Source organism: Rhinichthys klamathensis, unplaced genomic scaffold (assembly GCF_029890125.1).
Source record: "Rhinichthys klamathensis goyatoka isolate OS25496 unplaced genomic scaffold, OSU_Roscu_1.1 h1tg000195l_1, whole genome shotgun sequence".
In the NCBI taxonomy this organism is placed as follows: Eukaryota; Metazoa; Chordata; class Actinopteri; order Cypriniformes; family Leuciscidae; genus Rhinichthys; species Rhinichthys klamathensis.
The window spans coordinates 517187-661365 of NW_026606721.1; the positions used below are offsets into that span (position 1 = coordinate 517187).

The window sequence follows — 144179 nt, forward strand, 5'->3', positions numbered from 1 at the left end:
CGGAGTAGACAAGAACCTACAGGCATTGGAGGGGTGCTTAAGAGTCGCCACGCCAGGTGGAGGCGCTGTGGGGACACATAAGTGTTGCCACAGAACACTCCACAGGGGGAACCCCAGGGCACCCTAGGCCGCGGCCTCTGCAAGGGCAGAGAAGGCGGAAGAGGCCACTGAGCAGTCGCGAAAAGTCAAGGAGACTTCCACGATCTCATGATCTCTTCATGCACGTCCGGGTAGAATGGATTTGGGTTCGCCACCCCCAAAAACCAATCAACAGCCTTAAGTGCTCGGGACATGGCAGAAGGTTCCACACAAGCCCGATACTCGCGGCAGCCCGGGAAGCATAGCTGTGCACTCTGGATCAAACTCGTTATGCTAGCACATCCGAGGACGGCAGCACAGACGAGCCATCATCTCTAGAGGACTCCAGCTCACCTTGTGATGCGGTGATACATGATTTCATCAGCCGGGGGACCGAATGAGAACTCACCTGGGACCACGCAGGTTGCAATGTGAAAGACGGGGTGTGGACCGAGGAATTTTTCGTCGGTTTAGTTCCAAACCTGCCGTCTTAGGTCACCCTGGCCACCAGCCGAAGTATTATCTCACGTGGAGAAAAATAGATCGGGGTGTGGATGAGGGGACTCTCACTCATTGAGCTCATCGAGTCTCGACCGTTACATTGCGATGATCACGTTCCCAGTGAGAGAACGTGACACACCCACGAGCGCTGTCTGAGCGCGATCAAAGCCCAAACACTCAAAACAGCGCTCGCGCCCATCAGCTGAATCTATCAGAATACCACACTCAGAAAAACACGGGCAGATCGTCTTTAGAAAGACGCGTCTTTAAAAAGACGTGCCGCGTGCAGCTCTTTAGTGAGAGGAAAAACTCCGCGGATGTTGAAGCGACCAGGGAGAACACACAGACTGGCAGACCACTGCTCAGCTCGCAGGCAATGTGAAACTCGCTGGATACCGCCGTCACACCAACACCGGAGAGTTCGCTCGTCTCGAAGAGATGTAGTCACTGAGAAAACTCAGGATTTGGCTTGTGGAGTGAAGAGATGCTCTTGGCTCCGAAGCGAAAAACATGATCTGCTGTTGCAGGTGTCTCTCCTTAAATACCCACGCGGTGGGGCGGAGATACATTATGCAAATTCCGCAGACCCATGGCATTTCATTGCCATAGGCTCGTTTTTTAATACTCGAAGATGATAGGCTTTCTGGCGAAACCCCCATTCTCCGTCATCCGACGTAACTCGGAGTGACTACGAAAGGGAACTTACGTTGTTGTGTATTTTCAACAGTTTCAATGTAAAAAAAAAAAAACTTTTATATTGATTCAATGGATAAATTGCATTTAGATTTTTTTAAAAATGGATTTATTGCATTTTGGGGAAAAAAAATAATCCGTTTTTATAATAAATCTTTGAAAATCAAAACCTGGATTTTTTTTTTATTATTATTTTTTATTATGACCTACAAATGCTATGTGAAAGTTTGAAACAGAAAATAGTGGTTTTCATCTTTCCACTTTCTTGGTAAAGAAAACACATTTTTACTCAAATTAATCTAAATGGATTTATTGCGTTTTGGAACCAAACTCTTCATATCACAGGGAGTGATAATAATGAAGCAACAGGTATATTGGTGCATACAACATAATGAAGCAAGTGCTAGTGCATACAACATCAGACCAGCTGTTACAAGCAGGTTATACAATCACTGCGTCAGGAATAAATCCGCGGGACGAGCGAAGTGCACAAGCACAATAATAGGGCAGACAGCTGAAACCACCGCATACTGAAAAGACGCAGAACACAGAAGGTTGTGCTATAAAAGTTGTCTAGGTAGTCCAGAACGCGCTCCCTACTAAGTTTCAAGGGGGAAAGCACTGCGTAGGCTAATTTTCGTGAACGGACGAGGTCGAGGAGCGTGACACCTTCGAACACGAATCTCGGTTAGCGCCTGTGAAAGTATGCGTCTTTCAGATCCACCGCTATAAACCAGTCTCCGGGTCGAATCTGTTTTATCGTGAATCGTGATCATTTTGAACGCGTGTTTAGCAAGTCTTATGCCACTCGGTACCACTTGAAGATAGCCTACTCTTTGCCGCTATGGAGGTAGGCTATTTTGTCATGTCTAATGTATTAATAGGGCCACCAGAATGCAACCAAAGCCCAATAAGATGGCTATAAGTAATTGTAAATCATTCAAAATAAATGCCATGATCTCTAGATTTTATACAGGTGTTACCATAATGATTTTTTAATGGTGATCAGCAACTAAATATTGATAATGTGGAAGTTACTGCCTTTTGCCTTGGCATGACTTCTCACTTTTTGCTGACAATACAAAGGCAGAGGACAGTATAACTTAAAAAAAGTGGTCAAAAGTCAAGTTTGAGCTCAAGATTTTTTTTATGTAGATAATTTTCATTACTTAAACATCTAATTGCCAGATTTCCAGTGTCCTACCTATAATTAATTTGGCGGGACAACAAAAAATATTTAAAGTCATTTTTCTCAGTTCCACACTCTAGCGAGTTAAGGTCTTTTGCCTAAGTAGGGCAGTAGCGGCCTTGTAGCAGTGAGAGATAAAGTACAAACTGGTCAAGGTACTCCCGGAGCACCTCATGCATAAAATCCTGGAATACGGAGGGGGCGTCGACAAGGCCATACAGCATAATGCAGTACTCATAATGTCCAGAATCTTTTGCATCACAAAGCTGTCTTCCACTCGCCCCCATCACATATCTGGATGAGGTTATATGCACTTCGGAGAAACACGGTGGCTCCTCTGAGTTGTTACAGTGCTGCTGAGACGAAGGGAAGTGGGTAACGGAGTTTAACTGTGATCTTATTGAGTGCTCTATAATCAATACATTGCCGCAAGCCTCCGTCCTTCTTTGCCAAGAAGAAGAATCTCGAAGCAGAAGGGGATGTAGAAGGGAAGATATAGCCTTGTTGTGGAGCCTCTTCGATATACTCCTCCATGGCCTTCTGCTCGGGGATTGAGAGAGGATAAATCTTACTACTGGGCACAGTCCCATGGCCGGTGTGGAGGAAGTTGTGAAGCTCGTTTGGGACAGAAGACGTCACTGAAGTGGGAATAGCAGGAGGGAATGTCCACGGACACAGATGTAGTGTTAACTGACAGGATCTTAAGGTGTCGTGGAAGGACTGGAAAACTGTAAACTAGGAAACAGCTATTGCCCCACTTCAGGACTTCTTCTGTCAACTATGATAGTCCTGGATTGTGTTGAACGAGCCAGGGGTGCGCCCTAATATGATGTCAGTGGTGGATCTCTCCAGAACCAGGAAGTTGATTGATTCAATATGAAGTTGACCAACTCTGAGTTGAATGGGTCCCACACGGTAGCAGACATGATTCCAGCTGAGCGGTTTTCCTGTCACTAGACTTGGTGGCAGGTTTCAGTAATCCTAAAATGGAAGACTGGAAAATACTGAAATGACATATCTTCTCACACCGCAATAGGCAGAGACCCTGGGTCAGCCGTCATTGCCGCTCAGCCGAGGTGAGTTTGGTGTTGTTGACCTGTGTGGGCCAAGACCAACGGAATCATTGTATGCAGCCGAAGAGTGGGTTCCAACCCCTGTCGATAGGTGGTGAGGAGCGAGCGTTCATTCCCTCTGCTTGCTGTGGCTAGGGTGCGAAACTTTAGGGCATAATCATTAATTGACATTTTTCCTTGTTTTAAATTATATAGTTGCTCACCGATGAATCCCCAAGAGTACTACAGGTGGAGATGAGCACAAGTGCTACAACCTGGTATAATCCATCTCTCCTTTTTAAGGTCAATGTATATTTTACATTGTCCCTGTTAAAAAAAAAAAAAGAAAAAAAAAAGAGGTCTTTAACCGCAAAGCCTCCGCGGAGAAAGCAGTTGCAGCATGGCAAGTTCAAACTAAACGGACATTACAAGAGAGAGCGAATCCACGATACTGGGTAGCATAATTAAATAACTGTTTTAATATTTTATTAGCTCACCAAACGCAAAACTTCCACGAAGAAAACCCGTTCCTAGCAGGCGTATAGCACTGCTGACTTCAGTAACCCGGATGAGCCTGCGTTATCTGTTTTGAGCGGTTGTTATCTGGGAATATGACCAAATGAGCAATCAGAATCAAGTATTCCACAGAGATGTGTAATATGTATATATATATATATATATATATATATATATATACTCGGCCTGCTAATCTTCAAATATTAGCTTCCTGTATATATATATAGGAAGCTAATATTTGAACAGAAACACAATATATAATCCATTCAAGACCATATCATTTTTTTGTAATGATAAATAAATAAATAAATACATAGCGTTTAATTTAGCACTGACAGAATGAGGTGATAACTGACCTGTAACAAGCTGAATCTGAAACGATTAATTCTGCTAAACATGGAATAAACGTGACAAGGAAACACTGCTAAGCTGGGCTACTTTCACATCAAATTTATTTTAAACCTCTAAGTGTAAAGCAATGACAGATACTGCTACACTCTGTCTGAATTACAGCTGAAGAGTTGTTCGCTACAGTATAGTGAATATAGACACATTGTGTTGTGTTTATAGTTGCTCTCTCTCTCTTGTTTCTGAAAACAAGTTTGGTGCCATTTGTTTGCCATTATAATAATGCCCATAATAAACCTTGATCTCCTTCTGTTGGCCTTTTCAGCTCGAGAGATAATTTTTTCGCAGCCCATTAACAGAGCATGGCCAGCATGGCTGGTGTTAATAGTTGTTCAGTGACCGTGACACTCAGCTTTATAACTGTCTGTTTATCAAGAGAGAGGTTGCACCCCAATCCATAAAGGCCTGCATTCAGTGATTGCTGCCACACTGTTGGTGCATTAATTGAATTCATGCCAGTGCAAAAGTTATTTTGCATGAGTGGATACATTTGGCACATTTATGGACCAAAATGTTTTTATTTTTTTATCAGGAATTCCTCTTGTATATGGATAAGATCACCCCCCTCCCCTCCCCTCCCCATTTTCTCAGTCACAGCTCTGAATATTGTTATGTAGCTTAAGGCTTGTATTTAAAACCACTGAATAATTTCAATCAAATTATTTTAATTGAGAGCTGGATCAGTAATTACAGGTTGGAGTCATTTAAACTGCCCTGGAAGTCATGTGATCGTGGGCATATTAAAAGTTTATGTCCGAGATAAAATTAATGAAGAGGATTGTAATAATTTGACTGCCTGAAAGAATATAACGATGTGACTTGAGCCATGTGGAGAATGCATCATATTCGATAATCAAATGTGCGAAAAGAAATAAAAAATGGGATCGTAGCCATTCACCAGAACCTCCGGCTGATGCCCTCATTTGCACCTGGGTCTGTGCCGTACGCCAAGGCAAATGTTAGGTAACTTTAAATGCCACCAAGCCTGTCAGGAACGCATGAGAATTATGAGATGTGTGTGACAGCAGAACCGTAGCGATAATCCTGTTTACCCACATCCGCATCTTCTTGTCACGAAACATACACGCAGGAAGAGCAGTTCGAGGGGCGTTCGGGGAGGAAATAAACTTGCACGTGTGCGCGAGTCGGATGCGGGGACATCTTCGCAACGCATAATTCAATATGACTAATCACGGTGGCCGCTGCCAACTCAGGAGCTCCTCTGACAATCTCAACCCAGCGGTATTTCAATAAAGCCAAAAAACTGTGAGAAGGGGGAAACGGGGCCAGATGTAGTTGGGGCACGTACCTGGGAAGCACTGCATCCCGGTTGGGCACCTGTCCATGCCCGGCTCCCTGAGCTTAATCCTCCATTCACAGCTCTGGAGAAAGCTGGCTCCCAGGCCCGACTCCTCTCTCTCTCCTCATCACGCGGCTCTCGCCCTGCTAATCGGCATGCCAGGAAGCAGCCTACAAAAGGCAGCAGGAATTTACAGTAATAATCGGCCAGGAAAATAAGCAGCACCTATGCGTTATTGAACACACAGGGGCTTACGAAAATTGATCGTAATGGCTTTCATCACCATTACTGATGCTTCATGCCTCACTTGCAGGTATTGTGAGAAAAGCAGGTCATGTCTTAATCTCTTTGCCGTATCCCGTATAAGGGCATAATCCCATATGCACTGGTATTGACGTGAATTTGCATATCTTGTGAGGATTGGAGTGTGTGATATATCATTGAACAGGCATATTTTCAACTACTTAGCATTACTTAGCATCGTTGCATGTTTTTTCTCAGTCTAACGCCCAGTAAATTGCTATTAAGAATAATATATTCAAGTGTGTGACAGTCTTCCCTCTCACATTTTATAGGTCAATGTAAATTTTTTACTTGGTTTAATTACTCCTCTTTGATTGCAATGTAGCCTAACATGAAATTATTTTCAATGCAGTATGGTACAGCTTAATCTATTGTGCACAAAAGAACATTTGTTTGTATTTCTTAAAGAAAAACTAAACTACCAATGACCTGACAAAAACTTTGAAGAACCATTTAACCCTTTAGAAAAACTAGCTTGTTATGCTCCAAATGGCAACAACTTTTCGTAATAATGTATTATTATTATTATTATTATTATTATTAATGTAATGTGAATAACAAATAGGAAGTTTTTCCATTCACATCAAAGTGTCTCTAAAAGCGGTACAAAGTTAAAATTGTTCAAATACCTCTACAACGTTGACAAATTATTTGGTGCAGTTTGCTTTGTTGATATTAGGGACATATTTCACTTCATTCAACACTCTGTATGTTGTGTGTTCTAAAGTGTCCTTCTACTGTTTTATAGAGTAAGAAAAAAAAACTCCAAATAAAGTTTGTGAGTTAGGCTAGTAAAATAGTCATCTTCTGTGACTCAGTCTTCATACAAGTGTTTCACCAATGTATTTAAAAAAAAAAAACAACATGTTGTCATCATTTATTCACCCTCATAACATTCCAAACCTGATCTTCTTTCTGAGAAGAAGATGTTTTGAGAAATGTTTTTGTCCATTCAGTGGAAGTTAGTGATTACCAAAACTGATTGGTTACCAACATTCTTAAAATATCTTAATTTGTGTGAGGCTGACATAATTTTCATTTTGGGGGGAACTATCCCTTTAAATAATAGATGAGAGAAAATACAGGGCACATGATATGAAATATTGTCTGGGAAAATGTAACGTAGCATGAAATTGTGCCAAATGGTCTTTGTTACCATGTAGTAAGATGGTAACAGCATTAGTTTTAATAGTCAACTGGCCAACACTGATATTAATATGGTATGGCATTCGTCATAAGCAGCCATCCTCTCCCTAACAAAAAATTGTTTTGTAGACTCTGTCATAATAATGCTCTTTCAGTACGTCACATGACCTTAGGTGAGTGCTAGGCATAGTAATCTATTTCTAATATCAAACATCACCAAGTTTTAGGCTGTGGATGAAGTTCCTGAAATGTTAATCATCCCAAACTTAACCATTGGCCATTGTCGGTGCAGGTCAACATGCAGAAGCACATTAGCTAATTGGAGATTGGCATTTTCTAATTAGTTTTAAGGATGACAAGAACAAAGAACACAGGTTTTCTGCACTCTATTCATTGCCTACTGCTTTGTGCGCTTGGACTGAGGGAAAGTGTGCTTTGAATGTAATTACTTCTTATAAAGAAATCCACCTTAATGCATCTTTATGGAAATGACTAAAGAATTTCATTCAGGACAATGTGCCCTATCTGCACTACCCTCACTTTCTAACAGGGAGGATAATGGTGTATCCTCAGAGTCATTAAGACTTTATCTTGGCTGTTGATTAGAAGCTGAAGTCAATAAACTTGGTCATTGGTTAGTATAGAAAGGTTATCAGTATTTAATAATTCACAGTGTTCTGACAATAAGAAGCATGTACAATACAAAATACGGGGGGTTTTTTTCTGTTCCTTAGTTTGTTCAGCATATACACTGCTATTTGATCGTTTGTGGTTTGTAAAATGTTTTTAAAGTCTTGTATGCTCACCAAGGCTGCCTTCATTTAATAAAAAATACAGTAAAACAGCAATGTCGTGAAATATTATTAGAATTTCAAAGTTTCATTTGACTTTATTTTCAAATGTAATTTATTTTATGTGATGACAACTGAATTTTCAGCATTATTACTCCAGTCTTTAGTGTCACATGATCCTTCACAAATCATTGTTATATGCAGAGTTGCTGCTCAAAAGAAACGTCTCAGGTTACGACTGTAACCTATGTTCCCTGAGAACAGGGAACGAGACAATACGTCATCGACGTTATGGGGGAACGCCTCAGGCGTGACAGGTGTCTGAAATCAAGTATCAACTCACAGCAATCATGTTGACCGGCGACAGCCCGTGCATCATCAGCTCGAATGATGAGCGCGCAACCTGGATGTATAAAAAGGGTGCCTTGAAACCGTGACAACATCCTATCGTCTGAAGGGACTGTTGCAGGCAGGCCCCGAGGTATGGCAGGGAGACGTATTGTCTCGTTCCCTGTTCTCAGGGAACATAGGTTACAGTCGTAACCTGAGACGTTCCCTTTCGAAGGGAACTCAACAATACGTCATCGACGTTATGGGGAACGAAATACCCACGCCGCCATACTGAGGGGAGTGCATGCCCAATGGCAGTGACAACTGTCAGAACCAGTAATACAAAGGACACTAAAACCACTCACCCTAGGTCACGTTGGGCTGTCAGTGACAGCACTCCCTACCGGTCATAGCCCAAGCTAATGAACCGAGAAACTGCCAGAACATAGTTCATGGGAGGTATATCTGGGCCAGCTCAAAGGCTTAGGACCACAACTTCCTAATAGAAGGGGTCCCTTCTAGGGAGTGTGGCTAGGGGACGCCTGTAGGCTGGAGAGGCCTGTAAGGCTGGAGAGGCCTGTAACCTGGCGACCACAGTGTGTGGGAGCTCATATCAGGAAGGCCAGTGAGGCCTATAACCTGATACCCAGAATATGGGAGCTCATAACCAGGAAGGCCTGATAAGGCCTGCAATCTGACAACCACACCACGTGGGGGCTACATTAGAAAGTACATGAAACAAAAGTGCATGTACTTAGTTATTCTGAGTCCAGAAAAGGCCTGGATCAGAATTAAGAAGTTAGCCAGAAAGGCGTCTGTCGTAGCATACTTCGACGACAGGACGTATCTAGAGTGGGACCCGAAGTGAAAGACTTGGGTCTAGGCCACATAGAAAGGGACTGAAGCGTACAGCGCATGACCCTTACCATAAAAATGGATTTTAGAAAGTACACAAGATGCTCCATCATGTGACTTACCATAAGTATGGTTCTGACATGACCAGGAAGGCCAGATGAGGCCTATAACCTGATAGTCAAAATGTGTGGGAGCTCACATTCAGGAAGGCCTGATGAGGCCTGCAAGCTGACATGTGAAAGCTCACAACCACACCCTAGCGACCACAGTGAGTGGGAGTTCACATTCAGGAAGGCCTGGTGAGGCCTGAAACCTGACATGTGACAACTCATAACCAGGAAGGCCGAGGGGCCTGAAGCCTGGTAACCACTGAATGTGGGAGCTCAAAACCAGGAAGGCCGGCGAGGCCTGTAACCTGACAACCACAGTAGGAGGGAGCTCATATCAGGAAGGCCTGACAAGGCCTGTAACCTGACAACCACACCATGTGGGGCTAGTTTCAGAAAGGCCATAAATATGGATTTTAGAAAGTACATGAAACAAAAGTGCATGTACTTAGTAAATCCGAATCCAGGAAGACCTGGATCAGAAAAGGCGTCTGTCGTAGCAAACTTTGACGACAGGACGCATCTAGAGTGGGACCCGAGGTGAAAGACTTGAGTCTGGGCCACATAGAAAGGGACCGAAGCGTACAGCGCATGACCCTTACCATAAAAATGGATTTTAGAAAGTACACAAGACGTACCGTCGTGTGACTTACCATAAGTATGGTTTTAACATAATCAGGAAGGCCAGATGAGGCCTGTAACCTGATAGTCAAAATGTGTGGGAGCTCACATTCAGGAAGGCCTAATGAGGCCTACAACCTGGCAGGTGACAGCTCACAACCACACCCAAGCGACCACAGTGAGTGGGAGTTCACATTCAGGAAGGCCTGGTGAGGCCTGAAACCTGACATGTTTCAACTCATAACCAGCAAGGCCGAGGAGGCCTGAAGCCTGGTGACCACTGAATGTGGGAGCTCATAACCAGGAAGGCCGGTGAGGCCTGTAACCTGGCGAACACAGAAGGTGAGAGCTCATATCAGGAAGGCCGGTGAGGCCTGTAACCTGGCGACCACAGTATGTGGGAGCTCATATCAGGAAGGCCGGTGAGGCCTGTAACCTGGCGACCACAGTATGTGGGAGCTCATAACCAGGAAGGCCTGGTGAGGCCTGTAACCTGACGACCACGGTATGTGGGAGCTCATATTCAGGAAGGCCTAGTAAGGCCTGTAACCTGATGACCACAGTATGTGGGAGCTCATAACCAAGAAGGCCTGGCAAGGCCTGTAACCTGGCGACCACAGCGTGTGGGAGCTCATAACCAGGAAGGCCGGTGAGGCCTGTAACCTGGCGAGCACAGAAGGTGAGAGCTCATATCAGGAAGGCCGGTGAGGCCTGTAACCTGGCCACCACAATATGTGGGAGCTCTTATCAGGAAGGCTGGTAAGGCCTATAACCTGATACCCAGTGTTTGGGAGCTCATAACCAGGAAGGCCGGTGAGGCCTGTAACCTGCCTACCACAGTATGTGGGAGCTCTTATCAGGAAGGCCGGGTGTGGCCTGTAACCTGGCGACCACAGCATATGGGAGCTCATAACCAGGAAGGCCTGGCGAGGCCTGTAACCTGGCGACCACCGTGTGTGGGAGCTCATAACCAGGAAGGCCGGTGAGGCCTGTAACCTGGCGAGCACAGTAAGTGGGAGCTCATATCAGGAAGGCCGGTGAGGCCTGAAACCTGACAACCACAGCATGTGGGAGCTCATAACCAGGAAGGCTGGGTGAGGCCTGTAACCTGGCGAGCACAGTATGTGGGAGCTCATATCAGGAAGGCCGGTGAGGCCTGTAACCTGGCGACCACAGCATGTGGGAGCTCATAACCAGGAAGGCCTGGCGAGGCCTGTAACCTGGCGACCACCGTGTGTGGGAGCTCATATTCAGGAAGGCCTAGTAAGGCCTGTAACCTGCCTACCACAGTATGTGGGAGCTCTTATCAGGAAGGCCGGGTGTGGCCTGTAACCTGGCGACCACAGTATGTGGGAGCTCATATCAGGAAGGCCGGATGAGGCCTGTAACCTGGTGACCACAGCATGTGGGAGCTCATAACCAGGAAGGCCGGGTGAGGCCTGTAACCTGGCGAGCACAGAAGGTGAGAGCTCATAACCAGGAAGGCTGGGTGAGGCCTGTAACCTGGCGACCACAGTATGTGGGAGCTCATATCAGGAAGGCCGGTGAGGCCTGTAACCTGGCAACCACAGCATGTGGGAGCTCATAACCAGGAAGGCCTGGCGAGGCCTGTAACCTGTCGACCACCGTGTGTGGGAGCTTATATTCAGGAAGGCCTAGTAAGGCCTATAACCTGAAACCCAGTATGTGGGAGCTCATAACCAGGAAGGCCGGTGAGGCCTGTAACCTGGCGACCACAGTATGTGGGAGCTCATAACCAGGAAGGCCGGTGAGGCCTGTAACCTGGCGACCACAGTATGTGGGAGCTCATATTCAGGAAGGCTGGATAAGGCCTGTGACCTGACATATGGAAGCTCATAGCCTGGAAGGCCTGGTGAGGCCTGTTACCTGGCGACCACATGTGGGAGCTCAGCTCACCTTACAATACATTACCTTTGCTTGCCAAACATGTCCCCGGCTCTGTACAGGAGACGAGTTCTGAAAAAGAAGAGAAAAATGTTATTTGCGCAGAAAAAACATTTTCACTCAACATAAAAACCTGCAGCGTGCAGAATGAAGCACACCAGGACTCAGGAACTCAGAAACCTGAGTTCTACTGTTTCACAATGGTTAGGAGACAAGATCCAGGGAGGTGATGTCGAACGTTCAGTCCGAGAACGTTTACTCTGGATCACCTCCCTGAGATCCTGCCTCCCGCGGGAGTTATACCTCCTGCGCGCACTGCTCCCCCAGCTAGGAGGAGTGGGTGCTCGGGAAGCGACACTGGCCTGACACTGAGTCTGTCTGTGATCCTCAGACCACGACGGACCAGGCCCTCCCGGCTGCCTGGGCTGGGCCGAGGACCTCCGCGGCATGCAGCTCTTAAACGCCGTCTTTTTTTTTTTCTTTTTTTTTTAGAGCGCGCCCTCGCCTCCCTGAACTTCTCGACCACCGTCTCAACGGAAGGTCCGAAAAGCTCAGAAGGCGAAACCGGCTAATCGAGGAGAAAGGCTTCTTTTCTCTCTTCCCGATGTCAGCCTGGTTGAGCTACAGATGCCTCTCCGTGGCCACCATAGCCGCCTGATGTAATCTTGAGCGGCTTGGATGGCAGGGTCGGAGTTTTTTTTTTTTTTTTATATATAGTTCAGTCCTAACCAGACTGATATCATCGGTAGCCGACTCCTGCCCGGCCTGAAGAGAACCAGTCACAGATCCATCAGAAAGAGAAAGAACCTCCTCTACATCGACCTGTAACTCATCCTCGTCAGCTGGCAGATCATCCGTGAGGTAAACGCCCCTCTCCAGCTGATCTGCCAGCTCCATCTGAGAGCCCCACAAGCTCAAGCGCCGCTGAGCCTCAGCCCGAGCGGGACCGAAACCGCGGGGTTCAGATGCCGCGCCCACTTCACTCGAGAAGTGGGACAGACGAGAACGGAACGTTTTCAGAGAAAAACGCTCACAGTTTGCGCAGGAAGCTCCCTCGAGAACTCCCCGCGCGTGCTCTTCTCTCAAGCAGAAAAACGCACAGATCGTGTGAATCCTCCGGTGTCAAATATCTGGGACACGGGTCGGCACACTTACGGAAAGTATTTTTCTTTTCTCTGCACGCTTCATTGTTGATTACTCCAAACAGACAAACAGTCCCTGAAGACGAAAAGGATGTTGTCACGGTTTCAAGGCACCCTTTTTATACATCCAGGTTGCGCGCTCATCATTCGAGCTGATGATGCACGGGCTGTCGCCGGTCAACATGATTGCTGTGAGTTGATACTTGATTTCAGACACCTGTCACGCCTGAGGCGTTCCCCCATAACGTCGATGACGTATTGTTGAGTTCCCTTCGAAAGGGAACAGGTGAAACAGGTGCAGGTGAAAACATTTGTGCTGATTAATATTTCCGTGGAAACCATGATTTTCAGTATTCTGAAAGTGAATACAAAGTTCAAAAGAACAGAATTTATCTAAAATAATCTCAAATAGAAATCTAACATTATAAATGTATTTACCGTCACTTTTGATTAATTGTATGCATCCGTGCTGAATAAAAGTATTATTTAAAGAAAAATACTGACCCCAAACTTTTGAACATTAGTGCATTTTCAGAAAAAGAAGGAATATGCATGAGGCATCAACCTGTAAAAAACAAAATGAAAAGACACCCTTGAAAGAAAAAGATGGGTCTTTGAAACTTGTAAAGCTTTAAGATAAAGCTGGCAGGTTATTACACTTTTCAATTCCAGAGTCAAATATAAAAATTTCTATTATAAGGACAATTAATTACCTTGCAAAATGGCAAATGTGCATCCTTGTCAGGTGGAGTGTACTCTGATGGCCTTTCCTCAAACACTGGACGGGCAGATTTGATCTCTGCTAATGGTTCTTCTGGAAAGGGTAATTACGCCATGGTCAAAGCTAATTTGCTCTCTGCCAGATGAACTGTTGTATTTTATTGTAGGCTGACATTTGAAAGTAATTATGGTACTGTTGACCCTGGACCATTCCGGTTTGTAGCACTGTCTTTGGTGGCCTGACTCTCTCTTTCTCTCTGTCTCTCTCTCACTCTAGTTCTTGGCTGGTAGTCAGAATTGTAACAAGCCAATGACACGGACCAGGAACACCATATGGGACTCCGATGAGCAACCCAAATGCACTTTCTCCGGCTTCATCAACACCCGCCATTGAACACGAAGCAAGTGGCGCATGATTTTCGTCCATGTCTCATCTCTCTATTCGCTATTCTGTGTAGATCCATGTATCGGTAAGTGTGCCATTATGTGCATCAGTGATCACCTCTATGTGGCCTTATTGCTGGGGAATTAAAATAAGCAAAAGGTCACACTGGGTTTCCCTCCCAGTATTGCTCGCTCCAAATGAAGTGCCGATGAGAGCAATTATGGATGTTTTCTATCGGCTCTCACTTTTCAGTGGGTGACTACAGCAACAAATAGAAATCAATGTGCAAGCCTTGACTGTGGGCAATACATATTTACAGCATGTGGAAAAATACTTCTGTTTTTGTATATTGATATTCTAAGATCACTTGCATTGAATGTAATAGTCAAATAGCCGTTGATCTCTTATGCTGCAAATATTATTATGCCTAATGTAATAGTGCTTTCTTAAAGGGATAGTTCACCCTGACATAAAAATGATGTTTTCATTTACAACCCTCTTGTCACTTATTTTTAATTTCATTTATTTTCTAGAACACAAAATAAGATATTTAGAATAACGTCTTTCTGTGTCCATACAAAGTCCACTGTGTTGGACCCCAATTATTTTTTTCTATTTTAATATAATATATATACACTCACCTAAAGGATTATTAGGAACACCATACTAATACTGTGTTTGACCCCCTTTCGCCTTCAGAACTGCCTTAATTCTACGTGGCATTGATTCAACAAGGTGCTGAAAGTATTCTTTGGAAATGTTGGCCCATATTGACAGGATAGCATCTTGCAGTTGATGGAGATTTGTGGGATGCACATCCAGGGCACGAAGCTCCCGTTCCACCACATCCCAAAGATGCTCTATTGGGTTGAGATCTGGTGACTGTGGGGGCCATTTTAGTACAGTGAACTCATTGTCATGTTCAAGAAACCAATTTGAAATGATTCGAGCTTTGTGACATGGTGCATTATCCTGCTGGAAGTAGCCATCAGAGGATGGTACATGGTGGCCATAAAGGGATGGACATGGTCAGAAACAATGCTCAGGTTGGCCGTGGCATTTAAACGATGCCCAATTGGCACTAAGGGGCCTAAAATGTGCCAAGAAAACATCCCCCACACCATTACACCACCACCACCAGCCTGCACAGTGGTAACAAGGCATGATGGATCCATGTTCTCATTCTGTTTACGCCAAATTCTGATTCTACCATCTGAATGTCTCAACAGAAATCGAGACTCATCAGACCAGGCAACATTTTTCCAGTCTTCAACTGTCCAATTTTGGTGAGGTCTTGTAAATTGTAGCCTCTTTTTCCTATTTGTATTGGAGATGAGTGGTACCCAGTGGGGTCTTCTGCTGTTGTAGCCCATCCACCTCAAGGTTGTGCGTGCTGTGGCTTCACAAATGCTTTGCTGCATACCTTGGTTGTAATGAGTGGTTATTTCAGTCAAAGTTGCTCTTCTATCAGCTTGAATCAGTCGGCCCATTCTCCTCTGACCTCTAGCATCAACAAGGCATTTTCGCCCACAGGACTGCCGCATACTGGATGTTTTTCCCTTTTCACACCATTCTTTGTAAACCTTAGAAATGGTTGTGCGTGAAAATCCCAGTAACTGAGCAGATTGTGAAATACTCAGACCGGCCCGTCTGGCACCAACAACCATGCCACGCTCAAAATTGCTTAAATCACCTCTCTTTCCCATTCTGACATTCAGTTTGGAGTTCAGGAGATTGTCTTGACCAGGACCACACCTCTAAATGCATTGAAGCAACTGCCATGTGATTGGTTGATTAGATAATTGCATTAATGAGAAATTGAACAGGTGTTCCTAATAATCCTTTAGGTGAGTGTATATATATATATATATATATATATATACATTTATTCCTGTGATTATAAAGCTGAATTGTCAGCCGCCATTACTCCAGACTTCAGTGTCACATGATCCTTCAGAAATCATTATAATATGCTGAGTTGGTGCTCAAGAAAAATGTTTTGCTTGTTAATATGTTTCTAGAAACTTTTTTTTTCTGTATTCTTTGATGAATAGAAAGTCCAAAAGCAGGACAGCATTTATTTGAAATACAAATCGTATGTACAGTAAAATTATAAATGTCATTACTGACACGTTTATAATTTATTTTAATGGGTCCTTGCTGAATAAAAGTAATAATTCCTTTTAAAAAATCATTATATAAATATACACTCACCGGCCACTTTATTAGGTACCCCATGCTAGTAACGGGTTGGACCCCCTTTTGCCTTCAGAACTGCCTCAATTCTTCGTGGCATAGATTCAACAAGGTGCTGGAAGCATTCCTCAGGGAGTTTGGTCCATATTGACATGATGGCATCACACAGTTGCCGCAGATTTGTCGGCTGCACATCCATGATGCGAATCTCCCGTTCCACCACATCCCAAAGATGCTCTATTGGGTTGAGATCTGGTGACTGTGGAGGCCATTTTAGTACAGTGAACTCATTGTCATGTTCAAGAAACCAATTTGAAATGATTAGAGCTTTGTGACATGGTGGAAGTAGCCATCAGAGGATGGGTACATGGTGGCCATAAAGGGATGGACATGGTCAGAAACAATGCTCAGGTAGGCCGTGGCATTTAAACGATGCCCAATTGGCACTAAGGGGCCTAAAGTGTGCCAGGAAAACATCCCCCACACCATTACACCACCACCACCAGCCTGCACAGTGGTAACAAGGCATGATGGTTCCATGTTCTCATTCTGTTTACGCCAAATTCTGACTCTAACATCTGAATGTCTCAACAGAAATCGAGACTCATCAGACCAGGCAACATTTTTCCAGTCTTCAACTGTTCAATTTTGGTGAGCTCTTGCAAATTGTAGCCTCTTTTTCCTATTTGTAGTGGAGATGAGTGGTACCCGGTGGAGTCTTCTGCTGTTGTAGCCCATCCGCCTCAAGGTTGTGCGTGTTGTGGCTTCACAAATGCTTTGCTGCATACCTCGGTTGTAACGAGTGGTTATTTCAGTCACTGTTGCCCTTCTATCAGCTCGAACCAGTCTGGCCATTCTCCTCTGACCTCTGGCATCAACAAGGCATTTCCGCCCACAGAACTGCCACTCACTGGATGTTTTTTTCTTTTTCGGACCATTCTCTGTAAACCCTAGAGATGGTTGTGCGTGAAAATCCCAGTAGATTAGCAGTTTCTGAAATACTCAGACCAGCCCTTCTGGCACCAACAATCATGCCACGTTCAAAGTCACTCAAATCACCTTTCTTCCCCATACTGATGCTCGGTTTGAACTGCAGGAGATTGTCTTGACCATGTCTACATGCCTAAATGCACTGAGTTGCCGCCATGTGATTGGCTGCTTAGAAATTAAGTGTTAACGAGCAGTTGGACAGGTGTACCTAATAAAGTGGCCGGTGAGTGTATATGATAATATATAAAGACACATTATATAAACAAAAACTTTTAGATGTTTTAATTAGATTTGACGGCACTAATATACAGTTTATATATAAACTGGTGTGGTCAGAGCTACAGTGCACTGTTTCTTCTCTAGCCATATTAATATCCCAGCTCTGTTAGTTAGCGGCAGATTAATCCGTCCTGTGTCTTTGTTAAATTACAAGACATTTTAATCAGCGGCGGGAATTATGTTAGCCCATTGGTAATGATCGCTGACAAATGGTGCCACAATTGAGCCTCAAAGTCAGGCATTAGCTAGCGTGACAACCTCCAGCACTGAAATCGCCGGAACATCACAATCCCAGGTAGCCTTGCCAAGTTTTCTTAATTCGTGACACATTAGGTTCCTTGAGCTGGAGCGGGGCTATTATTATTTGCCTTTATTTATCTCGTGCTCCGTCATTCTCGCTATTTCTCATTGGCCATCTTCGCACTGAATGTAATAAAGACTGACACTTGTGACACTTCAAACATGTAGCCACCAACAGCTCCGTGACAACAAAAGGAGTTCTCGGAGCAACACAAATTAATAGTGGGGGAGAGAGAGGGCTTGCTTGGGCCAGCTCAGCAGGTGTGCTCCCACATCTTTGCACCTCTTAACACCCCCTCTCATTCTGCCTGACACGTCGGACAATGGCACAAAAAGTCCTTTACTGACGTCCGCACAATGAGCCAGGCGCGGAGACAGACCAATCTTTTTTTGTGCCGCTGCTGTTTGCGGGAATACGTCGAGGTAAACATTCTCCATTGTGAGCCAGCTGCACTCGAGAACATGATGAAAGTAGAAATGTGAAAGGCCTGGGATTGAGACCATAGCTGGATTTGACAGTTCTTACTTGAGAGACTGATAAACACTTTAGTGTGCACTGATCTCGGTTTGCATTTTGAATGCATTTCTCCAATCAAGCTCATTAGCATAATTTATAGCGTTAGTGTTGTCTTACTATGCATTTGTAATTGATAACGTGTACGCCCACATTTTTTTTCTCCCAAAACGAGGACTTTTTTTTTTTTTTTACTTATTCAGATAAGTAATCCACTAGCCTCTTATTTGATTTGTGCAACACTAAACAATTAGATTTGGGGATCAAAGCCCCGTTCAATTCTATAAGCAATGGGGGGTGTAAGTGAATACGAAGGCCCACTGAGCATTGAATAGCTCTCAATTCCCCCTCTGTTTGTCCTTCCATACAGCCACATGCTAACAGAGCTCATCATATGGTATGGAGCGACACCAACAATGCAGCCACGTGATCCCGAGGTGTGCTGTATGTTGCGCTTTAGATCCCTCTTAATCACGACAGTTAATTCGTTTACAATGAATGCAATTAATGCACCTAAAATCCACAATGAAGCGCTCAGGCGTTGCATTATGCTACCCATATGTGGCTTAACCTCATCCATTAAAGCCAATATTAAGTTAAAAAGAGCGTATTTGTAATTGGTTACGTTAATACTATGAAGTATTTGCTAGTGCCTGTGTGCCTTCAAGTAAATGTGTAAGTGCGCTTCACTAAATCCACCTAAACGGATGACTAATTTTACCAAAATGATTTTCTGGTGAGCTCCACACTTCTTAATCACCTTATGATATTTAAAAATACCCCTTTTATGACTGGATTTTCCTTTTTTGGAAATCAGCTAACAAAGACTGTCCCCCAGTGTACTACAAATCTGCATTAAATTCAATTAAAACTATGCCAGTCTCGTGCTACCGAGTAACACTTGTCCACAAGATATCCTCGATTGTAAGTGTATCTGTTGAGCGTCTGCATGTTCTCAACTTTTTTATTTAATGACTGCTGTTTAACCTTTTAATGGACTTGCTCTACGACTCGGGTAAGACACATCTCTTTCCTTACGGCTTTATGTGTTTCGAGGTCTAATCCATATTTGGCTTGGAAGAGGCTTCTTGAAAAACGGTTCTCTAATTCATCTCGCAATCAACCAACCATATAATTTAAATACTTCTTTGGGAATTAGTGTAATGTTATGATAATTATGCTATGATTTGGTGTAATAATTTCGCCCTGCTTAAAAAAAATGGCAGCATAAAAGAGTGCGTAATAGGAGAATTTTAATTGCTTAATAAATTGTTGGAAAATAAAATGAAGAGGGATCGGAAATGGTGCTCGGAGCTGCCGCTTCATTTGACCTGCTATATCTAGCTTCAATCATAAAATGAGTAAACATAGACAGTTGTGCTTTTTCCTCTTTATTTTTATGTCCTAGAGGAATGAGGAGAGGAGATGGGATGAATAGGGGAATAGTGTACAGCAGAAGAATAGAATAGCTTGCTGAGTCAATGGAAGAGGCCAAGGCAAGTCAAAGGTTGGAGGGATTAAGCTTTCATTTCCTGTTCTCCACGCTGGGTCTGTTTTGCATCCAGGGAACCTCCCTGGCGTCCTGCTGCTGTTTGAGTTTGTACAGTAGACCTTGGTCCAGTTTTTGATCTCGACTGCAAATGCAGTGCTACAAACATAAACAACTCTTATTTGAATTCAGTCTCAGAGATCTGTCTTAGTAAAACTGATAAGAAAGTAAAGTCCCAAAGATTGTTTATATATTCAAAAGCTTGGGCTTTGTTAGGAGTTTTTTTTTTTTTTGTATGTTTTTTAAATGCAAGGCTGAATCTATTTAATAATATTGTGGAATATAATAATAATAAAAAAACGGTTTTCTATTGAAATATATATTTTAAAATGTAATTTATTATGGCAAAGCTGAATTTTTCTCCAGTCTTCAGTGTCACCTGATCCTTCAAAAATCATTATAATATCCTTATTAAGTGCACAAGAAACAATTCTTATTTTTAGTACACATTACACAGTTGAAAACAATTGTGATGCTTAACATTTTTGTGAAAACTGTGATAATTTTGAGTAATAAAATGTTCAAAATTTGTATGAACTAGAAATCTTTTCTAACATTATAAATGTATGTATTGTCCTTGTTAAATAAAAAGTAAGTATTTACGTATATACAGTTTATATAAGTATTATATCCTGACCCCAAACTTTTGAATGGTGATATATAGGAAGTCGACTCTGAGCTGTGATTAGCTCACACCGCTCATGTTATGGAGTGATAATGCCTGTCCTAGCTTCTATGTTAAGTTTTGTGCAAACCACAAAGGACACTGTCCATGTTTCACCACGTAGTCCGTGGTCCGATCCGATCTGAGTGAAGGTGGTTAGAAATGGCAGACGATTTGTACTGACACTATATATAGTGTAAATTAAAAAAACACACAAGCTTACACACTTTCTGGCTTCAAACTATAGTCAGCCCTGCCAAGCTATAGCAGTGCATGTTTGCCTAACAGTAAGTGGGAAGTGCAATGCAAGGGGGTAGAAACAAATGATTTGCTTTGCATTGATTGATCGTTCTTGACTTCAAGTATTTCTGTTGCAGTTCAAGTATTCAGTACATTGACAATGTCTTTATTTTCATCAGCGTCAATATGTCTGAATGAAGTTTGGTTCAAGGTCGCTGAGCCCTTGTTCTTGTTCACCACAAAGAGTGCATTTAATGCGAGCATGTTGTAAGGCTCACATATGACTTTAATTTCCAGTCTGGGATCACAAAAGAAGATGTGGAAATTGCATTTCTGTACACACACTACACACCACCATATTTCCTCGTCTCTCCTGCTCACTCCTAACCCCTTGGAGACAGAAAATCCATTACAAAGGAGCGACACTCATGGTTAAAGGCTCCCAAAGCTTGGGATGTGTTGTTGAGGTCTCTATCCTGCTATCAGCGGGAACACTGGCAGACTTTTTCACCTGCCTAAATCCCACCGCATTACACTCTCAACATCCGGGTCCCTCTGCCGCTGACCTGAATAGACAATGCAGTGTGCTTAGAAAGAGAATCAAATAAACCACATCTCCTTCTTACCTATGCATAAAGAAACTGTGTGTGGACGTCAACAGTTAATGAGAATTTCAGGTGTTTTGGAATATTTTTTAATTATATTATATTATATTATATTATATTATATTATATTATATTATATTATATTATATTATATTATATTATATTATATTTGTTCATTGGCCACCCTCAAAAGAACTTTTTGAAAGGGTAGTAAATGATACTGACAATTAAGTCATCATCCTTATTTTCAGAACAAACACGCCTCTTTTCTATGTAAATAAGGATGATTATAGATTGTGTTTTATTCACAAGGCTAATTATATATTGCATTATCAACTTTTAGGGCCCTATCTTGCACTCGGCGCAAATGACTTTGTACAATGTATCGTTCCTATTTTGCACCCGCGCAAAGCGGGCTTTTCCCTCCACAGACGCACGTCGGTTAACTAAGAAATACACTTGCGCTCCCCGGGGCGGTTCAGCGCAAAGAGGAGGCGTGTTCCGGCGCAAACTTTCCCTCATGCTATTTTGCTGTTCTTTAAAACAAATGCGCCACTGACCAGAAAAAACCTAGTCTAAAGTCAGTGGCGTGTTGCGCCTTGTTCATTATGCTATTTTAAGGGCGCATGCTTGGCCATAATCAATGTAGCGTGTGCACAACGCGCATACACTTTGATTCTCTCATCTAAGCAGCAGTTTTCATTTTTGCAAATCATACATTATTACGATAGATAGATAGATAGATAGATAGATAGATAGATAGATAGATAGATAGATAGATAGATAGATAGATAGATAGATAGATAGATAGATAGATAGATAGATAGACAATTTATTATAAAAGCATACATGTAGCTTAGGCCTACACATTTACCCAAATTATCATACGCCTGTTTAACAGAAGTTAATTTGGGTGGGTTTCTCCATCCCCAATGTCACTTCTCTGTGTTTTACGGCCCTGACGAGAACGTTGCTCTCCTCGGCTGTGAACCGCTCCTGGCGCGCGCCTGGCAAATCCGCCGTTATAATAGGAATCCGCTTTAGAACAAGCGCGCCTGCTCTTAAAGGGAATGTGAGATGACGCTCTGATTGGTTTATTTCACGTTACGCCCAAACCACACCTATGAATAATGAAGCTACTTCAGACCAACCCCTTTTAGATTTGCGCCAGGCGCAAGAGGCATTTATCCCGCCGGGAAAATAGCAACAGCGCCGGGATCCGCCCACAATGTTACTTGCGCTTTGCGCTTTGACACTTGCGTTTCAGATCGTTAAAATAGGGCCCATAGTGTGTTTTTGTGTGTCAAGTGTGTGCATACAATAAAAATAAACGTATATTAATTGTATATGATGACTTTTACATCGTTTCAAATCATTTCTATATAATTTCCATTCATCTATTATATTTCTATTCATCAAATAATCCTAAAAAAAATGTGTCATGGTTATTAACAGAAATATTAAGCAGCACAACTGTTTTCAGCATTGATAATAATAAGAAATCTTTCTTGAGCCCCAAATCAACATATTAGAATGATTTCTGAAGGATAATGTGACACCGAAGACTGAAGTAATGGCTGCTGAAAATTCTGCTTTTTCATCACATGAATAATTTACATTTGATCATATATATCAAAATCGTAATCAAGCTCCAAAAACGACTTGGATATTATGGGATCTGTAACGTCACATGGGCAAATACATTTGCATATGGCTGCCTCTAGAGCAAGACATAGGCCTAGATGAATAGTTTACATCATCACAATGCAGGCCCCGCCCACTGGCGCTCAGTTGCTTAATGGCAGACACTTGTCTACACCAGACCCGAATATCACATCGCAGATCAATTCAGACAGATGGTCCGAATGAGGGATGAAAATATACATATATACATATATTTGTGCAAAAAAAAAAAAAACTATTAACATTATAGGTGAACCTCAAGGAACACAAGGAAATAAAATAAGAAATCCATGTCATGACCCATTTAAAAAATATATTTTTGAATAGATATTAATAACATGTATAACAGAGATATTTCTTGAAAGAAAGATAATGATGCCTACGCCATATTTTGCATGGTTCTGGCATCTGTTGTTAAACATTAAATATTTAGTGGGGAAACACATTTTCTGAGAATACTTATCAATTCACTCTAAAACACGATAAATGTGGGATGCATGGATGAATGGTGATGGGGGCTACAGTTTAAGTCTTGACTGACAAGTTTTTTATACAAGTACAATGTTCTTATTGAAGCACCCAACATTGAGTGGCCAGGCTGAGTAGGGCACGGAGTAGGTACACAGCTCAATTTTAAACTGATTAATCGGCTCCCCTCTGAGACAGAGCCACACAAAAGACAAGGGCAGCCAAACCCGACAGCAAGATATTTTTTAGAAAACCCTCTGATTTAAAAAAAGAGAAAATACTTAAAAGCTATAGGTTAAGATATAGTGCGGTAGAGATCACTATAGTGAAACGCTTGGTGGCCTGCTTACTTTCTAACGCACAAATTATAACATGGTGCAAATATCAAACTAACCAGCCTATCAGACCAATAAAAGCCAAACATGTACGCAGTGCTAAAGAGACGTACATTTTCACGGATGACTTAATTTGGTGTGAGAAAGCTGGCGACTCCTCTGAAGTGCTGCCTCTCCCCCTGCTCCTCTGAGCTGCGGTGTGACCTTCATCGCCACTCCACCTGCAGGAAGCCATGTTTGATTCTCTGTCCACCGAGACGCCTGCTTGACAGCAGAATGGTATCATAGGACCCGAGTGGAGGAATTTCTCTTTCTCTGTCATCATTAAGGGGCGTCCCCCCACAGTGAGGGGAATGAAAAGTACGATTTAATGTTCTCACGAGAGTGGCAGGAGAAGAAAGGCTCAAAGCCTCGCACGCTGCTTTCTGAGTGGGTCACTCTAGCCCTTGCAGCGAATGGGATGTCCCTGTGGAATTTGCCATAGACTTGCCTGAAAAGAAAGGGATTAAGGCCCTTTTAAGGATGGAAATGTAACAAAAGAGCACTTTTATGATGTAGCAGCATAAAATGAGGGCCTCCATTGTGGCGCTGATTGCAAAAGATCTTTGAAATGAGGCGGCCCGTGATGTGTTCCCCGTCCCCCGCGGGCGTTAGTGGTTTCTACAAAATGACTTGTCTACATTAGAGGCACGGTGGCTCGCCTTCAAGAGGCAAAGTACAAGATTATTGGTTTGTTTCTGTTTTCCAGCTTCGCCGTTCTCTCTCGCGCTCTTCGTCTCACCTCTCCGCCCTTTCTCTGAGTGCGTCAGATGGAGGTTGGGTCCCAGTGAAAGTTGGTTAATTTAGAGAGAGTGCATAATTAGCTTCCCCCGCAGGCAAGCGCCCCTCTCTCCCTCTGCTGGTGTCCATCACTTTAAAGCACTCTACCGCTGCAGCCGTAAGAAAGGACACAGAAAGTTGTCAGATGATCAGTTTTTAATAAATATTAAATGTCTTAAAAATGTTAAATACAATTTAAAAAAAAAGATATATATATATATATATATATATATATATATATATATATATATTATTTTAAAATATTATTATTATGTAATAATTATATTATATAATAGTGCCACATGCTCATTCAGAAATCATTCTAATATGCTGATTTGGTGCTCAAGAAAATATATACACTATCCCCCGGTTTCACAGACAAGGCTTAAGCTAGTCCTAAAATGCATGTTTGAGCTGTTTTATCTGAAAGCAACTTGCACTGACAAATCTTAAAATATTTCAGTGCCGTTGTTTTGTCTTAAGATGCACACCTGTAATGTGTTTTTCTAAGGCACGGTTATAAACCTATTTGACCTATAGGGCTTGATCCTGGCTTATTATAAGCCCTGTCTGTGAAACTGGGCCTTAATATAATAATAAATAATACATATTATTATTGCTAAAGTTCACATTATTGTATTTAAACAGCCACCATTCTACTGTCTAAAGCACAGAGACATCAGAAAAATCAGGTCACTTAAGGTACTGGAAGAATCGGCTAATGAAGAAAAAACTGCTGGGTTTAATGTTAAATTCTGCATTACAACTACATGCAGCACAGCCAATGTTGCTCTGCGTTGCATTCAACATGAAACCAACAAGAAAACTCAGGTCAGGAATTTACTGGCTGCTGGTGTTGTTGCTTAGAGGTATACAGACATGTGAACACTAGAGGGGGAGCTTAGCCATGGTGGATGCAGAAGCGTTCAGGGTTCTGACATGGGGTCATCCTTCTAGTCTCCCATCGACTCGACCCCAAGCAGGAGGGACGGAAGGGGTCAAAGGTCACAGGAGCAGGAGGAGCACAGGGACGGTTTTTATTGTAGTTCTCTCTGAGAACGATGAAGGATGCGTTTGCTAAGATTGTGTGGGCTGATGAACTTTTTTTTTCCGTTAATTCTAGTGTGACTTTCTAGAATGGGAGTGGAAATGAGAGAGTGTGAGAGTGTGTGCACATTTGTATGTGTGGGACCCTCGTATTGAGAGAGTAGGGAGGGATTTACGCTGTTTTGTGAGAAGGAGTGAAGTTTTAGTCCTCTCCACACAGAGATACAGAGCTTTTAAAACCCCTCTGGAGGCTCGCTAATATCAGGAGAGGGATTATTGCTATGGCCCTCCCCTTCGCTCTCTCCACACTTGTCTATTCCTCTGCTATCATTTAAATGTCTGAGGAATAATTGAATGTATTATCATAAAATTTTGACAAATTCATTGACTCGGCCTCCGCCGCAAGTGAGCGAGAGCATTTTCTTTCATTTTAGCCGTGCAAGACATGACATTTGAAATTCGTTTATATGCGGCCAAGACCTTTTGCTGTTTTGCCAGTGGTCTGAAGAACAAAAAGAGGTAAGGGCAGAGAAGTAACCTTGTGAGGAGATCTGAATATGGCAAACCAAACTAGATATTTAGTGGCGTATGTGTTAAAATATGCAGGCTTTCTGTGGAACATGGGTTCAGAAACGAGGGCAGAACTTAAAAGAAAGGAACTGATGTGGGGGGAGGAATTGTCTGCTGCACCGAGTGCTCTCTCTGACCTCGGCGTTCCCACATTAAAATGCTTCCCTTGCCCATTTTTCACAATGAGCTTGTATAGATTCTTTTCTATTTTAACTTAAATTAATTCTTTATTTGTAAAAGGGGGAAATTAATTTGAAGTTTAAGTGGGTTTATATGTTAGCACTCTAAATTATGCATGTACACAGCTAGTGTTTTTTAATGGGACTTGTTTGTGTGATTTTGTTGTTGAATGTGGAAGTGTGACACTTTTAAATCTGTATTTAATAAAGCAGTCCCTTATGTCTTAATTCGTCTTACTCCACCTCTTCCCCCATAAACCTCATTGTCCCTTCAAAATACAATTTTTTTAGCCCACTACTGATGCATCCAGTTTCCACTGGTACAGAAGCTCAAATTCTGCTTCTATTTACAGAAATCACTGTGTTTAGCTTACCGGTCACAGCTGCTCCTCTGCAGGCTTTGATCACGATGACCAAAGTTAAGTCGACAAAGTGGCAAGGGTCACATGTGCAGAGGGCCAGCTGTCGCCTCGTTCTCCCTAGGACACCATAATGATTCTTGTTAGGGGCGCTTGGCTCCCCTGGAGGAATGTTGTTTGTTGGCAAGTCGAGCTTTGGGTACAGGCTCAAGGAGGAAAGGGTGGTGGAAAAGGAGGTAGTGGTTGAGATGAAACAGGTCACTTATTTTGTCCTCTACTGTCAAGCAGCTATGCAGTGCATTTCTCTACTTTTGCTATGATATACTCTCAAACCTTTACCAATTCTGATATCAAATTTTTCATAATGACATCTGTTGATGCCAATGTGCTGTATGGTTTGCATTTTCTTTAGCTGCCGAATGCATGCCTTATAGACAGTACAATAAAAGTCTCGGGAATATCATGGGAGAAGGCACAAAACATTCTCATAAAATAACACGAGAGAAGGCACGATAACAGTCTCTGAAAATATCACGGTATACGGTATTAAACAATTTGATTATAAAATGTATTAATTTGAAATATTCCAGGTAGGTGTAAACCTTGCTGTAAACCTTACCCTCTTATTTAGTACATTCTTAAATGTTAAAATTAATAACAGAGCCTAAAGTATTATATTCAACTACTTTTTATTTTCATATCCAACAAAATAAGAAACTGAGTTGGAGACAAACATTTCAGTTGCACATAAGGTATATGCTTTTATAATAAACTTGATTTAATCAAACATACATAAATAATTAACAGTAAACATGATACTTTCTAGTGTTTTTATAGCTAACTAACTGTGAACATCGGATTATTTTCCTGAGGTAACTGACATGTCAAGTGTCATGTTCACAAGCTGTTTTATTGATGTCTTTCCTTGACTGAAACACTGATTGGGTGATTACATGAGAGATTATTTATTTTAGCAAGTTATACTGTATTTTTCAACAATATTCTTCTGTTCATTAATGTTTATTTAATGCTATAACTTATAGTAAATTAGAAGAGATGTCTCACACTCTGTGCTAAAGCAATCTGTCACGACACATTTAAAGGTACAGTTTAGACCCTCTAGCAGTTAAACAAAACTGGATGCATTTTGTGGAAGAACATTGTTTTGGTTGTTCTTCGGCTCTGTGTGATTGTGCGGATGAATACAGCATTGCATTTATGCTTTGAAAATGGAAGAAGGTAATTCCAAAGCATTCAGTGCCACTTATGACAAAAAAAAAAAAAATCTAGTTCAATTAAAAATTATTTTAGCTAATCTTTGTGTGTGGCGTGTATGTTAATGCTTGTTACAGTATCACAACACACTAAAGGCAAACACTAGTTGCTAGCTAGAGTGTTGTAAATCTGTCACAATTGTAGATTCCATTTCAGTTTGGATGCTGCCTAATGCTACATTCACGCTACAAGCGACTTTGTTGCTGCATGTCGCCAGAGGCTGGCGGTGAGGTCGCTAGTGGGCGTTCCCATACTTGTTGCCTAGTAATGTTTGTAAATGACCTTCATGAATGTTATTACTCCATGTTGTAGACAATGGATCAGTTTTCTTGCCCCTACAAACAAACATTTGGTAGGAAAGGTCTAAATATAAATGGAATCAGTATAAAATGTCTAATATTAAAGATGAATGAGAAACAGTGAGTGTTCTTTGCCATCACGGCTATTTATCTGCAGCAAAAGGGCAAATGCCAGTCTATCTGGGCTCACAAATCCATTCAGGCTCGAAGTCAGCACGGCGAGTACCACCATATGTACACTGAGAAATATAATTAATTATAGGAAAAATGCTGACCGCTAAAATGAGCTTCTCCTTCATCTTCTCCTTCATCTTTCCTCGTCATTGAAGAGTGACGGATCATGTGTGCTCCATTGACTTCACTCCTATTGGTTGTCGCTCCCGAAAGTATCTCTTCATTTGCATGAAGATGAACATATCTCAACTTTGTCACGTCGCTGGACATGCCCCATCCGGTCGCCAATGGTCACTGTAGCTCGTGTCGCTGGAAATCGCGCCGCTCTCCATTGACATGAATGGGATCGAGCCACTTCAAATGCAGATTTAGAAGACAGCAACCTACTCTTAATGTGTGCTCTAAATGTAATCTTGTTTAAAAGTTTAGTATGATTAGCATATCCTTTTTATCATTTATATTTATATCATTTTACAACTAGTTTCTTTATTATACCTTCACCAGCTGTTATAAGTTGCCTGTCACACCTCTATCACATAACTAAATACAGTTTAGTTAATGTCTGAGAACAATTACAGTCTAAGTTTTATGATAAAAAAGCTTTATCATGCTGGAAGAATAGAGTAAATTCGTGCAACTATATTGAGTGAGACAGATCTGTCTGGATGGAGACCATATTAATAGATTCAGTTGTATAGGTCGCATTAGTTTCAAATTTGTTCATATTTATAGTGCCACATCTTCATTTTGCATCTTCACATCTTCATCAGGATTAGTTAGGCAAACAGCATATACTCCACACAGAGGCATTTACATGTTGTCGATTACTCCACCCTTTTCAAAAGCTTTCATTGTGATGAATTTCAGAGCAATTATGCAAGTTGCTAGTTTCCCTGACAAACACGTTGCACTTGAACACATCTACCATGGTGATTTTAATGGGCAAATCACTGCATAATGTGTCAATTGTTAAAAACGTATCCAAGGGCACCAAAGTGTCAATGTTTGTTCAGTTAGCCCCTGCTGGTAGATGCCATAACTGCAACATTCTGTGGGCAGAACCAACCAGGAGAGACAAACATATGTTTATTTATATTGAAATCAAGTTTATGGAATAAAATTGGGATATTTGAAGTCACAGCACAAAGGTTTGGAAAAGTGCTTTAATGTTCTCTCACACAGAGTGGGTGACTTAAGCCAGTATTGTCTCTTGTGGCACACACACTGTGTTCTGTCTCTCCTCACATTCCATAGCTCGTAATCTGCTAATAGAACTTCTGGATTATAAAAGAGAAACGCATATTAAGCAGATATCTCTTTTTACCTCCCATCTTGCAACTGGCATGTCCCTTTTAAACTCTTTTCAAAGCCTGTGGCTGTCACAAGAACAAAAAATATCTATGGGGGGGATTAATTGAAGTGTGTGTTGGGAGGTAAACTAGCAATTTTGTTTTGTTTTACTTTACTTTATCAGTTTAATCACATCCTATGTATTTTCTAGGTTGCACTATTTTTCTTTAAATATTTTTTTAGATAATGATCCTGCATTGTTACTGTAGAGCTCCAAGTGGGATGTACACATTTATTTAGTGTGTCATTTCACATGTAGCAACTTTATATACATTTCTCTTTGTTTGTGAAGTATAATCTTGTACTTTCTTACATATTGAGCAAGCAAGTTGGAAAAACATTGCTACTAAAAGCCATTGTCTCATGATGCATGATGGTTGGCTGTTGTCACCATGTCCTACTAGCCATGTTTAAGTTTATTACATATAATTGCCTGTCCTATTCAGAGGAGTAATCTAAAGCTTCCACCAGAAATCTTCATTGTTCCATTTCAATTACTGATTGAGTAAAACCTTATAGATCTTAGGTATTATATATGGCATTTTAGCTGATTCCTCCAAATCCCATATGTCATGGGCTAATTCTCTAATTTGAAAGTATTCTACATTGAGGAAGTCTGGACCCATCACTGTTATGAGCAGTAATAACATAAGACAGATGACGCACCACAATGCCAAATCCATTCATGATCCATTCAAGTTTTATCAATTTCATCAGTTTTAAAAGATGTTTTTGGTTTTCTGTTAAATATATGGAGCTCTTAGTGTAATCATGGGACTCATATATGTCACAGTTACTCATGAAACACAGTATTTTTACAGGTCTGTTCTTCCTGTGCTCAAGACCTTTTTAAGAAATTATCACTGTCAGTACTGAGAGTCACAGTGTAATGACTGTTCTGTTCATTTTGGCCTTTATAGGTGAACGCTACAAAAACAATCCCTTTCATATTGGCATTTACCCATGCAATTACAAAAAGCAGCATAAAGCATACAAAACTAACTCAAATAGGCAAAAGTACTGAAACGTGCAACTTTTTGGTGTTGTAAGATTGATTGCATTCTATATTTGTCTATCCATCTCTTACAACTTACAAACCAGCACTCAAACTGAGCTTGTTATTAACAGATGGTAGCAGAGACAAATATAGATAATAACCTCTTGAGGATCATTTCATAATACCCATGCTTCCTCTCCACTAGCCATCATTCCCATTTACTGAAAGCCCATCCCACCGTAGTTGTCGCTAAATTAATATTAAAAGGTTAAGAGGTCTGTGCCTAGCGTGTAATGAGGAAGCAGACTAGTTAGTTATAGCAGGTTCATTGAGCTCTTGCATTAAAGCTTCGCACATGGATAATTTATGATTTTCATTGTCCCTCCTTCTGTGGGAATAAATTTTGAATTATTTATGCCCTCTTCATGCTTGTGGAAACGGAACATTTTAGTCTGTGTTGGCCATTCACTCATAATCAAGCAGTGAAACATTCGCTGTAGCTTGGGGAATAATGTTCATCTCTAGTTATTAAGTTCCACCATCTATTTCTCACTGCCTCCAGGGACCCAATTCCCCAACTGGAAAAAAAAAAAACAACGAATGGTGGGTTAAAAAAAAGATCAAGTTGTGAACTTGTCACCACTGTGAACCAGATTTTATTGCATGCAGTGGTTATTTATATGTATTGCTATTTGTTTTGTTATTTTTTAGACCGCTTAGTGTTGGTGCGGTTGTCTTGTGTCCTAAATGGGACAGCATGTGCCGTATTTTGATGTATCACCATGAGAACCGGGGAGCTGACCCTCGTCTATTAGACACGGAAAGCAAAGTGGTTTTATTTGTGAAATCTGTGTCAAATGTCAATTCTTTTAATCATGTTTTTGTTTTTGCTCAAATGAAAATGGATGGACGTTGTGAACCCGGCAAACGAAAGGTGCTGCAGGTTAATAGCGGTTTCTATTTTGCACAATTTGTACAGTTACTCTTTTCTAATATCATTAGGGAAATTAGCTGTGAGGTGATTTATTCACTTATTTATTAAATAAATAATTTAAACACATACTGAATCTTAAGTATGCGAGAGGAAGACAAATTGGCAAGACAACTCTGCCCCTCTTAAGTAGAACAAAGATAAATCAAGTAATAAACGTACGACCGTGTTTTGCATAGCATTAATTAGAGCTGCTTTAATTTGCCTAGAACATGCATGGATCCGTTTAAATGTGTCTTACATATTTAAAGGGTGGAGATAAATTATGATAGAAGGAAAATTAGCTCTCCGTTGTCTTCAATTCACAGTTTTAGTGCATACAGTACCTGACCGCTTGTTTGTTACCTTATTTCTCCTGTAATTTCATAGAAACTCCAGTATGCAATGTTTTACAAGAAATTGTACTGTCAAAATTACACTAACCAAAATTACCAAACTTACTTTTAACTTCCTTAGCATACTACTATGTATTGAGCAAGGGGGTAAAGAGTTTGTTACCAGTGACAGTTAGCCCCTAGAAAAGCCATATATATATATATATATATATATATATATATATATATATATATATATCAATATATGGGCAAAATCAAAGACTGTAGGCCTATATATAACAAGACGGTTCATTCATTTTACTATGTATAGGAGAAGCGCTATGCACGATATGGCAGAAGTTTCACCTATAAATTAAAAAGTCCCTCATAGAAAGAATCAGTGTCCAGGCCTATATATAACAAGACGGTTCATTCATTTTACTATGTATAGGAGAAGCGCTATGCACGATATGGCAGAAGTTTCACCTATAAATTAAAAAGTCCCTCATAGAAAGAATCAGTGTCCAGCAATGTGGGCTTGGGACTAATAAAATATTTTGAATCAGATCAATATTTCATGTCTAATTATTTACTTATGTGGCAAGTAGCTGGACTAATAAGTGGGATAATGTACATCCAGCCGCTTGTTTTCGTGGAATAAACCCCTTCAGGGTGATTCAAGACTTCCTGATCCTGATCACCCTGTCGGGGTTTGTGCTCCGATAACAACCGGCTGGATGTATTTTTTTTTTCCTAACCTAATAACCTATTAGGTAAATTTCCTGTTAGTGCGCCTAGAGTCATATTATCGGGAAATAGCCTCGGGCGGGGGAGATCATTCATTCATTTATACTTTTTGTTTTCATGTTAGAATTCAGGGCTTTTATAATTTTTCCCATTATGGTTATAGTGAAGTAAAATTAAACCTTAAACCATAAAAGAAAAATCTTGAAATAAAATAAACATTACCTGAAATACAATACACCCTTTAACTTATTTTATTTCAGCTATAGTTTCTTATTTTCATTTCATTTAACTTTATTTCTAAAACAACTAAAACGTTTGTGACTATAAAAAAACTATATAGACATAAAAAATGAATATAAAAAATGAAAATGGAAACTATAATAATACAAACTAATTCAAAATGTTAATGAAAATAATAGTATCACAATTATACTAAAATAACACTGTTCCCCATTCAAGTAGATAGGAGTTAGTATTTGCAATGAGTAAAATAGCTGCCGGGATTACAGATATGGTCGTCAAGTGAAATGGCTTTCCTTGAAACAGACTTTTGTAAAATAGATGTTGATGTTCATAAAATAGATATATGCAGGCTACATGTAAGATCACAACATTTTCGTTATATTATAATACATGTCTTTTTTTTTTATTCTAGATTGGCTCCAAAAAAAAAAAAACGAAAGTAGTGCCTGTGCTTTGACATATTGCAAGCAATGCAAGTTTGATTCCTCCTCAGGTCATTTCCCACCCCTCCTCTCTTCTCCCCTTTATTTCCTGTTGTTGCTTCACTGTCCTGTATGATTAAAGGCCAAAAACATAGAAACAACTTATTTGAAAAGCATGAAACATAGAAAAATATTTTCCCAACAGCACCAAGCTACTTGCTCTGCGCAGTGACGCAATTGTTTTTGCGATGTGGCTGAATTAGGCATTAGATCGCTGTGACTTTTGTGCATAAATGGTTTCAACCCTCCTGCCCAACAATGTCTAATAAATCTGAGAGGGGCGAATATTGATGCCGCCAGTGACGGTGACACAAAAGGGGGGTATTTAGAACAAGGCTGCGAGGGTCATGAACAGTATTTTAAGCTGGCAGTTTAACCCTGCATCCTGTCAGCACTGACCTTTCGCCAACCCCAAAGAGTGGCTTGTTTCTCTCTGCTTGAGTTCTCTTCTTTAGAGAAGGAGAGAGAGAGAGAGAGAGAGAGAGAGAGAGAGAGAGAGAGAGAGAGAGAGAGAGAGAGAGAGAGAGAGAGAGAGAGAGAGAGAGAGAGAGAGAGAGAGGGAGGGAGGGAGGGAGGGAGGCAGAAAAAAGGGATGTATGAGAGGTGTCAGACAGAGACGTTTACATGAAAAGGAGTTAGGACTTGAAAGCTAGTGCTGTTTTGCAGTCACCCCATACGTTTGTTTTATTCCCCTTCTGTAACTGTTTCAATTCATCTCTGGGTACACCTGCTTTTTTCTTTTATTATTTTTTCTCAAGCTGCCAAATTGATGTGTGGCTCAGGCGCCGCCCGCGTGCGGATGCTGATCCGGGGGCGTTATTGACCCGCCTAAGCTCGAACGACCTCCGTTTGACCTGGTGTTCACCTGCAGTTGACCTTGAATGGAGCCCTCTCACTCTCAGATGCACACACTCGCTTTCTCTCACTCACACACACACACACACACACACACACACACCCACACGCACAAAGGGAAAATCATGGGTTAGAACATCTCACCTCTCTGTGAGCTCTTGATTGTTAGTACTGATGTGAATGGGACTGAGAATGAAGGAGGGTAGTGATAACATTGAGCAATTTTTTCTTTACATTTAAAAATGATCAATATCAATCACACACACACAATATATATATATATCTGTACCATAGTTATGACAGTTAGAAATGGCAAAGCAAGAGTAAAGTGTATGTGTGCAATGTTTAAAAGTCAAAGACATCCTATGATCTATTCTATTCTATTCTATTCTATTCTATTCTATTCTATTCTATTCTATTCTATTCTATTCTATTCTATTCTATTCTATTCTATTCTATTCTATTCTATTCTATTCTATTCTATTCTATTCTAGTGATGAGCGAACTGTTTTCAACATTGATAAGAAGAAGAATAATTCTTGAGCACCAAATCAGCATATTAGAATGATTTCTGAAGGATCATTTGACACTGAAGACTGGAGTTAATGATGCTGAAAATTCTGTTTTGCCATCACAGGAATAAATTGTTTTAAAATTTATTAAATATAAAATTGGTCAAATTATTATACTGATAATATAATTCGAAATTCAAAACTAATCTTTTAAATTACAAAAATGCTATAAAGCAACTTGCACTTGTGGTCTCTGGATTTTGGACCCCACTTTATGCATGTCTGTATGTGTGTGGCGTGTGGGGTATGGAGTAGAGAGATGGGAGGGACCATGATTTAAACCAGTTTGAAAGCTTTCTGTAATTATACATGAATTATCCATGAAGGCCTTGATGTTAAAGCTGTCTCTGTCGACATGAGAGTGTCTGTTAGAGGTGACAGACAGACTGCGGTTAAGCCTCTCACATCACTCGCAGGTATTTTGAGGGCTTATGCCACTAAAGGTGCACTTAAGTCTCGACACAAGTTCTTTTCATAGTTGCTGTCACTGGAAAATTGTACACGGAGCAATTAGTCTAATGTATAGTACAAGATTCTAGTAAGTTTGTTGGTAATTACACCTGGTTTCATATCCTGTGGGCTGCAGTTCCTCTGACCAATGGAGCAAAGTCCCACTCTATTCCAGTGGTGCCGGGGTCGAGACTTTTCTCTGACCCTACTTTATGTTTGTGTTTTCAAGATCACAAAACCAAAGTAAACAAGCCCAAGTTGAATAAACCAGTTGCATTTGATGAAGTAGTGCCTGAAATTCCGAAAATATCATTTCATAAATGTATGACTTAATTGTGTTCTTGTCATTTGTTTCGTTACAGGTTCAAAGCCTCATATTTGCATCATTCGTTTTGGACTCTTCTAAATAGCTTGGTTCGTCTGGGATATGTGTGATCTCTTGAGAAGACCTAGATACAAGAAACAAAGAACTCCTCTGCCTGAAGGATCCAAGTCAAACCAATCTGTTACAAGTAACATTTCATTATCTCTTCAGATACAAACCACAAGGTCCCGCAAATAGAGGCCTATTTTTCCGGCTCTGCTAATAGAATTGAATTTCACAGAGTGTAACTTAAATTAGACATTCCATAGCAGCCCTGAATGGCAGAAATAATCGGCATGGGTGACTAATTTGGCAGAGCGTGTGCTAAGTACACAAATCCCCTTTTTTCCACCCCTCGCCCGAGGTTTGCGAAGAGCAGCACACAACCCACAGACAAAGGCAACACACGGCTCATAAAAATTAACATAGTAAATGACCTGGAGAGGAAGGCACAATAAATAATCTGATCTTATCACCTCGGAGTATGCGTGGCATGGAACGGAGGCGTCCAATGAAAATATCCTCGTTAATCTTGCGTACCCTTGGATAAACTTCTTCACAGGAAGCCATTTCTCTGCATAGTCTCTTGGGGCCGAGACAAGGTTGTCAACTTCCAAAACTAAAATAGTTCCGTTTTTTTTTTGAGGAGCAAGTTGAGAAAAAACTGACCATGGTTAATTAATTTAGGTTGCAACAGTTGTTAAATGTACTGACAAATTCATGTAAAAACTTTTTAAAGACTTCAGGCCTGACCATTACTTGACAGTAGCCTAACGCACTGTATAATATCATTTTACTTGAGCAGTGTACATTATTACACAGTTTTTTTTCTTCAGTCGATTAAAAGTTTAGTTGAAGAAAACAACATTTCATTCTTACCTTTATATATTCCCAAAAGTCTTTGTAGTACCCGTAATGTAAAGTGTGAAATGGCAGCTTATGAATACCCATAATTAATTGTAAACCCAGGGTAAATTATGAGCAGTGTAAAACATAAAGCAAGATAACCCAGTATTATGTTTGCCCAGGGTTTAGAATTACCCAGGGTTAACTATTTCAAGTGTGAAAGGCCCTTAGTTTGACTATAATTGGATTTTTTTTTTGTTCAAAAACCATTTTAAGTGCTTAATTAATATCTTGTGGTGTTGTTTTTCAAAATTATTAACGCTTTACTTAAAGCCTTTATGTATAATGCATTATAATGCATAATGTACACTCACCTAAAGGATTATTAGGAACATCATACTAATACTGTGTTTGACCCCCTTTCGCCTTCAGAACTGCCTTAATTCTATGTGGCATTGATTCAACAAGGTGCTGAAAGCATTCTTTAGAAATGTTGGCCCATATTGATAGGATAGCATCTTGCAGTTGATGGAGATTTGTGGGATGCGCATCCAGGGCACGAAGATCCCGTTCCACCACATCCGAAAGAGGCTCTATTGGGTTGAGATCTGGTGACTGTGGGGGCCATTTTAGTACAGTGAACTCATTGTCATGTTCAAGAAACCAATTTGAAATGATTCGAGCTTTGTGACATGGTGCATTATCCTGCTGGAAGTAGCCATCAGAGGATGGGTACATGGTGGCCATAAAGGGATGGACATGGTCAGTAACAATGCTCAGGTAGGCCGTGGCATTTAAACGATGCCCAATTGGCACTAAGGGGCCTAAAGTGTGCCAATAAAACATCCCCCACACCATTACACCACCACCACCAACCTGCACAGTGGTAACAAGGCATGATGGATCCATGTTCTCATTCTGTTTACGCCAAATTCTGACTCTACCATCTGAATGTCTCAACAGAAATCGAGACTCATCAGACCAGGCAACATTTTTCCAGTCTTCAACGGTCCAATCTTGCAAATTGTAGCGGAGATGAGTGGTACCCGGTGGGGTCTTCTGCTGTTGTAGCCCATCCGCCTCAAGGTTGTGCGTGTTGTGGCTTCACAAATGCTTTGGTGCATACCTCGGTTGTAACAAATGGTTATTTCAGTCAAAGTTGCTCTTCTATCAGCTTGAATCAGTCGGCCCATTCTCCTCTGACCTCTAGCATCAACAAGGCATTTTCGCCCACAGGACTGCCGCATACTGGATGTTTTTCCCTTTTCACACCATTCTTTGTAAACCCTAGAAATGGTTGTGCGTGAAAATCCCAGTAACTGAGGAGATCGTCTGGCACTAACAACCATCCCACGCTCAAAATTGCTTAAATCACCTTTCTTTCCCATTCTGACATTCAGTTTGGAGTTCAGGAGATTGTCTTGATGTTATAATGCATTATATATTTGCATAAATAATTGTAACCAAAGTTAAAATGCATTAAAATATTCTCAGATTCCTTGCTACATTTGAAATTGATTGTTTGTTGTGTTTTAAATCATTACAAGTTTTACTAAATCGTTTAATTCTTGCACTTTTTTATTTTTATTTTTATTTTTATTAGTTATCGTTGACACACGCACACACAAACACTAATAACAAACACTTTTGTCATTAAATCTTTATGCAAGTTATCCAGTATATTCTGTTTTGAATTGTGGGACTGGTTGAGAACAAATGCAAATTGATGTTCTAGTAGGTCTATTGTACTAACATTATGGGCCCTATTTTAACGATCTGAAACGCAAGTGTCAAAGCGTAAAGCGCAAGTAACTTTGTGGGCGGATCCCGGCGCTGTTGCTATTTTCCCGGCGGGATAAATGCCTCTTGCGCCTGGCGCAAATCTAAAAGGGGTTGGCCTGAAGTAGCTTCATTATTCATAGGTGTGGTTTGGGCGTAACGTGAAATAAACCAATCAGAGCGTCATCTCACATTCCCTTTAAGAGCAGGCGCGCTTGTTCTAAAGCGGATTCCTATTATAACGGCGGATTTGCCAGGCGCGCGCCAGGAGCGGTTCACAGCCGAGGAGAGCAGCGTTCTCGTCAGAGAAGTGACATTGGGGATGGAGAAACCCACCCAAATTAACTTCTGTTAAACAGGCGTATGATAATTTGGGTAAATGTGTAAGCTACATGCTTTTATAATAAATTGTCTTTCTATCTATCTATCTATCTATCTATCTATCTATCTATCTATCTATCTATCTATCTATCTATCTATCTATCTATCTATCTATCTATCTATCTATCGTAATAATGTATGATTTGCAAAAATGAAAACTGCTGCTTAGATGAGAGAATCAACGTGTATGCGCGTTGTGCACACGCTACATTGATTATGGCCAAGCATGCGCCCTTAAAATAGCATAATGAACAACGCGCAACGCGCCACTGACTTTAGACTAGTTTTTTTCTGGTCAGTGGCGCAATTGTTTTATAGAACAGCAAAATAGCATGAGGGAAAGTTTGCGCCGGAACACGCCTCCTCTTTGCGCTGAACCGCCCCGGGGAGCGCAAGTGTATTTCTTAGTTAACCGACGTGCGTCTGTGGAGGGAAAAACCCGCTTTGCGCGGGTGCAAAATAGGAACGATACATGCGTCAGTGTACAAAGTCATTTGCGCCGAGTGCAAGATAGGGCCCTATGTGTGAGTTGCTGCCCCTCTAGGGATGACACGTTTATGCAAGATTGCAAAAGCTTTTACAGTGCTAAATATGTACTAGAAACCACCTGAGGATGAATGTCACAGATCTCTATCTCAAGCCCTTCACTTCTGTGTCCCGATGCCCTCTGAGGAACTTCAAAATAGAGAGGGCCGGGATGGTTGTCCCAATTGAGCAGGTCATATTCAGTACAGTATTCATGTCAGCCAGGAATATATGTCATTTGTCAGTGTTACAGAGGAGCTTTGAATCAGAGCTGTAGCCTCATAGCTGTGAAGGCCAGCAAATAAATCATTCAAGATACACAGCGACTCTCTCTCTTCTTGCAGACACACAGAATAGCACATAAACAGAGTGATTTAGCGATTTGAACGCCCCATTTTTGGCTCACTGAATGAGAAAGACATGAGAAAGTTGTCAAAGCAGCACCTTGCTCACTTTGGCCAAGCAATGGCCTTCTTCAGACTTTAGAGAATTACACTTTGTTGACTGACAGTTTGTTACAGATGATTTATTGATTGATAATAGCTCAACTTTTCAAAAGGTGTTCTCCTTTTTTGTTCTGAGATGAAAACAAGTCTTGATTTATCTAGCATTTGGATTTAATTCAAAAACATGAGATTCATTTCTAAGTTTCATGGCCACATGCATACTGCAGCTCAATACGGTTGTCAGTCCTTTTCAGAGTTCTTAGTCTTGTTATAGGTAATTGGCAATTTATGGGACAGAAAAACGCTTTCTACACTCTTAAAAATAAAGGTTCTTTATTGGCATTCATGCTTCCATAAAGAACCTTTAGCATCCACGTAACTTTTCCATTCCACAAAAGGATATGTATAGTGGAAAATGGTTCTTCAGATTACCAAAATGTTATTCATTCTAAAAGAAAAAATATGTTTCTTTTAAGAACTGTTCACACAAAAGTCATTTGGTGAAAGCCAAAATTATTTTGCTCTTCTGTGACATCACTGCGAAAAAACCCTTTTGAACCCCTTTTTTTAAGTGTATAACCAAATTCACTCTCGAAAAATGCAGATATTGTTAGCTACATTAACAAAATCCATGTGAAACAAACAACTAGTTGTTAATGTAATGATGTGAGGCTATTTAGCGATTCATGGACATGCTGTTCAGATGTTTTCAATGAATCCATTGAACTATTTCACAAAACCGTTCTGAACAAATTGTTCATGAGTTGAACTGAAATTATCCAAGCGGTACTCGAGTTAACTACTCACCAACTCACTGAATGAGAATTATCCTTTTTGAGCTGATGCTAAGTGCATTTGAGTGTACTGAATATTTGAGTGTTGGGTCATTAATAGCCAAAAAGCATAAATATTAAAAACTTTTCCACTTTCATTTGCACATAACTGTATATACTGTAGCACATGCATACACTTTCATTTTTTCTGCGCTGGAAGCTCCTATCACCAAGACAAAGTCCCTGTGTGTGTAAACATACTTGGCATTAAAGCTCATTCTGATTCAGATTTTTTTCTGCTGGACATATGTTTATGAACTTATTTTGTGTTTGTCTTTCATACGTTTCATTGATTAAAACATTTAAAAACCTTTTTGAACCGGTTCACTGAAATGACCTGTTCAAGAACCAATCCACTGAATCGAGTCAAGTTTTTCATCACTAATGTAAACTAAAGTGTAAATTAAAGTGTTTCGGTTTTCTGAGAGAAGTCGCTTACTTTAGCCAGTGCAGGGATTCATTTTATTGAGTAATTAAGTCAAATTCACATGGATTAAAGAAAAACACTTATGCATAACATATATATGCTTAAATTTGAAATACTAATTAGAGACATTTAAATTATATTTTGACATGATACTAATTAGTAATTTGTTTTCAAGAGCCAGAGTGTTTGGTTTATTGCTCATAACCATGATATTAATGCATATTTTAGTTATTTAATATGCACCACAGTCATTTGCCAAAGCCTTCGGTCCTCCTTAACGTCACCAAAGGAATTTTAAAATCATGTAATGACACGGGCCTTGCATTCAGCTACCCACAAAAAACTACACGTCTCCTAATGCTCCGTTAATGACGGAGCTAATTATTGACTGTATTTGCTTTAGCAAGTATGTGCATGTCTTGTGTGTCAAGTGTGTGTGTGTGTGTGTGTGTGTGTGTGTGTGTGTGTGTGTGTGTGCGCGCATATATGTACGTGTGAAAGAAACAGGTCTTTGTCATAACCATTAGTGAGCGATTAGGGAGCAGGTTCCTCTGCTGTTTTTATCACCTCTTGTCTGTGTGGATTACAGAATTAAAGCTCTGCCTGTCAAGAGGGGAGAGGGAGAATAACAGCGATAATTCCCATTGTCACTAGTCTTCTTCCTCTGCTCCTTTTGTATATTACGATTGCTTTACTTCCTGTAATGACATGTTGTCCTTTGAGCAGATAGGGCGTCATGTTAAATCGGGTCAAGGTTCATCTTTTTAACATTCAGGTGAGTTTCAAAGACTCTGAGTGGTGTAGAAAAAGACCATTTAAACTATTCTATTTTTTTTTTTTAAATCAGAATCTATATACACTCACCTAAAGGATTATTAGGAACACCATACTAATACTGTGTTTGACCCCCTTTCGCTTTCAGAACTGCCTTAATTCTACGTGGCATTGATTCAACAAGGTGCTGAAAGCATTCTTTAGACATGTTGGCCCATATTGATAGGATAGCATCTTGCAGTTGATGGAGATTTGTGGGATGCACATCCAGGGCACGAAGCTCCCGTTCCACCACATCCCAAAGATGCTCTATTGGGTTGAGATCTGGTGACAGTGGGGGCCATTTTAGTACAGTGAACTCATTGTCATGTTCAAGAAACCAATTTGAAATGATTCGAGCTTTGTGACATGGTACATTATCCTGCTGGAAGTAGCCATCAGAGGATGGGTACATGGTGGCCATAAAGGGATGGACATGGTCAGAAACAATGCTCAGGTAGGCCGTGGCATTTAAACGATGCCCAATTGGCACTAAGGGGCCTAAAGTGTGCCAAGAAAACATCCCCCACACCATTACACCACCACCAGCAGCCTGCACAGTGGTAACAAGGCATGATGGATCCATGTTCTCATTCTGTTTACGCCAAATTCTGACTCTACCATCTGAATGTCTCAACAGAAATCGAGACTCATCAGACCAGGCAACATTTTTCCAGTCTTCAACTGTCCAATTTTGGTGAGCTCTCGCAAATTGTAGTCTCTATTTCCTATTTGTAGTGGAGATGAGTGGTACCCGGTGGGGTCTTCTGCTGTTGTAGCCCATCCGCCTCAAGGTTGTGCGTGTTGTGGCTTCACAAATGCTTTGCTGCATACCTCGGTTGTAACGAGTGGTTATTTCAGTCAAAGTTGCTCTTCTATCAGCTTGAATCAGTCGGCCCATTCTCCTCTGACCTCTAGCATCAACAAGGCATTTTCGCCCACAGGACTGCCGCATACTGGATGTTTTTCCCTTTTCCCACCATTCTTTGTAAACCCTAGAAATGGTTGTGCGTGAAAATCCCAGTAACTGAGCAGATTGTGAAATACTCAGACCGGCCCGTCTGGCACCAACAACCATGCCACGCTCAAAATGGCTTAAAACACCTTTCTTTCCCATTCTGACATTCAGTTTGGAGTTCAGGAGATTGTCTTGACCAGGACCACACCCCTAAATGCATTGAAGCAACTGCCATGTGATTGGTTGATTAGATAATTGCATTAATGAGAAATTGAACAGGTGTTCCTAATAATCCTTTAGGTGAGTGTATGTATATATATATATATATATATGTTTGACTTCCTGACATATTTGTACACTAACATTCAAACGTTGGGGTCAGTATGAAAAAAATAAAATAAATAATAATACTTTATACAGCAAGGATACATTTAAAGACATTTACAATTTTACACAACATTTCGATTTCAAAAACATGCTGTTCTTTTGATTTTTTATTCATCACATTATCCTGAAAAAAGTCATGGTTTTCCATATATATATATATATATATATATATATATTCACCATTACTAATACAAATAAATGCTTCTTGAGCACCAAATTAACATATTCGAATGATTTCTGAAATATCATGTGACACTGCTTGACTTCAGCTTTGCCATCACAGGAATAAATTACATTTTTAAATACATTAAAATAGAAAAAAAATTATATATATATATTAAATTGTATTTACCAATATTGCTATTTTTACTGTATTTTTGATCAAAGCATAAGAGACTTCTTCCTATTTTTAACCTCTTAAAGATAGTCTTAAGGGTGCTTATCATGACTGTGCTTGTTTGTGGTATGCAATGTTTCCCCCATCAAACCTCACACTTCTTGTTGTTGGGATTAGTTACCCTCTCTTATTCAGAAGACACAAGACATCTATTCCTCCTGAAGTGCATGAATATTAATGCATTTACTTTTTAAATATTTTCCTTTTCTTCAAATGAAAGCAATCCATCTAGCTGTCAGAAGTCAAAGGAACATATGACCTATACACTGTCACCCATCGTGGTTGGTATTCTGTTTGATTTGGTTTGTCTCTTTCGTAGTCTGTCAGTGTTTCCCCCCACAGACACTCACACAGTGTAAACTAAACACTGTTGATGTGAAGTTTAGGGTGTATGCGCTGTGAGATCAGCACAAGTTGCTGTTGTTAGGTGAAGAATTGGCACGCTTTTGACTTCAAGATGTTGCTGTAAACAGCACGTGATGTCAGTTGTGTGACAATAGACCTAGATGAGGCTATTGCTGTCGCAAATAGATACTCAAACAATCACAAGCTTTTTTATCTGGAGTGACTTACAGTGCAGTGATTCAGGGGAAGCAACCTTGAGCTCTTTCCTCAAGGGTATGTGGTGAAAGAGTAGGAATGTGATCTTGGTAACTGTCCAGATCCTGGGTCAACACTACTTTGAACTGAACCCGTAACATTTGTGTTAATTTAGCCATTTTCGCCCAAAGGGCTGTTGTACTGATTTACTCTCTTCCAGACTCCAGCCACTGCAATGCCACCCTCAATTCTTGAAAATCATGATTTCTGACCTCAAGGCTCAAATTACCACTGTTATCGAGCATTTAGAATTGTTTGTTTAGGGACAGTTAAACTTCTACCTTAACAATAAAGTTGTATGAATTAGGCTTCATCTATGACACTTTGGCCTTGTCTTAAAACCTTCTTTTTTTCACATTCTCACAAGTTTATTTAACCAACAAGATCCAACAGTGGACATACTACATCACTGGATAATTATCCTATCATGTGTTAATATTTCTACCACAGTGTAATTTCTAATTACATCTCAAATGTATTGTGTTTAATACCATTACATGCATGGTGTAAATAACATTTTAAAAATTTTTGGATTCAAATGACTAATTCACATTGTATATATACTTAACATAAAAAAAAAAACACGTTTTGTATAATTGCTTATTTAACTCTTTATTTAGACAATCAGTTTTAAATGTAATAATTATTATAAATATTTTGTAAGTCTGGGTCTGGGATACGTTTTATTATAAATATTTCCAGTCCTGCCTTTAATTGGTCAGATTGAGGAAACACTCACTGACATAATTTATAAAATTTGAATTTCACTATACACTCTTAAAAATAAAAAGACATTTAACATCCGTTTAACCTTTCTTATTACACAAAAAGTTTTTAAAGTTGAAAATGTTCCTTAAATTATTAAAATGTTCTTCACACTATGAAAAAAAAAAAGGTTAATTTAAGAACCGTTTCCCTGAAAGTTTCTTTGGTGGACCCGAAATGGCATTGCTGATGGAACCTTTATTTTTAAGACTGTATATAGTGCAAGATTGGCCTTAAATATTAAGTGCAATACCTATATAGCATTACTAACCTATGTGTTACCTCCTCACCAGGTTTCAGTGCATTCTGGGAAGCCACCCTTTGGCCACACTTTAGGTGTCCTCAACTACTATGTACTTACATCAAAAATAAGTAAAATGTACTGATTGTGTACATATTGTATTGCAAAATACTTTTGGTGCTACTGAGGTGGATATAGCCTACAGTTAAAGGTATAGTTTACCCCAAAATTTTTGTTTATCCAAAAACGTGCAACACAGAAGCTATGCACAGTATCACTACGTGAAATCTCACGGCCCACAGAGAAGGAAATGATTAGTTGAATAAAGTCGTTATTTTTGTTTGGTTTTTTTGCGCACAAAAAGTATTCTCGTCGCTTGATAAACTTAAGATTGAGCCACAGTAGTCACTCGGACTATTTTAACGATGTCTTTCATAACTTTTGGGCCGGCCAGTTTCGATCCCTTAAGAGGCCTATGGAGGAGTGATCCAGCTCTCAGATTTAATAAAAAATATCTTAATTTCTTAAGAACGAAAGTCTTACGGGGTTGGAACAACATGAGGGTGAGTAATTACAGACAGAATTTTCATTTTGGGGTGAACTAACCCCTTTAAATTTACCTTTAATTAGAAGCAACGAACTTAGTAATATTAGTAAGATTAGTATAATGTTATTAGAATTCCTACTAGTGACAGTTTTTGTAACAAGTTGCATAAGCCTGAATATGCTTAAAATGATACACTTATGCAATGGTACCAGTAAACTGACTTGCAGCTATGTTGATAAATCCTGTTTCTGTAGTTTTCATAACCAGAAGGAAAAGACCTTTTGATCTGAAGCTGTTTGTATTCTCTTAATTATAATATTCTCTTTTAATTATGAGCTTTGGAAGTCAGTTGAGGGATTTATTCATCAAGCTCTTTTCCTTGGGATTTCTATGAAATAATTTCGTATCTTGCACTGCTCTGAATTATACATGAAACCAAATGTCGTGAACTCCAGTGTGACACACTTTGAGTTCTGACAGTTGTTTTTGTAACGAGGTCACCTTGTCATGCTCCTTTCATATCTGACATCTTAAGACACACGTTAGATGTTTAAGACACTGAGCACATTAAATATGAAGCTTTGCATCAGGTGTTTTGTTTACAATGGTAGAAGTTCTGTCTGGAGTTTGAGTGTCACATGTTCTGATTGACTCTGAACACTTTACAGTGGGATTTGAATTAATGCTCCAGTTTTGTTTTTAAGTTTCCTCTTTTAAGTGTTAGTCTGCTTTTATTCACATATTTTTGTTGCTTATTTGCCCTCTCTCTCTCTCTCTCTCTCTCTCTCTCTCTCTCTCTCTCTCTCTCTCTCTCTCTCTCTCTCTCTCTCTCTCTCTCTCTCTCTCTCTCTCTCTCTCTCTCTCTGCTTTCATTTTGCACGCTGACTGATCCATTCTGCCTCTCTCACGACTGTCAAAATATTTGAGCTCGCCGGGTGTTGGAGAACCACCCATATATACAGTATATATGGGTGTTTAAGAATTTATATATATATATATATATATATATAACTATTACTTTGATCCTTATTTAACAAAGCATTGAGATTTGACAGGTATTTGTCTATTGCCTGGTATTTTATCCTTTATATATATATATGTGTATATATACACATTTTGTAAGGAGTTTCTTCTTTAATCATTTTAAGTTGATTCCCTTATTCTATATTTACTTTTCCCCCCTTCTCCTTCTTTTGGGTCAATATGTTTTACTCTTGACCTCTGGCCGATATATAATGTTGTATGTCTCAGCGCCTGAGTGGACGTCCAGAGTGGCTTTAGTAATAACAATGGAAGATTGCTTACATTAGCAGGAAGTCTCTTGCCCTTAGATCAAACTTTATAAGCACACTGAAGTATCCCGTTTTTCCCATAGACTCTGGTGTTCTCTCAGTCCCCCCACATTAGAACAGATGCTTGTATTAAACCTCTGTAAACTCTGACAATATTGCATTCTCAGCACTTCTTTTTAGGATTCCCAGCATGTAACATTTCTCAGGAAGTCAAGGGGAGCAATTGCGTCTGTTTATGTGAGTGTGTTAATAATTTCACCTCCATGTACTTATAGTCTATTTATTATTCTCTGCATGAAGAGAGGTATAATGAAGATATGAGAAATTAATGACACCGAGCCGTCGCTGGATTGTTCAGTGTAAAACAAGGAAAGTCGTGTTTCGTGTGCCCTCTCTTCTTGTTAACAAAAACATTGATAGCCCAATTTACAAAAGGTATGTTGAGGCACATTAAGTGACATGATATTTAGGACATGGAAACTGAAATGTATAATGTTCTTCCAAACTTTTAAAGCATTCAACATGCTGCACTGAAGCTGTTCTGTAAAATATCTGAATACAATTTATTTCGATAGTCCACTTTAAACAGTGTAAGTAACTTTGCAACTACATGTCAACTAACTCTCATTAATTTGCAACTACATGTCAACTAAGTCTCATTAGAGTATTATTAGGCTGTTAATTAAGTGCAGGCCCGCCCCTATTCGTATGGTTATTCAGTGAACGTATTGAGAGAGAAAAAAAACGTCTCGATTACGTATGTCACCCTCGTTAAAGTAAAGATTTGGTGAATCTGCTTTTAGCCGCTATGCTCCCTGCCTCTGGAATAACCTTTCCAGAGGAAGTAAGAAAATATATATAGTTTTAAGTCTAAATTAAAAACATATTTCTTTAGTCTGGCCCTCCTGTAATATATTATAATGCGTTTTATATGTTTTTCTTCATTTTTAGTTATTTTATGCCTTAGTTAATCCTTATAAACTTTAATCTTATTTTTGTATTTTACTGGATCTACTATCTATTGTATATATTGTTTCTTTTTTGCCTATAAAGCACTTTGAACTGCATTGATTTGTTTGGAAAAGTGTTATATAAATAAAATTTGCTTGCTTGCTATTTACAAAATGTATAGTGTTGAGCAATGTAGCCAATCACAAACATATGTTGATTTCTTGAATGCAATGGCCAATCAGAGGTGTTTAAGTTAACATTGAACAAATACTCCGGCATTTTGAGCGGTGAGTGGATTCTGAGTTCTGCACTCTCACAAATCCTCTCATTATATCAAACAATCATGTACATAAGGGATTCATTGTGCAGTCATTGTGAGATCACAATGAACTAAAATGAGTGACAGCTTTTTAGTGATCATAAAGGGAGCGATCTTTGCATGTTTTTCTACCATGCCAAATCCTACTTACAGTATGCTTGCTGTTCTGTTAAAATGAACAGTGGTTTGTGAACGTAGATGCGTTAATAACAAATAATTTATCAGGAGCTTTTTTTGCTAGGATTCTGTAGTTTTTTTTTTTTTTTTTGGTGACACGTAACTTGAAACTATTTCAAGGAAATCTATTTGAATGTGTTTTTAACGGGAAGCAAGCCAAAATTTCATATTCAATGCACTATTACACAAAAGAGAACTTGAACCATAATTATATTTATAAATAACTATCAGTCGGAGAACCACAACCTTCAACTGTTTATGGTGAATACAGTCTTCTTTGGGACACTTTAATATGCTACAGACCTATCATTATTTGGAATGTATTTTATTTTTTATATTATTGTTGTTGGTGGAATTGATGTGCTTTTGTGATTCTTCGTGTTTACGAAGTGTATAGGCATAATGCAAATGGGTTTTTGTTTTGTTTTAATTTAGAACATGGTGTATTTCATTTATAATAAATGTGAAAATAGGGGTGGGGATGGGGGGGGTTCGCCCAGGAGTGTATATGTTATACGACGGCCCTGGGTTGTGGTTAATAGAATAAGGGGTTTGGGTTAGTAGAATAAGTTGACATGTACTTGCAAAGTTACTTATAGTCAGTAGAATATCTGTTAGGGTCCATCAAAATAAAATGTTAGCAGATATTAAGCAGACAGTCTACTACTTTAATGACTTTCTAAAGTGGACTATCAAAATACATCTCTAAATACATTGGAACTCAAAATAGACTTTAGGCAACTGCGTTTACTTTCACAATAAGCATTTTTAAACACACACTTGGGCATCATATATTTCAATTGGTTTAGCATGGGCTACTTGCTGACTGACCACATAAGCCGAGTTTAATATCTCTGTTAGCACAAGCTCCTTTTCTGCCTCCATCCCGGAAGAGTGGAGAGGACAGACGAGGGAGGATCAACATCAACAACGAGTGATGAATGTCTTTAGACGGAAGAGTCATGCAGGATGCCCTTGACATTAATCAAAACTTTTCTCTCTCTCTCTCTCTCTCTCTCTCTCTTTTGTTTGTTTGGTGAGCTGGGCTGGTGTGGCATCTCTTCACTCATGTCCACTGATAGCTTGACTTTAACGACATCATTCATCAGGGAAAGTGGGGCTGTGCTGTGTTTCAGGTATGTATGCTACATTTTGAAGTAATTTTCTGTTTGTTAGAAAATTTTGTGGGATTTTTCAAAGATTCTACATCCAGACACTCAATACTGATCAATTACTCTTTTTTTTTTACAAATTTTAATTTAGTAGATGCTAATAAAAAGAAAAAGAAGCAACATAACACGATTGATTGATTGATTGATTGATTGATTGATTGATTGATTGATTGATTGATTGATTAAAACACATTTTTATTAACCAGAAATATCAAAAATATTTCTGAATGAAAATTTCACTGTTATTCCTATTTGTTTGGAAACTTCAATAAATCTATCAATCAATCAATAAATAAAAATATTTTGCAGACGTAATTTCCAACCCCTAATTATTACTCCTGCAGTGATTTTATATTTGCACTTTACTATTCAATTAAATTTTCTATCATTACAATGTTCTGTGCATTTTTTTCATCCAAAAATGAAACGTTCTGTCATCAATTATTAACACTGAAAAAATAATTGTGGTGTAGGAATTACAATTTTCACAAACAAAAATGCTTTAATATAAAATATTAACAACAAAAGTAGCACATTGTAGAAAGACAAGTAGAAAGACTGAAATAGTTTTCTTGTAAAATGTACAAAACACACTCATAGGCCTATATATGTTTTCTTCTTCTCTAAAACACAAAAGGAGATGCATGAGGGATAAGAGGATGATGGTTGAAACTGTCAAGCATCCAAAAGCACCAAGTATCATACATATAGTCCATGCAATTCATGCACTACAGTCCAAGTGTTCTGAGGCCATATATTTGTGTCATAAACAACCGAGTAAATCCAATACTCTGAGATAAAGAAATGTGAACCTTTAATGACATAAAGGAAAGTGTGTTGACCTATTTTGCCGTAAAAAAAAGAACATATTCTAATTTCATCACAGCCACTCGATTGATTGTTAAATAAAAATATTTAATGTATGAAAGCATGTGTACCTGGTCAGTCTATGAAGATTATGAGCTTATGCAATTTGTTTCTGACATTTCCATTTTAGTGCCTGTATAAATAGCACAGGTCTAATTAAAGCATCTGACCAACATCTGATGTAAACAGAAAATAATGAAAAAAGCCAGGAAACACTTAAAGGAGAACTCCGGCGCAAAATTAACCTTTGGTCTAATTACACATTGTTACCTAGTCAACCGTTATCTGAGATTTGTTTTCATGATTATCGAATGTAAATAGTTTTATCTCTAAAAACAGTTTAGCCTATAAAGCTAGTATAACGCTAGTATATTGGGCATAGATCAATGACAAATAAAAATCGCTTGTTAATACCACTAACAAGGCTCAAAATAGCCCCACACTAGCACGGTAGCATAATGAGGGTCCCTACCTTCAAACCGAAGCATTGAGAACTTTGTCAGTGTCCAGACAGTTTAATAAGAAGATATTTTTTACATACAGTCAACTTCGCGTATACAGGCAGAAGCCATCTTTGAAAAAGAGTCTCTACCAGTCGATCTACGAACGCCGATCCAAGCCTGCTGTTCGCGCTCATCTTATCACAACTTATAGCTTGTTCACATTCTCACCAGCGCACTTGGATCGGCGTTCGTAGATCGACTGGTAGAGACTCTTTTTCAAAGATGGCTTCTGCCTGTATACGCGAAGTTGACTGTATGTAAAAAAATATCTTCTTATTAAAACTGTCTGAACTGTTTTTCAAATGCCTGTTATAGAACAACTTGAATAAACGAGCAGACACTGACTAGCTACTTGCTCTCTCTAACAGCAAGACAACTAGAAGTGAATGTGCTTTCCATTAAATAAATCACACACAGTAAACAAAACCTTAACAAAAAAAACTTTGCAATGAACTTTGCAAACTGGGTGCCGGTGCGGTGAGACGTACATGCTCGGGCAGATTCGGCTTGAAGTCGTTCATCCTCGGACGCGGCGCCGCGCGCGCTGTTACAAAAAATGCCGTGCACACAGCCAAGCGAAATGGGGTCTTGCCAGTACTCTGATCGGTAAAGGGGCAGAGATTTTGAGACCTCCGTTTATTAAGGAGATCTCGAAGATTTCTCTTCTTGGGAGGGGGGGTGCACAGACCTCTCCCGAATCACCTCCAGCAGTAGCAGCCTCCGAAGCACCACTAACTCCGCCTCCGTTTCCCGCGTAAGCTGATATTAGTATTTAAACATTCTCTATGATAAAACATTTTTGTGAAAAAAATATTTTTATAACATGGTTTTGGCGGTTATAGAGTTCTAATGACGGTGTTCAACTATAACCGTCACACCCCTAGATCCACGGCGGCATCCATCTTTGTAAATGTACAAAATCTGCTTCACCGTCGCTGTGCTGTCGTCATCGTGTAAAGCCCGCCCCAACGTTTCTGATTGGTGCCGCGATTTCAGCGGATTAGAAATGGGCTTGAATGAGCTCTCTGCCAGACTAACTTGCAGAGCAAATCTAAATTTGCCGGAAGTTTTCTGGGTTTTCCCAGGCTAAGATATTACCATTGTAATGTTGCCATGTTGTCAGTGCATAACCTTGATGAACACATGGGGTCTGCCTTCAGTCAGACAACAGCACATTAGAAATGGATACCAGCTTTTAAAAGAAATCGGAATATTGTTCCATGAATATGATGCATCCTTCACTCATCTCAGCAAGGATGATTTATGTGGCCTACAGTCTGAAATAACGGTTTATCAGTACAAAACTATGGGAGGACTGTTATGTACAAGCCAAAAACACTCAACGCTCATCTATTTTTTATATACGGGCCCAGAGTTTACACGAACAGGAAAGCACCATGAGTTGAGAAATTCCCACATTTTTTCAAACTGAACCTCTAGGCTGCATTTTTGAACCACAGTGATTGGTTTGATGCCATTATTTCTCTCTGTGAGTGTCTTTTTTTACATAAAAGTATAATAAATGGACCACTTTTATTATACTTTCTTTGTTTGTTAATTTGGAGGGGACAAAACTGAGGGGACGGATTGCAAAACCGTCGCCACAGATTTTTATTATTTTTTTTTTTTCACCGGTGTCTTCCCGGGCTCTGTAGAATCGAGCTAAGGCATGCAAATAGTTTTGAACACTGGCTGGTTATGTATTTTCTCAAATATGTATTTTGTATAATTTTTAACCGCAAAAAAGCTACGGACTGCAGCTTTAAATGTATTGTAGTTTAAAAGCATTGTATTATAAACATTAGTCCTACAGTATAAGCACATTATAGGGTAAACAAGTTATTCAGTGATAAAATGCTGTCTGCAACAATATTTCTAGCAGCACATGTATTTTCTAATCCCTTTAACTTTCAGCAGCAAATCTACATACTGTCAAAGAGTGTCAAGACCATATCAAGCAGAGAAAATCCAACCCGGAGGAGGGCAGGTGGAAAGAAAAAAAAAGTGTGCCACACTGTGCATTCCCTTGAACACACACTCGTGGTGATGGGGCTTGGCCAGGGCTTGACAAACAAACGACATGAAATGACAGACGTTGAGGAAACACCTCAGCACGACCTGATACTAATCGGAGCAAGACTGTGGATGTGGCAGCCCTGATATCACCTATCAGCACTGGAGGCAACTCATATGGAGAGAACACTTTACATCCTTGTCATTTTGAACAAACAACACCTCCAAACACCAGATAGGACACCATTGTCAGCTCTGTCTGATCTGATCTGTCCATCAATCGGTGGTGTGTGAGTGTGTGTGAAGAGGGAATTAAGGGAAGGAAGCTGGCAAGGGTGAATAATAAGAAAAGCACAGATGCTAGACGTGCCCACCTGTTCATAAACTAATTAATCACAAGACTTATGATACTGTTCTGTCTGTAACGTAAGGATGATACCACTTCTTTTTTCTTTTTTTTCAGACCCAAACGACGTACTATCTAGGTCATTTTCACTGTATTGATACCAGTTGGATTAAATTGAATATGTTTACAAGTGATACATTTGTACCTATCGCCAATTAGGATATTCTGATTTGGTTTATCGTTTAAGTGAAGTGAAGTGACGTGACGTGAAGGCCAAGTTAGGCAAACCATACTTGGAATTTGTCCTCTTCATTTAACCCATCCAAGTTAGTGAACACACATGAGGAGCAGTGAGTAGTGAACACACACACACACACACACACACACACACACACACACACACACACACACACACACACACACACACACACACACACACTGCAACAGGAGCAGTGGGTGTTTAAGCAGTTTAAGACCATTAACAGACCATTTTTTATGCCAACTTTTAATACTATTAAAAAACAAACAAATAAACTAAATGTCACATTTGTCATTGTTTCATGTGAAATAACTCTATAGTTTCTCTTTCATGACTTCTGGTAGGAGACTGTCTCTCTATTTGTGTCTATGACCTCCTGTCACTTTCTGTTTGTGTTCAGGTGAGCCGAAGAGGAAATAGTTCCTACACAATTGTTTGCTAACAACATTCATTTTTTCCGCTTCAAATCTTATTTGGAATTAACATGGAATTAATTTCCACTGTTATGCTGATGACACTCAATTATATATTTCATCACGGCCATATGAAAACACTAACTCATCAAAATTGACAGAGTGTCTTAAAGATACTCATTTCAAACGGGCATTTGGAAAAAGATGGCGGCATCGGCAGCAGTACAGGTAGCTAGCAGCAGCAGCTTGGCAGGCGCTGATTTTTCACCTATCCTAAAGACATCTGGGAAGCTGCCTGATATAAGAACTGCCGTAACAACCAAGACTTTATGGCCATTGACAAAAGATACAAATGCCCGGGCCTTAAGTGTGCTAATTGTGGTGCTTTACTTGATGGCTCTCACTACTACACAAATGTTTGGGAGCTGGGTAGCTGCTTGTGAACGTTCAACCTCATCTGGCGGTGTGCCAAAGACGATCGCTGCTCCACTGGACTCGTGGAGCCAGTATATAATCTACTCTAACGTACTGGACGGTGGGCGAGCCGTTTATCAGGATAAACACAGCGGTCAGCTACGCGCACGGAGAGTAGCTCGTCATGCAAAGGTTCAGGAAGGATATGCGTTGATTCTTTGCATTATGCTACTACTATGCGGGGATGTTCATGCAAATCCGGGCCCTATGGTCGTACAACATTCACCGCAGCTGAATACATCCACGGCAACACCAGTGACCTCCATACTACAAGGTAACATATCAGCATGCTGTGCGTCCAAAACTGCAGAATTAATCTCGCTGCAGACTATTGTCACCTCCAAACAACAAAACACTAAACTCTTTCAAACAGTTAATCACGCATCGGTACTCTGGAATCCTAAAACAAAACCAAAAGGAATATTTGGCGGACATATAAACATACGCAGTGTGATTTCAAAAACGGAACAATTGGAACATCTACTTTTGGACTCAAATCTTGATTACCTGTGTCTTACAGAGACTTGGTTAACATCCATGACTCCTTTATCCGTGTTTTCAATTCCTGGATATAATGTTTACAGGCGGGACAGAGGGAAGGGGAAAGGAGGCGGAGTCTTAATCTTTGTGAAAGACAGCATCAATAGTCATCAAATAGACATTCCAGTGCAAACCTTGGAGTGCGTCGGTGTTACTATAACCCTTTCAGCACAAATGTCATTCATTTTATTTGCTGTATATCGACCACCAAATGCGACAAATGAATTTTATCTTGGCTTAGCTGAAATACTTAAAAAATATGAAAGAAAAGAAACTCTGTTAATGGGTGATCTGAATATAAACTGGCTTGATAAAATAAGAAAGAAAAAACTTAAGGATATTACAAACTCGGTACAAATGACTCAAATGATAAACAAGCCAACTAGACTAACAAAAAAAACTCAAACTTTGATTGATCTCATATTTACAAATAAACCAGATAGGGTTACCAAAACATATAATTTAATAACAGGTTTGTCAGATCACAACCTTACTCTAGTTGCTAGAAAAATAAATAAATCCAGGAATAGGGACAAACAGCAATTAAAAAATCAAAATAAAATTCTCCATATTCCTAAGAGAAATCAAATTGCACTGATGAATGATTTAAATGAAATTGATTGGGAGTGTAAAGTTGACAGTAAAGGCTGTGAGTATACATGTAATAATATTACCTTAACTTTACAGGAGACCGTTACTAAATATACAGATTTAAAGAGAAATAAAACTAATAAAAAGAAATTGCCATGGTTTGGTAACTCTCTCTGGGATCTAATGAAGCAGAGAGACCTGGCACTTAAAACCTTTCTTAAATCAAAATTGACCACTGATCATTATGTATATAAAAGTCTAAGGAACAAGGTTACCACGCAGCTTCGAAAAGCCAAGGCAAACTTCTATTTAAATATGATTAAAGACGCAAAAGGCAATAGTAAACTTCTCTGGAAAAGTATGGACAAATTACTTGGTAAAGAAAAAACAAATTGTGATCATGTACAACTTAAAATAAATGGAGTTATTCAAAATGATAATATAGAGGTGGCAACACATTTTAATGATTATTTTTTAAATTCGGTGCGGGATCTGGCAGATATGTTCCCGAAACCAATTTGTGTATATAACTTTAATTGTGATGAGTCATTCTTTAAATTGTCTCATGTAGATGAAAGGACAGTTTTGAAAGTAATATCACACATAAATAATAGTAAATCTAAAGACATTTTTTCCATTGATTCTGTGTTTTTAAAAGAGCACAAGGAAATTTTAACTCCAGTGTTAACTAAAGTTATAAATCAGTCTATAAATGAAAGTATCTTCCCCACATCTTTGAAAACAGCTATAGTAAAGCCTATACACAAGTCAGGAGACAAGCTCCAGGTCTCTAACTATCGACCTATAAGCATTCTTCCTACTATCTCCAAAGTCTTTGAAAAAGTAGTTGCAGCACAGTTAGTGGAACATCTTGATTGCAATACTGCATTACATCCTCTCCAGTTTGGTTTCAGAAAACGATACTCAACGGAGACAGCATGTTGCTACTTAATAGAAGAAATAAAATCAAGTTTGGATAGTGGAGGTGTTGTAGGGGCGATCTTTCTTGACTTGCGTAGGGCTTTCGATACAGTAAACCATGAACTACTAATGGATAAATTAACACATTTCTCTATTAGTATAAGTACAATAAATTGGATTAAATCTTTTCTTAGTGCAAGGCAACAGTGTGTATCAATAAATAATGTATCATCTCCCTTACGAGCATGCACTATGGGTGTGCCTCAGGGCTCTATATTAGGGCCCTTGTTGTTTTCTCTTTATATTAATGATTTTCCGTCTGTGTGTATTAATGCTAAAATGATAATGTATGCTGATGACACAGTGGTGTATATTCATGGCAAAACTGTTATGGATGTTGCTCGAAAGTTAACTGAGGAAATGAAAAATATCTCCATTTGGCTAAAAAAATCTCACTTAACTTTGAATGTTGACAAAACAGTTTCTATGTTTTTCACAAACCGCCGCAAGTCCTCGCTATGTAAAACTGAACCAAAAATTATTATTGAGGGTCAGGAAATTTCAAGGGTTGACCAAATTAAATATTTAGGAGTCATTCTTGACCCAAATTTAAATTTTAAAAAACATATTAAAAAGATAACCAACACGTTGAAAATGAACATAGCACATTTTAGATATATTAGGAACTCTTTGACCATAGATGCATCTAATTTATATCTGAATGCGATGATAATTCCGCACTTTCGCTACTGCATGACGAGTTGGTCACAAGCATGTAAAACAGCACTAAGGTCCCTGGAATCATTGTACAAAAGATCTCTTAAGATTCATGACAAGAAATCTAGGTTGTTTCATCATTGTCATATTCTTAAAAAACATAGTATTTTAAGTTTTGAAAATACAGTCATATATTCAAATATCTGTCTTTTGTTTAAGATAATAAATGGTACTGCAGGCCCTCCGTTAAAAAGGTTTATTTCACTGAGCTCAGAAATTGCAACTAGAGTCACTCGATCCACTGTCCGGGGCGAGTGTAGGATTCCTCAGTGTAAAACAGCATTCGGCAGCTCAGCTTTCTCATGTGTGGCCATCAGACAATGGAATCAGTTGCCAACGGAGCTGACCACATGTGTACATTTTAGCACTTTTTCAGACCGGGCCAAAAAATGGCTTCTTTTAAAACAAACATGCTTGCATAATGTATTGTAATTGACGTGTATGTGAGAGGGTATTTGTAAATGAATGTTGAAGAATGAATGAAGGGTGTGACTCTTTTTCTTCTTCTTTTTTTGTGTTTTTTGTGCTGTTTTTTGAGATGAATGATTTTATTAATATGTGTATCTGATGACATCAGCCTGCCCAGGGACTACAGGTGAAAATTAGCACAAGTGCTATAACCTGGTAAAATGCATCTCTCCTCTTAAGGTTAATGTATATTTTGCATTGTCCCTGTTTAAAAAAAAAAAAAAAAAAAAAAAAAAGATATAAAATGCTGGATGACGCGTAATTTCCTGCTACTAAATCCAGATAAAACGGAGGTATTACTTGTTGGTCCAAAAAACTACCCACAAAACCACTTACAATACAACTTTAATATAGAAGGATGTCCTGTTACTTTATCCTCTATGGTAAAAGACCTGGGAGTTATACTAGACCGCAACTTGTCTTTCGAAAATCATATTTCATGTTACAAGAACAGCCTTTTTCCACCTTAGAAACATTGCTAAATTACGTAACATGCTATCTGTTTCTGATGCAAAAAAGTTAGTTCATGCATTCATGACCTCGAGACTAGATTACTGTAATGCTTTATTAGCCGGTTGTCCTGCATCCTCAATAAACAAGCTACAGTTAGTGCAAAATGCAGCCGCTAGAGTTCTTACTAGGTCACATTTAGCTCCAAAACTCTGGAATAGCCTTCCTGATATTGTTCGAGGCTCTGACTCGCTGTCCCAGTTTAAAACTAGATTAAAGACGCATCTCTTTAGCCAAGCATTTACATAATGCTTACCTTTTATACCACTGCTGAATCAGATCAAATGCATTTAATACTATAAAACTTGAAGAGACTGTAGGTTATTTGTATAGGTTGCATAGTATTTACAGTCATTACGTTCCTGTGTATATTGCGTGAATGACGGGTGTTTGGGCAGATATTGTGTTGCGGTAGGTGGTATGCCATACGGAACTGTTGCCACTGAAACTGCATTAACGCACCAGTGGGGCTCGACAGCCTTAGTCAAACGGGTTGGCGCGTATGGTTGGGTTGCGGAGAGATTGTGGTTAGGTCTCAGCAGCAGGAGGGACGTAGAGGTCAGTAAGCAAGGCTGAGTTGAGTGGGGGACGGAGGGGGGTGAGTTTGGGACGCAAGAGTCACTGTCTTCATGTTTTATCATTTACGCATGTGTTATGGAAATCATCATTATGAACAGCAGCTACGCTAATTATTTTCCGTTTTTGCTTTTCTGCTGTTATCTCGGGACGCGAGTCCCGAAAAAATGGCGTTCGTCAGCTCCAGTTTGTATCCAGCCTCTCACGGAGACTTCAGATGCCCCAATCACAAAGCCTCTGAAGTGACGACTCAACACGGGCGATATGGACTCTCTATGGTGGACGGCACTGATCCTCAACAACTCGTCTTAATACCGGCGTGATTACTTGGACTTCCAAAAGATGGAAATGGATAAATACTCTAAATGTTCCGATCCAATCTGACTTGTAATGCTGCCCGAATCATGCACTGTTCCTTCGTTGGCCAGAGGAGAACTGGGCCCCCGACTGAGTCTGGTTTCTCCCTAGGTTTTTTTCTCCATTCTGTCACCTGATGGAGTTTTGGTTCCTTGCCACTGTTGCCTTGGCTTTTGGCTTGCTTAGTTGGGGACATTTAATATTCAATAGTATTATTGATCTGCCTTACTTAAGGTGGACGTTGACGCAATTTTCTTTTAGAAACAAACTTTGTTATGTTGTTTTCATATTATCACTGTGAAGCGCTTTGATACAATCTGTATTGTAAAAAGCGCTATATAAATAAAGGTGACTTGACTTGACTTGACTTATTTCTAATCATATGCATTAATCGTGATGCTAAATAAACCCATATACTGTATATTAATTAACACTCTTTATGAATATTTATAACTCTAATAAAACTCTGAATAGTGTTATTGGTGTTTCTTGCATGTATACATTCTTATCTTGACTTTGTTGTGCATTAACCATAAAAACGTGTGACCATATATTCACTTCAATGTGAAAAGGTCTCCTCATTGGCATGCAGTGCTCATTTTGGGGCGTTGGTGGTTTGGGGTTGGGCCCTGCTTGCAACATGCAGCATAACGTGTTAGTGTGTGTGGGTGGGTGGCCCAAGTGCCTCTCTTAATTCAATCATCGCCTCCTCTCAGCTTGCTTTTTTTATTCCAATTTGATTAGCAGAGCTAAAGCCATCACGATTTCGCCCAGACAAAATGAATGCTTGTATTAATCCTGCAATTTCCATTTAAAATGCGGAGCAATGACTTGATTAATAAGTGGGCCGATACTGAATAATTACGCTGCAAACATCGGCTATGGGTGAGAGCGCAGCTGGGGTTGCTTACAGATGCCCTATGGGATCTCAGAGGGGTCAAACCAAAGCATTGGCCATGACTGAGGTGATGAATCAGTTAGCCAATCTTTTCGACAATTAACAATCTGTGGCCCCTGTATTAATTTGCTGCTCCTGGAGTGGAGCCTGGTCAGATGTGTCAGGGTCAAGGGTTAGAGGTCGAGAGCACAGGTCAAGCCTGCTGATTTGCCCTGGACAAAAATCAAAAGAAGAAAATAAACACATTACATCGAAATGCATTACCCAAACGGAGCTGACCGTATCAGATGGTTTGCAAATTAACATTCGGATATGAAGGGGCGAGCTGAGAAACATGAAAGGGAACGTTCTGAGAACGTTTAATTAGTGGTGATCAATCTAGGTGCACTGTGTTTGAGCATTCAATAAAGTGGAATCGATGGCTGCGAGGACAAACAAAGCAGGTGTTCTTAGAGGAGGGATTATAGGTTAACATTTATTCGGAAGAGATATTGTAATGCTCGACCTGCTAGATGTAATATTAAACCGCACAATCCATCGCCATCCATTACAAGTGTCCCATTGATCCTCCGCCCATCGACATTTTCTTTGCTGAGGTGCGTTTCGTTCCATCTTGCCTGCTTTATCGAATGCTTCCTGGCTTGTTTTGATAGGCATGTTGTAGATGGGCTGCTCTTTTGCACACCACATGTGTCCTCCTTGTGCGTTCGCTGCGTTGAACTCTTCAGGAACCCCTTGTCGTACACTATAGCCACCGTGAATCTGTGATTGTAATGATTACAAAGTACACACTGCTGCAATGTCTCCATTCTTTCTCCACTTAATGCCAGAGGTTCAAGCAGAGTTCAAATCTCTTCACACTTTGTGGCAATCACCTCACCAGGGTCAAAATTCAAGCTCACATGCCATTTTTCAATAAAGCTGCCGTGATCGTCAGCATTATTGGCCTCGACCAGGTTTTTTTCCTCTCATCAGAGCCCAAGCTTCAAAGATGCAGAGTTGTCTCAAGGTTAATTCTGGACAAAACAGTGCAGAGAGTTGTCAAAACGAACATTATTTGATGGTAGCTAGGTTTCCCTCTTGGGAATAGGTCAGCTTTTATGTCAGAACGAAAGCATTCCCACATGTTTGAAAATATGCTTAATGCTCCTGGGATCGTGTTTCGTGGCAGCCTCCTAAAACCTGCTGCATCGCTCATTGTTAAATGCTGTCTGTGGGGGAAATTAGCCCTGACACTGTTTTTATTATGAAAACACAGTTTAGATGGGCCCAGCCTCCCAAGTTTACAGCTTTTAAATAGCACTCTTCTGTAAAACTATATCCTAGTGTCTCTGTGCCCCCTTTTCACTATCTCACACACTCTCTCTCTCTCTATCTCTCTTTCCCTGTGAGTGGCTCTTGCCAAATAGGGGCACATATGTTTCTCTGTAATTAAAGCTCTTGTTATACAGTGCTGCTTCCTTCAAGTAGAAATGATTAACTAATGGAGCGATTGAGGGGAAATTAATAGTTATCTCTTCCCGTCATTCCCCCTCCCTTGTTTTCTGTCTAACTCTCCCTCTGTTGAAACACTGGCACTTTTGTGCAGAGCAATCGATAAGCAGTATGTGAGGGTTGCAATATCCATGGTGTACTGTGCACAGGTGTGACAGCATACAATTAAACGTACAATGTCCATAAAAATGTATTTGGACACTTAAGAATATATGAATGTCATTGCTTTTGACTTAGTGGCATCTGCATGCAAAAGGACTAACTTGATAACTATTATTTTTTATAAACTGGTCCTAAGGTCATTTTGTAGTGGACAATTGAAATATGTTCTGCACGCAGGTGTCCTGACAGAGTAAACACAGTTGTAGTTACATCACATTAACTACAAACAAGCAACTAACGTTTGATAATCAGAAATAATGACATTTCTAATCTGCATTTTTACATGTATATCATTCATGTTTACATTTAAAATGCAACAAACTTTTTTGTGAAATGTTTTGATATTTTGTTATATAATGCAATACAATTCATTCCTTTTTAGCTGTTGCTTAAGTGTCCAAATACTTTTTTGGGACCACTGTATCTGTATTCAAGAGATCGTTTACGTTTATAACTCACAATTTCACATTTCCGTATAATCTTTGAATGAGATGGGGGTAAACATATTTCTTGCCTATAAGTTCCATATTCTTTCTTTTTACTATGTAATTAATAAAGATAATAGAAATAAATCGTGGAAAAATGCAGAATTATGTTTATTCATTTTTTAAGCCGTTGTTTATAAACTGCCATTCAAAGTTTGAAAGAAAGAAATTAATACTTTAATCATCTGGGATGTATTAAATTGTCCAGAAGTGACAGTAAAGACATGTGTAATGTTACAAAAGTTTTCTGTTTCAAATACTGTGAAGGCTGTTCTTTTGATCTTTTAATTAATTTGCTGCAAACCAGCATATTTGAATGATTTCTGAAGGATCATATGACACTGAAGACTGGAGATCATGTGAAAATTCAGCTTTGCCATTACATGAATAAATCACATTTTAAAATACATTAAAATAGAAAACATTTATTTTAAATTGTATTATTATTTGACATTATTACTGTTGTAATGCAGCCTTGGTGAGCAAAAGAAAATTCTCTTAAAAACACATAAACAATAATAAAAAAAATAACCTTACTGATCCAAATCTTTTGAATGATAATGTAAGTCCTTGTGGTTTGATTGACATGATTAGATTAGCATGTTCCTCCCAAACTTCTATCTAGAGCTATAACAAATTTTGTAGGCAGTGATAGGCAAATAGCTTTGCTTTCCGACTGATATTTGTTATGTTAGTATAACGTCCTACAGCAGTACATCACTTTACAGCTCTTTTGGCAATTTTTAACGTTTCATTTCGTTTCGTTTCCAATTCTGATTCCTTTTTCCCATAAATTCACCCCAGATTAAACATATTTGTCTGAGCCAGCTGTTTAAGACCCGCCACATCACTGCAAGCTCACAAATAAAACAGGCAGAAAAAAATCCAGCCAGAAGCAAACAAAGTAGCACAAACAACATATGCTTATACTCTCATGATTTAAGGAGCGGTTCCTCTCTAATACATCTTATCACAGCTGAGTGACACGCTCTGCAACGGTGGCATTTCTCCCATCTGCCAGTGTTGAGCCTACACACTCATTACGAGGCGGAGTGAGACAGCACTGTTGCACCCTGGGTGCATTTGTGTGTGTGTGTGTTCGAGATGAGCGAGATGGGTTGCTGGTATCGATCACTTGCATACACAAACTTACTTCCACACCAAATTCTCTCATTGGGATGTGGAGCGATCCTTCAGTGTTTCCCTCATCTCACCAGACCCCCTCCTGTCTCCGACACGGCGCTCCACAGCTCTCAGACTCTCTCTCTCCGAGGGGTTGGAAGGTGTGGCGATATCTGGAGGATCTGCAGAGGAGAATGGGGGTCAGTCTTGTACCAGCAGTCCTGAAAAAGCCTTAAGCCTGGCTCAAGGGGGCTTATGCTGATACCTTGACCTTTCTACCAGGGACTACATTTCACACCGAAATTACCATTACCATGCGGCTCTCCCCTGAGGTCTGCCGTCAAGTTCCCTCCTCTGGGATTAAAAGTCATCATGGCATGATACCCGCCTCGCATGCTAAATGACCGAGACACATGTTAACCACGAAGTGGACCCCATTCCCGGTGAAATCCCCATTCATTGCTGCTCCTAAGACTCGCCTAAGAGAGCTGATGCTGAATGGTTTGATATTTGACCTAGCTAGGGATGGACTTGCCAAGGGAGCACTGGGACTCCAAGATGGCCGATCAACATGTGGGCCAAAGGCTTTTGAAACTATATGTTTATAGATCTGAACAAAATGTATATCATAGTTACATTTGCGGCACGTTATTAATTATTAATTATTATTTACACATCTTATTTTTCATGGAGAAACCATACCTCATTCAATTCAATTCAGTTCAAAAACAGAACTGTATTATGAAATAATGAGCAACAAAAGTATCTAATAACAATGGTCTGAGTCACAAAGTCTCATATTGCCTGTCCACTATGTAAAGTGACCTTGGGTTTGTGAAAGGCGCTATATAAAATAAACTTATTATTATTATTATTATATGATTGATCCACATCTCTGTCTGCAGCAATTTTTTGGAATTGCACCCGTTCTTATCAAATGTACCCCACTAGTTAAGTTAAAAACAAAGTATGCTTCTCTTTATGGATCTTTGATGTTATTGCATGTATTTTATTTATTTTACTGTTTTAAAATTCAGCAGTGATGTATTTGTATTAATTTATTGTGTATTGTGTTCTTTTTTTTTTGCTTTTTTTTTGCAAAACTTTTAAAATGGCTATATGAACATATCAATACAGATTATTATTAGAAATGTTTAAGGACTCATTACTCGTCACTGTCTGGATTTGGCTTGCTTTAGCTAGTTGTCTGGCTTTTTTTCTGTGAAGCTGCTTTATAAGAATATTTATGAAAAGTGCTATACACAATATCATCTTACAGTATATTCCAATAATGGATGGAGAGGGAAAAAAAACGTTAACACTACAAATTCCAAAGACAATTTCAATAATCTATTTTGATTTTAATACAATGACAAATAAAGGCTAATAATTTCATTTAAAAAAAGTTAATACAATAGTTTGCCTTACATGAATGTTTTTATGATCTATCTATCTATCTATCTATCTATCTATCTATCTATCTATCTATCTATCTATCTATCTATCTATCTGTTTATTTATTTATTTAAATAAATAAATACACTTCTGATGCTGTTCAGGGATTTTGGTGTAGATGCTATCTTGTCTCATAAAAAGGTCTGGCACTTGTCTAATAAAATGGCGAGTGTGAATGTATCTTTCAAGATAATCTGTTAATATATTGGCATTGACTTTAAAATGGTTGGTTTGTTAGCTAAGGCCGATGTTGAGATTCAGGTAATGACATTATTACCTTCCTCTGGTGCTGTACAGTCAGCTGGGACGCCTCTAATGTGTTGGAAATATGTGAGGAAACGAGTGGCTGTGGGGTAGCCACGTCAAACACAAACACGCACACACCATTTACCGCTGGTTTATTTGTCTTTAATTCTCTCCCATGTGGGGGTAATCAGAAAGCAGTGACAGCTGTCATTCTGAGATGACCTCCAGTGAGCACTGAGTGGTTGTGGCATGATAATTGTGATGGGTGAGTGTGAGTGAGAGAGTGAGTGAGAGAAACTATTACACCCCTGAGGGCATGATGCCAGTGTGCATTGGTGCCACTTGCCAGCAATTCAAAGTGACAGAGTGCCAAACAAACAAGCATATGAGCCCAGGTGGATGTGGCATACAGCTATTAACACTTACTGTATGCCGTCTGAACAGAGTGCATTGTATATTACTGAATATGAGATATGTGATGTATTTTCACATTAGAGTAACGGTTATTGGAGAACAAATATTAAACAAATTAATCAATGTTCACTTTATCACCTCATGACAAATTTTCTCATAATTATACATTTTGTTTGCAACAGCTCAGAGAAGGTGATGTGACAAAATTGTCACCATATCTTATTTGCACAAACATCACACAATTATGGCACAAATCAATGTTCATTCATTCGACAGATTAAAGCATCTAAAACAGCCATCTTTCTATTACATGCACAGAGGCGATGACACATGCCCCTTCAATTTTTTTTTTTAGCCAATTGTGTTGCCATTTTTGTTGCCCATTCTCTTCATGTCTCATAACACTGAAGACTGGAGTAATGATGCTGAAAATTCAGCTTTGTCATTTTGAAATAATACAAATAAAATGATTTTTTTATTATATACTGTATATATATGTGTCAAGGTGTTCATCTACACACCAGGAGTGACGCAAGGCTGTTCAATCTGACCCACCTGTATATACCAAGAGTATACCAAGCATGCAATCTCAGCACCTTGCTGTATCGCAGCGAAACCTGGACGACATACGCCACAGGAAAACCGCTTGGAAAGTTTCCATCTCTGCTGCCTGTGTCGAATCCTTGGTATAACCTGGGAAGACAAGACCACCAACATATCTGTCCTGGAACAGACAAACTCCCACAGCATGCACCTTTTGCTAACTCAACGTCGGCTCGGTTGGATAGGTCATGTGCGCCGTATGCAGGACGGCCGTATTTCCAAGGATATACTGTATGATGATCTAGCTACAGGACACTGTCCTCTAGGCAGACCAGCACTGCATTACAAGGATGTTTTCAAGCGTGATTTTAAAACCACTGGTATAAACCTAGATACCTGGGAGTCACTTGCAGAAAATCTCAGCGCATGGAGAACCACAGTAAGTGATGGAATCCAAAGGGGAGAAGTGAAGAGACTCCGGCCTCCAACCCGCCATCCAGCTTTGTCTGCTCAAAATGCGGCAGAGACTGCCATGCACGGATAGGACTGCTGAGCCACTCCAGATGTTGCCTACAACAAGATTGATTGAAAAAGATAAAGAAGGCGCAGACATTGTCTTGACATGTTTGTCAAGTTTATTTTGATTTGGATGATATAAATATAATGTATGTATACAAATGTAATGAGTGTCACAATGGTGGTAGCAATCCAACACAACTGACTGTCACGGTTATGTTCAGATAGTTTAATTTTCACTTTTAATTTGTACTCATCAGTTTCCTGTCTCCTTTGTTCTCAGTTTCCCGCCACTAGTTTGTCTCCTTGGTTACTCATTTGATTTGTCATTCTGTTCAGCTGTTGCCTTTTTTTATTCCCTGTATATAAGTTCCCTTGTTTCATTAGTTTAGTGTCTGGTCTGTGTATAGCGGTTGATATGATACGTTGCCTGCCTTCTTCTGAGTTATTCTGTGTGGATTATTCATTAAAGACTTTTGAATCTCATCTTCTTCATCATGTCTGCTAAACTACCATATGTGACAGACACAGGAAATACAAATAAACAATAGTTTGATAAGCAAAGAGAACACTTAGGAGATTCACAGGAGTAACCACACATATAACATAGACGAGAACCGACAAGCAACAGAACCAAACAGTGTGTATATATACAAGGATAACTGAACAAGACACAAGTAGGGCTAATCAGTAACTAAGGCAATTAACAGAGAGTAATTAAGGTCAAGCTGAAATGAAACACTAGGAACAAAGACACAGGAATGAAAACACAAAGAAACCTAACATAACCCTAACAGTACTCCTCCTTCCCACAAAGTACGTCATCATGGCTTAAATATCTGTCCAAAGGTCTTGGAGGAGGGTGAAGGACAGGAAATTTGAGAAGCCTTCAGAGGGGAACACCAAGGGGGAGCCGACAGAGGGAAGAGCCAAGGCGAAGGCCTGATGGACCGACTGAGCCTGGGGGCCAACTTATTGAGGTGGAACTGGTTAAGTTGGAGACCCCAGCGAAACTGCAAGGACGACGGCCCAGAGCGACATCACCGGCCAGGAAGTCCAAGGCGGATCCAGAAGCTTGTGGGACCAAAGTGGAGATGGGGCCTGGCAGAACAGGGTGACTATGGAGGGAGTGAGGACCAAGGCGAAGCCGGAGGAAAGAAGCAGCCCAGTGGAGCCAAAGGGGTGGAGGGTTGAGGCACAGACAGAGGCCCGGAAGTCCACGGCAAAATCAGGACAACAAGAGACCAAGGTGCAGCCGGAGGGCCAAGGGAGCCTTGTGGAGCCCAAATGATGGTGGACCAGAGCGGGACAGAGGTAGCGCAAAGCCAAGGTGGAGCCACAGGCCAAGATGAATACATGGGCTTGCAGGCCCAAGGTGTAGCAAGGGGATCGCCACCAACTCTGGGGTGGACATGATTCTCCAGCCTCGGGACGGATATGACATTCTGCTCTGTCTCCAGTAAAGACATGGTGGCTGGCTCTAGCTCTGTGGCTGGAGGTGGCTCAAGCTGGTGGTGCATGGGGGGCACTGGCTCGGGCTCTGTTTCCATAGTGGGCTCAGATGTTGTTGCTGGGTCCTTGGCGGAAGATTTTCCCTTGGTTCTGGGGCTTTCCCGGCTGGGAAGATGAGGCTTCTGGTCTGGAACTGGTAGGTAGACAGGCTCTGGGGAGTCAGAGTTGTTGGTATCTTCCTCTACGACTCACACTTTGAAGAAGGATCCACACACCCACAGGGCATAGTTGATGAAGTCCTCCTCAGATCATCCTCCACAAGCAATATCTAGCCTAAGATGTCATCTATCCCGCTCCAAAAGATGTACTTAAGAGCATCATCATCCCAGCATTCCTCAGGGTATAAATCCAGGATCTCCACTGTGAACTCCTCTAAAGTTTGGCTATTCTGCGAAGGGCAATACATTTCTTTAATCATTTGAGGGCTGGTTTGAGGGGCAACTAACAGAGAGTAATTAAAATCAAACTGAAATTAAGCACAAGGAACAAAGACACATGAACGAAAACATAAAGAAACCTAACATAACCCTACCTTAATCAGAATTGCTTTGAAATTTTTCAATGATACATTAATAAATTAAATATTTAATTGTGTATTTAATTATTTGTTTGTATATATATATATATATATATATATATATCTTGTTTTTGTTGTTGTTGTTGTTTTAAGTATTAATTAATACGTTATGTATTTGTATATAGATTATAATTTTTTTTGGATCAAGTCTGGGTTAGGCTTAGGGAAAGAATTGAGCAAGGCTTGTGACTGGTGCATAATGCCCCAGCATGCACACATTTCTGTTTCATTGTCTCTTTGCTAATCTGCAGGAGTGAATTTAGTCAATGGTTTGTGTGGATGCTGGAGAGACAGACAAAAGAAGTGAGGTGATGGCTTGAAACTTTGTATCAGGAGGAGAGAGAGCGTATATCCACAAATCAGCCCAGACAGGATCTGATGACTGGGGGTCATCTCTCAGTTAAGCGCTACCACTGGGAGAGGTTGTTGGTGGGCTGCGGATGAGTTCAACCACAGGAAATGTTAATGTGATATTGTATTCCACTGATGTTGTACTTGGAAAGCAGACCCAGGAGATGTGTATCAGTAATTGGGTTGGTGTATGGAGCATACATGCACACATCCGCACCAACATACATATAGCCTGCTGCTACAATGAACCTTGGGTGAGGTGAGCATTGTAAACGGGAAGCTAAGCCTGGCCTCTGTTATTGACCTCCTTCTGTCTACCCTCCGTCACTCACTCCGTGTGCGTGTGTACACTTGTCTACGCTACAGAATCCATAGCAAACCGCTCTCCCTTCTAAAACGATTATATGTCAGCAATCCCCCCCAATTTGGTGCCTGCTAAAGCGGGCTGTGAACTCATCGCTCCCATCTGGAGAATTATGCAAGAAAAAATGCGGCTCTCACCTGACAGCGTGGCTCAGCCCACCGCCGCAAACGGCTGCCGGTCATGTGATAAGTCGACCCTGACCAGTTCAAAGCTGGTTCAGCGACAGGCTGATTGCTGGCAGCTAATCATTTTAGCAACACCTATGAGCAGGGGGCACTGCTTGAACGAGGAAAGAGAAAAAGTTTTCCCTGTTTTGCCTTCTTCTTTCTCTCTTCCTGCTCTCCTGTCTTACTGCTGGCCTTCAGCAGCTGAACTTGGAGTGAACCTGGCTATGTTATTTATATACAGTGTTGAGCATGTTACTTAAAAAAAGTAATTAGTTATAGTTACTAGTTACTTCTCACAAATAGTAACTGAGTTAGTAACTGAGTTACATCATTATAAAAGTAACTAATTACCAGAGAAAGTAACTATTGCGTTACTTAAAAAAAAAAAAAAAAAATCAAATAGGCCTATGTCAAATAATTTGGATGCCCCCAGTATTAAATTAATGAAATGGACACTTAATAGTGTAGATTAGTGTTCAATGTTTTATAATAATAATTTATTCTATTTTAATGTTGCTGTGGGACAATGTGAGAGACGCCTATTAAATTCAATATATTATTCTAAATATTAGCATTACTATAGTAGAACAATAAAACATTATAGATGGTTTACTTAATATCGCACAGACCCCAACTGGCCAACAAATAAGTTTAAAAATAAATTATGCTTCTTAAGAAATGTACCAAAAATGAATAAATAATAATAAAAAATATACATAATCTTTGTGCATATTAAAATGATAAAACTGTTACACAACTTCACAACTAGTAGACATACTGTAGCCTGAGTATTTTCTTCCTAACAAAAGTAAACAGTTTAACAAGTGCTCTCTCAATATAATACTGAACAATTTACCAAAAAAAAAAAAATAATACTAAAATATAATATTTTGGGGGTTTATTTTTATAACCTATAGCGAACGTCATCATCAGAGGTTATTTAAGCCAAATTCTAGACATGTTTGCCGCACGTGTTTACAACCGGTCAAACAAAGATGTTTTCTGTGAATGTTCCCTGCAGGTTATTTTCGGGTTTATTTTATAACCTAAACAGAACGTTACCTGACGGTAATTTTTTAGATTTTATTTGTATAACCATGTAAATTAATTAACGTTGCAGATATGTGTCATTTATTTATAAACAAACTATATAATGCTCGGACATCCTCGGTCTCTCTTGCGCAACTGTTGAGCGCGCTCTCGGACACATTCGGTCTCTCTCGCGCATTGAGCGCGCTCGCGCCGTTCGCTTCGCTTTTGTCCACTCCGGCGCCTCATAAACACACACACACACACACACACACACACACCAAGGCCGTAACCAGGGTTTGAAAATTAGTGAGGTCCGGGGTGTTGTGTAAAGAATTTTGCTATAATAATGGTTTGGCCATTGGACCCACATTTCCCAATGGACATTAAGCTGTGACCCTTTTTTTTAATGGAATTTGGCATATATATATATATATATATATACAGGGGTTAAATTTGGATTTAATTATGTGTGGGGTAGTCTCTCACTAGGGGGGTCCGAGGGTTTGCCCCCCCGGGATTTTTTTTTTTAAAAATAAACCAAAATGGCACTTTCTGGAGAGTTTTGTGCAAAGAAAAAGTAGGTCTAGCAAGTGCAACGCAATCTCACGACCAATTCGTCCGAATTTGACGAGTGATTAAAAGATGGCTAATTCGTACGAATTCGTACGACCTCATTCGTACGAATTTGTACGATTTGTCTAAACCCACGTGATGGGTAGGTTTAGGGGCGGGGTCAGGGTCATTCGTACGAATTCATACGAATTGGGCAACTCGTCAAATATGTACGTTTTAGCAAAAATCGTACTAATTCGTACGAGTGAGGTCGTACGAACTGTTACGAATTAGCCATCTTTTAATCACTCGTCAAATTCGGACGAAATTCACACAGATCAAACACAAATATGCTGACTGAATAGATTGCTAGTTGAGAAACACTGCTTTAATTAATGTTTTTATGATGGCTTTGTGAAAGGTTAACTAAACAGCATGAGCCGTCTTCCAGCTGGCCAGTAAGTTATTTGGCAAATTTCATTCTGTAGGCTAACATACAGATCTGTTTTATGCTATTGTTTTTGATAGTGTTATACATTTCTTACAGATAATCGATTGTCATTGCGTTTGTCTTACCGAATGTGGTAGCTTTATGCAATTACAGTTTGTCTATAAGCTTCTTTTTTTTAAAATGTATTAATGCCGACAGTTAAATGTTGCCAGATATTGCTACGAAAAACAAGCAAAACAAAATAATAATAATAATCCGAAATAAGTTCAAAGCTTGTGTTTTGGAAATAAGGTTAATATATCACTAAACCTTTCCACATTAATAACTTCCTAAAGTGTCACATTAAATCAGAAAAACAGGTGACTACTGCCACCTTTCTATTAGGTGGATCTGGCAACACGGAGGCTGCACCCGCGTTCACAACGCGCTCTCAAGCCCCGTTCAGTTCACTGCGCCAGCTTCTCGCAGCAACATGAATTGCAAACACTCATATGAGGTGGTTTAAACACTGCTAATTAATCATTCAGAGAGCTTGACATTTTATTTTTGAATGTAAAAAAAATGACCGAGGTCCGGACCTCGGTGACCTCATAGCTGGCTACGGCCATGACACACACACCAGAGAAAAAAACTTTGCAGGTCCTATGGCGGAGAGAGAGCCTACTCGGATAAAAGCCGCTTCAGTGAGTTCAATTATAGTAACGCCACATTTTTTTGTCAGTAACGGTAACTGCGTTGTAACGGGGGAAACAGTAATTCGTTTGATTACTCGTTACTGAAAAAGATAACGCCGTTAGTAACGCCGTTTATTTATAACGCCGTTATTCCCATCACTGTTTATATATTTCATGTCTTCTTCCATGCTTTTTTTTTTTTTTGAGAAATTTGTTATTCAGCGGAGCTCTGCATTGTTCTGCAGGCCTTACCTCAAAAGGTGATATGAACAAGGTTACCTTTTGAACCGGTCTAGTATTATAAGCCTGAGTTCTTTCAAAGCATTTACACTAGTGGATGGGGATTTGAAATCTTTATTAGTGCAACAGGGCTAAAAGTGATTAAGCTGGAGTTTTTCGAAGTTCCCCATCCATCTGAGATATTTATGAAGTAATTAGTGGATCCGTCTATAAAAGCTGATCTGCAATCAGATCTTTGGATTAATGACTACAAGTCTCTACAAGTCGCAAGTAAGCAAAATTCCCAAAACTGATTTGGAATAGTTGGAAATCTGGCGATCAATACAAACTGTCTGTAACTAGAGAATGGCAGTGTAGCTTACAGCTGTACAGAAATCCCACAATTCTCACTCACTCTTTCCTCCTGAGTTCTGCATACTCTATAATGAGCTCTCTAATGGCAAGGATGGAGAAAAGGAAAGAAGGAAAAAGGAAACAAGGGATGCTCTCTCCTCTGTCATTCCGACTGCATTAGGATGGCCTCCCCGGCCGGCGTCCCATCTTATATGTATATCTAGCATGCAGATCTCTTCTAAAAGAGTTTACCTCAGGGTTTTCTTTTCTCCAATTTGTGCTTTTAGCATTTTATCCTAACATATTCACTAATTCCGTCATATAACATAATGTGTAAATATGTTTTATCTCTCTTTAAGAAGCATTCAGTTTTCTCATGTATATGTAAGATATTGCTGTGCATTTTACATAGCAAAAGAGTAATGTTTGCTCTCCAGCAGCAAATTAAAGAGAGATGAAGCTGGATGCGGCACAGCAGGTCTCAGAAAAACAGCCAGTTGAATCTTATGTCTTTAAATGAGCATCTCGCACCCCACTATTGTGATGAAAATTGTGTCACTAACATCTTTTTATAACATATTCACTAAAAACTCACTGTGAAACTCCATCTTGTATCAGTGTGTCGATATGCTTTCTTGCAGGGGAGTTATTGCGCAACAGTGCTGGTTTTCGCCCAGAGCACAAACCACAAGTGCACAGAGACTACAAAGTTACTTTCTCATCTTTTATTTATTTATTTATGTCTTAAGTGTGCTGTTTTTTTTTTTTTTTTTTTTTTTTTAAGGAGCAGAATCATGAGAGTATTGTTCATTTAACATGCCAGCTTTTGCATCTCCTTTGCATTTTTAGGACCAGAAGCGGTGCAGATTTCTCCAGGCAATTTGTTTCAGGTAACGGGAGCATTCAGGTGCAGAAAAAGGTATCCTGGGAACTGTTAGAAAAGAGAGAGGGAGAAAGAATGAAAAAGGGATGGGTAGAGCTGTTTAGATCATTCATAGATTCTGCTTTGCGAACAAGGTGAATATGGTGTGCTCTGCACTTGATATTGATGGCAAGTCTTTTAACAACATTTACTTATATGCTGTCTCTCTTGGTAAAGTTAGCCATTTGTTTTAACCTACCAGACAAGGTTGCTTTTGAATGAATATTCAGACAGACTCTAGAAGTGCTCTTATGTTGTGCATCATCAAAGCAGTTTTGATGTTACTGTACATACTGTGGTCAAGTCACCTTTATTTATATGGCTTTTTTTTTAAATACATTGTTTCAAAGCAGCTTTACAGAGATAACATGAAAATAATGCAACAAAGTTATTATTTGAAGAAAATAGCGTCACAGTCTATCTTAAGTAAGTTCAGTGATGATTAATTTTTGTTGAAAAGTTAATTTATATAGGGTTAGCACTCTGGAGAAAACCGTGATGTCATCATCCAGCTCAGTTCAGTTCCCATATAATGGTGTCAATGCAGGCAGATCAATAATATTGTTGAATATTAAATCAAATGTCCCCAACTAGGCAAGCCAAAAGCCAGAGGCGAAAAAGGTGACAAAGGCGACAGTGGTAAGGAACCAAAACTCCATCAGGTGACAGAATGGAGAAAAAAACCCTTGGTAAATATGATCAAAAATGGCTGTAAAAATAAATCTGCATTGTTTATCCTTTTGATCTTTCAATAAAACATTTACACAAGTCCAACCTTTCATTGAAGTAAAATAATTGAAAGTGGGTCATGTTATGAAATAAATGTAATTCTCCAAAACAAATTGGCCACAATTATTGGCACCCCTAGATGTGTTATGAGTAAAATATCTCTGAAGTATAATCCCATTATTATTTACATTTTAGCACACCAGGGTGACTATGGAACGTCTCGGTTATGGATGTAACCCTCGTTCCCTGAGTAGGGACTTACAAAATACACATATGACCCAGAGGGGGGTGCATACGGAGAACACTGGGGTGTCCAGCCCGTAGGGTGGAATATTTCAACCCCAGGAGTGGCAGAGTGGCTTGCCAAGGGAAAGACACATGCTCAGAGAGGCTTACAGTGGAAATACACATCAGGGGGTCACCCAGAGGGGGAACCATGCACATGGCGGCACCTAGCCAAACGCGAAAGCTGCCAGAGGCATAACTCTGGCATTGACGTCAACAGCGCTGGAGGAACTCAGGGCTTGTGAGGCTCACCTGAGGAGAATATCGCACGTATCCAGTCCGTGGAGTGGAATGGCGAGCAAGCGAAGACACCTGAGCGGGTCCTAGTACCGGCTGGTTGAAGCGAGTACACAGAAGGACACTGGCTCCACTCGGAGATTGTAGAATCTGGCGAATGTGTTGGGTGTCGCCCAGCCTGCAGCTCTGCAGATGTCTGTTAGCGAGGCGCCATGCGCTAGAGCCCAAGAGGAAGCCACACTCCGGGTCGAGTGGGCTTTCGCACCAAGGGGGCACGGTCGACCTTGCTGCTGCTATGCCAAGCAATAGCGTCCACTATCCAGTGAGACAGCCTCTGCTTGGAGAGAGCCTTTCCCTTCAGCTTCCCACCATAACAGACAAAGAGCTGGTCTGAGGATCTGAAACACTGCGTTTTGTCTACGTAAGCACGGAGGGCGCGTACTGGACAGAGCAGTGCCAAGGCTGGGTCTGCCTCCTCCAGGGGCAGCGCTTGCAGGTTCACCCCCTGATCTCGAAAACTTTAGTGGTGGGAACCTTGGGCACATATCCAGGCCGGGGTCTCAGGATCACGTGAGAATAGGCCGGCCCGAATTCCAGGCACAAGAGAGCACTCTGCAGGACAGTTAGAACCACTGAGAGGTCCCAGGGAACGAGAGGAGGGCGAGGACGTTTCAGTCTCCTCGGTCCTCTCAGGAACCTGATGATCAGGTCGTGCTTTCCCACGGAGTTACCCTCAACTGCGTCGTGATGTGCGGCGATAGTGGCAACATAGACTTTCAGGGTGGAGGGAGACAGCCTTCGCTCCAACCCATCTTGCAGGAAGGAAAGCACAACACTGATCGGGCATTTTCTGGGGTCTTCTCGGTGAGAAGAGCACCAGTTGATGAAGAGGTTCCACAACGCGTAGGCATGTCACGTGGACGATGCTCTAGCGGAAGTGATGGTAGCCACCACCGCTGGTGGTAGGGTACTCAAACCTGCCTTGTCCTGCCCAGGAGCCACACGTGGTGGTTCCAAGTACGGGACGAGGGTGCCATAGGGTGCCCCGTCTCTGAGAAAGGGTCCTTCCTCAGAGGGATTGGCCAGGGAGGTGCTGTCGCGAGGAGTACAAGTTCGGAGAACCAGGTCCGGCTGGGCCAAAGATGCGCAACCAACATGCCCTGCTTCTTGTCCTCCCTGATCTTGCACAGGGTCTGTGCAAGAAGGCTCACTGGGGGAAACACATAATTGCGGAGGCCTCTCGGCTAGCTGTGCACCAATGAGTCCGTGGCGAAGGCACGAGAGCGTGAGAGCGTGAGACTGAGAGCGTGCCCTCAGTCAGGGAGTAAAACAGGACGCAATGGGACGAGTCGTGGGAGGCAAACAGGTCTACCTGTGCGTCCCCGAACTGATCCCAAATCAGCTGAACCGACTGGGGATGGAGTCACCATTCTCCAGGAAGAGGCTGAGACGTGAAAGCTGCACAATTCAGGGTTCCCGGAATAAAGGGAGGGGTGGTCTCGATCGTACCCTTCGCCAGTAGGCTGACGACCTCCGTACGCATGACAGGGGCATTGCCACCCACCACGGTATAGCGGATTCCCACGGGGCGGGGAGGAGACCGTGCGAACTGAATCGCAAAGCCGAGCCTGATGATTCTCGTGAGCCAGTGGAACAGATTGGAAGCTCCAAAACTGAACCAGCGGGGTCATGTGAGCCACAGACGTACCCACGATGGGGCAGCAAGGCAGAATGACCGGCCCAGACGTGGGAGGTGGAGCGTCCCGATGTGGGGGCACGGTCATATGCCGCATCCTGACAGAGGAAGGCCAGGGAAGGACCAGCATTCCACGAGGGCCTGCTCTCTCAGGGCGAGGCTCGTAAGCGGCATGCACTGCCATCCACGCCCTCTGGGGGCTCAGAGATGGGATGTCAGTTCTTTGGAGAAGAGGTTCTCCCCCGGCCCTCCACCGGGGGAAGGAGTGGCCCTGCAACCACTTCCTGAAAGAACTGCAACCCACGTCTGAGCTGCCCGTAACGGGAGAGCCGCATCGCCTGGCGTTCAGCAGGCTGCGGGACTGGTACGGGTACGACCACCTCCACGGCGCGGCCCGGTGCTGCTGGGGCCAGGCGGGAGGGGGCGGAAGCCGCAGGATGGCGCGTTCGGCGGCAAGCGGACTGAGGCGTCTGAGCCGGCGGCTGGGTGGCAGCAGCTGGCCGCAGGGTCAGAACATGTTTGGTAGCCTCAGTCTGCTTCTGGCGGCAGAGAACTGTTGGGCAGAGTCCTCGATTGCGCCGCCGAAGAGGCCAGCCCGGGATATGGGGGAGTTGAGGAAGCGGGTTCGTTCAGCCTCGCGCATATCACCAGGTTAAGCCAGAGATGTCTGACCACGCATGTGGACATCACCTGACCCAGGGAGCGTACAGTCACCTTCATCGCTCGTAGAGCGAGGTCGGTGACGGCAGGCAGCTCTTGGATGAGCCCTGAATCAGCCCTACCCTCGTGCATGTCATTGAGCACCCTGAAGGATGGCAATAACATGCAGTGAGCTGGCAGAATGCCCCGCAGATCCATAGGTCTTTGCCACCGGAGTAAACAAAAAACCTACAGGCATTGGAGGGGTGCTTAGGGTCGCCACGCCAGGTGGAAGCGCTGTGGGGAAACAGATGTGTTGCCACAGTACACTCCACGGGGGGAACCCCAGTGTACCCTTGGCCGCGGCCACTGCGAGGGCAGAGAAGGCAGAAGAGGCTGCTGAGCAGTCGCGAAAAGTCAAAGGAGACTCCCATGATCTCATGACCTCTTCATGCACGTCCGGATAGAAAGGATTTGGGTTCGCCTCCCCCAAAAACCATTTGTCAGACTTAAGTGCTCGGGACATGGCAGATGGTTCCACACAAGCCCGATACTCGCGGCGGCTCGGGAAAGCATAGCTGTCAACTCTGGATCAGACTCGTTATGCTAGCACCCTCGAGGATGGCAGCACAGACGAGCCATCATCTGCAGAGGACTCCAGCTCACCTTGTGATGCGGCGTTATACATGATTTCATCAGTCTCCTGCAGTTCAAACCAAGCATCAGTATGGGGAAGAAAGTTGATTTGAGTGACTTTGAACGTGGCATGATTGTTGGTGCCAGAAGGGCTGGTCTGAGTATTTCAGAAACTGCTAATCTACTGGGATTTTCACGCACAACCATCTCTAGGGTTTACAGAGAATGGTCCGAAAAAGAAAAAACATCCAGTGAGCGGCAGTTCTGTGGGCGGAAATGCCTTGTTGATGCCAGAGGTCAGAGGAGAATGGCCAGACTGGTTCGAGCTGATAGAAGGGCAACAGTGACTGAAATAACCACTCGTTACAACCGAGGTATGCAGCAAAGCATTTGTGAAGCCACAACACGCACAACCTTGAGGCGGATGGGCTACAACAGCAGAAGACTCCACCGGGTACCACTCATCTCCACTACAAATAGGAAAAAGAGGCTACAATTTGCAAGAGCTCACCAAAATTGAACAGTTGAAGACTGGAAAAATGTTGCCTGGTCTGATGAGTCTCGATTTCTGTTGAGACATTCAGATGTTAGAGTCAGAATTTGGCGTAAACAGAATGAGAACATGGAACCATCATGCCTTGTTACCACTGTGCAGGCTGGTGGTGGTGGTGTAATGGTGTGGGGGATGTTTTCCTGGCACACTTTAGGCCCCTTAGTGCCAATTGGGCATCGTTTAAATGCCACGGCCTACCTGAGCATTGTTTCTGACCATGTCCATCCCTTTATGGCCACCATGTACCCATCCTCTGATGGCTACTTCCACCATGTCACAAAGCTCTAATCATTTCAAATTGGTTTCTTGAACATGACAATGAGTTCACTGTACTAAAATGGCCTCCACAGTCACCAGATCTCAACCCAATAGAGCATCTTTGGGATGTGGTGGAACGGGAGATTCGCATCATGGATGTGCAGCCGACAAATCTGCGGCAACTGTGTGATGCCATCATGTCAATATGGACCAAACTCCCTGAGGAATGCTTCCAGCACCTTGTTGAATCTATGCCACGAAGAATTGAGGCAGTTCTGAAGGCAAAAGGGGGTCCAACCCGTTACTAGCATGGGGTACCTAATAAAGTGGCCGGTGAGTGTATATATATGAGGAAACACAAAGGCCAAATTCCCTTAACTGAAATTCCATCACAGTGAGTAAAACCAAAGAATGTGCACCAAAAGATTGTTGAAATTTACAAAATAGAAAGTGGCTGTAAGAATATAGCTAAAGCATTGAACATTTCCATTTCCACCATTAGGGCAATAATTAAGCAGTTCCAATCAACTAAAGATGTTACAAATTTACCTGGAAGAGGATGTTTGTCTATATTGTCCTAATGCACGGCGAGAAGAAAAGTTTGAGTGGCCAAAGACTCTCCAAGGATCACAGATGGAGAATTGCAGAGATTAGTTAGATTAGAGTCTTGGGGTCAGAAAGCCTTGTCAGACATGACTGGAACTTAAAAATCTTGTTCAGATACATGGTATCATGGATTATTGCAAATACCAAGAGATAAAAAAAACACAACTTGACCGCTTCTGCTAGAAATCGTATAATGGGCCGTGGTTGGATCTTGCATCAGGATAATGATCCAAAACAAACATCAAAATCAACACAAAAACGTGTCACTAAGCACAAAATCCCAGTCCCAAGACCTGAACCCTTCAGAAAATGAGTGGGGTGAACTAAAGAGAAGAAGCACCAAAATGGAGCTGGGAATCTGAATGATTGGGATTCTGTAGGGAGGAATGGTCTCTGATCTCTTGTCAGGTGTTCTCCAAACTCATCAGGCATTGTAGGAGAAAACTCAGAGTTGTTATCTTGGCAAAAGGAAGTTGCAAAAAGTATTTTTATAAAAGGGTGCCAATATTTACATGGCCAACATGTTTTGGAGAAAAGCATTTATTTCATAATGTGATTTATCATTAATAAAACATCTCCTTGAGACAAAAATAATAATAATAATTTGTTACATTTATAAAGAGCTTTTCTCTGCACTCAAATCGCTTTACCTATGGAACGGGGGATCCTCAACCACCACCAATGTGCAGTATCGACCTGGATGATGCGCCGGCAGCCATAGTGTGCTAGAACGTCCACCACACACCAGCTTATTGTCACGGTTTTCCCTGGTCCTGTCCCGCACTACATTTCCCAGCATTCCCCCTGGATCCCCGCACCTGCACTCACTTCCCTCATTACCGCAGCTGTTCCCTATCACCTCATGATCTCGCTATGCTGAGCCTTTATAACCTCCTCACTCCCATTGTCTCACTGCCGGGTATTATGCGTTACTTCTTGTTTCTGTTTCCACATGCTACATCTGTGTTCTGAAACACTGGCTCCAGAAGTTATCGGCGAGTGGCTCTGTGTTCCCTCACTTGGGGTGACTCCAGTGTCTACGTGAGAGATCGTCATTACAAACGGGGATATTCCCGTGTTGGCGATCCGAGTGTTAGTATGCCTCGGAGTGTCTCTACGTCTCAACGCTCGAGGTGATTCCTATATCTAACGTGATTGTTTATTCAAGAGTCTTCCATGAACGTGAATACTGGATCGACTGCTCATCTCCAGTGACTGACGTGAGTGTTAATTCAAGGACTGTCTGTATGAGAATTCCACGTGCATCTGTGAGTGATATCCCGAGGACTGTCAGTGAGAACATCCCATGCACATCTATGAGTGATATCATAAGGACTGTCTATGAGAGCATTTAGGAATTTGTACTTGAGTTCAAGTTTAATGTGTCAAGTATCTTCTGAGTTTTCTACGTTTATTCTTCTGCCCTGGATTTGCTCAGTGTATAAATAAAGTCTGTTTATTAGTATTCTGGTCCCCGTGATTATTGTGACACAATCAGTATATATGGGGAGGATTAGGAGGCCATCATTATGGACAGAGGCCCATGGGCACAGAGGTAATGACCACAGAGTGTCAGGACCTCAATTTAATGTCTCATCCGAAGGACTGCGCTTTCTGACAGTATCGTGTCCCCATTGCTACTCTGGGGCATTAGGACCCACCCAGACTACAGGGTGAGCACCCCCTGCTGGCCTCACAAACACCTCCCCCAGCAGCAACTTAGTTTTCCCAGGAGGTCTCCCATCCTGGTACTGACCAGACTCAACCATGCTTAGCTTCTGTGGGTAACTATTCTTGGGATACGGGGTGATATGGCAGCTTGAGACCCTAACCTAACCCAAACCTAGAAATGAAAGTTATAAAATAAAGGTTATCAATGCAGACAATAAAGCACATTATAGAGACTTAATTAAAAAAATGGAACAACTGCAAGACTGTTAGCTCCAAATTACAGACAATAAGAGAAGCGTGAACTAAAGTCTGTTTCCATCTAAAGTGCAGTGAACCAGTGGGGGAAGATTTCCTAGGCCAAACGAGGTGAGCATTTATAAGGCTGATGAAAAAAAACGTTAGATGAAATTAAGGAAAGTTTAGAAGAGGAACAGTATGCAGAAAGCCTTAATGAACTTCTGTGTTTTGTTAAGTCCCTTAAGAAATCAATCAAGCTCGAAGTGTCACTGGTGACCCTGGCTAGGATAGAGAAACTAAGAAAAGAGTATGCATAACTACAACAGACAGAGGCAAATGCTCATTGTACATTAGAAGAACAGATCGGGCTACTTGAGGAAAAAAAAATCAGAGAGGATGGACTCTTGAACATCATCGGATAAGGTACCTGGTCCACTGCCAGCTCAATGATGTCATAGTTGAAGCCTTATGGGACACAGGAGCCCAAGCTACACTTACCACATACTACCGTCATATCTATTGAGGAGCTTCTGAGGCCGGAAACACTGACTGGACTGGCTCCAAATCACACAGAGTTCCATTTGACGGCTGGGTGGAAAAGAGAGCTGTTAGCGTAAGTTATAACGGGAAGACTCTAATGCTACATCATTCATTCATACTAATAGGTCTGGCCAATCACTACTTGACACCTGGAGTATATAAGCACTAAATTCTGTTTCATGTTCTTCAGTTGATGACGCTGACCTTCCCCTCCATCCTCCTCACCACCAGGTTGGCCCCTGTCCTTCCATCGGGGATAGGCTCTGCCCCTGCCTTCATCTTCAGGCAGGATTAGCCGAAATCTGCATCCTGAGGATTTGGACTAAGGACCTACACCAATAAAAAATTCTATACAACTATAAACATCATTGTAGCTCACTACCATCTGTTTATACTTTACGGAATAAATGCCATGCAAACGTTCACCTGCCCTCTGAGTCTTTATGGTAGAAGTGAACTTCCAACTGAATAATGGTATAGGCACAGAAGGGACCTTGTGAGTACCCATGCTGGTGGCGAGTGATGCTAGCATGCCCGAAAACCCTAACATCTGTTACAATGTCATCGAGGAGATAATTGGTAGGTGGGATAAACAGAGACAACAATCCAGTACTGTCTGTAAGATAAGCAAAATTTTCTCTGTATCAATAAATAAGAGAAGATCAATGACCACTACCTGAATGTTTAGTAATGCAGGATGGCATAGTCAAAGTCGGTACCAGAAAGACAGTGAAAGTGTCAATTGCCATCACTAATACAGCCAAGCTCCTGGTCATACTTATGCCACAACTCCTATTTGAACTGGGAAATGATGCCGAACAGCCTATAAGTCCTAGCTCATACTAGGCCACCTGGAAGTGATAAAAGGCAACTTACCCAGTAACCACAGGCTCTTTCCAGAGAAAATAATCTCAGTAACTGGAAATTCAGAAACTAGAGCAGGTGACGAAACAGCTGACATCCACAGTGCAGACATGCAGGGTATTACACCAGATCAATCAAAGAGACCAAGTCATTGTAACCTTGAACACTTGACAGAGATAAAGAAACAGATTGTACGACAACTGTTAAGGGAAGAGTGCAATGATTTTGCTTTTGATGATAACAATGTTGGTTGCATCCCCTCACTGTATATGCATATCAGATGAAAAAAAAAACCTGTACACAAGACTTCTATATCTGTGCCCAAGCCCCTTTTATAGAAGGTGAAGGAGTAAGACCTGCTGAAGGGTGGAAAAGCAAGTCAAGATCCCCTTACTTCTCACCAGTGGTATGTGTGAGGAAAAAGGACAGGAGCCTGAGACTCTGCTGCGATTATCGTGAGTTAAATCTTAAGTCTGTACCTGACAGGCACTCCATTCCCAGGATCCAGGATATGCTGGACTCCCTGAGTGGTAGTTCTTAGTTTTTGGTCTTGGACCAATATAAGGCATATCACCAAGGATTCCTTGATGCCAAGAGCCAACCCCTAACATCCTTTATAACACCCTGGGGACTGTTTCCAGTGACTGCGAATAGTGCTGCTGGCAACAAGGGAAAGACCTTGTGACAGCCTGGAGAGACAGCTGACAGGAGGAAAGAGACCCCAATGGGGCTGGTAAGGGTTAGCTACCCTTGTCGGCAGTATCCAGCTCTGTGTTTACAGGATGCTGGAGACACCCACCCAAGGCTTCTGAGAAATTAAAGAGAAAAATACCCCTAGAGTCTGCGAGAGCGGGGGCGGAAGATGACTCAATGTTGGACAACATGGTTAACGACTTAGGAATGGAAATGGATATGAGTATGGAGAGTAAGACTAGTTCAAGATCTGCAGTTAGTAAAGTCATTGAACTCCAAGTTTGTGTCTGTGGCTGGAGCAAGGCGACAACGGTCAGGGGTTTAAAGGTTCATCAAGGGAAAATTAAATGCTTGAGGGAGAAGGGACAAGGGCCTCGCATTGATCAGTACTTCTTACGAAGTCAGTCAAGTCAGTCGAATGAAATCCAGCGACAGGAAGCAAACCACAGCTCGCAGGATATCAGCACCCCTGTCATAGAGGAGAGGAGGGCTTGCACAGTTAGTGATGAACATATTCATACTTGTGAACCCGGTCAGACTAACCAGCATAAGAGAGAAAAGAACCTCAACGGGCATAGGCCTGGAGTTAGATGGCCAAGAGCTTGTGAGAAAACTGCATGGGACACGGTAAACACAGATCTATGCTTTGCATTGGAAAGATTAACTGGTACAGTTGAAAAGAAGCTGGATAAATTTGGGGACATCATTTACGCATATGGAAGTGAGAGGTTTGGTGTGGAAAAAAGGAAGGAAAAAGTACAAACTACTCCTGGAATGTCTAGACGGCAGCAGACGGCCCCAGAGGGTTAACCCTCTGGGGTCTGAGGTGTTTTTGGGGCCCTTGAGATGTTTTGACATGCCCTAACATTTGTGCTTATTTCAGTTACTTACAACATACCATTGGCCAACATATAATTATGCTGCAAACTTTGCTACAATAATATGTGAGCAAATTGGATGTACATGTTTGCATTTTATAGAAAAAAAATATTATGCGTGTTTAGTACGTTTTGGAAAAAAAAATTCACCGCAATAAGGCCATTTAACAAATACTGAATAGTTGTCCACAAGACTTTTGAGTTACTATTCTTGTAGGCTAGAATTTTTACTACAAAATGATGTGAAAATCATCCTGACCACACTTTCACAAACAACAATATAACAATTTAAATGTTGCAAGTTAGTTTTGGGGTCAGCACTGCTGTATCCGTGGGAGTGTTAATGGCTATGAATATTAATGAGATTCACACCAGGGGAGACAAAAGACACTCCCCCAATGGCTAATGCCCCATCAAGGTGCCACGAAGGCAGCCTGAACAAAGAATGATGAACTAAGAATGATTCACTGATGAATAAAAAGAACAGCATTTATTCAAAATAGAAATATGTCCTAACAATGTAAAGACATAAAGTCATTACTATCACTTAACACATCACAAGAAAAAAAATACCAAACTTGTATTATAAAAAAGAAAAAAGCGTGAGCATGCTGATAACACAATCAAATAAACTGTATTATTATCATTATCAATCACTAATTGCCATGGATAAAAAATATTTTTTTTGTAATTTCACACAATAATAGGTAGCCTTTTATTACGTCTGTGCACTTACTCAGTATGATTCTCGATCGCACTGAGAACTGAACGACACCTGCGTGTCCCTCTGCGAGGTGCTGGCGAAGGAGAGCATGATGCAGACACATTCCTAAAAAAAAATAATATATACTGTTAGCATACATTATCCAAAGTAAACTGATGGACAATTAATGGGTATGGATGCACAATGTATGTATATATCTGGGCCATGGGACGGAGAAATATCTGTTGATGGCCCATATAGACCGCACACATTTAGTGATACACTCAATGAACGGATCGTTCGCGAACGACACATCACTACATTTCATTACACCTGTATTCAGTTATTTACGCATGATATAGTGTCATAGGCTAACCAAAACTGAACATTTAATTATATAAAAAAATATATTGTATTTAGACCTCTTTTACCAGAGCCTGAAATATATTTCTCGTTATATAACCTAAGCAGTTATTCGCAAACAAAATACATTACGCATAAGGCACTATTTTAGCATAAGTAGTGTCATAGGCTAACCAAAACTCAACATTTATATATAAAAAATATATTGTATTTAGACAGTATCACATATTTTACCGGAGGCTGAAATATATTTCACTAAATCAATAGGCTATATAACCTAAACATGCAGTTATTCGCAAACAAAATACATAACGCATAAGGCAGTATTTTAGCATGATAATCAGTGTCATAAGCTAATCAAAACTATATATATTTAATATACAAATATGTTTACAGAGTAATATCACATTTAAAAAGTTTACATGAGTGTATACACGAATGTTAGGGATATTGTGAGGCAATCTTTTCTGTAAGATGTCAAAAGCTAGGCAAAATATAGTCTGAAAATTCATTTGAACTCTATACGATCAGAAAAGAAATTATAAAACACTAAACAACTTACTTCGAACTTGTATCCTCGGCGGGATGAATTCGTTCTTCAAAATGCAGTCGTTCGTCGTCGGAGTTACAATCTTCCTCTGAGGAAAAGGTGAGTTCTTCATCGCTGTCCAGAATCATCTGAAGGGCCTCTTTGTCAGAGTACCGTGCCATCCTCAAAACGCAATGAACTATCAGTGAATCTGATGGAGAAACTTCGTGTTTTTATGCCATTGACCGCTGGGCGTGTGTTATGCATAACGTTATATCACCTATTTACCATGTGAAAAGCGCTGGGGGCGTGGCGGCCTCAGCTCATTAAAGATAATGAACTGAGAACGAAAAAACTGTACCTCTCCTTGGTTTCAAACGGATTACATAAACTGGAAATTTTTCTTTTTTTAATAAAGTTTTCGGATGCGTTTCAGAATGGACTTCACTGACAGAGAGAACGCAGAACGTGCATCATGTTTATTTTTCTTTATTTGGCGAAAAGCACAACACTTTGTTTTTATTGTGAGGTTCCACAAAAAAAAAAAAACGTAACAGGATCGAATGATGTATAACACTTATATGTAAGATCAAAATCATCAGAGTAATTTGAGTCTCTTTTGCACTGATAAGGAAAAAAGTGAGCTGGTATCGCCGGCGATACCGCCGACCCCAGAGGGTTACACGTTGAAGGTAAGATTTTCTTCAGCATTATTGCCCAGAGATTGTCCACCTACCTATTAAAGAATGCCTTCATTGACACTTCAGTTCAAAAAGCGGGCATTCCAGGGTTCTCAGGATGCTTAGAACACATCAATGTTATCTGGCAACGAATTCAGTCAGCTAAAAAGGAGAGGAAGGAGCTCCATGTGACATTCCTGGATTTGGCTAATGCATATGGTTCAGTGCCACATGAGCTTCTTTGGGCAGCATTTGATTTTTTCAGAGTACCAATGTCAATAACAAATTTAGTGAAAGCCTATTTTGGAGATTTGCAATTTAGTTTCTCAACTCCAAAATTCAGCACTGCATGGCAATGCTTAGAGGTTGGAATAATGGCAGGATGCACCATTTCTCCACTGGCTTTTACCATGGCAATGGAAGTAATCATTAGGGCATCAAGATGGGTAGTAGGAGGAGAGCGCTTGGCTTCTGGGATGCGACTACCACCAATCAGAGCATACATGGATGACATGACAACCATGACTACAACAGTAGCCTGCACTAATCGGTTATTGGGGAAGTTAACAGATAATATTGAATGGGCACGAATGCAATTTAAGCCCTCTAAATCGAGGAGCATCTCAATAGTTAAAGGAAAGGTAGTAGATAAAACATTCTTCATTAATGGTGAGGCAATACCAACAGTTTCTGAGAAGCCAGTGAAGAGTCTTGGGAGATGGTACGATGGGGATCTAAAGGACACAGTTCGAGTGGGAGAAGTTAGACGACAAGCAGTGGAAGGGTTGAAGAGCATAAACAGCTGTGCTCTACCAGGCAAACTAAAACTCTGGTGCTTTCAGTTTGGTCTACTGCCGAGGTTGCTGTGGCCACTGACTGTGTACGAGGTTTCTTTGACAACAGTGGATAAGCTGGAAGCATTAATAAGTTCATACATCAGGAAATGGTTGGGAGTTCCACGCTGCCTCAGCAGAGTGGGACTTTATAGTAAAGGAATATTGCAACTGCCAGTCTCTGCTTTAACCGAGGAGTTTAAGTGTGCCAAGGTCAGACTGGAAATGACCTTAGTAGAGTCACGCGACAAATGTGTAAGGGAGGCAGCCCCTGTGTTGAAAACTGGTAGAAAGTGGTCAGCAAAGAAATCTGTAGTAGAGGCAAAGGCTGACCTTCAAATTGGGATATCGTGGGACAGGTACAGCATGGAAGAGGGGGTTTTGGGCTCAGTTTAGCTCCTCCTAAATGGCACAAGGCAGGCCCAGCTCAAAGGAGGAAGCTGGTAGTCAACGAGGTGCGAAAGCAGGAGGAGAGGATGAGGTGTATAAAGGCCATTTCCCAGGCCAAGCAGGGAGAGTGGATGAGATGGGAGCGTGTGGAACAACGCAAGATGGGCTGGCAAGACCTTTGGTAAATGGAAGAGAGTAGGATCAGTTTCTTTATTAGGTCAACATATGATGTTCTCCCATCACCGCAGAACCTAAACCTCTGGGTAGGAGAGGATCCCTCTTGTCCTTTGTGTTCATCACCTGCCACATTAAGGCACATTTTGACAGGATGTAAGGTGGCTCTTAGCCAAGGTCGGTTTACTTGGCGCCATGACCAAGTATTGCGATGTTTGGCTTTAGCATTGGAAGGCAAGCGTAGTAGGACCAATAAGTTGCCGCCTGTTCTAGCAAAACATTACACGCAGAAGACAATATTCCTCCACCCAGGCGAGCAACCACCAAGAAAAGGTGTTAACACCAATTCTCGCCCAGGACAACTGGAAGCTGCTGGGGACTGGAAGATGCTGGCTGATCTTGATAAACGGCTTATTTTTCCACCTGAGATTGCCACCACTAACCTACGACCAGATATTGTTTTGTGGTCTAGATCAGCACGCATTGTTCAACTGATAGAGTTAACAGTGCCATGGGAGGATGCGGTAGATGAGGCATATGAGAGGAAGAAACTCCGGTATGCTCATCTGGCCACTGAAGCAGCGAGGATGGAGAGTCCAGGTTTATCCAGTGGAAGTGGGTTGTCGAGGTTTTGTGGCACACTCTACAACCCGGTTCCTCAGAGACGTCGGATTCAGTGGCCAAGAGTTGCGTCGCACAGTAAAGAACTTATCTGAAGCAGCAGAAAGGAGCAGTAACTGGCTGTGGTTGAGACAGAAAGATTCTAGCTGGCTGTGTACAGGCCGCCACGCTACGGTTTCGTAGAATTCTAGAAAACTTTAAGAGTCTGTTGGTTTATTTGTATAGGTTGTATAGTATTTACAGTCATTACGTTCCTGTGTATATTGCGTGAACGACGGGTGGTTGGGCAGATATTGTGTTTTGCGGTAGGTGGTATGCCATACGGAACCGTTGCCACTGAAACTGCATTAACGCACCAGTGGGGCTCGACAGCCTTAGTCAAACGGGTTGGCGCGTATGGTTGGGTTGCGGAGAGATTGTGGTTAGGTCTCAGCAGCAGGAGGGATGTAGAGGTCAGTAAGCTGGGCGGAGTTGAGTGGGGGACGGAGGGGGGTGACTCTGGGACGCCAGAGTCACTGTCGAGCATTCTTGAGGTGTCGTGGGCTAGTCGACGAAACACTAAGGACGGAAGGTGCCCACTTGAAGACCTTAGAGATGTCCCCTACTCGGCTCAATCCAGACGGTTGTCGTGCTGGTCCACTAGGGAGACCACACTGTAGTTGCAGCCGTCGTGTGTGCTGACGCGCCAAGTACACTGCAGCCGTAAACGCCGGACAGAAGGGGAGTCACACCACCATATGGAAAGAAGCGTAAATGGATGAAGCATATTTACTGTAAAGCTACGTGTTAGTGTTGCTTATCTTGGCGAAAGCCGAGTACAAATCAGCATGAAGTTTTAACATCTACTCTCGTGTAATGGAAATCAATGAAATAGGATCCCATTCACCCCTAGCTCAGCTCAAGCAGAATTTCAGAGGAACATGTAAGCTTGCCTTGAGGATCTGCGAGATGTTATCTGCCAGCCCTACCTGGATGATAACATTGTTTATAGAGCCTCTTTAAATGATCGATCATGTGAACCAGTGTCCCCCCAGAGATACCAGAAATATGGAGTCAAACTCAGCCAAGTGTGAATTGCTCTGCCAAATTCACACAAGTGTGAGTTGTTCCTAAGGCAAGTGTGTGGTACAACATGTCTTTGGTGGTTTTGCCCTCAAGTTTGGCTTCCCTAAGAAAATTCACCATGACATGTGATGGATCAGTTGCAGAAGGTTGGTGGTGTGCGTGGGTCTCACACAACTCCATATCACCCAATTGGCAGCGGACAAGTTGAAAGAATCACAGGACACTCTTGTTCATGCTCAGGATACTGAGTGATGGTGAGAAGGCTGGCTGGAAGAACTCGCTGTCAAAAGTGGTCCATGCATAGAACTGCACCCCCTGTGAAGCGACTGGGTTCTCCCCATATTACCGGTTACCATTCATCCCTCCTCATCATCAATCTCACGTTCACCCTGCAGGTGAATAAGAAACAGCAGACCTATGCAGATTATGTAACAAACTGGTGAACACGGATACACAAAGCCTATGAAATTGCATCAAAGACTGCAGAGAAAATCCATGGTGTTGAACTTTGGCATGGCAACACAGGAACCTAAGCGAAAGGGGAGGACCAGGAAAACTATGCTCACACTGGGGGGATTAGGTGAATACGGTGATAAGTAGGAAAAGTCCTGATGGTCCAGTGTACGAGATCAGACAAGAGAAAGAAGGACGGAGTCGGCCTGTACACAGAAACCTCCTGCTGCCATGCGACAGTTTACCTGTGCAAAAGCTGAAGACAAGAGAACGCTAAACACTGAAAAGAACAACAACCCAAGAGCCAGAACAACAACCCAACCCAGATTTAGACAGTGATGATGACGAAGGATATAAAACTGTGCTGTAAATGTCCAACCCCTTCTGAACAAAGTGGAAAGCTCATCACACTGAATCCTGAAGCAGAACCATTTGAACCAGCAATAACGGATGAGGTCTTATCCAAATACCTACCTGATTTTGGGGATTCTCGTCCCGTCGTGGCCGCCAGTCTCCAGCCATTACAGATGCCACGCCTGAGTCTTCAGCCAAGATGGCCACCACGCCTGAGTCTTCAGCCAAGATGGCCGCCACAGCTGTTTCTTCAACCAAGATGGCCGCCACACCTGAGTCTTCAGCAAAGATGGCCTCCACGCCTAAGTCTCCAGCCATAACGGCTCCGGCCCCTGACTAGAGTCCAGTGATGGCTCCGCCCCCTGACCAGAGTCCAGTGATGGCTCCAACCTGCTCAGCCCTGGCCACCTGCACAGCCTGCTCCGCCCTGGCCTCCATCCTCCGCCTATGATCGAGCACCCACAGGACTGGCACCTATGTACAGTATTTTAAGATCGGCGCCTATGCATTCACTTACATTTTCAGAGAGAAAACATTATGTAAATACATTTTTACATAATCTACATACATACTTTTTTGTGCATCACTCTGTGTTGTACATGACAAATTAAATCTGTTATAATAGATAAATGTAATTTCTTATGTTTTTGTATCACTATTAATTTTTTTATCCTTATTAATTTCAAATACAGTTTCTGAATGTTATTTACAAAACATATATATATATATATATATATATATATATATATATATATATATATATATATATATATATATATATATATATATATATATATATATATACATATGTTATTCGTTATTATGTATTTTATTTAATGGAAACTTTTACGGTTAGTTAGGCAAAATCAGTTAACTGAAATTCACAACATTTAAACAACTTCTGCTTGCATATTTGAACGTCATATTATGCCACTACGCATTACTTTACGGAGAGCTTACGACCTTGCTACGTTCTTCCTTAAGAACAAATGGTGCAACGGAATAAAGTAGATACAAGCTAGCTAATACTTACTAAGCCTCTAGTGTGGACTTTACGTTCCAATTGAACCCTTTGACGCATGCGATCACACCGGTGTGATCAGTCTTGGCTGGTCCCTGGAGCGTACGATCCCACCGGTCTGGTTAGAACGTTTAGTGCATCACGTGATCAACTGCTAAATTAAAACGTGCTTTCGCGCTTTGGCTGGTGCTGAGCCAGAGCAGGACGAGCTAAGCACTTATCATATATCAAAACTATTCAGTGTTTTCAACCACATAGTGTTTATTTCAGGTTTTGGAAATTTAAATGCACATAAGTACTAGCAAATCCATACATTTATAGTTTGTAAAATACACACTGATGTCTATGGAAGCAGCAATAATAATCATTTCTATTATAATTTGACAAAGTGTTTTATTCATATCAGATACATATTGTATAGGAAACTATATAGTTTACTCTATTCTTCTTCCAGTTCACCGGTCACTTACTTTCATGTATTTCGGGAGATGTGGGTGAATTTACGTGATGTAAATCTGAAAGATCCGAGTCTCAAAAGTGCGGCGCAAATCAACATGGTGTCGCCCATCACGCATTATAAATCAGCTAACATGATTATTATATTGGTTTTTAAATGACAAATCACATTCACGCACACATGCGAAAGGGTTGAGTAAGAACTTACGAACGTCTGGTGCAACCCTACACTGGTGAATAGACTTTACAGTTGTATGGAGTTATAGGAGATATGTCACCGGGTGAACAAACCGGGAACCAAAAAATTGTTGACTCGTTTCCAGGGGGAAGAAATGCCGGTGTAACACCTGGCCGGCTCTGGGTTTACCTGTCATGGCCGCCGACCATAACAAGCGCCAGCTGAAGCCAGTGAGTAGCGCTTCATTGAAGCATGTGTCCGGGAAAAAGGAGTATAAAGAGAGGGGCTTGAAGCACAGTAACGCGTTGAAAAAAATGCTCTGGCAGCAGGAAAGCTCCTCAGGAGTGCTTGAGTGGATTGTAGCAGTGGCAGTGAGCGGCGGCAAGTGCAGAAAGCAGAGGTTTAAGACCTGATCGGTGTTCTATGTTGAGTCCCCCGAGACATGCTCATTAAGTGAGTCTTTTTAAAGAAACCACGAACAGCAACGCAACAAAGTAAGTGAGAAAACTTCACAGAGGAAGAAGGAGAGTGACTGGCAGAAAAGAGAGTGGAAACCCGCTGCAGGATTCACGTGATTCACCGAGGAAAAGTTAAGTGCACCCCTTTTATGATTCACCTTTTGGAGAAAAACCCATGTGAAGATTGCCATCACCATACGACTAACCTGTGTTTGTGGGCAGTGTGTGATATCCTGTTGACAGTAACCGTAGCGGCTGGGAAGATCGCTGAATCCATGTTCATCTTCTGAGTCCACTATTCTTTGGTTCATCCATCCTATGAAGAAAAGAGAAACGAGTTGATTAATCGCTGTGAAGATAGAGTGAGTTTGCAGTGTCTGAAAGAGTGAACTAAACACGTGTGGAGATTTACAAGAGTGATTTATACACGAGTGCGGTAAGATCAAACAACTGTGTTCTCTCTGAGTTTCTGACGGATGAAATTGATCCATAACTTTGAAGATTCTTCCGAATTGATCTGTCCCCTCAGCTGTGTCCAGGTCTCTGGGATTGTGTGTATGGTGCAGAGGAGAACAGCTCAACGCACCTCTATTGCCACCGTTCACAAGCACTGTACCCCACCCCAAAGAAGGTCCAGCCTCCCTATTTCTCCCAACGGCGCCGTTCTAACCCACCCAGAACGAGAGCGAAGGCTGGTAAAGTACCCCGTTTCTGTCTTCGAAGTCACTGTCTGTCCCACGAGCTCATGCAACGAGTCTGACGACGAGAGAAGTCAATGTCTGTCCCACGAGCTTATTCAACGAGTCTGACGACGAGAGAAGTCACTGCCTGTCCCACGAGCCACCAAGAGAGGGATATACTTACCTGAAGAACGGAAGAGTGCCTACCAGCACTCCCCTCCCGGTATCGCACCAAAGCCACAGCCACGAACGTCCCTGTCCCTGCTTTTATCCCTTTTTAAATTTAATAAAAACTTACCTTGGTTGTCTGCCTCTGGTGTCTGCTCCTCCGGAGTGTGGTAAATAACCCTTGGCCTTAACATCGGTGACATATACTTAAATTGCCTACACAGTTTGTGTATGTTCATTGAGGGTTCATCGGAGCGCCAAAGAAGGAAGATGCGGAATACTGAATAGAGTTTAACAAAGAGTTTACTGGTGTCTGGCAAGCATGACATTCAACAGTAACCAACAAAGGATAGAACAGAACAGGGAGTATAAATACTCAATGTGAATGAGGGAACTAAACAGGCAGAGGTGGAGGAAGATTAAACTAATTAGGGCTAACAAGAACAGGTGCAGACAGAACGGACGCAATCGTTATAGCGTTATTGTCTGATTAATGTAAAGCTAATGTCAATGAGTTACATTCTTTATTTGGTGGGATTTATTGTTCTCATTTTCTTTGTCATAATGTATATCAGATCCACTTTTATATGAAGAAGTCACACTGTCAGACATTGCAACACACTGTGAAAAAAATAAAATTTCTTGTTGAGTTTGTTGATTACACACAGTGTGTCGAAAATAAAAGACCATGTGGCACCAGAAAACACTGTCTCTGCTGTGTGTGCAACATATATACTTATTTTCTTCAAGCTTCACAGTGCCTCACACTTTACATAAATGCAACACGGTCATAGCTCTATTTCTCTGCTTTGCCTCAATTGGAACAAACTTTTCTCATTCAGTTCTCTGATAGCATTTTCCCCCAACAGCAAAAAGGAGCAGCTTAGGTCTAAGCTGAGTCTTTTATGTAGGCCACAAAATCCTCCCAGGCTGAGAGTTTAAGGAGTGGGAACATTTAGCCCTGTGCATTGAAATGTCATGCTAATGGAGTGGAGAATACTCTTATGGTGCCAGGCTAGTACGGAAAGCTTGGCTTGACCTGTGAGGCACACAGGAGTAATTAGGACATTTGAAGCCTAAGGAAGGGGGCATCTCAGCGGCTTTGACTATATGCGTAGATCCTGCAGCATGTAGATAGGTCACCATAACCTTAAAGAAGAGGATGGCAGGATTTTTTTTTTTTTTTTTTTTGACAGCTGTTTGCAAATGTTGTGAAGTGAAAAAGTCAAGGAGTCATTCCCTGTGTACTTAAATAAAAGTTTGGCATTGCACAGAGCACAAGCAACTTTTGTAAGACAATGTTGGAAACCATGTGCCCCTAAACCACATTTGCTTGTTCTCATTTCAACTTTGACAGCGACACTAGCCTCAAGAACAGCTAAATGAGTTCTCGCTACATGGGATTTCTCATTTGGAGATACAGCAATATGTGCCATTCAATATATATTTCAGTATATGAAAATAGTTTTTGGAGGTCACACAGCACCTCTAGCAAGCCAGCAGACACACAGTATATGTCTCCTTTATAAAATGGCTGAGAACTTTGTATGACCCCCATTTTGCATATCTGTCATTGGCAATTTGCAGCTGTAGCAGTGTCCTGGGCAAAGTAAGGAAAAAGAGAAAAAAGCCAATCTACAAAGATGTCAAGGGCACGCTTTGAAATGAGACAGGCACATTCCATACCCTTCTTTTTTCCACCTTATGTTTCAGCAATATCCAGGACTATATTACAGAAATCGACTACACAATGCCACCAAACCATAGCTTCAGTGACAAAATAGTTGAGTTCAGTCTTTGTGGCTTCATAGTGTATGTTCTTGTTTTAGAGAGGTCAAACTAGGCAAAGTGTCACAAAGTGAAGGTGCCATTACTGACATCTTGTCTGGACTAAAATAAGACTTGTTGCGATAGATAGTAGTCTTGGGCCAGTTTTCTGACCCTCAGGCAATGAGTTGTCCTTTCAACACAACTTAGCTGCAGTCCACTCCACAAACCACACCATCCGACCTGGCAGGTGAATATATCAGGAACACTCCCGGACCTCAGGCATTGAGGCATACACTAGTGACAGCTCTCAATAAAACTCTTGGCGGATTGCTGTGTTTCTTTAATCTCTGTAGGGAGATGATGGCACGGAGCCGACAGACATTAAAATCCCTTCATCAGCAGAACGTGCTTGCTGATATTTAGGCGACAGCCCTGCCCGTGCTGAACGTTTCTGCGTTCGCGCACCCAGCCGGTAATTATTACCGCGGCCTTCTCGGCTTTGATCTCCACGGATGATCGTATGCAAAACCATCTGAGAGTGAGACCAGTCGCCCGTGTGCCAGGCGAAAGAAACGATTGTGATTCTCTTTTTCAGGCCTCTCTCTCGTTCTCCCATTCATCCTGTCTTTCAGAATAAGTTAATTTCTCTGTATGCCATCTTCGATGAGGTGAGTGAGGAAAAAAATCGAAACTTTTGAAGATTTGCACAAGCCTCTCAGACATACAAAAAAAGGAGAGAAAGAGAAAGAACAAGAGCTCGTTGCTAAAGAGCCATTTCATCAAATCCCACCTGCAAGTGTAAAATGTCTTCATTAGGGCCGGCACTACTAAAGAAAATACCAGCCCTTGCACAATGCCGAAGGTCTGCTCGTGACCTTTCCTTGGTTTTAATCATTGCAACTCTTGACAGCTTAATAAGTTGAAGGTGCTGGATTGCAGCCTAACTTAATAAGGCCTCACAGCCCGAGCCTTGGCCACCTATGATTGCTCCCATAAGTCTTTGCACATCTGGTGCCATGTCCTTGGGAGAGAAATATTTTCCATAACTTTGCCTCTGCTCTGAAGCCCTACTGCCGGCCATGCCTTTATTAGCGGAGGAATGATACAGTACGTTGTGTGACACCGTGGCAGGACCCGTACGCTTGATGTCAGACATTCTTTGTGACCCGCCGCTGCCGGATAAAGACTTCCACATTGCCCCCGACTCGAATATTCAACCTATTAGATATTCCGGTAATTTATAGGTGAACTTTGTAAATCATATTGTCATGTTTAATCCATCCCAGCGAGGTGTATTGTTACACAGGATATATGCTCTCCTTATTCTGGAGTTTATTACTTTATAGATGAATTACTCTCCTTTTATGATACACATAAGCTAGATAATGCTATAAGCAGTAAAGGCAAGGTTTTATGGAGGCTTTTTTTTTTTCACTTGCAAGCGTAGATCCGCTCTGTCTGAAATAAGGATGTGTTTTCATGCGAAATTTCCCTACTACCAGACTCTTAGTCATTCAAAATAGACCTTCACAAGTGGCATCAATGTGCATTGATGAAATGTGTATCCTTGCATCAAAGGATATTTTCTGCTCGTAATATTTCCAGAGCTGGTAAGGATTGATATATATATATATATATATATATATATATAAATTATCTAGTGCCGTTGCATATTGCATGTTAGACAATGTTGTCCTCTGCTTACACTTACCCCCTATCCCTGTTACACTTAATAAACAGAAATGTGTGTGATAGATAAAAAAAACAAACAGACTAAAGGTAAACCTCTCTGGAATTGATACTACCCACCTTGTCTTGCCTGTACTCTGCTTGAGACATAATTGGAATGACAATGGGACAGAAAAAAATGCCAGTATCTCTGGCATTTTTATTTTTATTTAAAAGAAAAATACTGTAGTTTTGTGCATAGCTGTAGGCTGACATCTGACCCTGTGTTTAGAGTTGAAGGCACAGGAGGGATTTCAGCAACCGCAGCCTCGATTTTCTGTCATCCTGGCCGGAGAGTCTTGCATCTTGGCAGACAAGAGAGAAAAACAGGGGAGGGGCATGTAGAGTGAGAGAAGGAAAAAGAGAAAAACATTAGACCTGGAAGGGGGATCATCATTTTCCCCCTCATTTCCTCTGTGTGGAGGAGCTCTCACCTGAGAGAGAGAGACAGACTTGTGAGAGAATACAGTTTATAATACAATATATTGCCATATGAGCAGAGAAAAACATCATTATTCTTTTACCTTTCATTGTCTAGGGCAGGGGTTGTCAACCCTTCCTGAACCAGGGACCCCCCACTCAGACTCTCAACCAACAAAGGGTCCCCTAAAAATAAAAATGGAAATAATTATTTACCTGTGCCAATAACATTAAAATAACATTAATAACTATGGCATCAACTACATAAATTGTCACAGACTCAAAGGATTTAGTTCGGTTCCTTTTTTTAAATAATATCTTTTTTCAGCAAGGATGCATTAAATTGATCAAAAGTGATGGTAAAGGCTTTAATAATGTTATAAAATAATTATATTTAAGAAAAAAAGCCATTCATTAAATAATTTATACATATATATATCTATATATATATATATATGATGGTTTCCACAAACAAATATTAAGCAGCACACCTGTTTTCAACATTGATAAAAATAAGAAACGTTCCGGGTTACTTGACTGTAACCCTATTCCCTGAAAATGCGAAATGAGATGGTGCGCTGCTTAGCGCCTTGGGAACGTCTTTAATCGTGACCTGCTGTGAATATAGTGTGTAAACACATCGATGGAATCGACCCGGATGTAATATAGCCTCGGTCGGTGACGTCATCGGTACGCACCCACAACACAAGGCTATAATTAGATGAGCCACAGGTGCATCGTCAGGATATTTTGTCTGAAGAGCAGTCCTGGGACATCATCAGCACGGCAATGCAGCGCAGCATCTCATTCCGCTTTTTCAGGGAACAGGGTTACAGTCAAGTAACCCGGAACTTTTTCTTTCAAAAGATACTCTTTTCGATGCTGCTTAGAGCATTGGGAACGAGAATGCCCACGTTGCCGTGCTTGAAGGTGTCTGGACTCCTTACGGTTGTGTAGGTGTGCTCACAAGAAAGCAAGAAAGCCCTAGACATTTGCTTGTGATGTCGAGCCGGGAGTGGCATGAACATCCAAGCTATAAAATCTTATGAATGTGTGCGGAGAGGACCAGCCTGCCGCATCACAAACAAATGCAAGGGGGCACCCCTTGCCAAGGCAGCAGAGGAGGCGACCCCTCTGGTGGAGTGAGCCCTTAGACCCATTGGCGAAGCTTGGCCCCGCGCCTCAAAGGCAAGAGCAATAGCATCCCTGACCCAATGTGACATGGTCTGTTTGGTGGCGGCAGCACCCCTGTTGCTGCCCACATAACAAACGAACAGTTGCTCTGACTTACGCCACTGGCTGGTGCGGTGGACGTAAGTCTGAAGAGCACAGAGCACAGCTGGTGACCAGAGTGACCGGATGTACAGCCGAGAAAGGTACATTAGGCAGGTAATCAGGATGAGGATGCAAAATCACTTTCACCATTCCTGGAGCAAAGTCTAAGCAGGATGGCGATATTGACAGAGCCTGCATGTCCCCGATTATTTTTAGAGAGGTTATAGCCAAAAGAAAAAACATCTTTAGGGTCAGAAGTTTGTCAGATGCTGGCTCTAGAGGTCCCTCGAGGACTATAGCTAAGTCCCACGAAGGGATCTTGGTTCTTACGGGAGGCCTCAGTCGCCTGGCCCCATGAATGAAGCGAGTGAGTAGAGGATGTCTCCCGAGTGGCACCCCGTCAACCAAGGTGTGGCATGTGCCTGTTGACAATCTTTCCTGCAGGATGTCCAGAACTGAAGCAATCTGGCAGTTGCATTATGATCTGCATTATGTACGACAAACCACCTTTCAAAGACACCCCATTTGTTGGCATAACTCTTTCTAGTGGAGGAGGCCCTAGCACTTAGAATGGTCTCAATAATGGCAGGCAAAAGCCCAGTGTCCCTCAGCTGGTACCCATCAGGGGTCAAACATGAAGGTTCCACAGGTTGGGCCTGGGATGGAATATCGTGCCCTCCGCCTGGGACAGAAGGTCCCTCCTCGCCCATGGCGAGCCGTCGAGGAGAGATATTATCTCTGAGAACCATACTCTGTTCGGCCAACGCGGCGCTATCATTTAGAGGCAAGACCCTTGTTGGCGAACTCTGGCTAGAACTCCCGGGAGCAGAGATACTTGAGGAAATGCATACAGGCACATTTTGGGCCATGTGTGTCCCATCGCGTCCAGACCCAGGGGGGCTGGGTGACTCAGAGAGAAGTAGAGGAGACATTGCGCTGTCTGTTGGGAGGCGAAGAGGTCCACCTCCGCTTTGTAAAATCTGGTCCAGATCTGTTTTACTACTTCTGGGTGGAGTTTCCATTCCCCCATCTGTAGTTTCTGTCTGGACAGTAAATCCGCTCCCACATTCAGATACCCCGGAATGTAAACTGCCCTGAGTGACAGGAATTTTTCCTGGGCCCAGAGAAAAATCTGTCGCGCTATTCTGTTCAGATTGTGTAAGTGCAGACCTCCCTGGTGATTTATGTAAGAGACTGCCGCTGTGTTGTCCACCCGCACTTGGACATGACAGCCTCTCAACTGGGAGAGAAAGTATTTCGGGGCCAGAAATACAGTCATCAACTCGAGGCAGTTGATGTGCCAATCGAGCTGATGACCCTCCAATTCCCCTTGAGCTGGACGACCACTTAAGACCGCTCCCCAACCCATCAGGGAGGCGTCTGTCGTTAGCAATCTGTGACGACAAGGCGCAGAGTGGGACCCAAGGCGAGGAACCGGGGTCTGAACCACGGAGATAGTGTACAAAGCCCTCGGCGCGTCACGTTTATTTGCCTATGAGGATTGCCCCTTGGATGAAATCCCCTGGCTTTTAGCCACAACTGAAACGGTCTCATGTGCAACAGCCCCAAATGAATTACCGTGGATACTGAGGCCATGAAACCTAACATTTTTTGGTACTGACGAACAGTGTGATCTTGACCTAGCCTGAATTTGCTCATGGTTAGCCGAATGGTATCGATTAGAGCCGGAGACAATTGTACCCGCATCATGATCGAATCCCAAACGATCCCAAGATAAGTCGTTCTCTGGGCAGGAGAAAGAACACTTTTCTTGGTGTTCAGTCTCAACCCTAGAGAAACTAGATGAGCTAACACGATGTCTCTGTGTTGAAGCGCTATCTTTTGCGATGGTGTTAGTATTAGCCAGTCGTCTATATAATACAAAATGTGAATGCCCTGGAGTCTTAATGGAGCCAGTGCTGCATCCATGCATTTTTTGTACGTGCGTGGTGACAAGGCTAGGCCAAATGGAAGAACCAGAAATTGGTATGCTTCGCCCCCGAAAGCAAACCTCGGGAACTTCCTGTGTTGTGGCAATATTTGTTTGTGAAAATATGCGTCCTTCAGATCGATCGTGACGAACCAATCGTGATGTTGAATTTGCGACACGACCGTCTTGACGGTTAACATCTTGAACTTGAGCGCTTTGACTGTATGGTTTAAGCCTTGAAGATCTAAGATTGGACGCAACCCCCCGTCCTTCTTGGGAACCAGGAAGTATCTGCTGTAATAACCCGAATCCCTCTCTGGAAGAGGAACATGTTCTATGGCCTCTTTGCTCAGAAGAGTTTGTAGCTCTTGTGACAGTACATGCATCACCTCCGGTCTCACGGAAGTGGAGACCACGCCGTGAGAACACATTAACACTTCCTTTTGAGGGGATGTTAGATGTTCCATGTCCTGGATGAAAGCAGGAAGCAACGGAACATCTAACATTTCGCTGTAAACCGCTGCCCCCCGAAGTGGGGGTAACGAGGAGGGGCGGTCAGATATAATACGTGCCCCATCCCGCGGGGGGCTACCCCCACCAGAGTGGGCGCCAGACAATCAGGACTTCTTCTTTCTGTTGATGATCGTCCTGAGGTCTGGCTTGGGAGGTTGCTGAGCGCGATCAGCCTGTCCCCAATTTTTACTAGGGGGAGCCTGTCCCCAATTTTTACAGCTTTATCTGCTTTTTCACCTCCCTAGGTCTTCAAGGACTGGGGAGTGGTTAGGTGGCCAATGGCCCCTCCCCTTGAGTGTGGCGAGGAAGGAACTGAACAAATGCCTCCTCATGTTTCTTAACCTCTCTGAACCTGGTGACTACTGTGTTGACCGAGTCGCCAAACAGGCCAGAGGGAGAGACCGGGGAGTCCAGAAGAAAGACATGGTCCTTATCTTATATCCCCGTGAGGTTGAGCCACAGACGCCTCTCCGTCCTAACTAAAGCAGACATAGAACGGCCGTTTGTTTAGTGGCACGGAGAGAAAGTTCTGTGGCTCGGCACAGTTCAGAAAACGCTTCCTCATCTATTGTAGTGCCTGCACTAAAGTCCTTCAAGAGGTCAACCTGGTATGCCTGTAACACAGCCATTGTGTGCATTGGTAAGCTTTACCCACGAGAGCCGATGTTGTTATGCACGGCTCCGTGGGGAGTTTAGGTCTCTTGAGCGAAGATGCAGACACAAGTGAGAGATAGCTCGCGAGCGTCTCTTCAACCTGAGGCATCTCCGCATACCCCCGCTCCTTCGAATCCACGATAGTCTAAAAGGTTGACGTCGAGGGAACAAAAACACGAGAGGTATATGGTTTTCTCAATGACTTAGATAGCTCATCATGGGGGTCCTCGAAGAAGGGGAGAGACTGATGTTGTGGTCCCTCCCCCCTGCCACCGGACAGAAACCTATCCCCAAGCTTACTGCATTTGGGGGTCTCTTGTTTGCGAAGCCAGTCAAGCTGTAATGTGGCCACCACGCAAGTAACCACCTCAAGTAATTCCTCGACGGATTTATCGTCGCGTGAAGAACGTTCAGAGGTTGGCTGCTCGAAGTCCGTAGACCCAAGAGAATCATCATCGTCCCCTGCGTGAGCCAAAGAAGCACCGGGGTGCGCTTCGGGATCACGCGAGGGAACTTGTGGATCTGGTGAGCGAGCAAGCGAAAGGGACGAGCACGTCTCTTGCCCGTCAGCCAAATCCATTGGGGAGCCCCACGATGTTAATGTGGGTGCGGACTGAAAGTAGCCAAGACGAGTACGAAGCATTTTAACTGTGAACAGTTCACAATGCTCGCACTATCTTGACTCCGATGCAGCGATTGCATGCTCCTCCCCCAAACACACAAAGCAGTAAGCGTGTGTATCCAGTTCTGACATAGAACGAGGACATGGAGGTACACAGCGCTTACTTTGTTGCTGACTCATTTCTCTTTTTGACTTTTAAACTCTTTTGAGATCGTTCAGAGATGAGAAAGAGAAAAATCTGCACACTGCCAGTTGTAAAAACTAAATACCTAACCAAAATCTGTAGTAGACAGAGAGGAAATAGATGCTTGCACACCAAACACAGAGAGGTCTCTGAAGACAAAAGACCTGACGATTCACCTGTGGCTCATCTAATTATAGCCTTGTGTCGCAGGTGCGCGCCGACGACGTCACCGACCGAGGCTATATTACCTCCGGGTCGATTCCATCGACGTGTTTACACACTATATTCACAGCAGGTCACGATTAAAGACGTTCCCAATGCGCTATGCAGCACAGCATCAATTGTAGCTTTTGAAAGGGAACATTATGTTCTTAGGCTATGTTATTAAGATCTGTATGTATATGTATGTTTGACTCCCTGAAATACTGTATATATACTCTACTGTTCAAAAGTTTTGGGTCAGTATGATTTTTCTTAAAGAAATTAATACTTTTATTCAGCAAGGATGCAAGTGACATTAAAGACATTTGTAATGTTACAAAAGATTTCTATTTCAAATACATGCTGTTCTTCTTAACTTTCCTTTTTTTAAGTTATTATTAAAAACAAAGAAGGAAACCCAGCCCAGGTCATATAAATTGTTACGTTACACAAATGTAACGTAACACATTACTTTCCATAAATAAGTAACTTAAGTAAAGCAATTCGTTACTTTTTAGGGAGTAACGCAATATTATAACACATTACTTTTAGAAGTAAAAAACTTTCCCTAACACCGCTTAGAATGTTATTTCCCTTTCAAAAAAATCTCCACGTATATGAAGTGATCAATTTATAAAAGAGAATGAGAACAAAGGTTCTGTGCTCGCCGATGTGACCCGGACATCTTCAAAGGCTGGACCCAGAGGCTCTTTCTCTTTTCCAGAAAACTCTCTATCTTTCTGTCTCTCGTTCTTCTTCCTATCACCGCCACATTGGTCTGTCTGTCTGTTTGTCTGTCTTGTGTTCATTAGATGCTTGACCCATTATACTTGTCTCTGTATGAGAGGTGTCTCTGTGTGTTTTACTCTCTACCAGAGTAATGAACCTGCCTTTTTTTTTGCACTACCTTTCCATTTGATCTCTATTAACATCACTGAGCACTTCAGCCAAGCTTTTTTTTCACAATACAGCTGGAGATGTTTTAATGAGGGCTTCCATTTGTTCTCCACTCTTCCATCTGCACCATTATAACTTGTTCATTTTCCAGTTACAAACAGGAGGTTATGTGGGACTCATGGGGGGTTTCTTTTTGTCACAGTTCTTTTTTTACATCAGCATTTTTAATGACACAGATAAGATATTTAATTGTAATTATTCGTTTGTCAGTATCTGTATTTGTGATATTATAATAAAAATCCCTCATGCTTTAGAAATATTTTATTTGTGTAACATCAAGACATTGAAAATTACCTCATATTTCAGCCCTAGAATTGTTTTTTTTTTTACACTTTTAATATAATGTTTAATTATTGGCACATTTCTGCATACCAATCCAAGCATTCCTGTTAGTGCAGCCATTAACAAATCCCATAAATTCTGCTTCCATTCTGAATTCCTTTAGGTTTCTCGGGAGGTAAAATTCCATTCCCATTTAAAAAAAAAATTTTTCAATTCAATTCAATTTCAATTCAAATGGCTTTATTGGCATGCATGACTGTATATTACAATATTGCCAAAGCTTGGAATACATAGAATTATAAAGACATCAAAATACTCAAATATTGTAAAATAAACTAGATTTAAATCTACAAATTAAATTAATTGTACAAGTGAACAGTGTAACAGATTAGAATATCTGTGAACATTTGATACCACAGTGTTTTAACATACAGTTTTTCATACATTTAACATAAAGTTTTTCTCTCTGTTGAGGAACAAATTAAAATTGAAACTGAGGCTATTGAAACTACTGGTCCCTGCCTCTAGGGCTTTTTACATCACTGCTGACAGAGGACTCTGTGAATCTTGGGAAATGTTTCATCAGTCACAAGGCATTATGGGGTGAACTGAAAGCCACATTAAACTTTTCAGTTACTCCTTCAATGCCTCACTTTTATTGTTTGGCCCTCATTCACTGACATATCCACCACAGTGCCTATCCGTGTAAATGTTACTTTCCATTTGCCTGGTCCTGACTGTGACAACAAATCATCACATACTTTGTGCCTCTGAATATTAGTTTATGTTAATAGAAGAAAGAATATAAACTGCTAAAGAATAGCTGACTTTAAATCTCCACCTATTTGCTACATATTATACATTTCTACACTCTGAAAAATGTTGGGTTGTTTTAACCCAAGTTTGGGTCAAATATGGACAAACCCAGCCGTTGGGTTAAATTTTTAATTTGCATTTTTAATCCAACGTTTGGGTTTGTCCATGTTTGACCCAAAATTGGGTTGGAACAACCCAGCATTTTTTAGAGTGTATAATGAGCTATATGTCGATGTGACGATTAATATCACAGACGAGTGTTGTAGACATGGCTGCATTTTTGCTTAAGAGAGAGAAAAGACACACTGTGAGTGTTTACTATGAGCACATACTGTACTGTAAAAATAAACTGTCACATTCAAGTGCTTGCAAAAAATTACATATCTTCCCTCCATACGAGAGTTTGTGATGGCTAATGTGGATCGTTTATTGTCCACAGTGTGCGCTCCATCAGGATCTCTCCCTCATCCTGTGAGGAGCTTAGTAAACCGTCCTCTTCCTCTCAGCATGTAAAGAAGATTCTAGATCCTGTGTAAATACATGTCTTCACTTCACTCAAGGCCCAACTATTCAGATTCATTAGACTCCATGAAGTGCTCTGAGCTTGTAAAAATACTCTATTTGCAGCCGTTCTCAGTGGGATAATAGGTAAGTGAGCACGTCTGTGGCCATCTGAAGTTTGGAATTGATTCATTTGGATTTGGCTGTGGAACTGATTGGTTTATGGGTTTGGAGGACTGGGTTTGGATTGGCGCTTATGGTCCGAACCATAAACCATTACTGGGGCATGTATGACAAGGATTTCCATTAGGATTACGTGTTTGTGGGACCTTCTTTGCCTATGCAGACATCAAGGCAGACATCCGGACGATCTAGTTAAAGGATGAAATACATCTTTTCCCCCCCTTTTAGAAATGAGTTACAGTAAGCCCTTATGAAAAACTCCCATCATGCACTGCTTCTATGCGAGTATGATGTGTACACAAATCAATTTTAAAGCAATGTTTATGTAACTTTAAAAAGTATGACTCTTAGAGCCTCACAAAAAAACATTGGTAACACTTTATTTTACGACCCGCAAACAACTGCGTAAGTAAACCGAAATTACGGTGTACGTTTCTGTAATTATAGTGTACTTCCGTGTAGGTATAAGGGAACAATATGTTAAGTTTTGGGTAATAAAGGGGTAACAAGCAGATATACAACCTGCAAATAACTTCGTAAGTAAACCGAAATTACATGTTTCTGTAATTATAGTGTACTTCCGTGTAGGTATAAGGGGAAAATATGTTAAGTTTTGGGTAATAAAGGGGTAACAAGCAGATATACAAGCAAATTATTTATAATGTAATTATTTTAAAACTAACAGGTACCTATTCTGTTAATATATTCCAGGCAAAAATTGTACGTCTGTTGTATATAAGTTATCATCACATTTATGGCAAAATATGTTCTTGTGCAATGTTACAGGGTAATTGTGACATCTGTGGGTTGAAAATTAAACATATATATATATATATATATATATATATATACACTCACCGGCCACTTTATTAGGTACACCTGTCCAACTGCTCGTTAACACTTAATTTCTAAGCAGCCAATCACACGGCGGCAACTCAGTGCATTTAGGCATGTAGACATGGTCAAGACAATCTCCTGCAGTTCAAACCGAGCATCAGTATGGGGAAGAAAGGTGATTTGAGTGACTTTGAACGTGGCATGATTGTTGGTGCCAGAAGGGCTGGTCTGAGTATTTCAGAAACTGCTAATCTACTGGGATTTTCACGCACAACCATCTCTAGGGTTTACAGAGAATGGTCCGAAAAAGAAAAAAACATCCAGTGAGCGGCAGTTCTGTGGGCGGAAATGCCTTGTTGATGCCAGAGGTCAGAGGAGAATGGCCAGACTGGTTCGAGCTGATAGAAGGGCAACAGTGACTGAAATCACCACTCGTTACAACCGAGGTATGCAGCAAAGCATTTGTGAAGCCACAACACGCACAACCTTGAGGCGGATGGGCTACAACAGCAGAAGACTCCACCGGGTACCACTCATCTCCACTAAAAATAGGAAAAAGAGGCTACAATTTGCAAGAGCTCACCAAAATTGAACAGTTGAAGACTGGAAAAATGTTGCCTGGTCTGATGAGTCTCGATTTCTGTTGAGACATTCAGATGTTAGAGTCAGAATTTGGCGTAAACAGAATGAGAACATGGAACCATCATGCCTTGTTACCACTGTGCAGGCTGGTGGTGGTGGTGTAATGGTGTGGGGGATGTTTTCCTGGCACACTTTAGGCCCCTTAGTGCCAATTGGGCATCGTTTAAATGCCACGGCCTACCTGAGCATTGTTTCTGACCATGTCCATCCCTTTATGGCCACCATGTACCCATCCTCTGATGGCTACTTCCACCATGTCACAAAGCTCTAATCATTTCAAATTGGTTTCTTGAACATGACAATGAGTTCACTGTACTAAAATGGCCTCCACAGTCACCAGATCTCAACCCAATAGAGCATCTTTGGGATGTGGTGGAACGGGAGATTCGCATCATGGATGTGCAGCCGACAAATCTGCGGCAACTGTGTGATGCCGTCATGTCAATATGGACCAAACTCCCTGAGGAATGCTTCCAGCACCTTGTTGAATCTATGCCACGAAGAATTGAGGCAGTTCTGAAGGCAAAAGGGGGTCCAACCCGTTACTAGCATGGGGTACCTAATAAAGTGGCCGGTGAGTGTATATATATATATATATATATATATATATATATATATATATATATGGCTGTAATGTATGTAAGCACAGTATGATAAAAATTGAATTTATTGGCTTTTCTTACTAGATTAATGTTAAGTCAAAAAAATAGTTTCTGCTATGATTTTAATTTAGACCGTACCATGTAGTACTTAGTACTTACCTTATCACATTGTATTGCAATGACACTTAAATGTCAGGGCAAATATACTGTGTAATTAAAACGTTTTTTTTTTTTTTTTTTTTTTTATAAGAGTAGGCCCTACCTTTCTCTGTAATTACTGTGCGAATAGTGTTGTTTCGTATTGTTACATAGTAAGTAGTGTTTGTTACCCGTTTCAACTATGTTTTTTACAGGGTAAGTGTAACTCCTGCGGGCTGTAAATTAAAGTGGCGCTTGTAACCTCCTTGTTCTGTGTAGTTACAGGGTAAGTACAACATTAAACCAGTATGCTGAAACAGACAAACCTAGCTTCCTTCACCATTAGCATTATCAACAAATTTCTAAATTGTAAAAGTACAGTAGCACAATTAAACCAAAACCATTTATTAAAACAAGTTTAACAATAAACAATCACAATGTTGAAATTACATCAACACAAACTGTAAACAGAACAGAAATAATCTTGAAATCACACTGTACATATTTTGCCAGAAATGTGATGATAACTTTTATATACAACAGACGTACAATTTTTGCCTGGAATATATTAACAGAATAGGTACCTGTTAGTTTAAACATAATTACATTATAAATAATTTGCTTGTATATCTGCTTGTTACCCCTTTATTACCCAACACTTAACATATTGTTCCCTTATACCTACACGGAAGTACACTATAATTACAGAAACGTACACCATAATTTCGGTTTACTTACGCAGTTGTTTGCGGGTCGTAAAATAAAGTGTTACCAAAACATTTACTGCAACTATTTGGCCTGTACCTCTCGTAGTCGTATAATAGCAGAAAGGTCAAGTATTGATAGCATTTCACAGAATGACACTGTAAACATTCCCATCCGGCTCTCTCCGGTTTGGCATGAGCCTGCCCTCAGTTCAAGAAGATGGCTGACGCGGTCATTCAAGCTAAACAGCCCTTGATCACACCATCAGGAAGCTTGTTATGAAACCCGCAATGACCATTATATTTGGTATCAATCTGAATTTCTCTCAGCTCAGAGAGGAGAGTACGTGGGCCGGGGTCAGCCAAGGGACAAGAGGAGAGGGAGAGAGAGAGAGAGAGGAGAGGCCGGAGCAGGAGATTACGAGGAAAATAAATGTAACATGGACAAGAGCTGTATTAATAGGATTATAGGCTCATGGATTTCAATACATCATCTGCACAAATAGGGGAGAGACCAAATTTGAGAATGCAAAAGTGGGAAAGGAGGGAAAAATCATGTTAATGGCTATTTGTCAGGACTGTGGGACATTTTGGTGGAATGTGATTGCTGTGAATAACAAGGCTGAATGTGCAGGGATAGGATGCGAGGGGGGTTAAAATAGTCACCAAAAAGTAGGTATGAGGTAAATGTATTGCTCAATTGTAAGATATGATGTTAACTTATTATTCTGTGGACAAACATGACAGGAGGTAAATTATTCCATAATTAGTTAAACAGAAAGAGGCTGTTTATTTACAGTTATTTCTGGTCTTTGAATGGATGTGAGGCATTCCAGTATGCTGATATACAGTCCAGACTTTTCATTGTTCATTGTAGCACTCTGCTTGTCTGTGTTTGCTGAGTTTAAATAAGTAGAGCAGGACATGGAAAAGCTTGTTGTTTTGCATCCCTTTAGAATTTTTTTTTTTTTTTTTTACTGAAAAACTAACTAGCCAAATTTAGTTTGCTTTCATTTATAGAACTGTTAAGAGTGAGAGATCTGCAGGCAATTGATAAACACCTAAGATAACATTTTTACATAACAAATTACATTACTTGCCTAAATAATTGTTTATTTGAGTAATTTTTCAAACATTTTGACGTATATTAATTGTTAATGTTAAATATTATTATTTAAAATATATATTTATGGGAGAGAGAGAAAAGGAGGGTAAAGTGGAAATGCTTTTTTGTTGTAATCAACACATAACATACTGTACAATATAAGTGCAGTGGATTGGCTTCATTTTTATTGAACCTGGAAAATTGAGTTAACTGAGCACTTATGTCTTTTATGATATTGCTATTTCCATTATTACTTATCTGCTTATCTGGCATTGTACCTAAGAACACCCCTTACATGGTAAAACCACTGTGACGCATGACCTTTTGTGGCCTATTGCTTTACTATTGTATACAGAACAGTTTACACGTCAGTCATGTCAATGCCAGTGTGAAAATGGCAGCTTTTACTGCAAAAATATTATGCAGTGCTTGTGCTAATAGGGTACAACTGATATCGGTAATAATCCCAGTATCACCCTTAGCAACGGCACTTGTAAACACTGAATTATGCAGTCTCTTTAAACAGCGCAAGTGATGTTCATATTCACCCCATTTATTGTCAGCATAAGGGGAATCGTTTTGTTTTTTAGCTGTTTTATTGCATATTCAACACAGTGCCTTATAAACAATGCTTTTTGGTGCTGCCAGTGAGAAGCAGTCATCCTGAGAGAGAGACCATAAAGGCGCTGCCACCCTTATTAGATGGAGCCGCCTTTTGGGTTGTCAAGAAACACAGCAGTTAACCTCCTTAGCATGCATTAGCCGGACCTGTGTAAATCTTATTTCTATTACTCCGAGCATGCTTTATGATAGCAATATTGCCTTCAAAAGATGGAGATAGCTGTTTCATGTGGAGCTGTTTTTGCTTCATTAAGCATACATGGTTTTGCGGTTCAGGGGACAAGAGCCATTATGACATGACGGAGTGCATCCACAACATAATCAAAAGCGCACTTCTGCACTGTTTCAATTACTTCCCACTTTATTTTGCAAGGTAAATCCTTCTCTTTCTGGTGCTATGTGCTCTTTTATGCTTTAGGCCAGGTGCCTTTTGCTGCACTTTGCTGAGCGCATGGCGTGCCATAAATTACTTGGATGTAAGGGGTGGTATTGTAAACTCATCCCTTTTGTTGAGTCTGCCACAGAGGTGCTGGAAAACACACAGACATTTAAATCAATCTGTTGTAACACTGGTTTATTTCGTGGGAGAATGCCTCTTTAAGGAAGAAGGGAGGAGCGCAAGCTGTTAGCGCTGATCTGCTTGATTGTCTTTATTTCACTGGCCTCCTGGTGGCTTCAAACAGCTGCCTTTCAAGGATTCAAAACTATTTTGATGATTGTTACCATTAAAGACCTAATGAAATCAACATTTGACTTGTCTGTTAGCTTCAACTGTATCTATTAGCTTTGAAGCTAATCCATAAGTTAGTACAAATGTTGATTGAATAAACCTTTAGCATTTCAAATGTGTACTGACACTCTCTGTAAAAGTAATGTGATGGATGTGATGTAACAAAGGCCCACTGGCACTTTTTCATGCCAACGTCTCACCCAGACGTCCTGTTTCAATACATCAACACAGGAATGAAGACAAAACCACTCACTAGCCAAATAATTTCATGGGGTCATTAAAGGAAAATTTCAACCAAAATTTTAAAATATAATAATTTAAAAAAGATATATTTTCAAGAAAATATATTTAACTGTTTTCATTCATTCATTCATTCATTCATTCGTTCGTCACTCACTCACTTTTGTATTTTTGTAAAATTTGTATTCATTATAAAATGCCCATTGTGTTTTAAATTTTAGTTAAATTACATGACTTTTCTAAGTATAGAATTCCAGGCATTAAGATAAAGATATAGACAAAATGTTGGTTTAAACTAAGAAATATCTTTAAAATATTTTTAGATGTTTTTACTTATCTTAATCTTGAGGCCCCCTGGGATGTTTGCTAAGGTCCCCTGGTTTAGAATTAAAGTCAGTGGAATCTAAAACAACATTGGACCCCATAGACTTTCATTATACAAACAAAAAGACATCGAAAACATCTTATTTGGTGTTTCATAGTCATACCCTCATGTCCAGGTTTGGAACGACATAAGAATGATGAATGATGAAAATGTAGTTTTGGGGTAAACTATCCCTTTAAGCAATTACTAGAGAATCAGTCACAGTCTGCCATTAGCTGTTTGCCCTAAGTCAGCCAAAGCCTGATATTTTACTGCAACCCACTCGAAACGTGAATCGGACATTAGATAGTAGAAATTATTTTCATTCTTTACACTTGTGCCTCCCTTGCTTCCCTAAAGCATACACTTCATGCATGAACTGTGTGATCTGGAGACCATCCAAAATGACTGTACTGTTGGATATCGTTTACAATGTCTGCGGCGAGACAGATATGTGGCTAAATCTCTAATAACTGCGAGAAATCAATGCAGACTGAAAGACATGTAGGGCTGTATCTGACATAAGTGCTTGCAGGAAGTGAATTTTTTTTTTTTTTACACCAAGATACCACAGAGAGCCTCAACATGGCTAATGTTCACTGAAGTCTGGCTGTGCCTCAGCTCAGTGTTATGAGGGATAACCGTCTACTGCACTTTGAATGAATTTAGACACTGATACAGCCACAGAGTGGAACACAACGATTTCAAATTTCTATGGCACAAAATAAGTGTATATGTATTATATCATCATTACAAGTGACGTTCGAGAGAAAAACAAAGGGACTTTACTGGCTCTTTGCTAATGTTTACCTAGCAATAAAAAGATAAGTGAGGTTAGCAAGATCGTGCTCAGGTATTTATTCCAGAACCTGAAGGCACGTGATCAACAGACTATATTTTATTGTCATTGTATTCACAATAGGAAAATAGCGCTATTAGTCCCTTTGTTCCTTAACCTCTGAAAAAGCTTGTTAGCCAGCACTGTTTGTTTTCTTTCATCTGTCTCTTTCTCTCTCTTTTTTATTCTTGTGTTAAGCCCAGCTTAGAAGTTGTGTGATGAATGAGTGGAAGTTGAGTCATTATTAAAGGTGGGAGATGATTAATAACGACCATGTGTGTTTTCCTCTGTAGTGTAAATAAAATATATCATTCACGGAATACATGGGACGGCTAGGAGAATGATTTATGGTGTGTTAAAATGCACAGAGAGCCAAAGGCTGAAGCCCTTTTCACACAACACTCTACCCACGGCCTAAAAGTGACTTAGGCTTCCTTTCTCTTTCTGTTTACGTCTTTCTCCACCCTTATACGTGTCTCATTTTTGTGCTAAAGATAAATGAGCTTTCTCTGAAAAGCCACTTTATCCTCAAAATATTACTGCAGTAACATTGGTATCCAAGTGATAATTAGGAAACAACTAAAAGCAATATAATGTCATGATTCAGCAACACTAATACAGTAGCTCAGTCCGATGGTGGACAAGTGCAGCCCCACAGAATCCCTTTTTGTAGACCATTAATGTATTTTAAATTATATGTACACATCATGCTTTATAAGAAAGCTATAAATGGTCAAATTAAACATGCTGTTCTATATTAGGGGTGTCCAATCTTTCTCCTGGAGAACCAACGCCCCGTGGAGTTTAGCTCCAAATTGCCCCCAACACACCTGGTGGTTTTCAGTAATTCTGAAGACCTCAACTTAGCTGTCTTTGTTTATTTACAGCCGGGCTCTGCAGGACAGTGACACTCCAGAGGCAGAATTGGATTCCCTTGTTCTATATGTTTTAAGTTACCCTTCACTTAATTTTATTGAATGTGCACTTGTAGGCCTGTTTCACATTATATATATATATATATATAAATTATATATATATATATATATATATATATATATATATACTTTAAAGATTAGTACACTACCCCCCAGTTTCACAGACAAGGCTTAAGCATATATATATATATATATATATAAACTAGCTTCAGATAATATATATATATTATCTGAAAATATATATATAAGCTAGTTTATATATATATATATATATATATATATATATATATATATATATATATATATATATATATATATATAAACTAGCTTCAGATAATATGATATTAATGAAATAGAAGGCACCTTGGGTGTTCTTAAATATAGTACATTTCCTTGACTGTTTATTCTACACACTTAAGTACTTTATAATGTGCACTTTGTAAATTAAAAGTTTTGCATTAAAGTGTTGACTAACATACCAAAGCACATGTAAAGTACTTGATCATAACTTTATTTGATGTTGCATTTAAAGTTAATACATTTTAAATTAACTAAATTGCAACTTCACAATTACAAATGTGCAATGATACATATTTTTAAATACAACACAATTTTCAATATAAATTATATTTAAAGTATTTTAGCTTATCATACATTTTTAGTACATTCAGATGCACACTTTACACATATTTCTAAAACAATATGAGTAATTATAAAATGTAGTTAAGTTCTACTTAAGTGGGTCAAACAACTTTAAATAAATTATTAATATAAAAATTAAATACAAATTTAAACTACCAAACATTTTCATTTAATTGCAATTAAGTGTCCGAAAATATTACATTCAGTAAACACTTAAGTATATTATTTAAAAGTATTCTGTAAAAAGTTCCTATTATTAATACAATATTTTTAAAAGTGATAAAGTGTATTTCATTTTCACAAAATTTTGCATGTCGCTAGGAGATTAACCTGCTATCTTAGAATCACAGATATATTATATAGCCTCATTAGCTGCTGCTTCTATGGGCCGTTATACGTAAGCCGTCGGCCATACTGGAACTGTCAAAGATGGTCTGTGAACACTCGAAAACACTTGACTGTTCAACCGTTGTCATGCACATGTATGAATATCTATATCTGCAAGAGATTTCAACAGGTGAAAGACAAGATAAATGCGTTAGCTAACAACATTAAAAAGTTATAGTTTAATATTTAGTTAAAACATATAAAAACACAAGCCTTCTCACTTGAGAAAAGTTATACCATTTTATTCGGGAATTTAAATCTTAGCAGTCCAAAAGGGATGAATTCTTGCAGGAATGTTGCATAACATAGAACTGTTGTATAAGTATCTATAATGTAAACATTACAAACAAAATCAAAGGTTTAATGTCACTGAGTTTATACAGTGCGCCCCTCTGTGGTTTATCATTGAATTGTAGGCTAACCAATGTGGGCAGTCCCAAGGGGTCAAAGCACACCTCCTAAAAAGGACAATTTGTCTCTTCTCTCTCTCTCTATAGTGCCTGAATAAGACACATTGTGTGTGCCAATTCACTTGGCAGCACGTCTCACTTCCATGGCCAAGATATTGATTAAATTCTGTGGCCTTCTAATTTTTCAACATCAGACCTCAACACAACTCGGGTGTTTAAAAATGGTACATATAGTACCAGGAAACTACTTGAAATGTCTTCGTTGGTTTATTTGTTTTGAATCAGGGGAATATGTTAGCCTGATGTGGTGTTGAGTTGATATCAGAGCTCTGTTTAGAGTATGTGTCTACAACCTTGGCCTTAAGACTTCAGAATAAATTTTACAGATCAGCAAGGCCAGTTCTGTTTAAACCTTCAAGCTACATCTCAGGGTCTGACCCTCAGATTTTTTCCCTCTGCCAACAAAAGTTATCAATCACAAATCCTGATGTCTTTATTTTACTGCTCACAATAAAAAAACTCTCTTTGTCTCAGTAGTGCTTTTGCCAGAACTGAGAGAATACCAATGCCTGTTTATGCTGCCTAGATCTGTGGGAAACTCAATGTCACTGTCTTAGTTGTGTCTTAGTTGAATTTCTTTCCGAACATTTGCCCAATGCCAAAGTGTGTCAGACTGCTTTAAGCAATGTCTTTTACCCAGTGGTGGAAGAGTGTTTAGATGCAACGGAATTCTTAGTGTGTTGGTTTTAACATGGGGATGTCCTTGAAGACCCTGTGCCCCCTCAATTCACATGGAGATTACTTTATTGTCATATTCTCCATGTTGTATTTTTATTTTATTTTTCATTAGGTATTGTTGGAAAAGTAGGGCTCCATTCAAGAATGCAGTATTACGTGCACAAATAAACTAAGGAGTAGCTAATGCTAAGTTAGCAATTAAATGGATATGTGGAATGTTTTCAGGTTATGAGCCATCAGGTTCTTCAAGCACATCAATTGGATGTCAGTAGGTCACCGAGTTATGAAACAAAGCCATCTGGAAGCTTGGTTATGGTCTATGAAATGCTGCTTTTGTCATCATAGTCACAGTCTGAAGCTATTCTTGCAGTTTTAGGGAATTCACACTTTAAAATAATGTTCTTTTATTCATATTAAATCGTTCTTTTTCTTACAAAAAAAAAGAAAAGAAAAGAAAAGAACAATGACAACCTTGATAAAAAAAGATTAGGAACTTGTGTACAACATCAGTGCTAGCTTAGACTTTCTGTTCCCTCTCATTTGTATATTTCCAATCCACTCTGTTTCACTTTCCTCTCTCCTTCATGGTTGCTTTTTTTGTTGTTCACTAGAGGCTTGCCCTGGTTTCAGGAGTGAGATTCTGGCGCAAACAGGAGAGTGGGCCATCCTGCCGAGCAGCATGGTCCCACCACAGTCACGTTGACACACTTAGCCTCCGCCGCCTTTCAGTCATCCCTGCTCCCTCTGACAAGCTCACAAATCAGTATTTCACCTCAAGACTGCACCTCTGGAATCACAAACCTGTAGGAAACCAGACTGCAACCCTTCCACTTTCTCTTTAGCCATCTCCCACAAGTGCATTTGTCGAGAAGAAACCTGAACTAATTTTGAATGAAAACACTAGCCCCTCGCTGAGCTGAGCTTTTGGAAACCTGTGGACTTCATATCCTTTGTTTACGTTGCATGAGGAGTGGACCGCCTTACCTGGGCTGTTAAGTTCAGTCTTACAAAATCTTTAAAACGCATAAGTGAGCATAAGAAGCTTAGCCTAGAGTAGGCAATTCAAGCTATTACCCCTCCTATTGAAATGACAAATTAGAAATGTAAAACAGTCTGTCTCGGCATTAGCGCTGGAAAAGCTGCTTTGCAAGTGAGTTAATCATAAGGAGAAAATACCACATTACAGCAAGTAGGCTTTTATGGCGTGTTCTTTAGCCCAGGATGCATAGCGTTGTGAGTGCAAGTTGCAGTTAGTAATAGAGTTTACTGATAAGTACTGCCTTTTTGTGCATTCAATAACTGTGAGTACACTTGGAGAGCTTTGCATGTCATTCATCTGTTTGCGTTTATTGGTTATGTCTGTTAACAGAATGTATATGTAGTGGAATTTAACATGTGGAACATTTTAGAAGATAAATCAGTAAAACTAACAAAGAAAACTCTAAAAAGAGAATAAGAAAGAGAACTGGGTTGTTCTTAGTGTATTCAAGAGCACTGTATATTTTAAGTCAATCTATTTGCATGATGTGCTGCTGAAATAAGCACATATTTATTAATTTGGTAAATATCTACAGTTACTGTCATGGTTCAAAAAGAGATTACACCTCTAATGTTTTACATTTACATAGAGTAGGAGTAAGTAATATCAATATTTATATGGCGATTTGCATAGATTAAGTCATTATGCGTACAATTAATAATGCTTTATTGCAATAAAATTGCCTAATTTTGCTACTAAAAGTATTAGAATTAAGCCAAATATATTTAGCTTGCAATATGTTATTTGAATTGGGCTAATGTTGCATCTTAGTCTTTTTTCCTTTACCTTTATTTTACCAAGCAACTAATAGCAGGCTGTTATTTACATAAACAACCTGGTATGATGCAATGTAAAAAATAGACTATTCTAATTGCAAATAGTGCACTACAATATTCACATACTTGAGACATATTTTTGTCATATAACCCTGATAAGGTCTTAAAATAACTTTGACTCTGAAATGCCATGCACTGTAGTTAGGTTTCTCTTCCTGTTTACACGTAGTTGAATCCCCTAGTGCCAGAAAAGGAGAAGAATCTTTGTTTAGACTGCCGAGCACAAAGGAGAGCACCCGGGAGCTGTAGAGGTGGGCCAGCCATTGGCTGCTGCATGACAGCCTGGGAAAGTTAGAGGTGCCATCTGGTGAGAGGGGGCCAAAGGATAGCAAGGGTGACCTTTGACCCAGATTCCTCTTTTAGCAAACATCTCCATGCGGATTTATGGGCTGTTAAGGAACAATAACGGCTGCGCTGGGCTGCAGGCAAGCAAGCCTCACATCTTCAGGTGATGGGGGCGAATTATGTGACAAGCATGAATTCATGAGGGGGTTGAGAAAGGAAAATGAAAATGACCGTGCTAGTCAATTATGGAGATAATTTCACATTTGCTCTCGTTTAAGATAGCACTTTAGGGTTTATTTTGAAATATGCCGATAGCTAAGCATGTTATTTGTGATTTAAGATTTACCGAACAACCAAAAGTGTGAAGTCACAAGTTTAGAACAGGGGCAAGAGTTCAGTCTGGTTTCTTTTTAGATGGAACAAACTGACCTAAGACCTGAACTTTTAATGTCTTACGCAAGCAATATGGAATGCAAAAGATTACATATTCTGTGTTTATGGTGGAAAGGGCAAGTAAACAGGGGAAAAATTGCTGGACGTCAATAATGAAAAGGACCGAACTTCACCGACAGTCAGTGATCAGGCACTCTTCATTACTTAATGGCTGTAGGCCATTTATAAAGACCTTTTACACTTCTCTTTCTCCTCTCCTCCTTCATATTCTTTATTTTCTCTCCTTTTTCATTTTAAGAGGGGGGATGGGTGAGTCTATAAGAGGATTTGGCCTTGAATAGACTTTTGTTTTGCCCTTTCTCTTGCCTCCTGACTGTGTCAATTACAGGGTGCCCCTTCGTGAAGGCTCTGGCTCTTCTAAGACAGGACCCTGACCAGCTAGTTAACATTCACAGGCAAACATGGGAAAGCGGCGCTATGAAGCAAACGCCAACGCCTTAGAGATCCGCCATCTAAGGGATGTCAAGGAAGGTCATACGAATCACACTAACCAGATGAGCGTTATTTGACAATTTGCAGAATCATCTTTATTCTCACCCCGGTATACTAAACGCCAAGAGAATGTGGAAATGTGAAAAAACTCTCCCGAAACATTAGCATCGGTTTTAGCATCCAGACCACGTATTACTTTGTCCTGCCATGATAAATACATGGCCTCCAGGCAGCACTCAGAGAACATCTCTGGAACGTATAATGAACCGTCCGGCAGTTCCAATCCCTTACGCGGTGCAGTGACATCACACATGCAAATGGCTCTGACCAGGGTGGCATCCTGCAGTGGGAGTTGAAGAACGACAGCTATGTGTTGGTGTGCTCTGTAATTCTGGCTATGCGCATGATCTTGAGAAACAGCAGATAGACTCCGCCGTCACATAATAATGCTGTGTTTTCTCATACGTCTCAATCCACTCAATGGTCAATGGTCTCTTTGTTCTTTTCTCTCTCTTTTTCCCTTTGACAGTCTTTAAAATCATCAGGGTCTGTCACATTCCTGGTCCCCATAAGGGGAAGAGATTCTATTGAAGTGTAGATCACACATGTGGCATAGACGCATTCCGCACCCCGAGAAATGCCTGGGCAAGAATTCCAAGGACTTCTGCTGCATCATCAGAATAGTAGCTATGCCAGTGAGACGTCACTGCCGTAATGCTCAAGAGCCGAGTGAATAGAGAAAGCATTGCATGTGCACACGCCTTTGAATTCCGCCATTATTGGTGAAGAAATCTGTGATGAAATCTGCCTTGTTTTGCGCTGGTATTTCTTAACAAGTAGATTCTGTGGTGTCTGTAAAATGCCTTTTTATTCATGTATTGGCCATGTCCCCTGCATATGCACATTCCTAGGGAGACATCAGCTCTTGTCATTCTCATCTGGGCTTTATCCCATGAAGCATACAAGCATTTAACACAGATTCAGAATTCTATTTAAGAGCGAAAAAGCTGAAAAAAATAGCTGTTCTCCATTTCATTTGTGTGTGTGTGTGTGTGTGTGTGTGTGTGTGTCAATGTATTGAGGTATCCCGTACCACTCCGGCAGTAATTAGGTCAAAATGGCCTGTCCTTGTCGTATCTGTCCAGCGGCTGTGAATGAAACCACTTCGCCCCCTTTCCGCTCTCACCGCTCCACCCCTCTGAGAGGAATTGTGGGGGGAAAAAAGCTCAGAAAAGCAATATTGTCCTGTAGGGCTCTGACACTCATGAAATTAATCTATTATCTTCCTGTGCAGCTGCCATGTACTGATACAAGGTGGCTGACAAGTCCTCTCCCGCCATTGTACTGCCGTGACATTTGGCCATTCAGTTCAGCGTGCTGACATGGGCAAGAACCTCGAGTCGCTAAATTAACGTAACGAACGGAGAGATGAGAGCAAAAGAGCATTCGGAGGCCAAGCGGGACAGTAGGATAAATTTCTGCTTGCTATTTAAAGGCCTGACCTCAGCACCTTGCTGCAAGAGCTGGCTCTATTACAGGAGAAGGTTAAAAACACCTTTAGCTGGTCCAGACTGTGGCTTTTGATACTGGATGTTCTGGTCTTCCCAAGGTCTGGTTTATTATCTTAAAAAAACCTCCATTTGGTGAATGTAAAAGTGGGGGGGGGGGTAGTGATGCTAACTTCCTTCTTTATTAACATAAAGGAATTCCCACTGTTTGCAAGCAAAGTTGAATAATCAAATGTGCTCTTCTAAACTGTCCTGTCATTTTCAGTTTTAATATGATTTATTGACATGACAAGTAATTGTACATTTGTATTGTCAATGCTAATACAGCTTAGCTGCATACAAATATAGCAAACACATAAATACTTTTGACTCATCACACTGATCAACAATTGATTTGTTTTCTAGTTTTACTCTTTGTATTTATTGTAAATTTGAGGATCTAATTGAGTTCCTTTTTATTTTAAAGTTCAGATAAATACTGCTTTGATTGTAATATATAATCTGATCAGTTATGCATTTTAAACATAATTCCCTCTTAAATAGCTTTAGTGTAGTTACTTTTCTTTAGTAGCTTGTAGCTAAATACATTTTCAAAAAGGCAGCTTTTGCCGTAATTTAACTTTAATTACAATAATTGTACTTTTAATTATAGCTTGCAGCTTAAGAAGCTTGTGCAGCTTGTGTGTGTGTATAGGGGAGAGTTGGCAGTACGGGGCAGTTGCAACATGGCTTATTTCTTCAATAAGGAATGAGCTAGAGAGATGATATTCATATTACACATGCTCAGTTAACCCCTCTTCCCAGCCACATGTGACCATTCCTTCTGCAAAAAAGTAAAAAAAAGTAAAAATTGTAGTCATATATTTTTAATAGCATGTGTCAAAGCTATTGTGTAAAGCTAATAGCAAATGTATCATGGCTGTCAACTTATAACAACATTGATTTAAAACCTTGTCATAACAAAATTATAATTTTATGTATTAAAAAATAACTAATTTTAATAGTCAGGTATCTCCCCTTTTAAGCAGACTAGTAGGCATACATTTGATCCCATAAATGCTGATGTACTTGTTACATCATAAGAAGGATGGTGTCTACCCTAATATTAGTCTCTCTGTTTATCCCGAGGTTTACCGCAGTCCGCCGGATCCAGGCCGTATCCGGATCTGATGAAGGACCTGTGCCTGGATTCGTGACAACACAGTCCTGAAGTGTCAACTAGTCTCTCCCCTGTGAAGGCCTCTTTTTCCTTTACCTCTGTACAGATAAAACGTTGTCGGGATAATCCCGGTTCACGTGGCTACGCAGAAGTGATAAAAAATTATTCTGTATTATACATTTTTCAAGGCTTGTACCTTTGAAACTATTTCATGATTTGCATTCTCGAGCCACCAGGCACTGTTTTGTGCAAATGAGCGGCCGGATTGCATTAAAGTCCCCGTGAACCGGAAGTTGCAAACGACTTTTCTCCAGTTTTGTGACGTATTTCCGAGAGAAACGGAATACTAAATGAGGCAAAATAGTGGGCGTGGTTTTTTTTCCAACTAGCACCTGATTGGATCTAGAAAAGTAGGGGTTTTCATTCAGCCTGTCTACTGTCAGTTGGAGGGGGGTGGTTACGGATGTTAAGCAGACACCCAAACCGTCAAACCTACGTCATCAGGGAAGGTCCTCCAATGCAGAGGGGAAGGGCAATTTCAGATTTTGATTAAAGATTATGAAGCCAAAAATTTTTTTTTGTGTGGATTGACTTGCATGGATGAATTGTTCACCACAAAACGATCAATTTAGGCAAACAAAGTAAGTATGGTCAATTTTGAATTCATGGGGACTTTAAGGGTTTTCTGTTAGAACGGTGTCGTGTTAGCGCCCCCTAAGTTAATAACTAATGATCGTTGCGACGGAGGTGAATCATTTAAAACTAAGGTAACACTTTATTTTAAGGTGCTTGTAATAAGCAGTAATTAACAGTAATTAACAGTTAATTAACAGTTAATAAGACACTTATAAGACCTTATAAGATGCATATAAGATGCATATAAGCATTAACTACTTCATATAAGGGTTAATTAAAGGTCCAGGCCCTGAAGAGATCAGGGAAACTACTCCCTCTTGGGAAGGTAAATTTTTAAGTGACTGGGAGTTTGTGTTACCATTTATGTTTGTTCGGCTGTTCTAAAAGTGCAATGTATTGATACTTAAGAAATGTTTTATTTAATGTAATTTATTTATTATCATTAGTTAATGCTTATATGCATCTTATATGCATCTTATAAGGTCTTATAAGTGTCTTATTAACTGTTAATTACTGCTTATTACAAGCACCTTAAAATAAAGTGTTACCAAAACTAACTTTAGCTGGATAATAACGCTCAGCTTTATTCTAGAGCTGCTGTAAAGCCAAAACAATCTCTGTTACTTTAATGTCCTAGTATCACTGTAAAGCTGCTTTGAAACAATCTATATAGTTAAAAGCGCTATATAAATGAAGCTGACTTGACTTGACTTGATCTGTTCTGTGTTTTCAGAATGCCACAAGCGAGGAAATGCACAGCAAACAGGGGTGTCCTTCTGTTCTGATGTTAACAGCAAACATGGTGAATCATAAAGGCAGGCCACTGAGGTCTGAGGCAAAAGACTTTGCCCTTTGACACATAACCTTGCAAGAATATATATTAGAATTTATTCCAACATTAACTCATATACAGACAGTTCAGTAAGCTTTCACAGTTCTATTATTAAGTATTATTAAATTGCGTTTTTTTTATATAGAAATCAACACAATGTAATAATATTTGTGTGAATTGTGAAGGCAAAATAAATAAAATAAATATGCAATAAAATCATTCATTAACATCATCTTCCAATACACACACAGACACACATACACACACACAAATTAATCTCTCTAACTCTCATCACCACAAGGGTCAGTGGTGGAGAATACAGTGAAGCTGTACAGAGGGCGAGAGCAAGGAGGGACAAAATGGATACATTTGAGGGGGAGACTGGGCGGGATATGGCAGGCTGTGATGAATGACCTGAACACTCACAAACACTCCAAACAAAGAGAGTTTGTGAGCGTGTGTGTGTGTGCGTGCTCACAAGCTATGGACAGCTCCTGTCAAAAGAGGCCATTTTATTTATTTATGGTTGCTGTGCTTAAGAGATGGTCAAGGTCAGGCTATGTGTCTGCTCTCCTGTTTTTGTTTTGTGAGCTGGATCAATTTACGAAATATGTCTGTTAACAATTCTACTGACACTCGTCTCTCTAACCCGGCAGTGTTTCACCATAGAAACCCATATTCCACTGCTGTTGCTTTGGCACTGGGATAGAGAGGTATTTTCGACAAGTTCAGATATTTACACATCAGTTAAGAACTCGTTGTTTATTTGCTGCACCCGAAAGGTTCCTCCACGTTTCCTTGTACGGTTCTTGTTAAAGTATATCCTTCCCCCATGTGGATTGTAGATGTAATCCCACGGAAGATTGAACTCCATCGATCTGAATAGAGCAGGCTGGAGAGGCAGTTATATGGCTTTGGGAGACTCATTGTAAACATCATGTCAAGAGTGTCCCTTGAACAGCAACGTCTCGCTTCAGCAAATCCTCAGTCTCCTCTCTGAACTTCACTGCACTCTGTGGTTCTTAAGGCCGCTTGCGTTTAATATAAGGCTACTCAGTCAGTATCTGAGATTGAGAACTGTATAACAGGTGTGACTCAGATTGCCTAGTTCATATTACAGGAGTGGATTGAATAATGTCTGTATAACCAATAACCAAAGTCAAACCCACTAATGACCATGACGTAAATATAAAAAATGGAGACTTTTATAACTATAACTTAATTAATACGTTTACTGAACCAACTCTCTAAGTGTGGATGTGAAACCTAAATATTTTATAAAGTTAGTTTGGTTACAAAAAATAAGGTTGCCAATGTCCTTCAGTTTATTCAGTTAAAAAGTATGAGCATAGTTAAAATATGACTAGCTGTGGAACAATACATTTTTATTTAGTTAAAATGTGTGAGATTGAAACACATTTGATTTAGGGACTGTTCGTGTTTTATTTAAGGGGCTACCGGAGGAGTTTTGAGATCTATAGTCAAAATAAACTTGACCCTCCCTTCGCCAACAATACATTTTTCTATGACCCTCCAAAATAATTGTGAAAAAAGGCATGACCCTACCCGATAATTTATTGATTACTTCTGTACTGGTTTGCGTTTGGCAAAGATGTTCAGATATCTCTATGCCTAGTGGACCTACACCAAACGTTCATTAAAAAGGGTCCTGTACAGGGCTGTACAATGCGACATATATCTACGAAAAGATTGATGTGCAATAAATAAATGTACCACTGTAGCACGCGTGCGATACAGTTTTGTAAACTCCGTTACTTGTGTTTGTTTTCAGACATGATAACAGTCGTTTTATACTTGTGCTTAAATGCGATATCACATTTTTTGATCGTGGATGATTTAATGTCTCCACGTTCTGCTTTTGAAGAAATATGGTAGTATCGTGCTACAGAGCACGTTATCAGCTGCAGTTTTGGTGCATCAAGCTTGGTTTATACTCGCCTCGTCCGCACGAGCACGAAGGTTCGCAAGGGCCCATTTCGCTTGGCGGTGTGCACGGCAGATTTTGTAACTGCGCGCGGGGCTCCGCATCCGAAGATGCACGACTTCGAGCCGAATCTGGCCGAGCATAGCCTACGTCTCATCACACCGGCACCCAGTTTGTGCGAGCTAGTTGCTTAAATTTACAAAATGACAATAGCAGACATAAGCCCTTTTAATTATGGTCCATATTTTATAAATTCTCAAAACTAAATGAAAATGTTTAGTTAAATTAGAAAATATGTAAGTTATCGTTAATTTAGTTGTATGTTCTCAAATTCATTTATTTTGTTCTAATGTAACAAGTAATAATCTCAAGGTTTACTGCTTTACACGATTCTTTTGTAGTGTGGTTTTGGTGAAGTGTACTAAAATAAACATTCACCTGTGTAGCTTCTTCTCACCGCTGATTCCTGGTGGTTTAGAGGGCAATTACTCCGAGTCGCCTCCTGTCGTTTCACAGAATAGTACAACGGTGAGTGCGTCAAATATAAACCCCTCATCCGTTTGGGTAGGTGCGCGCGCAGGCCGCGGAGGCTTGCGCTATAACGCTGCGGAGCCAGGCAAAAGTATAAACAAGGCAGTCTCAATACAACTCGACGTACATTCACATCACATGTTAATGCAGGGTTAGAGTTACTTACACTCACAGGACACTGCACCTATTCGCAATCATAAAAGTTCATTATTTGCTCGTACTTTAAAGCTTTGCCGGGTAAACATTTCATGTCGTTCTGTTCTGACATGATACACTTTTTCTGAGCGCATACGCCCGAAGCGCATGCGCGCGCACTGTCAAACAGCGCCAAACTGGACTTTATTTTTCGCGTCTGGTTTTTATTGGGTCAGACCAATCTGCTAGCGATGGGGGGCCGATACTGAGATAGCTACATGAAAAAATATGCACCAAACAAGCCACTTTGAAATGTTGCTGTTTTCATGAATACAAAAGTTGGGTGACCCTCCCCCTAGACTAAAAAAAAGTTGGATGACCCTCCCCTCAACAAAGAATAAAAAGACATGACCCTCCCCTATTTTCATCCGGTGGTCCATTCCATAAATACTGAACGGTCGATTATTGATATATGATAATATGTGATAAATATCTAACCCATGCACCACACTAAGTTTCTTAGTTTATGTGTAATACAAATGGATTAAAATTTGATATGTAATTCAAATACATCAATCTTAAATTTAGGCCTAAATATTTGTTTGAGGTATGACTCTTCTCTTGTGACCACAAATGTTGTGGAAAATACCAGAATTATGCCTTGCCTTTTGTCTTTTTGTCCCCTCTTCTTTAAAGTAGAGTAAAGAGAAAACAGGAAATTATGGGGAGAAGAAATGTCACAAACCAGATTTGAACTTGTGTCACCCTCGCACCACAACTCAATGTGTCTGAGCACATGTGCTAACCACTACGCTACATCTCTGATTAGCCTGTTATCGTTTGGTTTTCTTAGTTGGTTCTCAAAAAAAAAAAAAAATCCCTTTCAATCTGTTTAATTGTTTTGGTGACTTAAATCAGACGAGTAACTGAAATCCTATACAATGGTGTAACCAAAATGGAATTGACACCATCCCTGATTCTAAGACATGATTAAGTTTGATGTGCAGCGGGCTTGAGTGGTGATGTAGGTATCACATTGACTTCATAACCTCTTCCTCCCATAGTGACTTTCATCGTTCATGCAGCCACTATTAAATTAAAACCAGGGACTGGAATCCTTTTTCTCTTAGTCTATCTGAAAAACATACATAAAAAATAAAAATAAAACACTCTCACTCTGTACCCAAAGAAAAAACTTACATCTGAGACTGATCAAGCTATTGTCCTAGATGGGTCACTCAGTGTTTCCCTCACATTAACTTTTCTCTGAAGTTTGTCTGAGATGAGCTGTGCAAAATGAGCAGTGAGAGGCTACACAGTAAATATGATGGTGTTGTTTTAACTATGGGCAGATTTAGCCTTGTGGACTTCTCAGGAAATAATTCTTCACACGTTAGTTTTCTCCAATCTCAACATAGTGTTTAAAAGCATTCTGTGTTGAAAATAACATTTGAATGGCATGTATGTCTTGCAAAGGCTTTTTTTTATAGTTAACATTTTATGTATCTGAAATAAACACCGCTCCACATTACTCAGAGTGCAATTAAAGTATTGCAACAATTTCCAAAACGTTACGATACAATACGCTACAGCAAAATACAAGAAAATACCATACAATACGGCAGTGGGAATACTGTACAAAGAGAACAAAACAACATAAGAATATTTTTTATATTGCCCACTTACATATCATTCGAGAGAAATTAGAGAAAATAACACTCACATAACAATCAGCTCTTACACACCTCCACATTCACTTTACGAGGGTTGAAATCCCCAACATTATGTTGCACACTGTGTAAATAATCACATCAGATTGTAATCACATCAAATTATAGTCTGATAAACAGCATATGAAATATTTGGAAAAATTAAATATATAACATTTGGCATAAGACCAAATAAACAGGCCTACACCGCATGGTGTGACGTCACATCACCGCAGACATTACACACGACATAACTTTTTTAACAAGACAGTTCTCTGAATTGACACCACAAAATATGCATCCACAAATGGTATTAAACAAATATATATTCACAAAACATTGTATTTACCCATGGATGAATTCAAATCGTTGACAATCTCCCGAGAGTGCTCGTCTCTCACACTACCCGCTGCACGTCTCACCAAAAGACTGAGGCAAGAGCGTGCACACACCAGATCGTACGCAATCCACCTAGTGCCACCTGTTGATGACTCAGGGAAGTACAGGTAATCTCTGTTTTTCCTGTTTTTATAATTAAACAGTGAGTAACCCTGAAATAATAGATTTTTAACAGGCAAGGAGAAAAAAACAAACTTTAAAGGCATCTACCACCCGGTTACATCCTCCCCTGCTATAAGTCAGCGTCCTCGATGACTCGCTTAATCACCTATTTCGGCATTCATGGCACCCTGTAACGCTTTCTCAAACAATTCAGTGCCAATACTGGTCAATACTTGAGACACCATATCCGTGCTGACACTCACTGCATTACAAACAGATCTGGGTGCATGAAAAGGATTGGTGTGAACACCAGCAGTTGCTCGCTTGCTTCTGCGCACAGCTGGAACTGGTAATTCTCTCTGGACTGGGTTACACACTTCACCAGTTTCTAGCTCCTCCGACTGCACACGCCCATTTGGATCCTCTGCATTCAGGACCACACCCTCAGACTCTGCAAAGTCTCTATCAGTACCCGCTGATACTTGTACCTGGCCACCTTGAGAGCTGTCATGTCTCAACCCTGCAGTACTCAGTGCACCTGAGTTCAGTGAAGTGTTTGCTGCCCCCCACACAGAGAGTTGCTCCTCTACTACCACAAAATCTGGCTCAGAAGTCTCGTTCCCGTACAGAACGACAGGCAGTGTACCTGGCTCAGACTTCTCCTTACTCCTAGGCCTCCTAACTCAGACCTGTGAACCCTTTTAGATGGCCCTCCCTCCAAAGGCTCAACAGTGTAAGTGGTGCCAACTATTTCCACTACTCTGTAGATAATTGGGCTCCAGGCATCTTGAATCTTGTTCCTGCCTGGAGGCCGCTGGCGCAGATACACCAACTCGCCAACACTGACCTGAGGACAAAATGTCTTTTCATTCAGACGAGTCACTCACTCCTTGGCTTTCTCATGAGCATATCTCAGCCTCTCTTGATGGACAGACAACCAATCTTGTTTCCCCTCAAACACCTCCTTGCTACCCAGCAATGCATCAATGGGCAGATGTGGCTGTACCCCAAAAAGTAAATAATACGGGGAAAATCCTCTAGTAGCATGCGGAGTCACATTATAAGAGTGGACTAACTCCGGCAAGTACTCAGGCCAACGCCGTTTACGTTCTGGTGGTAAGGTACGAAGCAGGTTGTGAAGTGTTCGGTTGTACCGTTCACACTGGGCATTTCCCTGCGGCCTATAAGGGGTGGTACGGGTCTTCTTCACACCATAAAGTCTGCACAGCTCAGCAATTACCTCACTCTCGAAATTTCGACCTTGATCGGAGTGTAACCTCTCAGGGACCCCGTACTTCATAAACCACTCTTTCAACAAGGTTTTTGCTGTGGTATCCGCTTTTTGGTCTCTGGTGGGAAACGCCTGTGTGAACTTTGTGAAAACATCAGTAACGACCAAAACATTTTCACGCCCATCAGAAGCAGGCTCTAAGACTGTAAAGTCCACCGCAACCACTTCCAGGGGTCTGGAACCCAAGAATGTTCTCACAGGGGCACGGACTTTAGGCTGAGGCATCTTGGTGAGGATACAACGCTGACACTTCTTTACCCATTCCTCCACATCCTCATACATACCGGCCCAAAAACATCTCTGCTTCAACAACCCCAAGGTTCGCTCAATGCCCTGGTGCCCCATATCGTTGTGCACGCTCTGCAACACTTGTTTCTTTAAACAACCCGGCAACAGCAATTGCCAGCAGCACTCCTCAGAAGGGCCGTCTACTACTCGATACAGCAACCCATCCCGCTCTCGTATGAGGCTCCACTGCTTCAGAAGGCACTTCACAGACCTGGACAGAGACTTTCTTTCTAGGTGAACTGGTCTCTTTTTTGTGTTCCAGAACCCTCTAAACCCCATCAGAACAGGGTTGCTTTTCTGAAACTCAACCAGCTGTTCTCTGGTGTACCCGGGAAGTGTATGAGTGTTACCTTGGAGACAAGTGACCGCTTCTCCGGCCTCCAACACAAGGATTTGCCTTAACCTACAGCACTCCAGTCCCTTCAGACTGAGTTTAGGTTCTAAGGCTGTAGCTCGACTAAAAACACTGCAAATCGCTACACACTCATCCCAATCAACGTCAGGATCAGATTCAGGCTCCCCTGCAAACTCATGCCCAGACAGAGCATCAGCCGCAGCGTTACTCTTGGCTGGCCTGTACTTCACCTCAAAGTTGAACACAGACAGTTGAGCTACCCATCTCTGCTCGATCGCCCCTAACTTTTCAGTCTGTAAATAACAAAGTGGATTATTGTCCGTAATCACCTCAAACCAAGACCCAAGTCAGTAGCCATGAAACTTCTCGACTAGAGCCCACTTAAGGGCCAGTAGTTCGAGCTTCATGCTACTGTAATTGCGATCATTCCTTTCTGCGTTACGCAACCTTCTGCTTGCATACGCAATGACCCTCTTCTTGTCATCCTGTATCTGGTACAGAATGGCCCCTAAGCCATTCTGGCTTGCATCCGTTTCGAGGATGAAGGGGCAAGTGAAGTCCGCAAAACCAAGCACAGGTGCCGTCGTTAACTTCCACTTCAACTGATTAAATGCATGATCACACTCATTAGACCAACCAGACCTAAAGTGACGGCTACTCTTTGCACACCAGTTTTCACGCAAGCAAGCATTTACCAGATCATGTAAGGGTCCAGCTATCTTCGAGAAGCCCTCGATAAACTTCCTATAATAACTGCAAAACCCCTTGTGCCGACAACTGGTGGCCAATAAACCGCACAGAGTCTTGGAGAAAAAGTCACTTCCCTAGCTTGACCTTTAAACCAGTGTATGTTAATCGTTTCAGCACCATCTCTAATCTTTCCAGGTGTTCGTCAAATGTTTGTGAAAACAGCAAAATGTCATCTAGGTACACTATCAACACTTGAAAGACCAGATCGCTCATAACAGACTGCATGAGCCGCTGCATGAGATGGTCCGTTGCAGACCCCAAACGGCATACTCCGGTATTTAAATAAACCAAAAGGTGTGGTGAACGCCGTCTTGGCCCTATCCCGGTCACTCACCGCAATCTGATGATACCCAGAGGCCAAGTCCACAGTTGAGAAAAACTTTGCTCCCCTGAGGGCATCAAAACTCTCATCAATTCTGGGGAGTGGAAATGCGTCACGCCTCGTCTTGCCATTGAGCTTTCGATGATCCATGCACAACCATAGCGACCCATCGGTTTTGCGCACCAGTACCACAGGCGAGGCGTAAGCACTCACACTCTCCTGAATAACACCCTTTTTCAGCAACTTAGTGATGTGCTCCCTGACCTTCTGGTACTGATTTGGTGGAATTCGCCGGTATGGCTGAGTCACTGGTAGGTCATCAGTCAGATGTATCTCATGCTGCACCTTATCTGTATAACCCAAATCATCATCCTCCAGGGCAAACCCACTTGAATACTTGCCCAGCATGGCTTTTAACTGAACCTGCTGTTCGGGTGTGCCTCCCATATCAATGTGATCCAAGACTGACTGGCCAGGACGAACTCACACTATCACCATCTACTGGAGACAACATACCTAGATGGGCCCTAGGCTGAAGCCAAAGATCTTCCTGAGACAAGTTAAGTACTCTCACTGGACACACAGGTAACTCTGACGTGATCAAGGTAGGTACTACAGTCAAACCTGCAGGTAAGGGCGCATTTGCTGGTTCTACCAACCACGCTGAACCATCCTTTTTACTGGTTTCTATTCCCGTTATCAGGACAGTAGCTGCCGACCAAGCAGGCACATGAGTAGGAGTCTTACCCACGACCTGTGCAAATGAAACTCGCTCAACTAACCCAACTGATTGTGCTTGCTGGAAAACTGCCCTCCAGTCAGAATCTAGCCTACCACCCAGCGTGGTGTCAAACTCAGCGTGAACAATCTGTCGGCACTTACTGATGATGTTCATTCCGATGAGCACATCCGCAGACGACGGACTAGGAGTTTCTTTGACGACCAAGAAACCACATTCAGGCAGGGTCATCCCCATCACTTCCACTTCCAGCTCCATGTAACCCAAATAGGGGATGTCTAAACCGTTGGCTGCCGTGATCTTTAGCCAACCTGAGGTAGATAACACATCACTATCATCCCCAAATAGATGTTCTCGAAAGAACCCCTCAGTAATGGTACTGACCTGACTACCAGTGTCTAACAAACATGATACTGGTACACCCTTGATTTTCAAATCCACCATCGGGCACGTTCCAACTGCCCGTTCAAGGAACCTGTCCCGACTAGTTCCCTGAGGTGGTGAACCAGAGACTACCCCTTGTGCAGCCTGACTTAATGAAACAGAAGGACCTTGTTGTTCTTGCCCTACAGTAGTCCTGACAACACTGCTGTGTCTCCCACCCCGTCTCACGGTGCAATGTCTAGCAATATTCCCAACCCCGTTGCATCTAAGCCAGATAGGTTCTCCCTCCTCTGTAAACCTGGGAGGCGGCTTGGATACGGGTGCATACTTCTGCAGAAGTCTTCTTCACCTCCTCAATAAACTCCTCTACAGACCGTCCATCTTTGTTATACTCCCCGCTAAAAGGTGGAACCTGGCATTCACGAGGAACATAAATGTAAGAGCGGGTTGAGTTACCTCCCCCAACTGCTCTATTGGCCAGAGTATCATTCCTCCAATCACTTAACTCTTGAATCTGACCCCTCAATTGCTCTATGACATCATTTCCCACAGCTCCAACGAAAGGGACGTGCACCTCTTCAGGCAGTTCTTCAGAGTCAGACATTTCTGTTTTTTTTTTGCTTTTTTTTTACACAAGCAGGTCAAATAGCATAAAATCAAAATGAACTCAACTCAGTTCAAGATAAATGTTCCTGGCACAAACTTCAGCCTTCGCTGTCCTTTTTAGTAGCTCAAACACACCCTCGCGCTGGTGCACAGTTCCTGGATGCAGCCGTAAAATCCTGGGCGCTAACACGTCGGCAACAGGACCCCCCGTCAAGCTGGAGCAGTCTCCTCAGCAGCCGTCCCGCCTGACACACTGGAAACACGATCAGTCCAACGCTGGCCAGCTCATCCGCAACCGCGATCCTCCACACTCCGGACGTCCTCAGCCTCTGGAAAATATTCACCACTGCCGTATTGTCTAACCCAACTAGTGTCATGATACGTGGTAAACAGGAACAACGAGGAGACGAGGAATAACTGCAGACAGGAATTTATTATCTAGAACTCAGGAACCACACTTTACATAAACGAGAACGGACAAGGAATAGGGAGAAACAGAGGAATAGGGAGAGGAATAGGGAGAAACAGAGGGCTTAAATAACACAGGGAGACAAAGGAACATAATTGGGGCACAGGTGACACAGATGAAGATAATTAACTAGACACAGGTGAATTAACTGAGTGATAACGAGGAGCGGGAAAACTGAACAGGACTAAACCAAAATACTAAGAAAAGGGGGAAACAAAGAGTCAAATTGTTACAACTATACCGCTCTACGAAAAAAAACGAAAAAGATTGAATAAACAACCCCACTCCTGGTACCAAAATGTGTGACCGGGGATTTAGGTTTACCACCAGGAACACATTAGGAGTTCTATTTACTTTAAGTTTATTCAATTAAATGCTGTAAAATAAAAAAAACTTATTCCCAAATGCGATTTATCAATTTAATTAACAAGAAATAATTTCAATTTTAAATGTTCACAAAAGAAACCCAAAAGAGCAGAGAAACAAAACTCAATAAATGAGGTTCACGGAGCAGATGATACAATTAAACATCCTCACCGCTCCACATTACTCAGAGTGCAATTAGAGTAATGTAACAATTTCCAAAACGTTACGATACAATACCCTACAGCAAAATACAAGACAATACCATACAATACGGCAGTGGGAATACTGTACAAAGAGAACAAAACAACATAAGAATATTTTTTATATTGCCCACTTACATATCATTCGAGAGAAATTAGAGAAAATAACACTCACATAACAATCAGCTCCACATTCACTTTACGAGTCCCCAACATTATGTTTCACACTGTGTAAATAATCATATCAGATTGTAATCACATCAAATTATAGTCTGATGAACAGCATATGAAATATTTGGAAAAATGAAACGTATGACATTTAGCAGAAGACCAAATAAACAGGCCTACACCGCATGGTGTGACGTCACATCACCGCGGACATTACACACGACATAACTTTTTAAACAAGATATGCATCCACAAATGGTATTGAAACAAATATATATTTACAAAACATTGTATTTACCCATGGATGAACTCAAATCGTTGACAATCTCCCGAGAGTGCGCGTCTCTCACACTACCCGCTGCACGTCTCACCAAAAGACAGACGGTAGAGATCCACTTTTGCGACACGACTGTCGCGTGGTGTCGCGACGCCTCCCCACATTTGTACTTTGATGGGCGTTCCTCAAGTTTACCGCTATGGGCGTGGTTTTGAGCCAGCGACCAGTCTAGAACAGAGTACCTGCGAGAGACTTCCCCCCGTCTCCATATGCTCTACTTCTATTGGATAGTCGCGTCGCGTTCAATGGAATTCATTTGCATAAAGATGGGCATCGGCCAGCTTTTTGACGCGCGGCATTTTTCCAAATGAAGCGCCACCTTCCCGGGATGCTTTGCGGGCGCGTTAAAGTCGCGTGACGTCACCCATAGGAATAAAGCGGAGAGCGGGGCGACAGAAGTGTCGCACGGACAAGTGGATCCGCACCTTGAGGCAAGAGCGCTCACACACCAGATCGTACGCAATCCACCTAGTGCCACCTGTTGATGACTCAGGGAAGTACAGGTAATCTCTGTTATTCCTGTTTTTATGATTAAACAGTGAGTAACCATGAAATAATAGATTTTTAACCGGCAAGGAGAAAAAACTAACTTTAAAGGCATCTACCACCCGGTTACATTAATATTTAAAAAAATTATGTTTTATTAACAAAATTTGGGAGGAGCACGTTCAAGTTAATTAACACGAGTGGAGTGAACTCAGCAATCAATAATAAGAGGTGTATATATAGATTCAGCAATCTCACCTCACTCCATTGATAGTTTAGCAGCATCCCTCCACCGCCCCTTCTCCACACTTCCAGTCCTAAACACTTACATGGGGGGAGTACTCTGGGTTCGGGCCAAACTCCGAGCTCGGAGCCTTCCCCCCGGACAGCACGCCAAATACGCATTAAATCTTATCCACAAGTGTGAACTCGTGAAGTAAAACAAAATTACCAAAAGTAATATTTGACACTTTTAGCATGATTCCAAAAAATGACTGCTTGACAGAAAATAAAAATAGTACAATACAAAAAGTTATATTAACCCTTTTCTTCACACATCTGCCATATTTCATCTCAAACTGGTGTTATGAACAATCTTATTGTGGCAAAATTGTTTGCTGTGTTGGAAATGACACATAAAGTAATATATATATATATATAAGTAAATCATTTTTGCTATATAAATATTGACAGTTTAGAATTTTTTAATTATAAGATTTATGATTTTTAATTTTTTTTATCAGATTATAATACTTTTAAATATGTTTTGCTCATATTCCGTGATGATTTGCATTTTTTAAGATGGTATGTCTGGTTCTGAGACAAGACACTTACCATGGTATATTAATGTATTAGATGGTTATAGCATGGTACTTTGATACAGTGGTCCCGACAATTATTTGAGCTTTTAAACCTTAAAAATACCTTAATGTCTTTGTATTATGCATAAACCCAAGTGGCATTTACTGTAAATAAATATTGTCACTTTTTATTGGTGTTATCTTACTCTGTCCTAGATTAAATGTCAGCATTGTCCATGCTGTTCACTACCAACAGCACTGCAGATTTGATATAATACAAGATTTGATTTGTCTTCATACTCTTTCTTGACTCTGTTCACACGTTGGTTCATTTAAACACCATTGAAGAGTCTCTCTCTGCTCTGCTTTGCCTCCTGCTAGGGTTCACAGGCTTGTACGTCTTTAATTATGGATCAGATTCTTTTGCCCCTGTTTTAGAGCGACTCCAGACCGGCTTCGCTCAAGTCATCCACTTGAAAGTTTGAAAACCTCCAGTGACAGGAATATTAATGTGGCGGCAGTGTCGTATCTGTTTCAGCTCATGCATATTCAATGTCCCCCCAGCTCTCTAAGATTTATGTCAGACTGTGCAGGCGTGTGCTTCTCCACCATTTTAGATAATAGCATGCTAAATTGATGTTATCAGGAAGAGTCTTTCTCTCTTTCTCTCTCTCTTTCAGTGTTCCTACCTTTATCTTTCGTTCCTTGGTCCTTTCCTTTCTCTTTCTCTCTCTTTCTCCATCTCCTCCACCCCCAATCTCCTTGTTGGACAGAAGTTATTAAGAAAGCCTAGGTCAGCTCCTGGCTGACTTTCTTGAAAACACCCCACAAGCTCACTAGTGATACCCCAGGAGACAACAGAGGGGGCCAAAATGTATATTTTGGGAGCAGATTGGGGGCAATCCTTTGGATTATCTTTTAATTAAGGACGCTTGAGTTGTGCCCACTCTGTTGAAGCAAACGCCCAGCTGCTAATGTAGTTTAAACAGACATACTTTGTTTAATTATGGCTAATCGCAGGGGCCCAGAGTCCAGCCCTCTTTGATCTACCACCAGCAGGGTAATCTTTCTGGCAGATAGCATCTTGCGTTCGTCCCCAGCTTCTTTTTAGATGTTGCAATGGGAGGTCCGAGATTAAGCATGGGTTAATTGAGCCAGGGTAGCTATGTTGCACAGTGCCTCTGTCTGTGTGCATGTTTGTGTGATAAACAATTAAAGAGTACTAACTTGTTAGATTTTCATGGTTAATGGGTGTGTGATGTATTACAGGGTTGTAAATAAGGCATCTATAAATTAACCAAAATCGAACTGCTATCATATCATATGCTCACAATGCTTCTGGGGTGAATTTGTACTTTTAAAATGGTGTAAAAATCTATTTACAGGACAACAACTTTTAAGGTAAGAAAGTAAAAGTGTATTTTAATTAATAATAATTACATTTATATAGACATACCCTTTCGTTCAAAAGTTTGTGGTCGGTTTTTATGTTTTTGAAAGAAGACTCTTATGCTCGCCAAGGCTGCATTTACTTGATAAAAAATACAGTAAAAACAGTAATATTGTGAAATATTATTACAATTTACAAGAACTGTATTCTAATTTAATATTTTCAAATGTGTGCTGTGATCCTGTGATGGCAAAGCTGAATTTTGAGCACCCGGCTATTACTCCAATATTCAGTGTCACATGAAATAATTTATAATATGCTGATTTGGTGATCAAGAAATATTTTTAATTATTTTCATTATTAAGAGCAGCTTAATATACAGTATATTAAAATACAAATGGATTTGAGAATTAATACATTTTTTCCAACTCTCCCCAGTAGTGTTTTAGATATTGTGGTGGTAGGAGCAACGACAGACACAGTGGGTGTGGCTTCAAGCCTCGGAAAGGCGTTTATTAACAAAAAAAGAAAATTAACATAAAATGTCCAAAAAGGGTAAAAAAAAAAAAAGCAGGGAAGGTAGTGCTCAGATGGGTTGTTCCAGGTAAAGGGGGCGGGGTCCAGGTAGCCACACGCGCTCCCCTCTTCGATTCGGGGCGCGAGGGGCGGTGGCTTCTCCAGCGGCTCTTCTTCCCAAGGGTCGCTGCACTTGAGGGGCAAGGCGGCCTGGCCATTTTCAGCCTGACAGCGGCGTCGCGTGCATCCCTGCTCGGGCATACAGGTCCAGCAACTCACAGCTTGGTGGCACAGGAATCCCTCCCCGCTCCCCTCCTCGACTCCAGAGTGCATGAATGGGGAAAAGAGACTGGTCTCTTGAGGAGAGGCATGCTCGGCATTTAACAGTGGCGGTGACAAGGCTCCGTTCGATTCAGGTGTGCCTTAGCACGTGCCACCTGTCATGGTTGTTACAGCGCCCCTCATATTTCTCACACCCACTCCAGTCGGGAACCTGACGAAGGGTGGCATTTTAAGTGACAGGGTGGCAATGATAATAAGGGGGAGGCCGCCGTTCCGTCACAGCATTAATTTCAATAGCTTCAAAGAATATTTTTTATTACATATTTGATCATCCCAAGCATTCTGACACAGCAACATGGACTCATTCAATGACCTGACTAATGCAAGGACAGTTAAGGCGATGATACATGGGGCAACATTTTTTTTTTAGCAATGTTGCCAGGCAATGTTGCTGAGCGATGTTGCTTGGGCACTTTCCCATTGATATCGGGCAATACATTTCTATCTGGATACTTCTATCTGGATAGATCGGTCGTGGGCCCTGTGTCTCACCTGGTTTCCCGTTGGCAGCAACATTGGCCAGCAACATTGCTCAAAAAGTTACCCCATGTATCATCACATTTTGAGTGTTAATTTATTTAAATAAAGTTAATATGTATTACATATATTGTCAATGTGCAAAATTGTGATATTGCATTAGTTCCATGAATCATTGATAGTGCATAGAAGTCCAGTTCATATTTCCAGGCATTGTCAATATACTTTCATAGTTAAAACATGATATGGTCTGAAAAACTTTGCTGAAGTGATCCATGGGCTGGAGGAAAGTCCAAATATCATCTCAGCTTAGACCATAGGAAACGGTGTCCAACAGGGGAGAACAAACACGTTAAAAGGAAAACAAAACAAGAGAAAAGTTTCAGCTCTTTAGCTGCAATCGAAACCTCTCTCTGGTGTCTTTCATCTGTTGTAAGTATGCAGAGGTTTCCCACTGATACAGTACTAGTGATACCGCCAAATCACTAAGCATGGGAAAAGGCCGGAGGAAATGATCCTCTTGTCTCTTTCTCTCTGTCTCTCTCTGTCTCCCTTTTCCTTTTCTCTCCCAGACACATATTGTTTTTCTTTCATTTTAAGGTCTTAATTACATTCTCATAGTTTCTCAAGCTTCTTGCATTTTTAGTTATATGCTCTGTTTGTTCATTCTATCCTCACGCTTTTCTCTTTTTTTTATTTTTTTTTTATTTCAAATGGTTAGCTTGTGTTGTGTGAATGGAGCAACTAGTTATCTGTCGCGTCACAGTGAGTCACTCTGCATTGAACACACTTGTGTTTGTGTGTGTGGTTCAGGTATACCGAAATCCTTTTCCTTTGGTCTCCATGAGGAAAACAGGTTATAAATCACACTAAGTTATGCATATTAAAAATGCAGAAAGTTCCCTTTCAAGTGGATGCTATGGTAATGCCGGTGTCTAAAGCATGTCTACACATGCCAATTCCTGATTGGCTAAACATGATAATGTAGCGACGTAGCAAAGTACGTACCATAAATAGATGCCAGACCAGTGTGTCGTCAGCTTATTTGCATGTTTTTAAGCCACTTGTTTGCTGATCTGAATGTGTGAACTGTCTGTCTTTAGTCAGGAGTTAGATTTCAACATATCAGGCTCAAAGTTTAGGAAATTTGTGATGCCATGCCTGCGTTATATTATGGGTGGCGACTCACACAAGATGTGTGTGTTTTGCATGGGTGGGGTGAAATGAGATGAGAGCCAAGCCTCTGCACCCCGTGGATCGGGTCCCGTGGCCGCCAAGGCGGCTCGTGACTTTGGTCATGGGGCTCAAATTTCGAGTTGGATTGAGACGTGCGATTGAGCCATTTATTTTGACCTCTCCACAGACTCTGTGCACCCCGTTCTGGATTTTGCACTTTGAAGTTTGCACTGTGATTTCCTCAGACCAGAAGGAGGAACTTGTGATGTCTGTGTCAGACTCTGAGGAGCTGGATGCAGATAAACAGGCAGGTGCTTTGGCCGAGCAGTCCTGTTAATCTGTTGCGCTCGAGGAACTGCTTGAGGTTGTAGGTTTGAAGTGTTGAGTATAGAATGGCATGATGAGAAAAAGCATGTCACTATGTCTAAGCTCGATGACTGCTGCCTAGCATCTGGCCGAGAGCAACCTCCCAGCCACCATCTCCCGTTATTTCATGACCTCCAACACTGAGTTGTCGAGGTCTTGAAGGAATCCCTACTCTCACAGGGTGCAGAGGCAGGCCACCCCCACATACTCCACGGTGGTCGATATCACGATAGCACAGGTACGGGGTGATGCAGAGGATGGAAGAGACGCTGGCAGGCTTTCTCTCCCCCTCAACTGCATCATCGTGGAGGAAACATGACTTACACACCAAGGCTTGTAGGGCAACATCTACCAGGCTGGTGCGTCCCTGCACGCCATGGCTGTCTTGCAGGCCTAAAATACTGGCCTGTTTAAATATTTGTATTATGGTGAGGGTTTATCCCCTTAGGCAGTAAAATAACTTTGTAGGGCCACAGATATCCACTGTGTGAGCATCAGACGGCCTGTGCCATTGGCCGTTCAATTGTTGCTATGGTCGTAACAGAGGCTCAACCTCATAAGGATAAAGGAAAGAGACCAGGCTTTCCTTCGAGACGATCCAATTTCACCTTCTGGCCTGTTCAGCAATGCAGTCAACACTGTTGTGTTCAGAGAACTGATCGCTTGCTAGATCCAGGAGCCATCACTGTCCACCAGCTGCTCCAGGTCCAGGATATAGTGATAGGAGAGAGGAGCAAAAGGCCAGAATGGTGGCCCGTGTTGCCCCTTGTAAAGACAGGGGGACCAAGAAGCGTGCTCAGGCACAGTCGTCCATGGGGAGACAAGATCTGAGATCTGTTATCTCCTCCAGGGATGCTCAGAAGAAGTCCTGACAATCATAGAACCTGGCCCCATTTGTGAAACCAAATGGGGAACTGAGGGGCTATAGATCTAAATAATGCATAGATTCAGATTGAAATTCTGCCAGAATACAATAAATTTCTCAGGTTTGCTTTCAGGGGCGAAGCATACCAATATCGAGTTCTTTATTTCGGCCTAGTTTTATTCCAATGCACATTCACCAGGTCCATGGATACTGCTCTGGCTCCTTTTCTACTCCAGGTCATCTTTGTACTAAATTACATAGTTGATTGGCTGATATTAGCTCCATCTGAGGAATTGGCTGCAAAACATTGAGATGTTGTGCTTGCCCACATGAAGAAGTTAGGGATGAGATTGAACTCTAAGATGAAAGTACTTTCCTCAGTTCAGAGAATCTCTGTTCTGGGGCTGGTGTGCGATTTGACCATGATGCAGGCACGTCTGTCTCCTGCATGTGTAGAATCGATCCTAACCACTACAAAATATATCAGGCTAGGTCAGGAGCTTTCAGTCTTACAGGTTCAAAGTCTGTTAGGTCTCATGGACGCAGCGGTCAATGACATTATATTAGACCTACTGCGCATGAGACCAATCCAGTTTTGGCTCAAAAGCAGAGGATAGTTGGAATAGGAGTATTGTGTCTTCCAAAGCTCTTACCTGGGGTGCATCCTTACAAGATTTTTGTGCTGCAGCAGGATAGTACTCTCCGCACAGATTCATCAGGTTTTACAGTCTGGACACAGATTCAACTCCAGGGTCTCACGTCCTTCAGGGTTGATCCGGACTCAGCCTGCACTCAACAACTGTCTGTACAGATACACAGCCTTGTGGGTGTGCTTTCCGGGGGAGGACTCGGAGCTCGGAATTTGGCCCGAACCAAAAAGTACTCCCCCCTCCTTGACTGGGATAGAAACCAGCCAAGAGTGAGGGGATGGAGTGGTGGAGGGATGCTGTGAAACTGTCACAGGACAGAGGTGAGGGACGGCTATACGGCTTCCTCTTGTACTGATTAGATGAATACCTAAAGTGCTCCTCCTGAACTTTGGTAAATAAAACTTAATTTAGTATCTGACAACGCGCTGGTTTGCCGTCTATTTATGGTATTGGTTCTGTACTGCGCTACGTCATTATGTTTTGCCAATCAGGAATTGACGTGTGTAGATATGTGCTTCAGACACCGGTTCATGCAAAGTGTTCACACAACATCTCCTCCTCCCTTCAGGGAACTGGGTTATGTATGTAACCTGAGAAGATTTATGTGATTGGTAGGTTTAGATGTAGTATACGTATGTAATAATATATTTAGTAACGCTTTGCAAATTATTATAAGAATATTCAATCTTTTTTTGATATTTGTGGATATTTTATATATATATTGAGATTCATTGCTATCACACAAATAGAAAGGGGCTTGACTTCTGGTATCTGTTCATGTAGAATTTGAGCCCAATACCAATCCCAAACATTTAGTTTACATATTCATATAAAGTGCTGTTTAGGCCGCCATGGCTATTTCCTGCCATGTGTACAGTAAGTGCAAGTTTGTCAGCTCCGTCTCGCAATTAGCCCCGTCCCTTCTCATAATTAGATTTACAGCTTCAATTACCTTAATAGTAAAATCTCAAAATTATTCACAAGCCACTTAAGACAAAGTCGATGAAATTATGCATGACTTTTTGTGAATAATTTAATATTTCCTTGGTCGATTATGACAGAATGACTAATTTATTAATAGACAGACACAAAGTCGAGTCAAAACGTCTATCCTCAGGGTGGATCTGCTTTCAGAAGAACAAGCCCTTGTTAAATAAGTTAAATGAGGAGGTCTCCACGGCAGTACATGCACATTTACCAGCAAACACCAAAGAAAGAGGATTACACAAACTCTGTTCACTCAAGCTCACTGGCGTCACAATCTCGGTGGCCCCTGCCGCGCCTCCTCTTGAGATGAAATATTTAACTCCCTGTGTTTATTAGCGGCATGATAGACAAAGGGCTTTTTCCCTTTGACTTGTGCATACTGACATCTGCACATAACAAACAAACAGAAAAGTCTCTTGATCCATAATGGATGATATCCCTCAGTTTTGCAAAAGAGCATTATTAAAGAAATGGGGCCAATGGGGCGAGCTCTCATTTGTCAACATCAACATTTCGTCAATAAACACAAGAATAAGAAGTCATGTTTATGCTACTCTGTTGGATCTATATTGGCTCGAAAAAAAAAATTATCAGTCATCAAAATGACAATTAGCATAACAAAATATACTGTATATATGACCAAAATCACATTGTGCAACATTATTAGACATCCGTCTGGAGCACGTTTAAACCTAGGTTATAGAAAATAATCTAGCCATGTACCATATTGCCACACATTAATAATGAGAGTATGCTTAAATCCTAATCTGCCAATTGAAAAAGAAAATATGTTTGTCTTCAAAGTCTAATTCCTGTGTTGTCTCTAAATGCATTATTTCGGAACACTCTGGCTTAATTGGCAATAGAGGAAATTAGCATAGAAACTCCAGACATAACATTCATCTTCATGAAAAACACCCTTCCAAGATCTTTTGGCAGTGCACTTTGACTTTCCCCAAGTTTGGAGATGTCTCCTAAAAGACAGAGCCCCTCCTCCCAGTCTGCTCCAAAAGTTTCTTCAAGGGATCACTGTTTGGCAGAAATGACCCTACTTTCATAATGTATTTTCCGAGGGTTGTTAGAGAGTGACACTTTCTCAAGTGTTTTAGTTGAAGATGACCACAAGGACCTTAAAGATGACAGGACAGTCCAAAGGAGAGAAATGTCCTCATTTTAAATAGCAACGGTTGGGGTAAAATGCCAGGCAAAGTCAAAAACGCTTGTTAAGTTGACAGATTTTTTTTGGTATTATAATTAGGACTTCAGTAATTATTTCTGCAATATTATTTCCACAAGCATCTAAAAACTAAAAGAACCACTGTCCTGATACGGTTCATGTCTTTCATTGTAGAAAATAAAAATAATAGCAGGCCCAAAATTGGTGAAACATCAGGCAAGATACATCTTGCCCAAAGCTGTTATTCTCTTCTTAATCAAAGTTAAGATTTCCCACCTGATGTCTTTAACGTCTGGGTTTTTATGGCTCCTTTGAGACACCAAGGTCTCGCTGGAGTTGTGACCTGATAACATCTGCAAATAAACGATGGCTTTGCCCACATGCTCCAGAGCCGACAGGCCTCTGTGTAGCCCCGCTGTCCTCTCAATGCTTTCAACACCTCCTCAACACCCCCTTAATAAACATTCTTTCAAAGTTCTGCTGTGAAAATCCACACACTCTCTTGCTGTGTTTTATTAAATACTGTACCGTGCCTTCTGCAGTCACTCTTATAATATTTTGAAGCTTTTGGATGTGTAATGTTCTTCTTGCAAAATTTTTATTTCCAGTTGCAGCTCTGGACAAGGCGAAGGGAAGACATCTGCCTCAGCTAGAGGCATCAAAGAAATCCAAAGGAGAGTTTTAATACTACATGTGTGGTGGAGGTGTGGTGAACTCTCCACTTTCATTTTGCCTTCCTCTATAAAAACTTGAAAAACACTTTTAATAGAGCCAGATTTATGAGATGCCGTAGGATACAGCTGCTCCGCTCAAAGAAGTGGACAACTGGTGATTTTGTTGATTTTGAAATAAAGGATACTCAATTGTCCTTTTAAAAGAAGTTCACTAGCTTAAGACAATGAAAAACAATACTTGTGTCAAATAGTTGGCTCACCTATGTCAAGCTATGGTTTGATATATGTCATGTACAGTTTTGTTTACACTATTTGCACACAGTAAAAATAAAAAGTTGTGAGTACAGAAGCATCTACGTCAAATCGAGGGGCATTGGATGGCAACTTGTATATACTTTCAATTTCCATCATTTTACTTATTTGTCATTTTCAAAATTGCAGAATTAT

The 144179-nt window shown here is 41.0% G+C and overlaps 1 long non-coding RNA gene across 1 annotated transcript; it reads left to right on the forward strand.

Moving 5' to 3' along the window:
• Positions 1–17031: 17031 nt before the first annotated feature.
• LOC130096001 (uncharacterized) lies at positions 17032–106168 on the forward strand. Its single transcript, XR_008808166.1, has 2 exons — positions 17032–17455; positions 106131–106168. It is a non-coding gene; the product is annotated as an uncharacterized LOC130096001 (long non-coding RNA).
• Positions 106169–144179: the final 38011 nt, after the last annotated feature.